This window comes from Budorcas taxicolor, chromosome 10, assembly GCF_023091745.1.
Source record: "Budorcas taxicolor isolate Tak-1 chromosome 10, Takin1.1, whole genome shotgun sequence".
Taxonomy (NCBI): domain Eukaryota; kingdom Metazoa; phylum Chordata; class Mammalia; order Artiodactyla; family Bovidae; genus Budorcas; species Budorcas taxicolor.
The window spans coordinates 51,978,228-52,122,406 of NC_068919.1; the positions used below are offsets into that span (position 1 = coordinate 51,978,228).

Below are 144,179 nucleotides of genomic sequence, written 5' to 3' on the forward strand. Positions count from 1 at the left end.
AAGAACTATTTATAAAATGAAATAGAATATAAACCAAAGCTTTGAAGTCAGTGAAATGATGTGAATGCTTGATTTTCTTGGGAAATTTGTGAGAGGAGAAAAGTGACGAATCAAATTTAGCAGTGTTGATAAATTGTAGGTGTGTGTTATATGCATATGATGGTTTAGTATTTTTTATGTTAATAAGTGTTTTAACTAGTTTATAAATGCTTTTTTTTCCTAAGATGAAAGTATCACAGGATAGATTTGGCTGCCACATTCCAGAATGTTTATTTAGCTTTATAAAAACTAAACTTCTGTGAGGAGTACTACTGTAGTAAAGATCCTGTATGACAAAGTGATTTCTAAATGTGCAAATGATAACTTATAAATTGCAGTGTAATAATGAAATTGTGATCTGTTCTTATAGTTCTTTAAAATGAGATTTAGCCCAGAGTTAAAAGTGGTTAAGACTTATTCAGTGATTTATGTGTGCCTGGCACTGAGCTATGTGCTTTGTGTTTATTATTTCATTTAATCTTCATCATAATGCTATGAAATATATATATATATATATGTATATGCAACAATCCCTAAGGTTAAATTCAGCTTTTTATACTTTACTGTGTACTTTAAATAAATGCTAACTATGAAATAGTAAAACTCGGTGGAGAACAACAGGTTCAAACTCTGCCTTTATTATTTAACAGTGACATCACATCAGGTGATATCTATCAATGGCTAAAAGTAAAATTTTCAAACAGTTAAAAATTTAAACCTCACATTTCCTTTGACTTAAAATTTTTGTAGGAAAAATCCTTAAGATATAGTTTAATTTTAGATATATAAAATCTGAAACAAAAAATAACAAAGTAGGAATTATTTATGCAAGCAGTCTTCAAAAGACAGTGATATAATCTAAGAAGTCTTATAAGTCATTTACTTGGAATTCATTTGGAAACAAGTGTATTAAAGGTGGTCATGAAATTTCTACCTCAGTCAGTAGCTGAAGTGTAGTTTATTCCCTTTATCTAGCTGTTTTGGAGCCAAGTCTGAGCTGTAGAAGCTGTAGGAGCTTTGAGATTTCCACTGCATATCTTTGTTGGATATTTCATTTCAGTGGTAGCTGATTTAGCCTTCATAGAATTCTATGGCTTACCACCAAAATTCTGAAGTAGTGACTTACGAGATTTTTACTTTAATAGTTTTGGCATGCTCCAGAGGCTGACATGCCAAAGGAATCCATGAAGTGTATATTGATCAGAATGAAATATGGCAGTGACTCTTTAGTGTTGTCCAGTAGAAATGTTCTGCAGCTGCACTTTCCAATGCAGTAGCCACCAGCTGTTTGTGGCTTTGAGCATTTGCAGTGTGGTTGGTGAAACTGAGGAACTGAAATTTAAATTTTATTTAGTTTTAATTAAATAGTCACATGTGGCTAGTAGCTACTGTATTACACAGTGCAGCTTCTGGCTGAAATTGCAATTCTAATTACCAATGTTTTAGTGTCTTTGCTGGTGTATCAGTGGAGGTTCCTAAGTAGCTACTATGATCCTCAGGCCTTTAAAATAGATCAGATATCTTAAAGTCATCTTTAGTCATGCGTGCATACTCTGTCACTCAGTTGTGTCAGACTCTTTGCAGCTCCATGAACTGTAGCCTGCCAGGCTCCTCTGTCTACGAGGTAGTGGATATCTTGTTCACATGGACAGGTCATTTATTAATTGAATATTTGTAAATTGAATACTAATTTTAAAGTTCTGCTAAATGATATTTTTATGATCACTTAACAAAAATGTTATATTTGAATTTCATAGTCTGTGTAATTGAAGCTGTTAAAGAATATTCTGTATTCTTGATACTAGTAGGTCCTTAATGTGAGCAAAAATTGTATGTATTTATCTATACATACCTCTGATGTTAGTATAGGGGCAGGCTACAACTATTCAAATAACTGAGTTAAAGAATAACCTCAGAACTTGGTGAATGTAGTTGATATTAAAATTTACAGAATTTAGTTCGTATTATATAAATATTCACTAGAGTCTCTTGTTCCTGTATTTTAAACATTTAATAGCAATAGCTTCTGAAATTAAAATAATAATTTTATTCCTGTGGTCTAATTCAATCCAAATAACTTGAAAATTATTGAATAAAATGCAGGAAAATTTGCTTTAGTCATCCTGAGAATAAAGAGGAATGTGAAGATTGTATTAACTGTGTATCTCAGTATTTTAGGTTTCTATTATCTGATTTTTTCCTTTTCTGCTTTATAACTAAAACATGAGATTTTTAAAAATATCTGCATATTTTTAAAATATGTATGCTGTTATATGTGTGGGAATCCAGAAAACAGATTCTTGTTTTAAATAAGACAGTTCAAATTTTTGAAAATTTATTTTAGCAACATTTGTTTTGAATGTTAGACATAATAGATTGTGAATTTTTGAAGGCAAGTACTATGACTTATTTATCTTTGTTTTTAGCCCCATTACCTTACATATAGGAAAAAATGACTGTGATTAGTTTGAATAGTTATTATTTGAATGAAGTAATCTATGATAAAATACTATATCCAACTAATTTTTGTCCTTTTGAGTTCATAGATTAGAAAACCGAGAAAAACATAAACTAAAATTGATTTATGACTGTGTTTTCTTATGGAAACAATATTTTAGGTATCTGTTATCTGATTTTTTTCCTTTTTTGCTTTATAACTAAAACATGAGATTTTAAAAAATATCTGCATATTTTAAAAATATGTATGCTGTTGTATGTGTGGGAATCCAGAAAACAGATTCTTGTTTTAAATAAGAAAGTTCAAATTTTTGAAAATTTTAGCCCCATTACCTTACATGTAGGAAAAAATGACTATGATTAGTTTGAGTAGTTATTATTTGAATGATGAAGTAATCTATGATAAAATACTATATCCAACTAATTTTTGTCCTTTTGAGTTCATAGATTAGAAAACCGAGAAAAACATAAACTAAAATTGATTTATGACTATGTTTTCTTATGGAAACAATTATATTTATATCTGAAATGTGAAGACTCAGCAACAGTTAAAGGTTAATGTCAGCATCTGAATATTCAGATTTACTAAAATAGTATACTATGAGGCGATTATTCATTTCTATAGAAAGATGCTTTTAAAAATCTTTATATATAATAATTTCAGACTTGTTCAAATATTAGGGCCTTAATAGAATCACCATTTTACTTAATAAATTTGAGTTCATTCAAGAATGAACCAATTTTGTAGAGTGAATTAAATGTTTATATTAGACTTATCAAACTTAAACCTTGAGCTTTTTATATGAAAAAAGGTTAAATATGTGTGTATTTAATGAAATCCACTTTAATGCTAGTTATCTTTATTTTATAGTAAAGAAAACTGAGGTATAACTTGCTGCCTTGTATGGAGTCACATGGTGAGTTTGAAGATCAAAATTAGATCCAAGAACTTCTGAATTTCAAGTTTCATTTTTCAGTATTTGGCTTTACTTAAAGGTACTCATAAAATTGACTGATATCATGTATCAGTATTTAGATGACAGTTTACAGAAAATCAACTTTTCATCTTGATTGGTGGCAACCCTTTTCAGCCAAAAAGTAAGTGTTGTTGCTAGGATAGATACTAGTGTTCAGTTCAGTTCAGTCATGACTGACTCTTTGTGACCCCAGGGACTGTGGCACGCCAGGCTTCCCTGTCCATCAGCAACTCCCAGAGCTTGCTCAAACTCATGTCGATTGAGTCAGTGATGACATCCAACCATCTCATCCTCTGTTGTCTCCTTATCCTCCTGCCTTCAGTCTTTTCCAACATCAGGAGCTTTTCCATTGAGTCAGGTCTTCGTATCAGGTGGCCAAAGTATTGGAGCTTCAGCTTCACCATCAGCCTTTCCAGTGAGTATTCAAGACTGATTTCCTTTAGGATTAACTGGTTGAATCTCCTTAATGTCCAAGGCACTCTCAAGAATCTTTTCCAACACCACAGTTTAAAAGAATCAATTCTTTGGTGCTCAGCTTTTATCATGGTCCAACTCTCCCATTCATACAGGACTACTGGAAAAACCATGGCTTTGACTAGACGGACCTTTGTTGGCAAAGTATTGTCTCTGCTTTTTAATATGCTGTCCAGGTTTGTCATAGCTTTTCTTTCAGGGAGCAAGCATCTTTTAATTTCATGGCTGCAGTCACTATCTGCAGTGATTTTGGAGCCCAAGAAAATAAAGTCTGTCACTGTCTCCATTGTTTCAAGGTAAATTAAATGTGTTAAAGCAGGACATGCAAGAGTGAACATTGACATATTAGGAATCAGTGAACTAAAATCCACGGGAACGGGCAAATTTAATTCAGATGACCATTATAACTACTTCTACAGGCAAGGATCCCTTAAAAGAAATGGAGTAGCCCTCATAGTCAACAAAAGAGTCTGAAATGTAGCATGTGGGTGCAGTCTTCAAAACAGCAGAATGATCTTGGTTCGTTTCCAAGGCAGGCCATTCAGCATCACAGTAATCCAAGTCTGTGCCCCAGTCACTGATGCCAGCGAAGCTGAAGTTGACCAGTTCAGTGAAGACCTACTTCTAGAACTTAACTCCAAAAAAAGATGTCCTTTCCATCATAGAGGATTGGAATGCAAAAACAGGAAGTCAAGAGATACCTGGAGTAACAGGCAAGTTGGGCCTGGGAGTACAAAATGAGTCCGGGTGAAGGCTAACAGAGTGTCAAGAGAACGTACTGGTCATAGCAGACATCTTTTCCAGCAACCCAGGAGATGACTCTACATGTGGACATCACCAGATAGTCGGTACTGAAATCAGATTGATTATGTTCTTTGCAGCCAAAGATAAAGAAGCTGTATACAGTCAGGAAAAAGAAGACTTGGAGCTGACTGTGACTTAGGTCATGAGCTTCTTATTGCAAATTTCAGGCTTAAATTGAAGAAAGTAGGGAAAAGAACTAGGCCATTCAGGTTTTGGGTATTCCCAAGTAGCACTAGTGGTAAAGAACCTGCCTGCCAATGAAGGAGACATAAGAGGCAGAGGTTCGATCCCTGGGAAGACCTCTGGAGGAGGAGATGGCAGCCCACTCCACTATTTTTGCCTGGATCAACTCCCTTATGATTATACAGCAGAGGTGATGAATAGATTCAAGGGGTTAGATCTGGTAGACAGTGCCTGAAGAAACACGGACGGAGGTTCATAGCATTGTACAGATGGCAGTTTACCAAAACTGTTGCAAAGAGAAAAAAAATGGAAGAAGGCAAAGTGGTTGTGTGAGGAGGCTTAACAGATACCTGAGGAAAGAAGAGAAGCGAAAGTTAAAGATGTACTGCAGTGAATGCAGAGTTCCAGAAAATAGCAAGGACAGACAAGAAGACCTTTTTCGATGAACAATGCCAAGAAACAGAGGAAAACTATAGGGAGAGACCAGAGATCTCTTCAAGAAAAGTGGAGATCACAAGGGAACATTTCATGCAAGGATGGGCATGATAAAGGACAGAAACGGTAAGGACCTCACAGAAAGCGAAGTGATTAAGAAGAGGTGGCAAGAATACAGGTGGTAAGAGTCAGTTCGTCTCATCAGGTGGCAGAAGTATTGGAGCTTCAGCCTCAGCATCAGTTCTTCCAATGAATATTCAGGACTGATTTCCTTTAGGATGGACTGGTTTGATCTCGTTACTGTCCAAGGGACTCTGAAGAGTCTTCTCCAACACCACAACACAACTTCAGTGCTCAGCTTTCTTTATGGTCCAACTCTCACATCGATACATAACTATTGGAAAAGCCATAGCTTTGAGTAGACGGACCTTTGTTGGCAAAGTAATGTCTCTGCTTTTTAATATGCTGTCTAGCTTGGTCGTAACTTTTCTTCCAAGGAGCAAGTGTCTTTTAATTTCATGGCTGCAGTCACCATCTGCAGTGATTTTGAAGCCCAAGAAAATAAAGTCTGTCACTGTCTCCACTGTTTCCCCAGTCTGTTTGCCATGAAGTGATGGGACTGGATCACCTGACCAGATGCCAGGATCTTTTTTTTTTCAAATGCTGAGTTTTAAGCCAGGTTTTTCACTCTCCTCTTTCACTTTCATCAAAAGACTCTTTAGTTCTTCTTCCCTTCCATAAGGGTGGTGTCATCTACATATCAGATTTTTCTCCTGGCAATCTTGATTCCAGCTGTGCTTCATCCAGCCTGGCATTTCATGTGATGTACTCTGCATGTAAGTTAAATAAGAAGGGAGACAATATACAGCCTTGACATACTCCTTTCCCAATTTAGAATCAGTCTGTTGTTCCATGTCTGGTTCTAACTGTTGCTTCCTGACCTGCATACAGATTTCTCAGGAGGCAGGTCAGGTGGTCTGGTATTCCCATCTCTTGAAAAATTTTCCACAGTTTGTTTGATCCACACAGTCAAAGTCTTTAGTGTAGTCAGTGAAGTAGACGTAGGTATTTTTCTGGAATTCTCTTGCTTTTTTGATGATCCAGCGGATGTTGGCAATTTGATCTCTGGTTCCTCTGCCTTTTCTAAATCCAGCTTGAACATCTGGAAGTTATTGGTTCACATACTGTTGAAGCCTAGCTTGGAGAATTTTGAACATTCCTTTGCTAGCGTGTGAGATGAGTGCAGTTATGCGGTAGTTTGAGCATTCTTTGGCATTGCCTTTCTTTGGGATGGGAATGAAAACTGACCTTTCCAGTCCTGTGGCCATTGCTGAGTTTTCCAAATTTGTTGGCATATTGAGACGGCACTTTAACAGCATCATCTCTCAGGATTTGAAATAGATGAGCTGGAATTCCATCACCTCCACTAGCTTGTTCGTAGTGATGCTTTCTAAGGCCCACTTGACTTTGCACTCTAGGATGTCTGGCTCTAGGTGAGTGATCACACCATCGTGGTTATCTGGGTATCTTCTGCTTCTGCTAGGTCCATATCATTTCTGTCCTGTATTGTGCCCGTCTTTGCATGAAATGTTCCCTTGTTATCTCTAATTTTCTTGAAGATATTTCTAGTCTTTCCCATTCTATTGTTTTCCTCTATTTCTTTGCATTGATCACTTAGGAAGGCTTTCTTATGTTTCTTTTATGCATAGACAAAAATTAATTATTTCTAAAAATATTATAAATCTGTCATGTATCTTCAAAAATTATTTCTCAACAATATATCCTGAATATATTTACAATGGCAGTGCCATGCTAAAGAGTGAGGTGGAAGACCTTTGTTTTCTGCATGAGTTTGATAGGTCTGTCATAGCAAAGTATTATAGAGTAGATGACTTAACAGAAACTTACTTTCTCATAATTCTGGATGCTAGACGTCTAAGATCTAGGTATTTTTGAGTGACTTGAAGGAAGGATCTATTTCAGGCCTCTCTCCTTTGCCTATAGATGGTCATCTGCTTCCTATGTCTTCAAATGGTCTTACCTCTGTACATGTGTATGTGTTCTGATCTGTTCTTCTCTTATGGACAGTGATCATAATGTATTAGCGCCCACTCTCATAATCTCACTTTAACTTTCTTCTTTAAAGATTCTGCCTCCAAATATATACACATTGTGAGGTACTGATGGTGAGGACTTCAGAATATGAATTTTAGAGAAACTCAGTTTAGCTCATAACATATACCAACTGGAAATATATGATATTTTTAATATTAGATATAATGAATTTCCCTAATCTTTTAAAATTAGGCATTGCTTGACTTCACCTACTTTCCTAGTTTTAGATTATTATATATGTCTGTACTGCCTATCTTATATGTAGAGCGAAATATACTGTCAGGGGGCTCATTTTGCCTTAAACATGTAGTATTTTTAATCTTTTGACTTGAAGAATCTATATAAATGGCACCCCACTCCAGTACTCTTGCCTGGAAAATCCCATGGATGGAGGAGCCTGGTGGGCTGCAGTCCATGGGGTCGCTAAGAATTGGACACGACTGAGCAACTTCACTTTCACTTTTCAATTTCATGCATTGGAGAAGGAAATGGCAACCCACTCCAGTGTTCTTGCCTGGAGAATCCCAGGGACAGGGGAGCCTGGTGGGCTGCTGTCTATGGGGTCGCACAGAGTTGGACACGACTGAAGTGACTTAGCAGCAGCAGTAAAACAGTATAGTTTAAAGAAGAAAGGGGTCATTTCATGATATTGATGACATTTGGAAAAATGAGAAGGCCTTATTTATATATTTTTTGGTAGGTGGACTACTAAACATTTAAATAATGTTAGGCCAGGAAATGATTTAAGGTACATTTATAGAAGGGAAAATTCTTTTAAATTTGTAAAAGAATGGCACCTATTTTAATAAGGTATTTCTGTGTATGACATCTACAAAGTACTGTTTCAATTAGCACTATCTTTTAAGACTGTGGTAGAACATTGTCTTAAGTTTGAGTCAAAGAGAAATGGCATTGCTTTATTATAATAAAAAAATGACCTTTAGAAGTTACCACCTTTAACTCATGATGATATCATTGTCTAAGCCAGAACCTTTGAACCCTGGAGGTTTTTTCCTTTTGAAGCCTCCCTCTGTCCTATACCCCCACTCCAGTACTCTTGCCTGGAAAATCCCATGGATGGAGGAGTCTGGTAGGCTGTAGTCCATGAGGTTGCGAAGAGTCGGACATGATTGAGAGACTTCACTTTCACTTTTCACTTTCCTGCATTGGAGAAATAAATCCCAGGGACAGGGGAGCCTGGTGGGCTGCCGTCTATGGGGTTGCACAGAGTCGGACACGACTGAAGCGACTTAGCAGCAGCAGCAGCAGCCTGTCCTTGACAGACAGACAGACAGACAGACAGACAGACAGACAGACATTTTGTTGTTTAGTCGCTCAGTCATGTTCAACTCTTTGCAACCCCATGGACTGTAGCACGCCAGGCTTCCCTGTCCTTCACTATCTCCCTGAGTTTGCTCAAACTCACGTCCGTTGTGTCAATGATACCATCCAGCCATCTCCTTCTCTGTCGCCCTCTTCTGCCCTCAATCTTTCCCAGCATCAGGGTCTTTTCCTGTGAGTTGTATAAACACAAACACACACACACATATATATATACCCTCTTTATATATCACTTGTACCCATCTCCATTGCTATTACTTTAGTGTAGAACTTTCAATACTGTATCTCTTTTTTTCCCTCCTCTGCTACTCTTACTCTTCCTTTTTGTCCTTCCTCTCAGCTTAAAGTATACACATTGTTTTAAATAAAGCAAACAACTTAAAAAAACTGTGGTTTAGCCTCAGTTTCTTAAAAAGTGCTTATGTGCATATATATTTGTGCTGCCGTTGCATAGTCAGTTTTAACCATTTTCTGGTGCTATTCTGTCATAAGGATTTTTGCTTTTTACAACTATCCCTTCCTTCCCTCTTAAGTGTCTCCCAATTTTTGGTTAAATTTGTATTTGATATTTTCATTTTGATGACCATATAAACACTATTTACTGATGAGCATGGTAGTATGCTATTAATATGCTATTACATATAGAATAGCATGTGAGGGGATACATTTTTTACTTGTTTGTTTACCCAGCAATGAATACTTTTCACGTTTTTTGATTTGCTAACTTTTATTAACATCTATAGCTAAATCTTGTCACACCCTCAAGAACCTCTCAGTTCAGTGTTCTGTATGTTGAAATCTGTCAGATAGTCTAAACATTTATATTTTAACCATCTTTTCTTTGGCCTCCGGGGGAAGTTCCTCCTGAAGGTGCTGCTCTCAGGAGTTAGTCTAGACTGGCTGTTCTTTTGGCCTACTGAGCTTCTGTTGTCCTGGAACTTTGTACTGTGTTGAATGCCATGTTTTCTACATCCTGTGTCTTCCTCTTTCTTGCCTGAGTCTCTTGTTTTGGTGGATTCTGTAGTAGCTTCAGGAGAAAGAGTGCCTGGGAAGTAAATTTTGTGTGATGTTGCTGGTCCTTACTCTTACACTTAAATGAAAAGTTTAGATTTTCTAAATTAAAATATAATTTTGGTAAAAATTTTAGAAGAATTGTTTTACTGTGTTCTAGTTTCTGTTCTTGTTACTCTTAATCTTTTGTATAGGACCTGTTTCTGTTCCCTAACTCTCAACCCCTGAAGATATTCTCTTTATCTTTTTTGTTCTGAAATTTGGCAGTGATACATCCTGGTATAACTTTTTCTTGATTGTTGTATTGAGCATTAGTGGGATCTTTCAGCTCAGAGATTATTGTCTTCTGATCTTGGAAATTTTCTTGCATTATTTCTTTGATAACTTACCCCCTGCTTTCTCTCTATTCTCTTTCTATAAATTTAAGTGTTGTCCCTTTAAATTGATTTTCTAACAACCTTGTATTCTCTGTTTTGTTTATGTGTGTGTGTATATATATTTTTTTTCTCAGTTCTGAGGACATTTGTTTTTTTAAGGGAATGAAAAAATTTTGGCTATTGTATTTCAAATCCTATTTTGTTTTCTGATCATTACTTTTTATAACATCCTTTTTTGTCTCATATCTCTAAAGATGCTAACTATATTTTCTCTAATATTTGTCTTGCTTTTTGTATTACCTCTTTTCCTAAGGGTTCTTTCTCTGTTTTATTGATTTTGGTCTGAAAGACAAGAGGTTTTCCTAAAAGTTCTGGTGCTTATTGGTTGTATGTTTAACACCAAGGCACTAAAATGCTTCTGTGCTTGGTCAGAACTTTTAGGACGGTGATATTTTACTGTATGTTCTTTGGTCTGTTTCTTCAGGCAAGAAATGTGTAATTTTCCCTGATTGGAATAAATCTCACTTTGTTCTTTTATTTTAGTCTAGCATCTCATCCCTTCTTTGCTATGTACCTGACATACCTGAATTGGGTTCAGTTTTTCTGTTCTCTCTCCCATCTGTTGCCTCTTATTCTTAGTTTGTCTCTCATTTGTCAGTACATTTTTTTCCCAGATAATGGTTTGGTGCAGTCTTTTTCCTAGATATAATCATATTCCAGGTGTATGACTGAAACTGACTTTGTTCCCAAATGTTCTGTCCACTGTAAATAACTACTATCAACCATTATCTATCAGTCATCTCTTTATCTAAATTTTACTAGTTAAAGTCTTAGAGAGTGAACTCTGAGTTTCTCACTGTTGCTGCCATGTACTAACTGTGAATATCAACTCAGAAATTGCTATTAGGATTATTAAAGTAGATCTTAAATCTCCTACTATGTATTACAAAAATGTATTTATTTTTCTTTTTGAAAATAAGGTTTGCTTCTCTCCTTTTGAAAATTAGATAATTCAAAAATGGCAGAGCTCTTCATGGAATGTGAAGAAGAAGAGTTGGAACCATGGCAGAAGAAAGTAAAAGAGGTTGATGATGATGATGATGATGAGCCGATCTTTGTTGGCGAGATATCAAGTTCAAAACCAGCAATTTCAAGTGAGCATTTACTTTCAGTAAACCCCAGTTTTGTAAAATACCATTTGTAATAGAAAAACTTGTGAACACTCTTACACTCATTTAATTAAGTCCTTGTTTCTTGGTAAGGAGTTAATGATGAAAGATTGGGTGGGAAATTGGTAAGAATTTCAGAATTAGAGTTTTAAAATTGGAAACTTGAGGAAGGAGTGAAGAAGTTAAAATATCAGATGTGAGAAAAATAAATGGGCTAAGATAAACTGGTGACATCGGAAGTCTTTTCATAATAGAAATCATAATTTTAAGTGGAGCCAAGTAACCTGTTTATCATTTTGTTCATTTTCTTTTTTTTTTCCCTCACTTATAACCCAGAAACAGAAGAGTTTAGAATACTTTGCTTAAAATGTTATAATACACTAAATATGTTTGGGTTAGTCTTAGATAGGGGTTCTCACATGCAAGCAGCTGCCTCATTGCAGTGACATTTATAGTAGCTACAGAATGTATAGACAGTGAAGGATGTCAGTTAAGAGTAATTGGATTTGCCATTGTTATAATGTTAAAGACAAATGGCTCTTGTTAAAACATCCACTCAATAATGTATGGAAGTACGGAGAAATAATGTATACATTTCAGGGGAGAAAGAGAAAATAAGATCCCTTCCCATTGCGTTTACATGTGTTTTGTTTGCTTAAGTCAGGAGAATTTACCAAAGCTCATAACCAGCATACTAGTGTTTTGTTTTGTTTTGTTTTGCCAAAATCAGTGCTTAAAAGTATAGCAAAGAGACTGCTTTTAAATTTTCGGAAAGCCTGATTATTTCTTCTGTTGCCTCTAAGCTTGAAATGGCACTTTTTTTTCAGTTTTGTCAGAGGGAGACTAGCTTAACTGATGGAATTCTGAATAGCATTTTTTGTGGAAGATTGATAACCACTCAAAAGAGGTTCTGAATGGAGTGCTACTTTGATTATAGATTGAACTAGGTGTGGTGGCATGCTTTTTGCTGATAGTAGAACATAATTATACATTCTCTTAATTATTGTTTCTAGTCGCTATAATTATTTTATATGGGAATATTACCATATTGCAAAATCGTTACTTAAGTTGTCTTATTGAAAACAAGACAATTAAGATTTAAATTGAATTTATACTGATTTTTAGGTGACTCTTAACAGTGTTCAAATAGAAAAATGTATGTTAATTTTAAAATAATTGTCAAGAGACTGATCCCAGTAGAATTTCTTTTCTGTACTCTTAAGATACAGAATTTAAATGACTTTATTGTTGCTTTTGTATAAGCCATAAAATATTTTAACATGGAGTATAAGCTAAATGTTTATATATGTTGCTAGACAGGAAGGTAAAAACTTTTTTATTGTAGAATACAAACACCAAAATGTACTTTTTTGAAGGTTTGAATAAATACTTAATCTTGAATTTATGCATGAAAGTGGTGTCAAGTTGTTTGAGCAGATTGTTCTCCTTTCAGTTTAGTTCAGTTCAGTTGCTCAGTCGTGTCCGACTCTTTGCGACCCCATGAATCGCAGCACGCCAGGCCTCCCTGTCCATCACCAACTCCTGGAGTTCACTCAAACTCACGTCCATAGAGTCGGTGATGACATCCAGCCATCTCATCCTGGGTCGTCCCCTTTTCCTCCTGCCCCCAATCCCTCCCAGCATCAGAGTCTTTTCCAATGAGTCAACTCTTTGCATGAGGTGGCCAAAGTACTGTAGTTTTAGCTTTAGCATCATTCCTTCCAATGAACACCCAGGACTGATCCCCTTTAGAATGGACATCTCTAATACTTAGGTATAGAGCACTGTACTGCCATTTTCAGAAAACAGTCCTACTTTTATATGCCCCTTTACACTACAGAATTAATTTATGGAGGCTTGTTCCTTTCTATTACGAGGGGAAATGAGGAAATTGTTTTCTGAGTTCTGATGTTGGTCCTTTTACCTTTTTCTAACCAATAATTTTAGGCAGATTCTTACTCTTCTGAATTTTAGTTTGGTCATAGAAAAACCTGTAAATTATTGAGTTCACATGCATGCATGCAATTAGAAACTTTAAACTGATACTGAAAGTCATATTAGGCCCTGACTGACTTCTGGTATAGTGATAAATATGAAGCCCGTTAAGTTGCAAGATACTCTGGTAAACCGTATGTTCACTTTAGTCTGCATTCTCTAATAGATTCAGTTTCAGGACTTGAATAATGGTGGAGATAATCCAATGAGGTCCCTTATAATGATACTTCAGGGCTTATAAGGGTATGAATTGGATATGGATGTTGGACAGGATTTGATTTTCAGTAAATAGAAACTTGGATGCATGTATGTACAGCCCTTTCATCTCTCAAAGCAAGATATATACTTCAATTTTAGTTGTATATGAATATATTTTTGGAATATTTTTGCCAATTATGTGAACTATTTCTTTGCCATGTAGAAGATTTGACTTATGGGTAGTCATATTTATCAATCTTTAACTTCTGGGTTTTGAATTTTGAATTACAGTTAGAAATATTATTCTTATTCTATAAGAATTAAGATACTAGTTTTAGTAGATAAAGATATATTTGTTTAAAATTAACTGTATTCATAAAGCAGTATTAACCTGTATACTCCTTCCAGAAATCTTTTCAGTTGTTTTCAGTGTATGATTTCTATTTATATATATATATATATATATATAATTCAAACAATGCGTTTTAAAATAATGTAATCTTTTATAGATATTTTGAATAGAGTAAACCCCAGCTCATATTCGAGGGGAATAAAGAATGGTGCACTCTGCCGAGGTACAGTAGTATTTTACTATTTTTATTTTAAAGTGAAGTATTTTGACATCATTGATTATATAGAAATATATTCAATGTGTTGTGTAATTTTAAAATACAGGTATTACTCCTGCATTCAAGCCTACAAGTCAACATTACACGAACCCAGCATCAAATCCAGTGGCTGCCTCGCCAGTAAATTTTCATCCTGAATCTAGATCTTCAGATAGTTCTGTTATTGTTCAGCCTTTGTCTAAACCTGTAAGTGTTTCTGAAACTACACAATCAGCTCAGGAATTCGTTGGGTATTATTTATCTGTGTCAACAATGCATAGTGAAAATTCTGTATTTCCATGGGTAATCATTCAGTGGAATCATAATCAGCATCAGAAAATGTCACCATCTTTATGATAGTTTAACCAGTACCCAAATAATAATTGTAGGAACAAACTACCCAGCCTGTTTTTAAATCTGGTAATATGCTTAAATAGGCTACAGTATTGAAAACTGTGCTATTAAAACATGAATAAAAGCATATTTAGTAATAATGGCAAAACTATTTCAGATTGTAAACTGGGCTAAATGTTCTTAGTTCTTAACTGGGAAAATTGCTGAGAGGCTATTGTAGCCTTTTATTCTGAAAACATACCTTCATAGTTGAGTGTAACTTTTATAGAAAGTAATAGTTAATGTTGAGTTGTTAATGTGTGTAAGGTTTTGTGCTATCATGAATTAATCTCTTTAAATTCTTAAATGTTCCTATAAAGTAGGCAGTATTATTTATTTTTATTTTATAGTTGAGGAAACTGAGGCTCACATAGTTTAAATAATTCACTCAAGGTGGCACAGCTGGCAAATGATAGATCTGGGATTTCAATCCATTGCCTTAGTGTAAAAATTTTCAAAGTGTAGTTGTCAGTCCCCTGGGGTACCCCTGAGACTGTTTCATGGGCTTTGGATCAACCATATTGTCAAAATAACACAAAGGAACTATTTGCTTTTGTCACTGTGTTGACACTTGTACTGATGATGCAAAAGCAATGGTGAGTAAACTGCTGGCATGTTAGTATGAATAGTAGTTTTTGTACTAGTCATGACCATGTACTCACAATAAAAATTATTTCAGTCATACTCAGTTACTTTGATGAAATATTAAAATGTCATTAATTTTATAAACTCTCTACCCTTGAATATATGTCTTTTAAAATGTTTCACGTATGAAATGGGTAGTATGCATAATATACTTCTATGTCTGAGGTATGATGATTAGCTTGGGAAAAAGTACTAGTGTGGTTTAATGTTGAGCTAAATTACCCAGAAAACCATTTTTACTTGAAAAGATGACTGAAGCCATGGTGTATATTACTATTAACTTAGTGGTTTAAAGCCACATACTTCTGTTGTGTCACAGATTTTGTGAGTTAGGAGTCATGTCATGTCTTAGCTGGATCTTCTGCTTCAGGGTTCCTCAAGGCTTCATTCAAGATGTGAAGCTCAACGGAGGAAGTGTCTACTTCCAACCTCTCATGGTTATTGGTAGCATTCGGTTCCTTAAGGGTTGTCATATTGAGGGTCTCAATATTTTACTGGCTTTTGGTTGGCTCCTTGCCAGGTTGAGTTTTCCCAGCATGGCTCTTAACTTCTTCAGAGCCCACAAGGGAGAGAGAATGCTTAGCAGGATGGCATTAGAGCCGTCCCTGGACTGCAAGGAGATCCAGCCAGTCCATTCTGAAGGAGATCAGCCCTGGGATTTCTTTGGAAGGAATGATGCTAAAGCTGAAACTCCAGTACTTTGGCCACCTCATGCGAAGAGTTGACTCACTGGCAAAGACTCTGATGCTGGGAGGGATTGGGGGTAGGAGAAGGGGATGACAGAGGATGAGATGGCTGGATGGCATCACTGACTCTATGGACGTGAGTCTGAGTGAACTCCGGGAGTTGGTGATGGACAGGGAGGCCTGGCGTGCTGCGATTCATGGGGTCGCAAAGAGTCAGACACGACTGAGCAACTGAACTGAACTGAACTGAATGTAATCACATAGAAAAAATCATATGTATCCTGTCACTTTTGCTCTACTCTGTCAGAAGCAAGTCACATGACTTGCCTTCACTCAAAGAGAGGGAATCACACAGGACATGAATTCCAGGGAGTGAGGATCATGGAGGCTACTTTTAAGAGTCTGTCTGCCACACATAGTGAGTTCTTCACTTTTTGTTGTTTGGTAGACAGTTCCTCAAAATTGAAAGTGCGCTTGTCACCCAAAGGAAAACAACTGATAGTATTTCTTGATGAAATTTGAGCTATCAAGTAAAAATTAGAATTATGAACAACTTGTATCAGTCATCATGATCTTAGCAGCTTCTCAGTACATAAAATCTTTTCTTATGGTTGGTAGTATTAATAAATATGATTTTTTTATATTGTGTCATGAACTCTGTCAACATTTGGAAGATTGCATAATTCAAAGAAATCAGTATTTTCTAAATAATGTATGATATAATAAAATCATGCATGAATAAGATTCATTCAAAGTGCAAGATAATACATTTTAATGCAACAGTTCAAAAAGCTCAGTGATAGGGAGTTAGATTCCACGTTGCAGCAAACCTTTAAGAAAATACCGACTGTTGAGTTTTGGTATTTTATCAAAGAAATATATCCACGTTTATTGTAATTTGCTATTAGAATACTCCCTTTTTTAGCTGTTAATATTTATGAAACCAGAGTATCTTGATTCTTCAACCAAAACATTTTAACAGAATGAAAGCAGAAGCAGTTATGAGAGTATAGCTGTCTTTTTATTAATCAAGACATTAAGGATATTTGCAGAGATGTAAAACAGTGCCACTGTTTTCTCTGATTCTTTTGTGTTTGCTAGATAGCCATTTTTAAAAAAAATGTTATTCATGTTAATTTGTAATGGGTTTATTATTGTTATTTAAAATGAAATTAATAAACAAGTATTTTGAAATTTTCTATTTTAATCTGCATTATGATAAATATCAGTAGATATAACCTACCTAAATAAAAACTCTTTTGATTCTAAATATTTGAAGGGGTTCTGAAATCAAGGACTTAAGAATCCTTAAACAAAAAATTACCCAAAATTTGAAGATTCTTTGCTACTGGACTTGAATTAACTCAGTGGGTTTTTTCATGCCATCATAAGCTCTTTGACATTGGCCTTACAGAATTAGTAAATTTTCCCTAAGATATTTGTTCTTTTTACAGTAAGTGAAACAACTACTGAAGCACCTATAGATTTTATTACAAATATTCAAGTTCAAAAACAGAATTGAATCTAAATATTTTTAGTATGAATAATCCATTTTCCCTATATTTCATATCATATTACTATTAGGTAAATTACACATATTTGTTACCACAAAAAGTTTATATTTTGAGATGTTTCTTTCATAGAGGACCGATTAAATTTATTTTCATGAAAAGGAAAATCTATGCCTAAACAAAGTCAGCTTCCAATTATGTTTTGAAGAGGTCATATATCATAAAAAGTAAGAGTATCTTTAGGCAAACACCTTCCCCTCCCTGCCTCCAAATCTTTTCTGTCGTTTTAGCATTCTGAAATAATAATACTGATAAGAGCCCAGGACTAATTGTGTAGAAAACTTAGATTGAAGCAAGAGACTTGAATGATGATTCTTCCTATTTTAAAACTAGAGCATTGTCAAAACCTCTCTCAGCCTCATTTTCTTCATTTCTAGAATGAGAGCTAATTTTACCTGGACCACTGACTCTCAATCTTGGATCCTAACATGGCAAGCTACCTAAAATGTAAAGATTCTTTGTTATTAGTAGAATCAAATTAACTTGGAAAGTTTCTCATACTTACTGTAAGCTGTTTGGCATTTGAGGGATAGAAAACCAGAAAAAGAAAATTTATTATTTAATTTAGTTTGATATATAAAAATCTTAACAACATTGGACTCAGGGAGAATAAAAAATAACAGTGAGGGGTGGTATCTTTGATGTTAAAGTTAAAAACTGGAGCTTTTTGTAGCTGAAAATATTTTGCATCTGTAGGCATAGTTTTGGATTTTTTTGTAATAATTTTATTTATTTTTTGCTGTGCTGGGTCTTCATTGCTGCCCTAGCTTTTCTCTAGTTGTGGTGAAAGGAGGCTATTGCCTGCTGGTGTCTCATTGCTGTGGGTTCTCTTCTGGAGCACAGGCTCTGGGGCCTGCAGGCCCAGTAGTTCTGGCACAGGCTCGGTAGTTGCAGCTCCCAGACTCTAGAACACAGGCTCAATAGTTCTGGTGCACAGGCACAGTTGCTCCACGACATGCGGAGTCTTCGCCGATTAGGGATCGAACACGTGTCTCCTGGACTGGCAGGCAAATTCTTTACAGTTGAGCCACCAGGGAAGTCCTATAAGCATAGTTTTTAAATCAAAACACCTCAATTCATGGTTCCCAATCTTGGGGAATTTAAAAAAAAATTTTGTCAATTGGTCTGGGTGGATGTGTCTTAGAAATAATACATTTAAAAACGCTCTATGTGATTCTAATGTACACAGTTAGGAATGACACAGATATTATATACTCTGGAATGAATTGAGAATCCTATGTAAAGGAACTTACTCTGAATTTTAGAAGCCACTGTTTTAAATATATTATAATTTTTCATTTTATGTTTTCTATATATGTGTATTTTTACTTTTTCATGTAATATCTTTATACTTAAGTATCTCTTTCAAATCTCAGGTAGTGAGGATATATTATATTTTAAAAGTCAGTGTGGGGAACATGTGTACACCCGTGGCAGATTCATGTTGATGTATGGCAAAACCAATACAATATTGTAAAGTTAAAAAAAAAAAAGAAGAAAGAGAAAATGATAGTATCTACCTCATAGGAAAAAAAAAAGTCAGTGTGATATAGCTTAAGGGCATAGGCTTTGTAATTAAACAGACCCAAGTTCTAATTACTGGAGAAGGAAATGGCAATCCACTCCAGTACTATTGCCTGGAAAATCCCATGGACAGAGGAGCCTGGTAGGCTATCGTCTATGGGGTCGCAAAGAGTCGGACACGACTGAGCGACTTCACTTCACTTCACTTCTAATTACAGCCCCATCAATAATAAGTAGGATTGAATTGGGAACCTTGTATAACCACACCTAACACTAGTTTCAGTTCAGTTCAGTTGCTCATGGACTGTTTGCAACCCCATGGACTGCAGCATGCCAGGCCTTCCTGTCCATCACCAACTCACGGAGTTTACTCAGACTCATGTCTGTTGAGTTGGTGATGCCATCCAAACATCTCATCCTCTGTTGTCCCCTTCTCCTCGCACCGTCAATCTTTCCCAGCATTGGGGGTCTTTTCACATGAGTCAGTTCTTTGCATCACGTGGCCAAAGTATTGGAGTTTTCAGCTTCAGAGTCAGTCCTTCTAGTGAATTTCCTTAGGATGGCGTGGTTGGATCTCCTTGCAGTCCAAGGGACTCTCAAGAGTCTTCTCCAACACCACAGTTCAAAAGCGTCAATTCTTCAGCACTCTGCTTTATTTATAGTCCAACTCTTACATGACTACTAGAAAAACCATAGCTTTGACTAGACAGACCTTTGTTGGCAAGGTAATGTCTCTGGTTTTTAATATGCTGTCTAGGTTGGTCATAACTTTGCTTCCTAGGAGCAAGCATCTTTTAATTTCATGGCTGCAGTTACCATCTGCAGTGATTTTGGAGCCCTCCAAAATAAAATCTGTCACCATTTCCATTCCTTCCCCATCTCTTTGCCATGAAGTGATGGGACCAGATGCCATGATCTTAGTTTTCAGAATGTTGAGTTTTAAGCCAACTTTTTCACTCTCTTTTTTCACTTTCATCAAGAGGTTCTTTAGTTCTTCTTCACTTTCTGCCATAAGGGTGGTGTCATCTGCATATATGAGGTTATTGATATTTCTCCTGGCAATCTTGATTCCAGCTTGTGTTTTATCCAGCCCAGTGTTTCTCATGATGTACTCTGCATATAAATTAAATAAGCATTTCTTCTAAGGAATTCTTGCCCACAGTAGTAGATGTAATGGTCATCTGAGTTAAATTCACCCATTCCAGTCCATCTTAGTTCACTGATTCCTAGAATGTTGACGTTCACTCTTGCCATCTCCTGTTTGACCACTTTCAATTTGCCTTGATTCATGGACCTAACATTCCAGGTTCCTATGCAATATTGCTCTTTACAGCATTGGACCTTGCTTTTATCACCAGTCACATCCACAACTGGGTGTTCCCTTCATTCTTTCTGGAGTTATTTTTCCACTGATCTCTAGTAACATATTGGGCACCTACCAACCTGGGGAGTTCATCTTTCAGTGTCCTATCTTTTTGATTTTTCATACTGTTCATGGGGTTCTCAAGGTAAGAATACTGAAGTGGTTTGCCATTCCCTTCTCCCGTGAGCCACATTTTGTCAGAACTCTCCACCATGACCCATCTGTCTTGGGTCAAGCTACAGGGCATGGCTTATAGTTTCATTGAGTTAGACAAGGCTGTGGTCCATGTGGTCAGATTGTTTAGTTTTCGGTAATTGTGGTTTTCAGTTTGTTTTCCCCCTAATGGAGAAGAATAAGAGGCTTATTGAAGCTTTCTGATGGGAGAGAGTGACTGAGGGGGAAACTGGGTTTTGTTCTTATGGGTGGGGCCATGCTCAGTAAATCTTTAATCCAGTTTTCTATTGAAAGGCAGGGCTGGGTTCCCTCCTTGTTCATTGACCTGAGGCCAAACTACAGTGGAGGTAATGAAGATAATGGCGACCTCCTTCAATTGCCCCATGTATGCACTGCTACACTTAGTGTCCCCAACCTTGCAGCAGGCCACCGCCAACCCACGCCTCTGCTGGAGACTCCTAAACATTCATTGGCAAGTCTGGGTCAGTCTCTTTTGGGGTCACTGCTCCTTTCAATAGTTTACTTATTAGGTAAACATTAGTTTACCTATTTATAAAGTGGGATACAATATTAGGTCTTTATTAGTACTGTGTGACAACCACCTGTTTTAATAATATAATGTGCCTTGAAGTGCAGGTTTATTTAAAATATGACTGTGACTTCCAGGCGGTGCTAGTGGTAAAGAACCCACCTGCCAATGAAGAAGACTTGAGAGGAGGGTTTGATCCCTGGGATAGAAGGATCACCTGGAGGAGGGCATGACAACCCAGTCCAGTATCCTTGCCTGGAGAATGCCTTGGATGGAGGATCCTGGGAGGCTACAGTCCATAGGGTTGCAGAGAGTCAGGCACCCCTGAAGTGACCTAGCATGCATGCTTATGGCTGTTTTTAAGTGTGAAAGGTGAATAACTTCAAGTTCAGAGATGACTTGCCCAAGGTTTTGTAGCTAAATAAATGTGTGGATCTTCTGGAGCCCAGTTGTGTTGATCTTTCTGAACTATTTAGAAGACATTAAAAGTTCTATGTTAGATAATTATTTTAATCTGTTATTGTTGAATAATATGTGCCTGCTCTCTGAAATTGTGTTGTTTTCTAAGAAAGCATTTAACAGTATTAACTTTATACTTTTGTTAACTGTTTTAGAAAATATAGCGAATATTTTACCTTTTTTGAGTGTAAATATTTGAAGATAATGTTTATCTTGAAGCAATATCATGTTTGGTTGCAATTAAATAATATGGTATCACTGATTTTTTTTTTTTTTTTTTTGTATTACACATTAAGGTTCAAATGCAGGTATCTGCCTCTTAGGCCTGAAATTCTAGGAGTGGTTTGGGTTACTTCAGTACTTTTTTCCATAACAATTTTTTTTTTAAACAACAGTAATAATTTATTTAGTGACAGATTGGCCATTTGTGAAGGGTGTGGTAAGGAAGGCTTATGTCTTCTTTTCAAAACTAAGAAAAATTTTTATTGAGGTGTAGTTGATGTACAACATTCTATTAGTTTCAGATGTACAACATGCTATTAGTTTCAAGTGTACAGCACAATGGTTTAAAATTTGTATATATTGTGAAATCACCACCACAGTAAGTCTAGTTCTGGTCTGTCACCGTATGTCATTATAGAATTTTTTTCTTGTGATGAGAAATTCTAAGATCTCTCTTAGTAACTTTCACATATGCGCTATAGCGTTATTAACAGTCACCATGCTGAATGTCATGTTTTCATGATTTATTGATTTTATAAACTAGAAGCTTGTATATTTTAACTCCTTTCACCCATATTTTTGTTTCTGTAACTTTATGGACAAACCCGTTTCAATAGAAAAGTTAGTAGTAAAACAAAATTCTTAAAACTTATTTATACCTTAATTTATAAGCACAGAACAAACAAAAACTTTCTGTTTCTATTTTGAAATGCTGTGTATTTTGGTGGGAAAATTTAGAGAGACGAGTGTATAATGTACTTTGATTTTTCTTCTCACCTGCAAACAGTGTAGGTTGTATCAATCAGAACCATACTGTATACCCAGATACATATTTCTCTTTTATACCTGAACATTCTACTAAGAATGTGTCATTGGCTGTTTCTCAAAAACATGATATTAGTGGTTGTATGATAGTCTGTCATTTAATTTATTTAGCCATTCTTTCATTGTTGGACATAAAGATTTTTAATTTTTACTGTTAAAATGCTATAATCATCCAATAAGCATTTTCATTTCTGTACCATAAATTTTTAAAGTAGAATAGTTGAACAAAAGGATGTGAACTTACATAAAGCCTTTGATAGCTACTGCCAAAATTTTCATGCAGAAAAGATATACCTAAATATAGCCTCTATTTTGCCAGTAGTATGTGTTTTCATTATTTTTTAATTTGTAAGTTTTAATTCACACTAATTTTAGACTTACAGGGAAAGTAATACAATACACCCCTAACGGGAAGTAGTTTCCCGTGCTGATGTCATCTTACTTAACGTAACTAAATTGCAGATCTTATTCAGTTTTACCAGTTTTTTCATTAATGTCTTTTTTTAATTCCCAGGATTCTATTTAGGATCACACCTTACAGTTTGTTATTTCTTCTTAGTCTCCTCATATTTTTCTACAATTACTTATTCTTTGTCTATTATGAGCTTGATACTTTTAAGAGAAGTGGCAGTTATTTCGTACTGTTTAACTGCCATTTGTCTTTATTTGCATTTCTTTGACTAAGTTGAAAAAAATAGTTTTTGTATGTATTGGTCATTGTTTTTTGTTTTTGAAGTGCCTCAGTTTATGTCTTTTGCCCATTTTTCTCTTAAAGTGATTTTTTCTGTTTTAGACTTTAAGTCTTGTTAATCTTTGAGCTTTTACTTGCTGTATATTATGACCCATAGAATGGTCCAAAAATCACTCTAATGAGAGCTCACTCTTCAGTGGTGATCTTATATATATAGCATTGGGATCTATTTTTTGTGTGTGTATCAGTGTATTTAATATATAATAATTTTGGAATACATATATACACCTAAATTAAATTGACCATATTTTTCATGATTCAATTCAGTTGAGTTCAGTTGCTCAGTCGTGTCTGACTCTTTGCAACCCCATGAATTGTAGCATGCCAGGCCTCCGTGTCCATCACCAACTCCTAAAGTTCACTCAGACTCGATGGACTCATATCCATTGAGTTGGTGATGCCATCCAGCCATCTCATCCTCTGTCATCCCCTTTTCCTTCTGCCCCCAATCCCTCCCAGCATCAGAGTCTTTTCCAATGAGTCAACTCTTCACATGAGGTGGCCGCAGTACTGGAGTTTCAGCTTTAGCAACATTCCTTCCAATGAACACCCAGGACTGATTGCCTTTAGGATAGACTGGATCTCCTTGCAGTCCAAGGGATTCTCAAGAGTCTTCTCCAACACCACAGTTCAAAAGCATCGATTCTTCAGTGCTCAGCTTCTTCACAGTCCAACTCTCACATCCATACATGACCACTGGAAAAACCATAGCCTTGACTAGATGGATCTTTGTTAGCAAAGTAATGTCTCTGCTTTTGAATATGCTGTCTAGGTTGGTCATAACTTTCCTTCCAAGGAGTAAGCATCTTTTAATTTCATGGCTGGAATCACCATCTGCAATGATTTTAGAGCCCCCAAAAATAGTCTGACACTGTTTCCCCATCAATTTCCCATGAAGTGATGGGACCAGATATCATGATCTTAGTTTTCTGAATGTTGAGCTTTAGGCAAACTTTTTCATTCTCCTCTTTCACTTTCATCAAGAGGCTTTTTAGTTCCTCTTCACTTTCTGCCATAAGGGTGGTGTCATCTGCATATCTGAGGTTATTGATATTTCTCCTGGCAGTCTTGATTCCAGCTTGTGCTTCTTCCAGCCCAGCGTTCCTCATGATGTACTCTGCATAGAAGTTAAATAAGCAGGGTGACAATATACAGCTTTGACATACTCCTTTTGCTATTTGGAACCAGTCTGTTGTTCCATGTCCAGTTCTAACTGTTGCTTCCTGACCTGCATATAGGTTTCTCAAGAGGCAGGTCAGGTGGTCTGGTATTCCCATCTCTTTCAGAATTTTCCACAGTTTATTGTGATCCCCACAGTCAAAGGCTTTGGCATAATCAATAAAGCAGAAATAGATGTTTTTCTGGAACTCTCTTGCTTTTTCGATGATCTAGCGAATGTTGGCAGTTTGATCTCTGGTTCCTCTGCCTTTTCTAAAACCAGCTTGAACATCCGGAAGTTCACAGTTCACGTACCGCTGAAGCTGGCTTGGAGAATTTTGAGTATTACTTCACTAGCATGTGAGATGAGTGCAATTGTGTGGTAGTTTGAGCATACTTTATTTATACGAAATAATCTATTTAGTATTATATACTGTTACATACCCTATATGTTTGTGCTAATGTATAAATTTATACTCCCTGATGTTTGACTGTGTTATGATTCTTTTCATACTTTTCATTCTTCTTTGCTTGATATCTTCCTGCTGAGACCACCCTTTGCCCTGATGAAGGGCTGAAGCTTTCCTTGAGCCCTAAGGCCTCAAGAAATGGAGCAGATGTCCCAGATCATTCCTAGAAACAGCTTCCGTTCTAAACCCTGGGTGCCTAGCTTTCTTATTTGTTCATCCTGCTGTTACAGTTTGTATATTTGCCCAATAAGATGGGAGATTGCCTGGCCCAGCATGACTTTGCATAGGATGGTGGGAATAGTGGGGGATTAATTCTTTCTCTTCCGGAGACTTGGCTTATAAATTTTGCCAATAAAAGTGATTTCAAAACTTGTACCATGTGATATGTTCATCCCTAACCTTGATGCACCATACTGCAGAGTAGTTCCCAGTTTGTTTGCCCTGATATTTTATCTGTGGGGTTTATAGAGGAATAGAAGCTTTTAAAATTGTACTTATATCAGTATGTTTACTTATGTTTTCTTTGCTTTTACCCAAAGATTTTGATAACTTCTGTTATTTGCTGTTTGATAGGAATGCTGCATTTTTAGTGACTCTCTGAAGTATATCAATCTTACTGATTTAAAATGAGTTTGTATGTTTCTTTGACCTTGAAAAAAATCAGGCTGGAATTTTTCCCTAATTGTAACTGGCTAGTCAGAGATAAGCCAACTCTCAGTAATAAGTTCAGAGAAGGCAGTGGCCCCCCACTCCAGTACTCTTGCCTGGAACATCCCATGGATGGCGGAGCTTGGTGGGCTGCAGTCCATGGGGTCACTAAGAGTCGGACATGACTGAGCGACTGAGCGACTTCACTTTTCACTTTCATGCGTTGGAGAAGGAAATGGCAACCCACTCCAGTGTTCTTGCCTGGAGAATCCCAGGGATGGGGGAGCCTGGTGGGCTGCCATCTATGAGGTCGCACAGAGTCGGCCACGACTGAAGTGACTTAGCAGCAGCAGCAGCAGCAATAACTTGCTTCCAGTTTTAGTAGATATTAATTTTGGCATAATAGTAATAATTGCCTTGTGTTTTTTAACTCATTAGTAATGGAGTCATTAAAGGTTATCCTTATAATATTGGTATACAGTTACATTTCCCTTTACAAAAGTTTGTGAAGCAAAATAATTATAACTTTGTTTGACTACATGTAATATTCTTCCTTTGAAATATTTTAACAGGGTTATGTAACAAACTCATCACGAGTTGTTTCTAATAATTCTTCAGAGTTACTGTTTGACTTGACCCAAGATTCAGGATTACCGCATTACCAAGGAGGACCAGCACTTTCTATAACAGGTTGGTTTCAGCACTTTTTCAGAAAATTAGAAAAAGAAAACTTGGTGAATATGCATATGAAATTGACTTTCTGTTTTGAGGTCCATGCCTTCTTGTTAAGTTCTTCACATATTGTAAGGTGTAATGGCACTAACAGTTCTTGAATGCCATTTTGGTGGTTTTAATTGAAATCTTATTTAGTAATAGAATGTTATATTTCTTCCTGTTAATTTGGTATGCTAACTAGTTTTGACCTTGTTCTCACTTGGCATTAAACATGGGCTGAGAAAAATTTTTATTTTATTTTTACTTTGTTTTATTGGAGTTTAGTTGATTTACAATGTTATATTAGTTTCAGGTGTATAACAACTTGATTCAGTTATACATTACATATATTCATTCTTTTTTAGATTCGTTTCTCATATAGGTTATACTGAGTAAAATTTTCTGTGCTGTACAGTAGGTCCTTGCTGGTTATCTCTTGTATATATAATAGTGTGTTTGTGTTCATCCCAAGCTCCTGGTTTATTTCTCTGTCCCCACATTCCCTTTTGGTAGCCATTAGTTTATTTTCAGTATCTGCAAGTCTGTTTCTGTGTTGTGAATACATTTATTTGTAGCTTTTAAAAATTATATTCCACATATGAGTGATATTATATATTTGTCTTTGTCTGACTTACTTCACTTAACATGATAATCTCTAGGTCCATTCATGTTGCTGTAAATGGCATTTTTTTGTTCTCTTTATGGCTGCTATTCAATTTATATATGTACCACATCTTCTTTATCCACTCCTCTGTAGATGGACATTTAGGTTGCTTCAGTGTTTTAATTATAGTAAATAGTGCTGCAGTGAACATTTGGGTGCATATATCTATTTGAAGTATGGTTTTCTTCAGTAATAAGCCCAGGAGTGGGGTTACTGGGTCATATGGTAGCTCTGTTTTTAGTTTTTTAAGGGACCTCCATACTGTTCTCCATAATGGTTGTACCAGTTTACATTCCCACCAACAGTGTAGGAGGTTTTCCTTCACACCTTCTCTAGCATTTATTGTTTGTAGACTTTTTGATGATGGCCTTTCTGACTAACGTGAGATGATACCTCTTTGTAGTTTTGATTTGCATTTCTTTGATAATTGGTGATGTTGATAAATTCCTTGTTTGTTGGTTTGTTTACAAATATTTTCTCCCATTCTATTGGTTACCTTTTTATGTTGTTTATGGTTTCCTTTGCTGGACAGAAGCTTTTAAGTTTAATAAGGTCCCACTTGTGTTTTGTTTGTTTTCATTACCAAAGGAGGTGGATCAAAAAAGCCATTGCTGTAAATTACATCAAAGAGTGTTCTGCCTATGTTTTCCTCTGAGTTTTAATGGTGTCCGGCCTTTGATTTAGGTCTTTGATCCATTTTGAGTTTATTTTTGCATGTGGTGTTAGAGAATGTTCTAATATCATTGTTTTACATATAGCTGTGCAGTTTTCCCAGTATTACTTACTGAAGAAACTGTCTTTTCTCCATTGTCTGTTCTTGCTTCCTTTGTTGTATATTAATTGACAATAGGTGTGTGGGTTTATTTCTGGACTTTCTATCCTGTTTCATTGATCTATAGTTCTGTTTTTGTGAAAAATCTTAAAATAATTTCTTTAAGGAAGTTCTCTGATACTCTACTCAATAAAAAGAAATATTTATTAGGTTCTGTAGCCACTAGTATGGAAGAGTATATGATTATAGTTAATAATTTCTCAATTAGGTTAGTATGTTTATATTCAATAAATGATTTAGACAGAAAGTATGATTATAGAGTGCTGTTATAAGGTGGCTGCACTAAATTCTTCTATAGTCAGTACTCAGTAAATGCCCATTAAAGGAGTAATGAAGTCTCCCTGTTGAAGAAGAGTTACCTTTATTATATACTATGATAAAAGTGTCCAATATGCTACTGAGTAAAAGCAGAGGGCAATTACTTATAACTCCAGAAAGAATGAAGTGGCTGGGCCAAAGCGGAAATAAGGCTCAGTTGTGGTTATATCTGGTGGTGACAGTAAAGTCTGATGCTGTAAAGGACAGCATTGCATAAGAACCTGAAATGTGAGGTCTGTGAACCAAGGTAAATTCAGTCAGTTCAGTTCAGTCACTCAGTCGTGTCTGATTCTTTGTAACTGTATGGACTGCAGCATTTCCTAGAGCTTGCTCAAACTCATGTAAATTGAGTCGGTGATGCCATCCAACCATCTTATCCTCTGTCATCCCCCTTCTCTTCCTGCCTTCACTCTTTCCCAGCATCAGGGTCTTTTCCACTGAATCAGTTCTTCCCATCAGGTGGCCAAAATATTGAAGCTTCAGTTTTAGCATCAGCCTTTTCAGTGAATACTCAGGACTGATCTCCTTTAGGATTGACTGGTTGGATCTCCTTGCAGTCAAAGGGACTCTCAAGAATCTTCTCCAACATCACAGTTCAAAAGCTTCAGTTCTTCAGCACTTAGCTTTCTTTATAGTCCAATTCTCCCATCCACATATGACTACTGGAAAAATCATGGCTTTGACTAGATGGACCTTTGTCGGCAAAGTATTATCTCTGCTTTTTAATATGCTGTCCAGGTTTGTCATAGCTTTTCTTCCAAGGAACAAGTGTCTTTTAATTTCATGGCTGTGATCACCATCTGCAGTGATTTTGGAGCTCAAGAAAATAAAGTCTGTCACTGTCTCCGTTGTTTCAAGGTAAATTAAATGTGTTAAAGCAGGACATGCAAGAGTGAACATTGACATATTAGGAATCAGTGAACTAAAATCCACAGGAATGGGCAGATTTAATTCAGATGACCATTATAACTACTTCTACAGGCGAGAACCCTTAGAAGAAATGGAGTAGCCCTCATAGTCAACAGGAGAGTCTGAAATGTAGCATGTGGGTGCAGTCTTCAAAACAGCAGAATGATCTTGGTTCGTTTCCAAGGCAGGCCATTCAGCATCACAGTAATCCAAGTCTGTGCCCCAGTCACTGATGCCAGCGAAGCTGAAGTTGACCAGTTCAGTGAAGACCTACTTCTAGAACTTAACTCCAAAAAAAGATGTCCTTTCCATCATAGAGGATTGGAATGCAAAAACAGGAAGTCAAGAGATACCTGGAGTAACAGGCAAGTTGGGCCTGGGAGTACAAAATGAGTCCGGGTGAAGGCTAACAGAGTGTCAAGAGAACGTACTGGTCATAGCAGACATCTTTTCCAGCAACCCAGGAGATGACTCTACATGTGGACATCACCAGATAGTCGGTACTGAAATCAGATTGATTATGTTCTTTGCAGCCAAAGATAAAGAAGCTGTATACAGTCAGGAAAAAGAAGACTTGGAGCTGACTGTGACTTAGGTCATGAGCTTCTTATTGCAAATTTCAGGCTTAAATTGAAGAAAGTAGGGAAAAGAACTAGGCCATTCAGGTTTTGGGTATTCCCAAGTAGCACTAGTGGTAAAGAACCTGCCTGCCAATGAAGGAGACATAAGAGGCAGAGGTTCGATCCCTGGGAAGACCTCTGGAGGAGGAGATGGCAGCCCACTCCACTATTTTTGCCTGGATCAACTCCCTTATGATTATACAGCAGAGGTGATGAATAGATTCAAGGGGTTAGATCTGGTAGACAGTGCCTGAAGAAACACGGACGGAGGTTCATAGCATTGTACAGATGGCAGTTTACCAAAACTGTTGCAAAGAGAAAAAAAATGGAAGAAGGCAAAGTGGTTGTGTGAGGAGGCTTAACAGATACCTGAGGAAAGAAGAGAAGCGAAAGTTAAAGATGTACTGCAGTGAATGCAGAGTTCCAGAAAATAGCAAGGACAGACAAGAAGACCTTTTTCGATGAACAATGCCAAGAAACAGAGGAAAACTATAGGGAGAGACCAGAGATCTCTTCAAGAAAAGTGGAGATCACAAGGGAACATTTCATGCAAGGATGGGCATGATAAAGGATAGAAATGATTAGGACCTCACAGAAAGAGAAGTGATTAAGAAGAGGTGGCAATACCTACAGAAGTATACCAAAAAAGTCTTAATTACCTAGTTAACCATGGTAGTGTGATTACTCACCTAGAGCTGGACATCCTGTAGTGTGAAGTCAAGTGGGCCTTAGGAAGCATTACTACAAACAAAGCTAGTGGAAATGATGGAAATCCAGCTGAACTATTTCAGATCCTAAAAGATCATCCTATTAAAGTGCTGCACTCAATATGACAGCAAATATGAAAACTCAGCAGAGGCCACAGGACTGGAAAAGGTTAGTTTTCATTCCAATCCCAAAGATGGGCAGTGACAAAGAATGTGCAAACTACTGTACAGTTGTGCTCTTTTCACATGCTAACAAGGATATAGTCAAAAATCCTTCCAGCTAGGTTTCAGTAGTTTGTGAACCAGAACTTCCAGATGTACAAGCTTAGGTTTCGAAGAGGCAGAAGAACCAGAGATCAAATTGCCAACATTTGTTGGATCATGGAGAAAGCAAGGGAATTCCAGAAAAACAGCTACTTCTATTTCATTGACTATGCAAAAGCCTTTAAAGAGGTGGGAATGTGAGACCACCTTACCTGCCTTTGGAGAAATCTGTATGTGGGTCCAGAAGTAACAGAACCGGACATGAAACGGCTGACTGATTCAAAATTGGGAAAGGAGCGTGCCAAGGCTGAGTATTGTCACCATGCTTATTTAACTTAAATGCAGAGTACATCATGCAAAATGTCTGGCTGGATGAAGCACAAGTTGAAATCAAGTTTGCCAGGAGAAATAGCAGCTACGTCAGATATGCAGATGATAGCACTCTAGTGACAGAAAGTGAAGAGGAACTAAAGAGCCTCTTGCCAAGGGTGAAACAGGAGAGTGAAAAAGCTGGCTTGAAACTCAACATTCAAAGAAACTAAGATCATGGTATCCAATCCTATCACTTCACGGCAAATAGAAGGGGTAAAAGTGGAAGCAGTGACAGGTTTTATTTTCTAGGGCTCTAAAATCACCGTGGACAGTGACTGCAGCCATGAAATTAAGAGGCGCTTGCTCCTTGAAAGCTATGACAAACCTAGACAGTGTATTAAAAAGCAGAGACATCACTTTGCCACCAAAGGTTTATATAGTCAAAGCTATGATTTTTCCTGTTCAGTTCAGTTCAGTCACTCAGTCATGTCCGACTCTTTGTGACTCCATAGACTGCAGCACGCCATGGTTTTTCCCGTAGTCATGTATGAACTTGCAAGTTGGACCATATAGAAAGTTGAGCGCTGAAGAATGGATGCTTTTGAATTGTGTTGGAGAAGCTTCTTGAGAGTCTCTTGGACTGTAAGGAAAGCAAACCAGTCAATCCTAAAGGAAATCAGCCCTGAACATTACTGGAACAACTGATGCTGAAGCTGAAGGTCCAATATTTTAGCCACCTGGTGCGAAGAGTGAGTCATTGGAAAAGACCGTAATGCTGGGAAAGATTGAAAGCAAAAGAGAATGGTGCAACAGAGAATGTGATGGTGAGATAGCATCACTGACTCAGTGGACATAAATTTGAGCAAACTGTGGGAGATAATGGAGAACAGAGGAGTCTGGCATGCTACAGTCCTTGGGGTTGCAAAGAGTCAGACACGATTTAGTGATTATAAACAACAAAGTTCTTCATTAACATAAAATAATATAGTGTGTTATGAAACAATTTTATCTAATTGAAAATTCTTTGTACAGGGAATTATGCTTTGTATACTAGTATTTTGATATATTTCAAATATTTAAAATAGTGATTTGAATACAGATTTGGGGGAATTTTTGGTTTATTCACTAAAAAATAAGTAGGGAAAGTTTAGGAAACGTTTCCCCATTTTTATAGTAATATCAGTACCTAAAATGTTTTTCCATTTATATAATATTTAGTTGATGTTCATTTCTTTGGGTGTTTCACCTACATATTTTTAAAAATCTAGGTACTAAAATAGGTAATAACCAGAAGAAACAAGGAGAAAAATTACTGTCTTAAGTCTGGTTTTACGAAACACATGGACTGTATTTATAGAAAAACCTGAGTTCTTGAAATGACTTGGCAGTAAGAACAGTGACTCCTGCTCTCCTTGTAGTGTTTTAAAGCTGCAGAGCAACTTAAAGCTGTAGTGTTAAGCTGCTATTAAGATTTTTGTAGTCTATAGCATATCTTTACACTTCAGTTTTCTCAGATTATTAAAATGGAAATGTTATTTTTCTTTATTTAATGCAATTCATTCTCCAGACCTGCAATCAGCTATTTATAGATACAATTTTAATTCTTGTTCTCTTTTACTTAGGACTTTTGAAAACCAAGTAAGATAAATAAAATGTGAAATGTTTCATAAGCTTTAAAGGGCCCTACAACAAATATTTATTATGAATAGTAACAGGTGTATGTTCTCTAGCATGATTAACTGATCAAGGTCAAGTGATCATGGATGTTTGGAAAGAACTGAGCTTGAGTTTGATTTTGAATGAGAATAGGATTTTTACTGGCAGAGATAGAGCTGTTGAGTGTAGGAAATAATGATAGCCAAAGGTAATAGAGATAAGTTAAAGGGGCAGAATTTAAAAATCTCAAATTCAGAATAATTTTGTTTCTTGTGTTAAAAAAATTCTTATCATAAAACAGTCTGTTTGTACTATCTAGCTGTTATGTAATCAGAATTTTAATCCAAAATATCCCTATTAATTAACTTCTCAAGTAGCCTAAGCATCTCATAAGAATGCTACTCTTATTATACAAAAGCTTTCCCAGGTACTTATATAGCCATCAGTAATCACATGCTTTGAAGATAGAAAAAAAAATCATTTTTATGTTATCTCAAAGGATGAAACAGAGGAGCTAGGTACTGTAATACCCTTATTTTCTGGGCATATTTTCCCTTATTAAAAAGCAGACAGATGAATCTCTTAGAATAATTTTTGCCCAAGAGAAGCAGAAGATATTAAGAAGAGGTGGCAGGAATACACAGAAGAACTGTACAGAAAAGATCTTCACGACCCGGATAATCACGATGGTGTGATCACTCACCTAGAGCCAGACATCCTGGAATGTGAAGTCAAGTGGGCCTTAGAAAGCATCTCTTCGAACAAAGCTAGTAGAGGTGATGGAATTCCAGTTGAGCTCTTTCAAATCCTGAAAGATGATGCTGTGAAAGTGCTGCACTCAATATGCCAGCAAATTTGGAAAAGTCAGCAGGGGCCACAGGATTGGAAGAGGTCAGTTTTCCTTCCAATCCCAAAGAAAGGCAATGCCAAAGAATGCTCAAACTACCGCACAGTTGCACTCATCTCACACACTAGTAAAGTAATGCTCAAAATTCTCCAAGCCAGGCTTCAGCAGTATGTGAACCGTGAACTTCCAGATGTTCAAGCTGGTTTTAGAAAAGGGAGAGGAACCAGAGATCAAATTGCCAACATCCACTGGATCATGGAAAAAGCAAGAGAGTTCCAGAAAAAACATGTATTTCTGCTTTATTGACTATGCCAAAGCCTTTGACTGTGTGGATCACAATAAACTGTGGAAAATTCTGAAAGAGATGGGAATACCAGACCACCTGACCTGCCTCTTGAGAAACCTGTATGCAGGTCAGGAAGCAACAGTTAGAACTGGACATGGAACAACAGACTGGTTCCAAATAGGAAAAGGAGTACGTCAAGGCTGTATATTGTCACCCTGCTTATTTAACTTCTATGCAGAGTACATCATGAGAAACGCTGGGCTGGAAAAAGCACAAGCTGGAATCAAGATTGCCGGGAGAAATATCAATCACCTCAGATATGCAGATGACACCACCCTTATGGCAGAAAGTGAAGAGGAACTCAAAAGCCTCTTGATGAAAGTGAAAGAGGAGAGTGAAAAAATTGGCTTAAAGTTCAGCATTCAGAAAATGAAGATCATGGCATCTGGTCCCATCACTTCATGGGAAATAGATGGGGAAACAGTGGAAACAGTGTCAGACTTTATTTTTTGGGGCTCCAAAATCACTGCAGATGGTGACTGCAGCCATGAAATTAAAAGACGCTTACTCCTTGGAAGAAAAGTTATGACCAACCTAGATAGCATATTCAAAAGCAGAGACATTGCTTTGCTAATACAGGTCTGTCTAGTCAAGGCTATGGTTTTTCCAGTGGTCATATATGGATGTGAGAGTTGGATTGTGAAGAAAGCTGAGCACCGAAGAATTGAATGTTTGAACTGTGGTGTTGGAGAAGACCCTTGAGAGTCCCTTGGGCTGCAAGGAGATCCAACCAGTCCATTCTGAAGGAGGTCAGCCCTGGGATTTCTTTGGAAGGAATGATGCTAAAGCTGAAACTCCAGTACTTTGGCCACCTCATGCGAAGAGTTGGCTCATTGGAAAAGACTCTGATGCTGGGAGGGATTGGGGGCAGGAGGAGAAGGGGACGACAGAGGATGAGATGGCTGGATGGTATCACTGACTTGATGGACGTGAGTCTGAGTGAACTCCGGGAGTTGGTGATGGACAGGGAGGCCTGGCATGCTGTGATTCATGGGATCGCAGAGTTGGACACGACTGAGCGACTGAACTGAACTGAACTGAACTGAAAGTATGTTAAGATATGACAAGTAATGACAAGATAGTATCCTTTATTATTGAATGCTTTCTGTGTGCCGGATGTTGTGTTGGTTGCTCTTAAAAGTTATGAAAGGTTTTTTTTAGTAATGATAATAGCTTTCATTTATTATTAAATGCCTTCTTTATACCAAATACTGTGTTGCAAGCTTTATTTTTAAATGCATTATCTTACTTGATCTTAAAAGCACTGGGTAAAATAAGGTGTTATAACTTACTTTACAAAGAAGAAACTGAGGCTCAGAGAAGTTAATTAAATTAGCCAAGAATACATAACTTACCAGTGACAGGGCTTTGATTTGAACTTAACCTGTCTGATTTGAAAGCCTCGAGTATTTTTTGTTTCTACTTTCAGTGTACAGTTGTGGGAGCATTAAAATATTATGTGCAGTTTTAAAATCCTTGTTACGAAGTACAGTGTGTTTTATTTTCAAAAAGAATTTTTACTTGGCCTACTTATAGCCTAAGTATTTCCATTTCTCTTGCTAATCCTCTAAATCTACAGTCCTTTAGGCTTTAAGGTTACAGTTTTCAAACCAGAACTTCACTTAGGAATGAAATCCTTATGAAAAATTTTATTCAAAAATTTTTTCAAAAGTCTAAAAAAAGGCGTATAAAATCACAGCTTCTCTGTCAAACACACCCAGTATATTCCCTAAGGAAGAGCCCTTTAGGCTCTGGGGAAGCTAAATTTGAAACTGCTGTATAATCCTAACTCTTTCTGTTATGAGCCCTTTCACATGAATGTGTGAGGTTTTATCATTCAAGATTAGCCATTTCAACTTTGTAAGAATAAATGGACAATATAACCTAAAGCCATGAGTTGTGCAGTCTCTTAGTCATGTCCAACTCTTTGCTACCCCATGGACTGTAGCATGGCAGGCTTCCCTATCTTTCACCATCTCCCAGAACATGCTCAAACTCATGTCCATTGAGTCAGTGATGCCAGCCAATCATCTTGTTCTCTGTCTTCCCCTTCTTCTCCTGCCTTCAATCTTTCCCAGCATCAGGGCCTTTTCCAGTGAGTCAGTTCTTTGCATCCGGTGGCCAAAGTATTGGAGCTTCAGCTGCAACATCAGTCCTTCTAATGAATATTCAGGATTGATTTCCTTTAGGATTGATTGGTTTGATCTCCTAGCAGTCCAAGGGACTCTCAAGAGTTTTCTCTAGCACCACAGTTCAAAAGCATCAATTCTTTGGTGCTCATCCTTCTTTATGGTCCAACTCTCATATCCATACATGACTACTGGAAAAACCATAGCTTTGACTAGATGGACCTTTGTCAGCAAAGTAATAGGTTTGTCATAGCTTTTCTTCCAAGAAAGAAGCATCTTTTAATTCACAGCTGCAGTCACCATCTGCAGGGATTTTGGAGCCCAAGAAAAAAAAGTCTGTCATTGTTTCCACTGTTTCCCCATCTATTTGCCATGAAGTAATGGGATCGGATGCCAGGATCTTCATTTTTGAATGTTGAGTTTTTTGAAAGCCATGAGTAGACCACCTCTTTGCTAAGTGGACAAAACTAACTTTTCATTAGACATTTTAAGTTGTTAAATAAAAAGCTTCTAAAGTCTGTCTGTCTTAAAATTTTTTTTTAAATGCATTTACTTAAGCAACTAAAGTTAATTCATTTGTGGGAACTTAGTTTGGCATATGCTTTGTGTTTTAAGTTTTTTTTTTTGCTTGACATATTTTGCTCTGCGTTCTTTCATAGTAGTTATTCATATATTTATTTGAAGCCATATTTATATTTTCCCACATAGAAAGGCATTTTATGAACTATTTGAGTATATATTATATATAATAGATATTTTATAGTTTCTTTTTATCCTCTAACTTTAGATCACATCAATTTTTGCCATTATTTATTGTTGCTTATATGATATGTTGATTATATTACTTCTAATTTGACTCCAAAGTATTTTTTAATTTAGCTCCAAAGTATTTTTACTTAGTTGTGAGCAATATTCTGAAGACTTTAAAAATATTTTTCCACTATTTAAATCATTGTAGGTATGAATGAAAGTTCATTTTTATCAAAACGTCCTTCTACTTCTGAAGTAAACAGTGTTAACCCAAAAAAGTCTAAACCCAGTGAAGGTGTTTCTGGAACAAATTCCTCAGCTGTATTTTCTTCAGTTAAATCTTTTTCAGTGACATCTCCCCAGGCTATGCCATCAAAAGGTAAATATGAAATGTGGCATATAAAAAAAATTATAGTATTTATATATGAATTATGGAAATTGTAGTACAAATGATTAATAGTGGTTATTGAAGGTTAAAGAGTGATGAATTTTGAATCGTATATATTTTGAATTTATTTTAGGTACAAATACTTCATCAAATCAGTCTAAAAATGGAACACCTTTTCCAAGAGCCTGTCCAAAGTGTAATATTCATTTCAATCTTTTGGATCCTTTGAAAAATCACATGAAGGTAAAACTTTTTCAGAATTTAATTTTAAAAAGGTTTGTAAATCCTTAAAAATACTGATTGATTTGTAGTAAATAATGATTTGTTCAGCTTTTGAGATAAATATTCTTGTGATATTTTCATATAAGGTAGAAGTTCATATTCATAATCATTGTTTTCGTGTAAGATGAAGATCCCCTAGAGGAAGACATGGCAACCCACTCCGTATTCTTGCCTGAAGAAGCCTCAAGAACAGAGGTGCCTGGCGGGCTATAGACCATCAGGTTGCAAAGAGTTGGATGTGACCGAGTGACTAAGCACAGCACAGGAAAAGATTTAAAAATTTCTTCTGAGTCATCAAATTTTAAAAACCAAGTTCATATATATTATGCCTACTTATCATATTCTAATTTTAAATGAAAATAATGCATTATTCAAAATATCTTATTTACTACCTTACACATCTTTGAAACTTCTTAAAAATAGGCATTTTATAATGTGTTTAATGTTTCATATAATGGCTTCCCAGGTGGCTCAGTGGTAGAGAATCCACTAGAAGACTTAGGAAATGTGGGTTTGATCCCTGGATTGGGAAGATTCCCTGGAGAAGGAATGGCAACCCATTCCAGTATTCTTCCTGGAAAATCCTGTGGGCAAAGCAGCCTGGCGGGCTACAGTCGATGGGGTCGCAAAGAGTCGGACACTACTGAGCACTCATGCATGCAGTATTTCATATAAGTTAACAGTTCCTTTAGATATCTTTTTCATTCATGCTAACATGTGCATGTCACATTACACAATGAAAGTCTTAGTTGTACATTAATTTCAGGACTCAGACATAAACTCCAAATGGTAGAGCATTTCATATGAAGTCATTGTTTTAACTCAGTCTAGAATATAGTTTGTGTAATGATTATAAATTAATTTGAGATTCTTACTGATACAAGAAGCTTCTGAAATTGGAGTTTAAGGAATTTTCAAAGTACAAATGAATAGGTTTAGGTAACACTTCACTTAAAATATTTTAGTAGGTATTACAGTACCCTGCTATGTCTGTGTAAAGATAGCCTGTATTCTTCTGTGCTGGGTATAAATGGAAGGAAGGGGTAAAGAGAAGAGACAAGGCAAAAGGCAGTGTAGATCAAGTGGAGAAAAGAAGGAAGAAGGATGCAATGGTATGGAAATATCTCAAGAAGGATTCTTGCTCACTGTTTTAGTGATTGACAGATCTCTTGAGATTGAGTATTTTATGAAAAAGAGAAGTAGAAAAAAATAAAAGAACTTCTTTAGAAATTCAAACATTTGTCTCTTCATTTACATACAAAACTGTATTTGGTCTGTCACTACTTTTAGCTTGCAGTATGTACTCTATGATAATTGCACTTTGTGCTTTGTTTTTATATGAGAATTAACCTGTAGAAACCTGCTTTCAATTTTGCTGTTTATGTAATATCTTGAGATACCTGGGGGGGGGGGTTTGTTTTCTTTTGTTTTACATTTTGGACGTGGGGGAAAAAAGAAAAGTGTAAATTCTTTAGTCATCTTTAATTATTTGAGTAGGTAATATATGATTCAAAATTTAAAAGTTTACAAGGGCATACAAGTAAAAACTCTTATCCTTGTCTCTTATTTACCTGGTTTTCAGTGTGACTCTCAAAGAAAATAATAGTTATTATTAGTTTTTTTGTTTTTAAATCTTCCCTGGTCTTCTTTCTGCATAAACAAGTGAATACAAATGTTCTTCATTTCTGTTTCTTACACAAGCTGTAGCATATTATATATTTGTACCTGGTGAGACTGGCAATCATTTTCCAAAATGTAGCTTTACTTCCAAAACATATTATACCCTTGTTTGTGATTACTCATATTAGAAGTAATCCCAACTTCATATAATATTCTATAATAAAACACTATACAATATTTTTTAAAAAGGATGGAATCTCTTGAAATGGAAGATAGCTCTAAGACATATTATTGAATTGAGTTGAATGTAATATGAATAATTTATGATATATTTATGTCATAAAAAATCTTACAGAATAATCACTAAATCTTGCTCAGAGAAATATAAAATTATGAAGACTTTTATGTTCTAGATTGTATATTTTATACATAAATAATAATTTGTAATAGTAGTTTCCATTTTGAAAAAATAAGTTTTTTAGATTATTTGTAGATGATTATATTTTGCTTTTGTTATAGATAAATAGATGACTATACCTCAGAAATATTGTTTTCTTTCAATGAAAAATACCTAAAACATAATTCAAATATGCTATAATAATAAGAACCATATAATTATTTGAGACCATGGAGAGACTACTGAGCTTTAAAAACATCATTTATTCCTTAGAAAATTATTTTTCTTTGTTTTTTAGAAACTAAACATATACTCTATATTCTTTGGCTGCTCTTTGTTGCTATGCATGGGCTTTCTCTAGTTGTGGAGAGTCGGGGTTACTGTCTAGTTGCAATGTGCGGACTTTTCATTGCAGTGGCTTCTTGTTGAAGAGCACAGGCTCCAGGTGTGCAGGCTTCAGTAGTTGGAGCCCACAGGCTCAGTCGTTGTGGCTCGTGGGTCCTAGAGTGCAGAAGTGAAGTGAAGTGAAGTGAAGTGAAGTGTAGTCGCTCAGTCGTGTCCGACTCTTTGTGACCCTGTGGACTGTAGCCCACCAGGCTTCTCCGTCCATGGGTTCACCAGGCTCAGTGGTTATTGTTTGTGGGCTTAAGTTGCTGTACGCCATGTGGAATCTTCCTGGACCAGGGATTGAACCCATGTCCCCTACATTGTCAGGTGGATTCTTATCCACTGAGCCACCAGGGAACTAGAAAATTCTTTGAGACAGACATTTTTATCATTGTGTAGAGCCAGTTAGTTGGTGTAACTGAGGTTCAAACCTTTAATGGTAAAAGCTCAAGTTCTCAAATACTTATTTTTATCACCTTTTGACAAGTGTATGGGCTATTTAACTTGAAGACAGATATATTAGTTCTTTTTTAGGGTGTGGAATTAGATATTTATTAACCAGATCTAGATTATTTAGATTATCTAGATTATTTAGATTTCTGTGTCTTCACTTAGTTTTTGTCTACTTGCTCTGTCATGGATTGAGAAATAACACATCTCAGTCCACATCTTTCAGTACCAATATTTTCTTTGGTATATTGCAGTTCTTTTTTAAGATTGTTGATATTGTTTGTGATACAGATGAATCTCTTTTATAACTATACTGTGAACGTATCCTTTAGGATTTTTATAAAGTGTCCTTTTTTGTCTTAAGGTTTGATGCCTTTTAGACTCACAACCTTTGTTTTCTTCTGGTTTCTATTTGCCTAATGTATTCTTTGTTTATCCTTTTATTGATATTTTCAACCCTTCTGAATTGCTTTGTTTTAAGCATGCCTCTTGCTTTAAGTAGAGAGTTGTAATCCTTTGTAATCCTACATGAAAATCTTCGTTTCAGTAGTTTATTTAAATTTCCTTGTTTTCATTGATGTGATAGGTTTATTTGATCTTGGTTCTGTCACAATTTTTTTTAACTAAGTTGAATTATCTTTCTTTCCTCTTTCACTCTGTGGTTGCTTTATATGTGTGTAGTTTGGATTTTTAGAGAAGTTGTATGTTTTTTTTCATGTTTATCCTCATCCTTCAAGTTTGAATGTTATATAATTCCAGTAGTCTTCTATTCTTATGGCCATTCTCTCCCGTTAAAATTGATTAAAGTAGCTCTAAATTTCCTATCCTTAACCCCATTCTTACTTTCTCCTCTGCTACTGGTATTAGTCAATATGATCTTTCTGAATGTGCTATTTCTTTGTACTATTAAAAATGCTCATACCTGTACGTCTTTATTTGGTAATTCTAAATTATATTCCTTGATGTGCTGCTACCATGTGGAAGCAATCTGTGAACTTTCTTGACCTCATATTTATTGTCCTTTTACCTCCTTTCAGTTTTTATTTGTAGGTTATATAATTTTTCCATTGTCAAGGACATATACCATTTTCAGTATTCTTTACCTTATTTTTGTACTTGTTTTAATCCTTTTCCACTGTAAATAGATTCAATGTCCATCACCAGTCTTTTTGTCATGTTTCCTTTGGTTATCACTTGTTTGATTAAAGTTCATCTAGTAATTTCTTCAAAAAGAGCCTGGAACAGTATTCTTTGAGTTCTTTCATGTTCAAGACATTTGACTATAGTCCTCTAAAACTTTAAATCTTAGCCTGGTTCTCATTTCTTAATTTTGCTCTCTTGTCTTTTGTATATTTTCTTTACTTTGCTTTCCTCTCAGTTACTAAATCCCCCAACCTTCTTCAGCGCAACTTTTCCATTTTTGGTTGTCAGTGGTTTGTCATTCAGCTTTTTTTTTATAGGGATATGAAACATTGTTTATGTTTATTTTAAAAATCTGGTCCTATCTTAGTTTTCTGTAGAAAAAAAAGAAAATGGAAGAACAGCAAGCAGTTGATCATCAATTATGCATTTATGAGTATTTAGGGTAATAAACTTTTATAGATGTACTAAATTAGACATTTCTGAAGAATATGAACCTTGCAGCATATTTTACCATAGATTATGTAGATTCTTTTGTCGATTTCAGAATAGCCTCAGTTCTCAAATATGACTCAGAATAACTCTTTAGTCTGAAAGCCAAAGTTTTGAGTATAAAGATTATCCACAATTGTAATTACAGACACTATTCTTTTATGTAATTTTTTGCATTATAATTTTCCTGTTGATGTTTGAGATCCATCCCCATAGTAAAACCACAGAGAAGCTAAGAAGTTTTGTCTATCAAAATGATGTTACAGATGCACATCATTTGTAGTAAGACACATATTTTAAATCATTTTTCTAATAGTGATGGTGAGTTTACTCTGATTGGTCTTTTTCTCCATTTTTCCTTAAAGTCAAACCCAACATTTTTAGACAGAACTTAGCTTTCTAAAGTTCTTTTAACAGTCCAAGTTTCCTCAGTTTGAACTCTTAAATATTATGTGTGTCTTAAGAAGAATCTATAAATATAGGTAGCAAAACCTGTCTCATTTCCCTCTTTTTATTGTGGTTTCATTTCAACTGTGTCTTTCAGAGTGTAGACCACAGAGGATCATATTGTATTAGAGAACTAATGTACTTATCCTAGTTTAGTTTATAGGTGCAACCTTAACTCCAGAAACAAATTATACCACTTTTGGTCAGTTCATTTTATTTATTATTTTTTTCTCTCTTTTGGAGGATCTTTTAAAGATTTTTTTGGTGTGCTTTTTTTTCCCCCCCTTAAAGGTTTCAGAATTGACAAATGAGCAAAATAAGTTCAATCAAAGGAAATGTTATAGGTCTTTCATATTAAAAGCCCAGTTTCTCATGTGACATACGAAGTTTCACCAGTAATGAAGCATTTCAATATGGCAGGAGAGGAAGATGTTATTTTTATAAATGGAATAGAGTTCTGTTTAGATTGTCAAACTTTCTTATGATGTGACTAACTTACTAAATAACATGTTTAGGAAGAGTTTAAGTCAATGGTTTAAATTGTAAAGAATTACATAGTTGTTATTGTTCAGTCACCCAGTTGTGTCTGACACTCTGTGACACCATGGTTTGTAGCATGCCAGGCCTCTTTGTCCCTCACCATCTCTCAGAGTTTGCCCAGGTTTGTGTCCATTGCATCAGTGATGCTATCCAGCCATCTCATCCTCTGATTCCCATTTCTCCTTCTGCCCTCAATCTTTCCCAGCATCAGGGACTTTTCCTATGAGTCAGCTGTTCATATCAGATGACCAAAATACTGGAGTTTCAACTTCAGCATCAGTTCTTGTAATGAGTTTTCAGGGTTGATTTCCCTTAAGATTGCTTTGTTTGATCTCCCTGCTCTCCAAGGGACTCTCAAGAGTATTGTCCAGCACCACAGTTTGAAAGTATTAATTCATTGGCACTCTGCTTTCTTTATGATCCAGCTCTCAAAACTGTATGTGACCACTGGGAAGACCACAGCCTTGACTATACAGATATTTGTTAGCAGAGTAATGTCTCTGCTTTTCAACACACTGTCTAGGTTTGTCATAGCTTTCCTGCCAAGAAGCAGACGTCTTCTGATCTCATGGCTGCAGTTACCATCTGCAGTGATTTAGAGACCAAGAAGAGGAAATCTGTCACTACTTCCACCTTTTCCACCTCTATTTGCCATGAAGTAATGGGGCCGGATGTCATGATCTTTGTTTCTTTAATATTTAGTTTTAAGCCGGCTCTCTCTTTCTTTACGCTCATCAAGAGGCTCTTTAGTTCCTCTTCACTTTCTGCCATTAAGTGGTATCATCCACATATCTGAGGTTGTTGATGTTTCTCCCACCTGTCTTGATTCCAGCTTGTAACTCATCCAGCCTGACATTTTTCATGATGTGCTCAGCATATAGATTAAACAGACAGGGTGACAGCAGACAGCCCTGTTGTACTCCTTTTTCAGTCGTGAACCAATCATTTGTTTCATAGAGGGTTTAACTGTTGCTTCTTGACCTGCATACAGGTTTCTCAGGAGACAGGTAAGATGGTCTGGTATTCCCATTTCTCTTAAGAGCTTTCCATAGTTTGTTAATGATCCACACAGTCAAAGGCTTTGGCCTAGCCGATGAAACAGTAGATGTTTTTATGGAATTCCCTAGCTTTGTCTATGATCCAGCAAATATTGGCAATTTGATCTCTGGTTACTCTTTCTTTCCTGTTTGGCAATAAAAGGAGCTCATGATCTGAGCCACAGTCAGCTCCAGGTCTTATTTTTGCTGACTGTGTACAGTTTCTCTACATTTGGCTACAAAGAATGTAATAGATTGATTTCGGTATTGGCTATTTGCTGATGTCCATGTATAAAGTCATCTCTTGCCTTTGCCCTGCTTCATTTTGTTCTCCAAGGCTAAACTTGCCTGTTACACCAAGTATCTTGAACTTCCTACTTTTCCATTCCAGTCTGCAGTGATGAGTAAAACTTCTTTTTTTGGTATTAGTTCTAGGAGATCTTCTAGGTCTTCATAGAACTGATCAACTTTTTTGGCATTGGTGGTAGGAGCATAGACTTGGATTTCTGTGGTGTTGAATGATTTGCCTTGGAAATGAACTGAGATCATTCTGTCATTTTTGAGGTTGCACCCAAGTACTGCATTTCAGACTCTGTTATTGATTATGAGGGCTGCTTCATTTCTTCTAAGGGATTCTTGCCCACAGTAGTAGGTATAACGGTCATCTGAATTAAATTTGCCCATTCCCATCCATTTTGGTTCACTGATTCAAAAGATGCCAGTGTTTATTCTTACCATCTGCTGCTTGACCACGTTCAGTTTACCTTGATTCATGGAGCTAACATTCCAGGTTCCTATGTAATACTGTTCTTTGTAGTGTCAAATTTTACTTTAACCACCAGATATCCACAACTGAGCATCATTTCCACTTTGGCCCACTCACTTCATTCTCTCTAGAGCTATTAGTAGTTCTCCTCTGCTCTTCCCTAGTAGCATATGGGACACCTTCAGACCTGGGGGACTCATCTTTTGGTGTCATATCTTTTGTCCTTTCATACAGTTCATGAAATTCTCATGGCACATGTACTGGAGTGGATCCCTCTTCCAGTGGATCACGTTTTCTCAGAACTCTCCACTATGACCCATCTGTCTTGGGTGGCTCTACATGTCATGGATCATAGCTTCATCAAGTTATGCAAGCCCATTTGCCATGACAAGGCAGTGATCCGTGAAGGGGGAATTACCCAGGTGGCCTGTTAAAGGATACAGATTTCTGGGCCCTACCTCTAGACATTGTGGTTTATTGGTCTGAATTGGACTCAGCATTTTGACAAACATTTCTGGTTTCTCTAATGCAAGTCTTCCCTGGATTGCCCTCTGTGTAAAACTGCCTTAGAGAAATTCTAAAACTGAAAATTTATAGAATAAATTATCTTGTTGAAAGAAAAAGGTTCATATGTGAAAGTATTCCACCTTAGAACTAGTTTATATGACACCTTGATTTTACTCACTAGAAACTAAAGTTTCCCTTCAAATATATGAGCATTCTAAATTTCAAGCTTTCAAGATGTAACTGATGCTTCTTTATTTTGTCCCGACATATTTTCTAGCATCTTGAGTCTTGGGAATGGCAGATTAACTGTACTCAGTGTCCAGTTCCAACCAGATAGTACAAAATTTAGTATATCACTTGATAATTGAGCATATACATTGTGGCATGTAAAACTACATTTCTGTTCTGTACTCTTTATGACATGGATATGAATAATTGTTTATTTAATTTAAATATTATTAGATATTTACATATGAAAAGGTCCATTATAAGGAAAAACTATTAGATCAATATCCAAGTCCTGCTTTTAAGATTTTTCTTTTTTTTCTTTAAAAATTTTTTAAAATTTATTAAGATCATAGATATTTATTGTTTGAATTTTTTAGAGTATGTATATGCAGGGCAAGCTTTTGGCAAAAATTTTTCCAGATATATTACCAAGCACAGTTTTACATGATCTTACCTTAGTTGTAAATAAAGAACCATATTTTGGTTTCTAATTTTTTAAAGTGATAAATAAGGCTTCTGTTTTTTTTTTTCTCTTGCAGTACTGTTGTCCAGACATGATAAATAACGTTTTGGGGCTGGCTAAAACAGAAATTTCAAGTACAGCAAATAAAAATAAAACTGTTGATTCAGAAAAAGGAAAACTGATTATGTTAGTTAATGACTTTTATTATGGGAAACATGAAGGAGATGTTCAGGAAGAACAGAAGACTTACACAACCTTTAAATGTTTCAGTTGCTTGAAAATTCTTAAAAATAATATTAGGTATGTAAGCATTTATTTTTATTTCTGTTTGAAAATTGGAATGCTACAGGTTGTATCTTTATCTTGCATTTTTAATGTTATTCTAGATAAGTGATTTTAATACTTTGAGCTAAGCACAAAGGCAGATTATTTTGTTGAAAAGCTTTTGTTCTTTCTTAGATATTAGACTTGACTCTTAGATCCAGTTAATTGTGTTTCTTTAAGATAGCTTAAAAAGGACAAACTATATTTAAAAAAAAATAATTTATTTTCCCTGTATTATCAGTGATCTAGAAATTTTCATGAGATAAGTTTCATAGTTAGCTGCCTTTGAATTTTACTTTTTTCATATGACAAGAACTGATATTTTGTCCACTTTGACTTCTTAGATACTCATGCTCAAATCTTGCAATTTATAATTTTTGGAACATTTATCTTATAGTGATCTTCTTGGGAGAAGTACCAGTTCTAGGGAATATGACTGTTTTGATTTTAAATTTAAGTCCTTTAAGAGATTTAATTTCAGTGGAATTTTGAAATTTGTACACATATATGCTTTACATTTTTGGAATTTATACTTTGTAATCTTTGAGTTACATGGCATATTAGTAACTGTCATCCCATAAATAAGTTAGTTACAAGATTTAAAAGACACATTGGTTGATATTTTCATTGGTTACACAGCTTGACATTTATATTTGGTAAGGTTTTTTAACATCATTTTATTATAAAAATTTTCAGCATTCAGCAAATTTAAAAATATTTTATAATAGATACAACTCTATACTTATCATCTTGATTCTACTGTTAACATTTAACTGTACTTGTTTTATTGTGTATCTAGTCATCCTTTTCTTCAGACTATTTGGGTTTTTTTAATGCATTTCGAAGTAAGTTGCAGATGTCTATGTATTTCTTCAGGTGATATGTGTGTGTACAAAGATATAAAGGCATACGTTTTTTGTTTATCCCTCATGACCATTATTATATAAGCATTCTTAGGCACCTATAGGTTACTTCTAGATCCAGCATTATTTTATTTTCCTGTGAGTTCTTAAGGTCTGAAATGAAGCATATAGAAAAACCCTGAAATAAACTGTGATAAACTCCTGTAATAATAATTTTTTATGATAGTGCTTTATAGTTTTAGAAATTCTTTTACATATATTATTTCATATGAGTTGTCTCCTTTCATCAAATTTTAACAGCCATTAATAGCTAATGGTCCCAGTAAGTTTAACAGAATGAGCATTGTACTTTGTGATATAATACTGAAATAGTCCCCTGGAGCAGGAAATGGCAACCTGCTCCAGTATTCTTGCCTGGAAAATTGCACGGACAGAGCAGTCCAGTGGGCTATATATATAGTCCATGGGATTGCAAAGAGTCAGACACTGAGCATGCACACACTGAAACAATATTACAATAGAACCTGGTCTCCTACTTTTTATATTTTTACCACTTTAATAGTAAAACATACCAGAAGAATCGTGTTAATATAAAATGCATAGAAATATGGCTTCCTGGCTTAGTTGTTTGTTATACTTAAATGTTATATATATGATATTAGAATATATTTCAGTAGTTGTTTTTTTGGATTTTCCTTTGAGATTAACACACTAATAATAAACATATGAAGGTAAATTTTCTTTTTTATTATTATTTTACAATACTAGTTACATATTTCTAAAGAGTCCTAATACTAGAAATTTTAAGCACACAGCATCTGGGAACATCCTGGAATTAAGTGTTTTGAAATACTGATTGTTTAGTAAGCATAACCTTAATAGAAAACATGTTATGGCCAAAGAAGTTATACATGTTAAGTAATATTTCACCTTGACAGTAGAAACTGGGAGGGTAAATTGATGTTTGTAGAGGAATGGTAGGAAACTGATAACTGTATATTTCTATTCTCTTCCCTGTCAGGGTATTGTGGTATGGTTTTTTCCTCCCCTACGTTGAGTGTCACACAAAACATGTTTATTTTATTTTGTAAATATATTTGCAAGATGTTTGTGTTTTTTGGTTCCCTTGTTTCCATTTGTTGGTTTAAGTAGTATGTTTAAGTAGTATGAGATCCTGACGGGGGCTCATGTTAGTTGAGAGAAAGCATGCTCATTAAGAGATTATTTTATATAGATACACTTTAATTTTGAAAATTGTAAGCTGAGAGGTTAATGGCTTATGACATTTTCTCTATATGTAAATATTTAGCCAAGACTAGGATTTACAATAGGTGTTTGTAGAGCTGGTGTTAAAACCAAAGGAATACTAAAAGATATTTCAAAATATACCATAACCTGTACTAAAGAGTAGTGTTACGTGAGATGTGAAAAAAAAAATGCTGTAACATTTATGATGATTGCTATCCAGATGGATAATATTATCACTTAGTTTCAACGTTATTTCCTTTAGTGTCTGAAAGTGAATAATAGTTAATAGTTGACCCAGTCTAAAAATTGTTATTTTGATTGAATAACTTTACTTTCAAATTCACCAGAAAGCTTCAGTAAGCTCTTTTAAATAGGTATTCCCATTTATATTGTACTCTCTGCTGTTGAAGGTCATAGTTCCTGCTCATAAGAAGCCTTTTAGGGAAGCTGAAATAGCAGAATGTAAAACTGAAAAATGGACTTTGCCTACAAAGGGCACAGTCTGCAAGTTAAAGTGAAGTCTTCGGTAACAGTAAACCAGTATCATTAAATAAAACAAAAGGTTCTTGTAATTGTAGGCATTAAAATTGCTGTTACATGCATTTAAAAACCAAGACACAAGTAAAAATGCCAGTAATTTGTCTTTTAAGCAGCTGGAATCTATTGTATATTTTCAGAGCCTTAAAAGATTTCTCTCATGATTCTAGCTGATTTTAGTGGCAGAGTTTCCTTCCTTTCAGTATTTTATTTTAAAATGTAAGTAGTATTTCTTAAATGGAGAAGAAATCTGCTGTTTTATATTTAAAAAATTTTAATAATCTGAAATGATTACAATAACAAATTTGTGATATTTCAAATTAATGCTAATAACTATTTTAAAACAAACATGAAAATGTGTTTACTTAGCTACTTAATGAAAGTGATTATTTAAAGTGCACACTCTTCTAGAGGACTTTAAGGCTTTTGAAATTTTATTTTCATTAATTTATAATTTTAAGATTTAGATTCAAGTACTTGTGAGATTTTTGTTCTTAAATCTGAATTTTTGCACCTGTTGACAATCATTGATAGGTTTATGAACCACATGAAACATCATTTGGAACTTGAGAAGCAGAGCAGTGAAAGCTGGGAAAACCACACCACCTGCCAGCACTGCTACCGTCAGTTTCCCACACCATTTCAGCTGCAGTGTCACATTGAAAGTACACACACCCCCCATGAATTTTCTAGTAAGTTACAGTTTCATTTAAGTATTGCATATTTGTTGATTTTTAACAATATAAACTCTGAAAAAAGTTTGTTACTGAACTCTGAACAAGTGTGGTAGAAAAAGAAGAATACAAAAACAACTTTGGGATTTGAGAGTAAAGTTGAAAAAGTTAATTTTTAACTTATACAGTCTTTTTAATAAAATTGGTTACTGAAATTCCATCTTAATAATTCATTATGGTAAATAACTTGTGCTTTACATGTGGAGGACTAAATTAGAAGGCTCATATCATAGTTTTCAAAGTGAAATCAATGCCCTTCTTTTAAACTTGAGTAAGAAAAGTAAATACAGTGTTAGTTAAAATCAAATACTTTGGATCAAAACAGCTTGGGTTCAGATCCAAGCTCTGCCTTGTAATATGTGATCCTAATGTGATCTCTAGCAGGTCACTTAATATTTGAATAATGGGGATGATAGAAATATCTGCTTCATAATGTTTTGATGGGAATTGAGTGAGTTAGTCAAGTCCTTAGAACTGTGCTTGGGCCACAGTAAACAACTGTGGAACTGTACACCATCACCACCACTGCCAATATTACTACTGCTATTTTTATTAAACTGTTACACTATTTATACTATATTATACTATTATATTATTATTATTGTTACTGCTACTATTACTATTATTACAAAATGAATTGTAAATGTATATTTCTGATTTTGTTTCTTTGCCTTGAGAGGATGTTTTTTAAAAACTAAAGTGTAATTGGCATTTAACATTGTATTAGTTTCAGGTGTACAATATAGATTGACTAGTTATGTGTATGTATATATATCTTAAAATGGTATAATGTCTTTTTTCCCCCCACTTTTAGCCATTTGCAAAATATGTGAATTGTCATTTGAAACAGAGCATATCCTTTTACAACATATGAAGGACAATCATAAACCTGGTGAAATGCCATATATTTGCCAGGTATATACATATTTTATTGTATATGTCGTGTTTGGTTGGTTTGTTATTTGTTTTGGTTTCAAGATTTAAACCTATTAAGCCAGGCTTCTCTGATAGCTCAGGTCATAAAGAATCTGCCTGTAATGCGAGAGACCTGGGTTTGATCCCTTGGTTGGGAAAATCCCCTGGAGAAGGGACTGGCTACCTACTCTAGTATTCTTGCCCGGAGAATTCCATGGACAGAGGAGCCTGGCGGGCTACAGCCCACGGGGTTGCAAAGAGTTGGACATGACTGACTTTTACTTTCAGGCCAGGCATCAGCAATTTTTTTGTATAAAGGGCAAGATAATAAATATTCAGGTTTTGATGATCATAGGTTTCTGTTGGAACAAATCAACTCTGCCATTGTAGCACAGAGGCAGTCATAGACAATAAATAAATGAATGGATGTGACTGTGTTTCAATAAAACTTTATTTATGGACACTGAAGTTTGAACTTTATATAATTTCCTTGTGTTATGATATATATTCTTTTATTTTTCTAACCATTTTGATAAAATTAGTTGCTAAAATTAAAATCTATTTTATAAATAACGTATTGGTAGAAAGTCTGTTGGCATAACTCATATATTGTTGTGTGGGGTCAGCAGAGAGTTGGAATTGACCCATAGGCCATTGTTTGCACACTCCTGTATTAGACACCATAGGCCATTGTTTGCACACTCCTGTATTAGACAAAGAAAAAGCCCTGTGGCAGAAAGACAAACATAGACTTATCTTAACCTACAGGGAAGAATATAGGCATACAAAGGGAAATATGAAATGCTTTTAATTCAGAGGACCATACCAAATGCTTTGGGACAAGTTCTTTTCCAGAATTTGGAGAAATGGGAAAGTAAGGTAAAAATAAACTGTCATTCCATAGCCTGGAGACCATTCATAATCTAAGGAAAGATGCTGTTTTATGTAGCAATGAGAAGGAACTTTATAGGACCAGAGGTGTCAGAGTTTGATAATTAAAGTCAAGATTGGGGGTGATAAAAAATATGATAAAAAAAGAGAATCTAGTTATATTTTGAGAAGTATCCTTAAGCTTTGAAAACTAACTCTTCTGTTTCAAAGATTATCTTTTGATGTTTTTATTAATAGGATTCTAGGTTATGTAGGCATTAGACTGAATTAATAGTACATAGTGTTCTTCTGAAGAAGTGACCTATCACTGTTACATTGAAATTGGATATCATTATAAATTTTCAAACTAAACCAGATATTTTTTTTTGTAGGTTTGCAATTATAGATCATCATCATTTTCTGATGTAGAAACTCATTTTAGAACATCTCATGAAAACACCAAGAACTTGCTATGTCCATTTTGTCTCAAAGTTATTAAAATTGCGACACCCTATATGCATCATTATATGAAGCATCAGGTGAGATCTGCCAGTTCTTATTCATTTATGTTATTTTAGAGAAAAGATAGATTATGACTTAGAACATTGTTTAGATTTGTTCTGCAAGGGAAGCAGCATTGTTCTAAATGACACGATTAAGTTACAATTTATGCTAAGTTACTGGTGAAACTCCCACTTCTTTTCCTTGCTTCCTTTCTGGTGATACTATGGTTCATACATGATAATTCTTAAAGATAGTTAGGAATACTAGGAAATCTTGAATTGAAGGAAAAAAGAGGAGATGAGTGGAGGAATATCCTAAAGAATGGCTATTTCAGAGGCTAAGAGTAGGACTGGGGAAGGTAATTATCAGGAGCAGGGGAAAAGATGAGTTTGAACTGATAAAGAAAAGGTTGATGGCTCATAATCATGTTTTCTTCTTTCTCTTCAAACTGTATTTCCACTTTTAGCCCCCATATTATAAGAAGACATTTTGGCATCATTGACCAGGAATGGTCTTTTATAGCTGCCCAGAAAATAGTAGTGACACTTACTGCTGATATATGAACTCTGACAGAGAACTGTATTTAGCTCTACTATGTAATTTTGGGGACCCAGTATTAGTGCTTATACCTGTGTCTTGAATTCTGATATTATGCTTTCTGGTTCTTTTCCTGAAGCAATTAAGTCATCTTTTGTTTGGGCTGAAAAGTTTAATGCAACACTGCACCTGTCCTTAAATACTTGAAAGAACACTAACAGTGCCTTTGCCAAAACCAGAAGTCAGTGGATTTATTGAATCTGATCATGTTACCAACTTTTGCCACCTCACTGATTAGCTCAATGCATTTTCTTGTTACTGATTAAACTGGCATGTCAATTTTTTCAGCATTGGTGGTCACCTTGCTTTCCATTCTAGTCATTAGATAATCATGAAATTGTCTTGTGGTTTTTCATTGGAAAAGATCATAAAAGTAGAATTTCCTAATAAATTTGGGATCACCTGTGCTGTGACTGACAAAATGTCATCACGTGTGTTCTGACGAAGTGTGGTCCACTGGAGAAGGGAATGGCAAACCACTTGCCACAAAGTATTCTTGCCTTTAGAACCCCATGAACAGTATGAAAAGTCAAAAAGATAGGACACTGAAAGATGAACTGCCTAATATGCTACTGGAGATCAGTGGAGAAATAACTCCAGAAAGAATGAAGAGACGGAGCCAGAGCAAAAACAGCACCCAGTTATGGATGACTGGTGATGGAAGCAAGGTCCAATGATGTAAAGAGCAATATTGCATAGGAACCTGGAATGTTAAGTCCATAAATCAAGGCAAATTGGAAGTGGTCAAACAGGAGGTGACAAGAGTGAACGTTGACATTTTAGGAATCCGAGAACTAAAATGGACTGGAATGGGTGAATTTAATTCAAATGACCATTATATCTACTACTGTGGGCAAGAATCCCTTAGAAGAAATGGAGTAGCCATTATGGTCAACAAAAGAGTCCAAAATGCAGTACTTGGATGCAATCTCAAAAACGACAAAATGATCTCTGTTTGTTTCCAAGGCAAACCATTCAATATCAAGGTAATCCAAGTCTGTGCCCCAACCAGTAATGCTAAAGAAGCTGAAGTTGAACAGTTCTATGAAGACCTACAAGACCTTCTAGAACTAACACCCCAAAAAGATGTCCTTTTCATTATAGGGGACTGGAATGCAAAAGTAGGAAGTCAAGAAACACCTAGAGTAACAGAAAAATTTGGCCTTGGAGAACAGAATGAAGCAGGGCTAAAGCTAATACAGTTTTGCCAAGAGAATGCACTGATCATTGCAAACACCCTCTTCCAACAACACAAGAGAAGACTCTACACATGGACATCACCAAATGGCCAACACTGAGATCAGAATGATTATATTCTTTGCAGCCAGAGGTGGAGAAGCTCTATACAGTCAGCAAAAACAAGACCGAGAGCTGACTATGGCTAAGATCATGAACTCCTTTCATTGCCAAATTCAGACTTAAATTGAAAATACGGAAAACCACTGGACCATTCAGATATGACCTAAATAAAATCCCTTCTGACTATACAGTGGAAGTAAGAAATAGATTTAAGGGACTAGATCTGATAGAGTGCCTGATGAACTATGGATGGAGGTTCATGACATTGCACAGGAGGCAGGAGTCAAGACCATTCCCAAGAAAAAGAAATGTCTGTCTGAGGAGGCCTTACAAATAGCTGTGTAAAGAAGAGAAGCGAAAAGCAAAGGAGAAAAGGAAAGATATACCCTTTTGCATGTAGAGTTCCAAAGAATAGCAAGGAGAGATAAGAAAGCCTTCCTCAGTGATCAGTGCAAAGAAATAGAGGAAAACAACAGAATGGGAAAGACTAGAGATCTCTTCAAGAAAATTAGAGATACCAAGGGGACATTTCATGCAATGATGGGCTAACTAAAGGACAGAAATGGTATGGACTTAACAGAAGCAGAAGATATTAAGAAGAGGTGGCAAGAACACACAGAAGAACTGTACAAAAAAGATCTTAACAACCCAGATAATCACGATGGTGTGATCACTCACCTAGAACTAGACATCCTGGAATGTGAAGTCAGGTGGGCCTTATCACTATAAACAAAGCTAGTTAGAGGCGATGGAGTTCCAGTTGAGCTATTTCAAATCCTAAAAGATGATGCTGTGAAAGTGCTGCACTCAGTGTGCCAGCAAATTTGAAAAAGGCAGCAGTGGCTACAGGACTGGAAAAGGTCAGTTTTCATTCCAATCCCAAAGAAAGGCAATGCCAGAGAATGCTCAAACTGCCACACAGTTGTACTCCTCTCACACACTAGTAAAGTAATGCTCAAAATTCTCCAATTAAAATAAATTTATATAAAAAAAAAATTCTCCAAACCAGGCTTCAGCAATACATGAACCATGAACTTCCAGATGTTCAAGCTGGTTTTTGAAAAGGTAGAAGAACCAGAGATCAAATTGCCAACATCTGTTGGATCATCGAAAAGGCAAGAGAGTTCCAGAAAAACATCTATTTCTGCTTTATTGACTATGACAAAGCCTTTGACTTGTGTGGATCACCACAAACTGGGGAAAATTCTGAAAGAGATGGGACTACCAGACCACCTGACCTGTCTCTTGAGAAATCTGTATGCAGGTCAGGAAGCAACAGTGAGAATTGGACATGGAACAACAGACTGGTTCCAAATAAGAAAAGGAGTACGTCAAGGTATATATTGTCACCCTGCTTATTTAACTTCTATGCAGAGTACATCATGAGAAATGCTGGGCTGAATGAAACACAAGCTGGAATCAAGATTGCCAGGAAAAATTATCAGTAACCTCAGATATGCAGATGACACCACCCTTACGGCAGAAAGCAAAGAAGAACTAAAGAGCCTCTTGATGAAAGTGAAAGAGGAGAGTGTAAAAGTTGGCTTAAAGCTCAACATTTAGAAAAGGAAGATCCTGGCATCTGTTCCCATCACTTCATGGCAAACAGATGGGGAAACAGTGGAAATAGTGGCAGACTTTATTTTTGGGGGGCTCCAAAATCACTGCAGATGGTGACTGCAGCCATGAAATTAAAAGACGCTCCTTGGAAGAAAAGTTATGACCAAACTAGACAGCATGTTTAAAAGCAGAAACATTACTTTGCCAATAAAGGTCCATCTGCTGCTGCTGCTGCTGCTAAGTCGTCCATCTAGTCAAGGCTATTGTTTTTCCAATAGTCATGTATGGATATGAGAGTTGGACTGTGAAGAGAGCTGAGCACCAAAGAATTGATGCTTTTGAACTGTGGTGTTGGAGAAGACCCGAGAGTCCCTTGGACTGCAAGGAGATCCAACCAATCCATCCTAAAGGAAATCAGTCCCGAATATTCATTGGAAGGACAGATGTTGAAGCTGAAACTCCCAATACTTTGGCCACCAGATGTGAAGAGCTAACCCATTTGAAAAGAGCTTGATTCTGGGAAAGATTGAAGGCAGAAGGAGAAGGGGACAACAGAGGATGAGATGGTTGGATGACATCACTGACTCAGTGGACATGAGTTTGAATATGCTCCCGGAGTTGGTGATGGACAGGTAGGTCTGGCGTGCTGTAGTCCATGGAGTCTCAAAGAGTTGGACACTACTGAGTGACTGAACTGAACTGAACTTTGCTGTGACTGGGATGCTACCTATCTTTGAGAAGTTCTGGCAAGATCTCTCTATTTTGTGTTTCCCCAGCAGTGTTCCATCAGGTGTTCATAGATGTCCCCATCCAATTGCTACTGGTAAATAAATTTGGTGAAGCACAGATTTACAAAATTAAATCGTTATTTTTTAAAATAGGACTCCTCAGAAATTTTAATATGCTAATGGACATTGTATATCTCTAAACAAGGATATAGTTTGTATTCCCCAGACTTATTTGGCCATTGAACCCTTTATTTGCACAGTATTTATTAACATTTTTTGAAGAACAGAATTTGAGAAATGCTATTGTTGGCACTCTATATTTCATCTTTGGCCTTTAATTTTGAAAGGGAGAATGAAATATAAAACAGTTTTATTTAATTATGGGGCTTTTTTTTTTTTTCTTTTTCTTTTTTTTAATTTTAAAATCTTTAATTCTTACATGTGTTCCCAAACATGAACCCCCCTCCCACCTCCCTCCCCATAACATCTCTGTGGGTCATCCCCATGCACCAGCCCCAAGCATGCTGTATCCTGCATCAGACATAGACTAGCGATTCAATTCTTACATGATAGTATACATGATAGAATGCCATTCTCCCATATCATCCCACCCTTTTGATATCATTTTCCTTTATGTTTTATTAAGCTCCAGAGTGAGATTAATATTAAGGATAGGGAAGAAGAGTAATTATGAAAGAGGTATGTGGGCTGACCATGTGAACTGTGTGATTTGTAATCAGTTTTTCTACCCTACGTTTTATGTCATCACTTGCCATGAGTGTACAGTTCTCCTTTTTTGTTTATATTGAGAGCCTTGGAATTAGACAGCCAGAAGTTAAGAGGGTGAAAATCTATTAATAAGAAGGATCATCAGGCATCCTTCAAGATATTTATAATTTGTGTGATTATTTACAAAAGATTGGGAAATTATAGCTGAGCAATTAGTCCAATATGAAATAATGAGAATTGTTGACTCTGTGGCTAATTTTATTGTTTTAGATGACTTTGGTTGTAACTTCTGTTTAAGACAAAGTATTATTATGTCTTGGGTGATTTTAGAGCTAACAATCCAGTTTTTATGACTTTTAAGAAATAATGAAAGTGATTTTGTATGTGTTAATATGTTCATTAGATCTTTAATAAAAACAGTTAAAGTATTCAGTTAACATCTATGCAGTCATTTACCTTCTACCAGTAACAGGTACTTTACATGTATTATCTTATTGAATTCTCACCCTCAGTTGTGGCTAGAGCAGAGTAGTAAAGTAATAAGAGGGAAAGTAGTAGGAAATAAGGTTGTAGCAATAGAATGCAGGCCAATTCATATAGAACCTTATAAATCAGAATCAGGACTTTGGAAAACTGTCAACATTTTAAACAGGTGAACGATCTGCCATGTTTTAAGATCATTGACTGCTAGGAGGAGACTAGACCGTAGGGAAGAAAGAACATGAAAGGGACAACAAAGGAGGTTATTATTAGTCAAGATGGGTGTTTCGGATAAGTATGGTAGTGGTGGTTGGAGGTAATAAGTGGAAATACTATGACAGTTTTTGAAGGTAGAGCTGACAGGTTTTACTAATGGGTTGGATATGGGGTGTGAGAGAGAGTGACCAAGTTTTTTGTCCTAAGCAGCTGCAAGAATGAAATTTTCATCTATTGTCAAATGATGAAGATTGAGGAGTAGATGTATTTTGGGGGGCAGGAAGGGAGTGAAGAAATCTGGAATTCTGTTTTGTGCATGTTGGTTTAAAATGCATACAAGTAGTGATGTCAAGTGGACTTTCCAGGTGCCACTAGTGGTAAAGAACCTGGCTGCCAGTGCAGGAGAGATGTGAGACCTGGGTTCGATCGCTTTGTTGAGATCCTCTCTACATGACATGGCAACCCACTCCAGTATTCTTGCCTGGAGAATCCCCATGGACAGAGAAGCCTACAGTCCATGGGGTCACAAAGAGTCGGACGTAACTGAAGCAACTTCGCACACACCCACACACAGTGATGTCGAGTAGGCAGTTGGATACAAGATATTTAAAGCCATGAAATGAAGAGATAACCTAAGGAGTGATTATAGGTAGAGAAAAGATTTCTGAGTACTGAATTCTGGAGAACTTTTTTCTGTCATTGTAACTTGGTATCTGTTTCTTGCCCAAGTTTTCTATTTCTCTTCCTCCTCTTTCAGTGTATATGAGTGAATTAAAATTGCCCGTATCTCCAATATAATCTAATGTATCACATTTCTAAAATAGTCTTAATTTGTACCTAAAATAGTAATGCAAACACATTTATATATTGCTTTGAACTTTGTAAAGAATTTTATGAAATATCTGATGTGTGCCAGTACTGTGCTAGGTCTTCTCAATGTATTATCTGTTTGAATTTTGTAGATGATTGATTGTGTAAATGGAAGTAGTGATGTATCTGGCAGATCATAACTTCAGAGAAACCATTCTTCTGAGTTTATATGTTGCTTCAGTTTATATGTATATACACACACATATATACTTTTTAAATTAATGAGAGTATAAAGGTAAAGATTGTAATTGATATTGTGTAGTAGAAAGAACATTGGATCAGGTGTCTGGCCTTGTCACTGAATAGCTATGGGGAAGGGATTTAGATTTTTCTTGGGTCCTGTTTCCTATCTGTGGAAAAATAGTAGGATTAAGTTTGAGGAGGTATTCAGTCAAGGGGTCTCAACCAGTAAGTAGATTGGGAATAGTTGTTTTGATTTATGCCTCTATATCCACACTATTCAGTGCTGTAGCCTCTAGCCATATGTAGCTATTTAAACTTAAATTATTTAAAATTTGGTTGCTCAGTTGCACTTGGCACATTTCAAGTGCTCAATAACCACATATGTCTAGTTGCTACTGTTTTGAACAGTGCAGCTCAATTACATTTCATCATTGAAGAAAGTTTTATTAGACAGCACTGCTTTATACAACCATTGTTCTAACAGGTTTCTTTGAAATATGTAGTTAGATATTTGAACTTAATTTTTCCATCTTGCCAATGAACTGGAAATAGCAAAAATTAAAAATAATTAATTCTTTTATGGGATAAAAATGCATGTAGCTCATTTTCACAGTATCGTGTGTCTAAGTACTTTAAAATTATAACCAGAAGAGCTTTCATAGCACTATTAAGAAATTTTCATTAGAATCTATCGATGGCACCTTTCATGTTCAATTTCTGTATAGAAACAAGTGTTTTTGAAAACTAAATGCTAATAATTAAAAAAATAGTAACATTTTGCTATTATGTGTGATAGGAGATATAAAATACTAGTTTTAAAATCATTTAGTATCATTAAAATTAAAGTGGCTTCAGGATGCAGGATTTGTGGTTGTAGAAACTATTTTTCTCCCCTCTTTCTGGTTCCTAAACAGAAAAAGGGAATACATCGTTGTACAAAATGCAGACTGCAATTTTTAACATGCAAAGAGAAAATGGATCACAAGACTCAGCATCATCGGACATTTATAAAACCTAAACAACTAGAAGGATTGCCTCCTGGAACAAAAGTGAGTTCAAATATGTTGTATTTTAACATTTTGTATGATAATAGACATTAACTCCTGCCTGGTTTTATTTGTTGTATATAATACTTTAAAAATGATTTGTGATTTAATTAAGACTTTAATTTTAAATTTCACTGTTCCTATGTTTAGGGGGAAAATGCCTAACCATTGCTTTTTGGTCAATAGTGTGTGCAAGTCTAGAGTGCTATTCCTTTGTAAAAAGTGTAACTAGATTAACTATTCTGGAGGCAGTGGCTTATATCAGTGTTACATAGGCTATTTTTGAGCTATTCTTGTTGGCAGTGTATTTGTCATTTTTATCTGTTGAACTGTAAGATGCTTGAGGTTAGGAATCATGTTTTTTTAATCTTTGTATCCTCAGCATCTGGTATAGTGCCTGTTGAATGCTGTAGGTTCTCAGGTGTTTATTGAAGGTATTACTGAGTCTACTCTTAGAGACGCAAGTTCTGCTGCTGGATAGCATTATGTTTTAAGTGAACCAACACATGTCTGACTGCATATTGATGATTGTAATTTACTTTTCCCTTTTTGCCTTATATACCTCTGTTTTCTCTGACTTCTTTATATACAGTCAGCTCTTGAATATTTGCTCCAGTGGAGGGAAACAGAGGCATGGATAATCCAAAGTGAAATAATCCCCAAAACATTTATATTTGGCTTTGGGTACTTACCTTTGAATGTGGGTATGTCTGTTATTTGAATTAACTATAACAATATAAGGCCATGCTCTGAAGACCTAGAGCAAGAGAAGCTATCCAGCATCCTTCCCTGCAGTCCATTCATTCCATGCTGGGACTAGACATGCAAAGCACTAATGTAAGCAGTGCAGTCCTCTCTCATATTTTCCCTTAATAATAATAATAATAATAATAATAATGATACTAAATGTTTTATAGCACCTTAGCATTAGGCTTTTGGTATACTTTTTCATATATTCTATTATTTAATCCATGCAGTAATCCAGTGAAGTAGACAAGGCAGATATTGTCCCTTATAGATAAAGAAGCTTAGAGAGGGTAAGTAACTTAATCAAGGTCACATGGCTAGGAAGAAATAGTCTTAGCTTTAACCTCAAGTCTTTCATTCCTATTCCAGTGCCTTTGTATGATGCCAAAGCACATATTTTTCATTATATTTCCTCATAAGCTGTTTCTCAAATACATCCGGTATGTATAGTCAAATGGTTAGTGTTGGTAGGCAATTGTGTTTTTCATTGTCTACCAGCAAATATAATTTCTGAATACCTAATGATAAGTCTTGTATTAGCTCCCTTTAAGGAAATTCTCAGTATTATTAAACTCTCCATACCATGTAATGAATTTATATAACCCCTCTCATAATCTTTGTAAACATATATCCTGCCCAATGAGCCCCTGAAAAGAAGAAATCATGTTTTGTGTAGATTTGCTTGTTTTACAGTTGTTGAAGGGTGATGCAGTCATTGCTAGGTTTTGAGATTTAAGTTTTGACCTTTGTGCTTGTGAATTTCTAAAGTTAAATCAGAGCATAGAAATAGCTAGGAAATGTACTCTTTTAATATTCATATGATTTGCTTTAACTGCTAATTATCCATTAATAACTTAACATATAACTGATATCAGTACAAAAATGTAAGATTACAAGTGAGTAAATATCAAGTTTAATTTCATTTAATTGGTATGAACATTTAAAATAAATGAAAGACTTATCCAGTTATAGTTTATACTTGCCCTTTCCAAATACTTGATGTTTAACTTTTTGTTATGCAGTGATATTTTAACAGTAAGGTAATGATTAATTTTCTAAAGCAGATATTATCTTTATTTTTGTAGGTTACTATTCGAGCTTCAGTTGGACCTCTTCAATCAGGATCTTCAACCACACCTTCCATTAGTGCAAGCACTTCTACCCTTCAGCTCTCACCTCCAAGGACTAAAAATATAACTGCTAAAAGTCCCACAAAATCCAACACAACTAAACCTAATATAACTAAATCCATTGCAAGTAAACCTAATGCAAGTAAGCCTAATGGAAATAAACCTAAATACAAATCAAAAATATCTAATCTGCAAAAGAAACAAAGCACATTGGCTAGTAGCAATAAAAAAAGTAAAGTCAATACAGCATTGAGGAATTTAAGGTAAACTTTTATTCTTGATACCCAATACTAATTTAATCTTAATTAGTAACTGAACATGAACATGATAAAAGTTTTATTTAATATAAATTTACCCTATTACACAACTCTCTTGTACATTTATACGCTGTCACTTAATGCCAACAAATAATAAAAAATGTTTTTATAACTATTGAACAGTACTTGAATTACTATTTTTTATATTCATTATAAAATATTATAGTATTTTTTACTATATAAAAATATATTTTTAATGTTCATTCAACATAAAACACTGGGATTTTGTGTTGTGCTTATATCTGGTGATCTTTGAATGGTTAATTTAATCCCTTTTATTCTAGTAAGGAACACTAGCTGATATTAAATTGTATATACACTTATTCTAGATGTTATTCTATAGCAGATTTTTCAAATTATTAATCCCTGTTTGAAGTTGTAAAGACCTTAGCTTTAATTAACAGACTGTTAATAAGGCTCTCCTTTATTATTTTTGTTTTAAAATATATTTTTATCATTTTCTTTGTATCTCTATAAGGTATCGTCGGGGAGTTCACAAGTGCATTGAGTGTTATTCTGAAATAAAAGATTTTGCAAACCACTTTCCTACATATGTCCACTGTAGTTTTTGCAGATACAACACTAGCTGTAGCAAATCCTATGTGAATCATATGATGAGGTAAGATGAGTTAAACATCTATAATTGCCAATTAAAATTACAGTTTAGCAAGTTTGTTCTTGAAAACAGTTGCCCTAGTGTAAGTCAGTTTTGCTCTTTGAGAAACAATTAGAGAACTTCTAAGATGATTCCTGGTACTATTTTTCAACATAGTAATTCATAAAATTCCTGGAAACTTGAATTGTAAGAACAGTTAGACTAATGAAATTAAGATAGATTTGTTAGAGAACATAGTTTTCCTATGGAAATTTTTTATCCTATAGAACTTTCAAATGCGGTTACTTCCAAAGACGGAAAAGTAATGTCACATGGTAAAGAATAAAGAGTTGGACACAATTGAGTGACTAACAGTTTCACTTTTCACTTCCTCATGAAGCATACATGTAATCTCACGAGTGTTGTTTTCTTCAAAGCAGTCACTTTGTGATTCCAGGATTTTCAGTGATCAGATATTTTATTGGATCTTGTTTCTCTTTCTGTCTCTGTTTTTCTCTATAATCCATTCTGTCTGTCCATCCATCCATCAGGCCATCCATCCTTGCATTCATTCAGTGAGATGAGAGACTATTTCATTATTGCCACTGTTGGAATTATTTTTCATTAATTCATTCAGTTTAGATAACTGGAGTATTTATTCCATGCAGAGAAAACTTTCACAGCCTGTGTTATCTTCATTGGTATCATATTAGTTGAGGTATCCTTCAGGATGGATTTTTATTTTTTAAAAAATAGTCAAAAATTGTTCCAATATAAGCCAGTTAGGTTGATTATTCACAGTGAAGTTTTGCTTTTTTTTTTTTTTTTTGGTCCCCCAAAGTTAGATTTAGAGTATAACTAACAAAAGTGATTTTTATACAGATCACAATATGACCTTTGTGTTACTTTCAGGTCATAATCAACTGTTCCTTTAAAAGGACTCTTCCATGTTTCTTGGTGGCTTTAGCCCCTCTCTCACAGTTTTTTAACTCCCTTGATAACTAGCCTGACTCCATGGTCCCTGACTTCTTTCTTCAGTGCCAGTGTTTTCTATCAACTTTAAAGTTGTTGTGCTCCCTTTCTTACCACAATACTATTTTAATCTTATATATGGTTCATTTCTTTTGAATTCCCATTTCCCCATGATTTTCTGGGCTTTGAAGTCCTTTTTCTGGACCAGTAGCACTCATCTAACTTTATAGTCATCCTTACCCTCAGGGTCATCTGTTTTGACAGTTGCTTTGTTTTTGTTCTGGAATCTTTTACACATTTAGTCTTGCTTACCTGGCTTAAAGGCCAAAGACTTGAACATCATCTTCTACTGAACTTTATGCTCAATTCTAAACTACCACATAGTGCTTGATTCAGATCAACTCTGTCTTTAACTTGAATTGGGACCTGTCTTTTTATTTTTAAAAATAAGAAGTATACTCTTTTATTCTTATCTGTAGTATCTTCAGTTCAGTTCAGTTGCTCAGTCGTGTCTGACTCCTTGCGACCCCATGAATTGCAGCACGCCAGGCCTCCCTGTCCATCACCAACTCCCGGAGTTCACTCAAACTCATGTCCATCGAGTCAGTGATGCCATCCAGCCATCTCATCCCCTGTCGTCCCCTTCTCCTCCTGCCCCCAATCTCTCCCAGCATCAGAGTCTTTTCCAATGAGTCAACTCTTCGCATCAGGTGGCCAAAGTATTGGAGTTTCAGCTTTAGCATCAGTCCTTCCAAAGAACCCCCAGGACTGATCTCCTTTAGAATGGACTGGTTGGATCTCCTTGCAGCAAGGTAGTATCTTATTAATGCTTTATTTTAAATTCTCTTAGTTGTCACCCTGGCCTACTATAATTACTCAGTTGGAGTCCATCCTTTTAATTAATCCTTTCAGTCTCAAGTATTTTTCCTGTTGCCTTCATCCAAGCATTGATCTCAGAAATCACACATGTTCCACTTCGCAGTTAACCCTGCCCCTTATCTCCTCTAGTTCTTCCACAGCTTCTAGCAGTTAATTTACAACTTCATCTCGTATCTGTCAGGTTCCTTTTGCTTGCAAATGATTTCAAGTATTTTTTTAAGATGAGGGATATTCGTCTGTACTGCTTACCTTCCTTAATTCTTGACTTATTACCATGAACATTTGTAAAAAGTATTTGTTACTAGCATTTTCATGATTCATTTCTTCACCTTTTGAGTATCATCTTCACCTAACACTGCCCCTTTAAAGATTATCTGTCAAGTACTTATCTGTATTCATTTTTTTCACTGTTATCACTCTATGAGTTCTTTAGAGTCATTGTTGTCACTCACTTTTGAAACTATTCTCTTCAGCTTTTGTTTAATTATTAACACTATTTTTGTTCTTCCTTTTTGCCTACTCCTGTTTCATTGCCTTTTCTTCCTTCATCTCTTCTTGCCTCTTTACATTTCCTTTCTTGGTACCATAATCAGTGTCACTTTTACCTTTCAACTTTAAATCTTCCAGTTTCAGTCCTTAGTTTTCCTAAGATGTAACTCTATATTTCTAATTATTTTTATTGTTTTTTTTTAACTTTGACTCATTCGCATCTAGAAAGAACATAAATAAACCAAGCATTCTCATCTTTCCAGAATTGACATGACTGCTGTCCAGACACTCTCTCAGGGCATCATTTGTGTGGATGTGGAATACAGCTGGAAAAAAATGCACTGTCCCAAGTTTCTTAAACTTGTGTAGTTCTCTTGATCTGCCGCTGTGCTTCACGGCTTCCTGAGATACCACCTTCTGCTTTCTACCTCTCTGCCTCCCACCTGCTGCAGTGGGCTGCACCTATAATCCATTTCCTCTAAACCAGGCCCTGGCATCCTTTGTTGAGAATATTTCTGTTTGGAAAGTCTTTTGTTCTTTGACCAATACTTTGCTGCCCCAGTGCAGCTTTAATTCTGCATTTAGTTTGTAGGGGATCAAGTCAGAAAATATTTTATGTTTTCTTAGGCCAAGAGTCATTCTATTCCTCCCTCTCCCATTTATCATAGGCTTCTTATTTGTCTTATAAAACCTCCAAATGCATTCTATTCCAAAACATTCCCAATTAGCCTATCTCCCTTTATTATGTTTAGTTGTGTAATATAACTATTATCTCCTTGAGAAGTAGCTCTTTATGTTTACCATGTCACCTAGCACATTACAGACAGCAAGTGAAAGTCAGTGTAATTACAAAAAAGGCTCTAATAAAATCTCAAGAGTATATTAAAAAAATCTTACACAGTTGAAACATCTTTGAAATAAGACTCTTACAAAGAAGAGCATCATTAAACATTAATTTTCAATGATTTTTTTGAAGTAGCATTATTTAGGTTTGATTGTTTAAATTATTCCACCTTATTTGCTAATAGCTTTTAGGTGGCAGTAGAAGTCATTTGAAAAAAATGAATTGCTGTGTGATACTGCTATTCTTCAACATTATGTATAAGAAGGCTTTTTCTCTACATGTAGTAGAATTAAGGTCACAGACAAGTACTTAATATTTTTTTCTGGCAGAGTTTACTTAGTATTTACTAAGAAATATGGTAAACTGGTGGTGAAGAATATGACAAATCTGGATTTGAAAACAGAACTCACCATTTATTACATGTGTCACTTTGGGCAAGTTATTTAACTGATTCCCATTTTTCTTTTCTTGAAGAAAATGTTATTATTGGGGAAAGGTACTTAAAATGTTTAATAAAATCATTTGCACTTAGGAGATATTAAAGTAATTATAGGTATTATTTCTAAATTGGCATTACTAGGTATTTTAGATAAAGCTCTTGCCTTTAATTTTCACAATTTAGTAGGAGAGATATATTTACCTAGCTTAATGTGATAAATAAATGACTGTGTAAGCCCAGAGAAGGTAAGGATGAAGTCTTTAAACAAGAAATAAGAAGGTATTATATAAGTGACATTTCACTTACTATTTGAAGGATGATTTAAAAATTTCCCAAGGAAAAAGAAAGCTGGTATAACAATTTGTTCCTATACAATAAATAAGATTACTGAATTAATTTTTATAAGCTATGCTTTAGTTCATTATATATTTTTTATAGATTTATTTATTGGCATGAAATAATAGTCATTAGAAGAACAGATAGATTATTGTGATTACTTCATAAATGGTCTCCTGTCCACAATCCACCACTTGGCCCCTTTTCCATTTTTTCCTTTCTTTTGTTACTAACATCTGGTCAGGTCATTTTTTGGCCTGAAATCCTTCACCTACCTAATATTAATAGGATGAAGTTCAGATTTTCTGGAGAATATGAGACCTTTTAATATCTAATTCCTAACTACTTTTCCAGTGCTTTCAACTCTTATTTGCTTTTCCTGGAGTAAGTCAGTATAGAGACCTTCCTAACTGAAATATAATCCTGACTGTTAGCTGACTTCTCCATTTACCTTCAGCTTTCCCTCATGCAACCACAAAACTATATGTATCACTGTTGATGTTTATCTTATGGTAATTATATATTTATGCATATGTACTCACTTGTTGAGCTGATATTTATTAGGCACTTCTTCTGAGACAGCTGCTTTTTGACTACCTTCCCCTGCTAACCCTGGAACATGAATTCTAAGGCAGACAACCTGCCTTTCTTACTGTATCATGAACTTCTAGTCCAGTGTTTTAAATAGTAGGCATACTGTCAGTATTGTTGGATATTTAGGAAACTGATCCCTTTTGTATTTCTTTGGAAGTAAAGTTTTTACTTATACCAAATCAAGATTCTTAAGAAAAGATGGACAAAGGGAGTTTTTTTCCCCATCTAGTCTTACTGAGGTCTAATTTATATACAAGAAAATTCACCTATTTTTAGAGAACAGCTTAATGAGTTTTGATAATTATATAAATATAAACAGGTGGTGAATTTTCAAAACCTAGATTTAAATGTTATATTTTACTGTATTGTAATAAAAATCTTAACTTTTTTTCCCCTTTCTTAGATTATTTACATATTGTTATTAACTTCACGCAGGTCTAGAAGAAAGGTAGTTTTTTCCCCTCTTTATTTATGAGCTACAGATTCATTTTTCCATTCCTATAATACACAAAACTAGAAGAATGGAATTTATGTAATAAATATAGAGAGTATAATTCATTTTTATAGATTGGGAACTTAAAACTGAATTCAGACAATGAAAATTTTTAAAGTACCAACATTTTAATAAGGTGTAAGTTAGAAATGGAAGCCATCAAAATACCCTAAAATGTAATTTTTTCCTCTCCTCTTACCAGGTAAAGAAAGCAATCTATTTGAGGAGAAGGAAGAAAGAGCTTTTAAAAGTTACTTTAAAATCTCATTTTAAAATTTAATTTACTTGGTTCACCTTCTCTGGTAATCAGATAAAATCTTGGACACTCCTCTGAGAAAATGGCAATTGTATGAACACTTTTTTGTGTATAATTTCAGTTTTTCCCAACCTCCCTGATGATCTCTTCCTAAAAAATTATTCAATTATTTTTGTCATATTACATTGAATTTATAAACTCTATGGTAGTAATTATCCCCAGATTGAGGAAATGACTTAGAAATCTTCTGAGGATGTTTTCTAGGGATTAAAACTGTCAGAGTATTTCTTTTCCAATACATACATGCTCTGCTTGTAATGATTATTTCTATCTGAGACTGAGAATTGACCTGGCGTGTTGGCTACTTTAGATCTATTATTATTGCAAGCTCCTGCTCTTCAAATTTCAGCTTGCATAAGAATTACTGAAAAAGCTTGTTAAAACAGCTTCCTGGACCTCGCTGCCAGAGATTAATTCAGTAGGTGTGTGTGGGGCATAGACTTTGCATTTCTAAATAAGCTCCTAGATGATATTGATGTTATTAGTCTATGACTACATTTTTATATGTGCTAAGTGGTACTGTGCTAAGCTAATCCTGGTTTTCTAGTATAGAAAGACTTTCCTTACCAGATTTAAAAGAGTATGTATAAAAGAAAGCTGTTACTATTGGCTGCAAAGCTTGGTTAGGGGTTTTCTATTCTGTGCTTAGAGGGGGCATCGTTTTAGCTCAAAAGTTCTGTTTTAATTTGTTTTTGTTTTAAAGTCTACTGGTAATTGCAAAGAGCTCTCTAAATGCTTGATTTTACAAATGGTAAACAGTGGCCTTGTAAGTACTATTACTTCTAAGATCATTTGGATTCTTCTCCCCTTCCTCAAACATGGATTCTTCTCTTCCTCCCCTTCCTCTCCCCTCCCTCTTAATACAAACATGTTAAGTTAGAAGAAGATTTTTCTAAATGATTATTATTGGTAATTGTTCATGTTATGGGCAAAAATGTTATTAGCAAGAATTTTAAATTGTTTTCAACTCTTTTAACAGTTCAAAAAAAGAATTTCATGTGACTTTTTTCTTATACTCGAGTATGTGAAAGTGTGGTACTGATCAAATGAGAATATGCTTAGTAAAATACATTTCACTGGAAAATAGATAAATTTATGTTAAAATACTGAATTAAACAGGATTATTTATATCATGATATTTTATTCAAAACTAGAAATTTAAGTATAGACTTGATGTGTAGCTATAAATTAATGACTTACCATATAGTAAAATTAATAAAATCTATTTTGTCTCTCAGCTTTCATAGTAATCGTCCAAGTAAAAGGTTTTGTATTTTTAAGAAGTATTCAGAAGATCTCAGGTAACTAGTTTATCTTTTAAATATTTTTCTATTGAAAAATTATATGACTTAAATCTGCTATATATAGCATTTTTATCAAGATACAGTTCATATATCATGCAATCCACGTGTTTAAGTTGTACAATTAATAGTTTTTGGTATATTCACAGGGTTGTGCAGTCACCACGGTTAATTTTAGTACATTTTTGTCATTTGAGGAAGACACTCTGTACCCATTAGTGGTTATGTTTATTTCCTTCCAACTCCTTTTATCCTTAAGCAACTGCTAATCTATTTTCTGTCTATATAGATTTGCCTATTCTGGACATTTCATGTAAATGGAATGATAAAATATATGATCCTTTGTGTCTTCCGTTTAGCATGTTTTCAAGAGTTACCCATATTGTTGTGTATGTCAGTACTTCTTTTTCTTATTGCTGAATAATATTCTATTGTATGTATATTATAGTTTGTTTATCCATTTAGGTTATTTTAACTTTGAAGCCATTATAAATACTGATGTTATGAACGTTTGTGTATTTATTTTTGTCTGGACATGTCTTTTCATTTTTCTTTAGTATGTAAGATTAAAATTGCTGGGTTATATGGTAACTCTGTGTCAAACTTTTGAGGAACTACTAGACTGTTTTACAAAGTACCTGATTAGTCTATATTCTGTCACTAAATTTGTATCAGCGGTGACCAGTGGTGTCAAAATCAAGCTTTCATGTATTTGCATCATAAAATGAGAACAAAAAGTAGGGCTTTCCAATATTATTTGAATAGTGAAAAGAGGCCTAAAATATGCAGTAAAGTGACACTTTTTTAGTTTTGAAGTAAATTTCTTAAGCCACTGAAATTCTTGAAATTAGTACATAGTCATTTTAAATTTTACTTTTTTAGATTAAGGAAAGTGTGCTACTTGCTTACTGTGCAGAAAGAACTGTTGGTGAATATTTCTAAACACATTGGTTTTACCACAAGCTTAATTCAGAATCCACTGAGCACCATGTTTTTCATATTCTTCTGCATTGTTTATAACCCACTGCTCTTTATTATTTTGTCTTTATTGCCAGTGCTACTTGAAATATCAGTATCTTTGCTGTACCAAGCTAATACATACAGATATGGTTAACCAGTACTTGTTTTGATATGTTGGGTTAGTGGAAAATCTGGAAGAGAGGATGATATTATGTCTCAGAGCCTTTGTACTTACTATTCTCTGAGACTAGTTTGCTCTTTCCCAGACTTCTGTATGGTTAGCTCCTGTACCACTTTTGGGTCTTCTGTTGTATCCTCTCTCCTATGCTTTATTTACCCTAGTGTCTTTTATCTCCCCTTTATGGATCATTTTTTTCTGGATTATCTTTCATCATCTCATACACTGTATAATTATTTTCTGTGTCCTCTCGCTAGAATGTGTGTCGTTTGATTTTTATTTATGTAAGGCATTGATAGTAATTAGGCATTTGGTAGATATTTGTTGAATAAATTAATGTATATATTTAGAATGACTTATATTTGGCAATAGGTCCCATTGATTATTTTGGAACAGTGGTTCACAGGGAGAGGAAAATGTGATTGTTTTAAAAAATATATTAGTACCAATTTTAAAACATTTACTAACTTCAAGGCAATAGATTAAGTCATATTAGGTGTTGCCTATATTGAAATTCTTATAAGAATGAAGAGTTTTATTACATTCAGAAGAGGTTTTGTTTGATTTTTGCTTCACTATTGTGAAGCTCCATTGTGTGTTTAGTTTTTAAAAAATGACTTACATGATTTTAAAGCTCTGGAATGTTTTTCTGTCAACTTGAATAGTTCTCAGGTTGAAAATTTGTCAATTTCTGTGAATGGAACATATAAACTTATAACTACATAGAACAATAATTTTTGTAATTATTTTTTTATTGGAATGGAATATTCATTTTTTAGATATTTACTACATATTAGGTCTGTAATATAGCAGACTCTGTAAAGATAGTAATAATGAGGAAGTCTTGGAACCAACCTTCAGAGAAGGTGCATTTTATTGGGTGGGAGATAAGAGGTGAATGTAAATAACCAGAATAAATCAAGAGGGAATTTAATAAGTGCACTGAGGGTTACTTTTTTCAAAGAGGAGTGATTACTTTACTTGGAATGATTTACATAGGTGTTAATTTACTTGGTTTTCAGGGATGAGTATTATTTATACTGATAGAAGATTTTGATAAAGTTCATTTAAGCTGAACAGACTAAATTTTATTAGTTTCATTTGTACTTCAGTTACCTTTAAACAATTTAATGTCATTTATATGTTAAATCTTATTTGATTTTCTTTTAAATAGTTCTTCAGATGCTTGATCCATAAGCTCCCAAGTGCTTAACTCTAACCAACATAATAAACATAGTGGTTTTCTAAGTTCTCTGAAACATTCACATATTTTTGAAGGCTTAATAATATTTTACACTAAAATTAAAATGTTTAAGCACATTTTAAATTAGAGTCTTAATTTTACATACTATAATATGAAATTATGTTTAAATACTTCAAATAGCAAATGCTACACAGTTTGATTCAATAACTGTAAAAAATACTGCTGAATTCAACAAAAAGTATTGATGACTATGGGAATTGTTTCCTAACCTTTTTGAAAATTTATAATCACTACATATTTCATTTAAGAACTGCGTTACCCAGTGAAGTTTTGTTAAAGGAACCAGTAGTTTAGGTTCAAGCAAGTGGGCCAGTTGACATTACTGGGATGCTAAAGAACTCAGACTTTGGACTGAAGTAGTGACTTAGCCCTTCAGTTAATTAAGTGTTACGTGAGAATCATACCAACCTTGGTTGCTTGTGGTGAGAATAAACTAAATAATGTATGGCAAAATCTTTAACACGTAGTATGCAATGATAAGTGGTTCAGTGATAAAGAACCAGCCTGCCAAGCAGGAGGCATGGATTCAATCTCTGGGTCAGAAAGATACCCTGGAGAAGAAAATGACAACCCACTCCAGTATTCTTGATGGGGAAATTCCATGGACAGAGAAGTTTGGTGGACTGTAGTCCATGGGGTCACAAAGAGTCAGACATGACTTAGCAACCAAACAGCAACAGCATGCAATGGTAGCATCTATAACATGATATATTTTTAGAACCTTCTCATTTCTAATTTTTTCCTCTCCTAGATAAATACTAGATATATGTTCCACTAGAGACAGACTGTATTTTTCAGTCATCATTATATTCAAAATACAGTATACTAGTAGTATGCTGCTACTGCTGCTGCTAAGTCATATCAGTCGTGTCCGACTCTGTGCGACCCCATAGATGGCAGCCCACCAGGCTCCCCCTGTCCCTGGGATTCTCCAGGCAAGAACACTGGAGTGGGTTGCCATTTCCTTCTCCAATGCGTGAAAGTGAAAAGTGAAAGTGAAGTCTCTCAATTGTGTCCAACTCTTAGCGACCCCATGGACTGCAGCCTTCCAGGCTCCTCCATCCATGGGATTTTCCAGGCAAGAGTAGTGGAGTAGGTTGCCATTGCCTTCTCCAAAATGCAACCTTAGTAAATATGTATTGACTTGTATATATGTTGTACATTTATATATACTATACTTTTGTTTTGAAGATGGGCATAGGCTTCCCTGGTGTTTTAGACAGTAAAAAATATGCTTGCTAATGCAAGAAACTGGGATTCAGTCCCCGGGTCAGGAAGAACCCCTGGAGAAGGAAGCGGCAACCCACTCAAGTATTCATTCTTGCCTGGAGAATTCCATGAACAGAGAAGCCTGATGGGCTATATAGTCCATGGGGTTGCAAAGGGTTGGACATGACTGAGCAACTAACACACATAGGCACAGATAGATTGTGACTTGTCAGAGTGACACATGTTGTTAGTGCAACCAAGACTAGACTGTAGGTCTCGACCTTTTAGCTATTAGTAACTGGTATGAGGGAGAAAAGCTTATAAAACAAAAATACTTTCTGTCAGTAAATGGTAGTATAATTTGAATATGAAGAGTGACAAACACTGTCATGCCATTTTCTAAAGAATCATTTCAGTTCTATCAGGTTTATATAACAAAAATTGAAGTGATAGTTATGACACAAAGAGCAAATCATGAAAAATTATTCATTGAACTGGTATGTAGGTTTCCATAAAAGATAAAAATGTTTTCTTTTATACTATTTGCTTTGTTTTTTATAGGGGCATTACTCTAGTGTGCCTTAATTGTGATTTCCTAACTGATGTTTCTGGCTTAGATAATATGGCTACACACTTAAGTCAACATGAAACTCATACTTGTCAAGTTGTAATAGAGAAAGGTATGTATATATAATTGTGTTACTTCAGATTTTTGCTATTTATTCTAGTATTTTTGGTCAGCCACAATATGTTCTCTTTACTAAATCGTTTTTCTCACTCATCATATTTCATATGCTGTTTTAAATATAAAACTTTTCTTCTAATTTCAGTTTCTGTTTGTATCCCAACTTCTGAACATCTTTCTGAGTAAGTTTAATTTTTATTCAGTGCATTTTACTTTGATGGATTTTAGCACTACTGCATTTTTAAACGTATCATTAATAGAAATGAAAAATATTAAAGTATTTTGTTTTTTTTTTAAAGCTGCTTGTTGAAATAGGTTCCTGCTCTTTGGAGCTCGTGACCTGGTGCAAGACAAGTTGGAATTTCCTAAGTTCAAAGTTCTGAGATGTTTTCTTACACAAAGGCAGTTAAGCAGCCAAGTTCATGACATTAGCTCTCATTATTCAGCTCTTTTCAGCTTCAAATGGGACTAGGTTCTTATTCCACCTTATCTTTGTGTCAGGTTGACATATCTTAACATTCATTTTTTCTTTTTTTTCTCCAGTTGGCTCTCTCCAAAAATAACTTTTGTTGCTTTGGTCATTTCTTACTTTGCTTAAAATAATTTGTGTTTTCCTATGCTGTACTTGCCTTCAGAATAATATGTTCCAAAAGATATGGCTGTCTGTCTTTTTGTCTGTTTTGTCTGCTTTCATAATTTCTTATAAATCTTAAGTTTTTAGGCCGGACGATTGTCTTTTCCTCATTCGTTGTCTGTCATTGTGCTATTTTTCTTATTTTTCAGATGGAGAAGCAGCCCAGAGATTTCAAAAAATGTCCAGGGTACACCTGGACAGTGTCCCCCTTCGATGAACACAACTGATGCCTGTTCTCTATTTCCAAGGAATGTGACTAATTTGACTGTGGGGCCTGCTCTAGGCTGTGGTCTCAGGAAATCCGATCTTGGGAAGACTCCCTTCCTTCATGGCTGGCCTTCCATAAGGCTGATGCTGATATAGCCAGTGATGGTCTCAAGGCCCACCAGTAGAGCATAGCTTCCCACTGGGGGCTTTGGCTCTTGATCTTAAGCTTGTGGGTCACTTCTGGCCAAAAAAATAAAATCTGTACTTCAACGTCCCAGTTGAAGTTTAGTCATTTTGGCTGCTGCCCTTTAATCTTTCTCTAGCATGACTACATCCAAGAAGTACAAAAGCTCTGGTTATTAGGAAATACTTATTTTCATGTCCTTGGAACAACAGGTCTCTACAATTATGTTCCAAAATTTTACTTGCTTTTACTGTTATTTAAAATATATTACCCAGGAGTAAGTTTGTAGTTTTTCAGCAATATCAATTATCAAATTTTTTATTTTAAAAAATTAATTTTAATAGATTGGTTTTATGTTCTCCAAATTTATTGATGTCTATTTTTATATTCTTTTCTTTAAAATGTTGTTCAGTGTTTGCTTTGTTTTGTTAAGAACTTCAAAATATCCCCTAGAATTCTCTACAGATTTCCTATGGCTGCTTATTTATAGCTTTTTAATTTAATTTGGATGTTGTTCAGACCATTAGACATTATAATATGTTCTTTCTTATTTCAGGATTATTATTATTATTAATATTGTCTTAATACTTGTGAATTCTAAGGTATAAAGAATTGACAACACCTCTTCTTGCAGACTTTAAAACAAGTTTTAAAGTTATCTATTTGTACATCTAATACATAATATCTACTTAGCCATTTTAATAGTTCATCTGGTAGTGTTAACATTAAAAACTATGGAGGCCAATAATGCATTTGTTTCTATCATATATAAAATGTATTTCCACATAAATATATTTCAAAAATTTGACTTTTGTTTATTTTACTTACATGGACTATAGCTCTAATAAACAGTTTTGATGGTATTATTTTCTTTTAATAAAAATTATATTGTTTAAGTGCCTCAGGAATTATTTACTAATAAAGGATTTCAGATAAAAGGTATATATTTAATCATATAAATAGGAGCATTGCTTTTATTGTTTCATGGAAGTCCTATTACTTGGCCTGCACACTGAGAGCTGTTATCTACTTAGTGAATCTTGCATTTCTTTCCCCCGGCACAACTGAAAGGTCATTTCTTTATACTAGTACTGAATTTTATTGACACACAAAGTACCTTTTATGATCTTATTTGTCATAAGGATTAGACAGGCTCTGAAAGAGTGACTCAATTGTGTTTTTTACTGTAAAATCAGAACTTCTGTTTTATTTTGAAACAGATTTGAAGCCAATTTAGATGACTACTTATTATGTAATGTGCTTCTTGCTATTAATGATAGAAAATTTGAACCCATTAATTTAAAATTTCCAAACTAATTTTTACTGTAAATGAATAATTTTTCAAAAGCTCTGAAAATGGCCTCTTAGTAGGTAGATTTGGCGTTAATACTCGTCTTTGTTTCCTTATTTGTCTCTAGGAGGTTTTGTCATTTCATTCTCTATTCTACCCAGTTTTTAAAAAAATTTTTAAATTTTGCCCAGAAACAACTTTACATTTTTAACTTAAGTTCCTTTTTCATTTATGTATATTTGCTCTACCTTGGCTATAGTTAAAAAAAATATGAGAAATTGTATTCTTGGTATAATGATGTAGGAGTACCGCTTTGTGTTCTTCCACAGGACTGTATCTTATAATATCAGATTCATTTTCTTCAAGTTTAAATTCTTAAAGTTCTGTCACCTATAACTTTATTTAAAAAATGGTTTAAATAAAACACCTTAGGCAGTTAGTACAAAAACGTGTTCATTATAGGCAGTTGGTCAAATTTTAATTTTGTGCTAACAAGTTTTATCTTGAGCCTAATCCCGCCTTACTATCAGGTTATTCTGACTGTTTTATTCACCTGATCAGAAATTACCATTGCATGCATGTGTGCTTTTGGTTACCATTGAATAAAACATGAGATTGGCTCAGGTTATGTCCATTGCTATTTTGAGACCCTCAGTTACCCTGTTTGTAAAATGTGAGTGCTGATTGTTCCAGAGTTCTGAGATTCTGTTGTTCAATATTGGTTATTCTTAAATTCTGTTATTTGTTCTTATGATGAGATGAATTTAGAATGCTACTATGTATCCTTATCCCCATTAGCAGAAATAGGGACTCTTTGACCTGGAGAAAATTAAATGTTCATGTTATTCCTTAGCACATTTAACTCCTTCATGTACTCTTATAAAAGTAGTTCTCTTATACTTCTATTAAAGAAGGTAATTAGGTCAGTTTTTCCCAAGTTCTGTACTGTAGAACTAATGTCCATAATCTATTAAGTTGGGGGAAAAGTTTCCATGGTCAAATAAATTTAAGCAATGCAAGTTAAAGTTAAACTGATTCTTTGACCTGGAATTTTTCATACTGTATGTGGGCTTGTGAATGTCTAAAGTGAAAAAATGAAGTGAAAGTGTTAGTTGCTCATTCGTGTCTGATGAACTATAGCCTTCCAGGCTCCTCTATCCATGGAATTCTCCAGTAGTACTGGAGTGGGTTGCCAATTCCTCCTCCAGGGGATCTTCTCAACCCAGGGATTGAACCCAGGTCCCCTGCGCTGTGGGCAGATTCTTTACTATCTGAGCTACCAGGGAAGCCCCCTAAGAGAATATTTATTTGACCTTAGAATTTTTTTCTTTGAATAATTATGAACTTCTTAATCTCCTTGGAATAGTATGTGGAATACTGATCTGGAGTCCTTCAGATTTTATGAACTGGGAAATAAAAAGCAGCTGTGTAGGGTGTTGCCCAAGATGGGTTTCTAGACATTTCACTTAGGTTATGAATAATTTGTAAGATAGAGTTTATAAATAGATGCTAGCAATGTACATTTTCATATTTTTAGAAATTGTATCAGAAAAATGGTAACCTCCTTATTATGTTTGTAAAGTCTATTAACTGCATAACAGAGATAGACCAGTTAATAGTTTATTCTGCCTCTGATTACAACAGTAAGGGATTTTTTTTTGTTGGAGAGTATGGTTACTTTACATGATTTAACACTAAGAAGCTTAAGAATCTTTCATTTATTTCTGGCTTCTTTCTGTAACTCTTTATGCTTAGCTTATCAGTCTACCCACTCACCTAACTTTTCTTGAGACTTATTTTCAGCCTTTTATTATCTGTTAAGGAGTTTCCTATGTAGTAAAGTTTTACTTCCTATTTAAACAGACTCAGGAGGTCTTCTTTGACAGTAAAATTAGATGATTTGAAACCCAGCTTCATTTTAAACCCTCTCAGACCCTTAAAGGTACAGTGTGGTATAGTGAGCACAGGCTCTACAGTTGGTTGCCTAGTTTGGAGTTCCTACCCTGCTGTTTATCAGAACATGTGTGACTTTGGGTAGGTTACAGATTCCTGTGCCTCAGTCCCCATTTGTAAAATACATATAAACAACTATGTGTTCATAAACTGTAGAGGGAATTAAGTGAGTTAATATATGTATATGGTATTTAGAAAGTGATTGGCACATAGGAAGCAGCACTATGTAAGTGTAAATTTATCTTCTTATTCATACGACTTTTCATGATTTCACATCTGCCTGCATTTTATTCAGATAGAATTATCCTAATCTTCAGCCTGCTTTTCATTCTAACTTCTCATACCATTTTCACAAATCATTTATGTTAAGTGTACCTAACCCAGTAAATATTTAAGAGCCAGTCATCTGAATTATGTATTAGTTATAACATTAGATTTTTAGTGTCTAAAGCTCAATAAAGATGTATTTTTTAAGGAATGGTTATGAATGCTCCTAGGTTCACCTGTCTTAGTTTCCTCTAAATTATACTGCCACACTGTATAGTTCATTTCATATTTTCAGCCTACCCCTCTGGTTTTGAGATCCTTGTAGAGCCTCACTCTAATCACTTTGGTACTTACCCCACCTGGAAGAGCTTACCTTCCTCTACAAACATGCAGAAGCTATTATGCTTCTCTTTTTCTATATCATTTATTGAAGTGTAGGAACATACTGTTTTTAATCCTCCACACTGAAAAATATCTTTATCCTTACTTCTGTATAGTGTTGAGAAAGTAGTACAGCTTTGAAATAAGGCAGTTCTGGGTTTAAATCCTAGTTGTGTATCTTACTAGCTCTGTAGCCTTGTGAACATTACTTCACTTTATCTTCCTTATTTGTGAAATTTATGTAACAGTCTTTACAGGGTGGCTATAAGAAATAGAGATAATCTGTAGACATTAAATTATTAAATTATTTAAATAATTTGGCACTATCGTGACTAAAAGTAATCATTCAATAAATGCATGTTGTTTGGTGCCATTGTTGCTCTACTGCTGCTGCTGCTATTACTTCTAGTTACTGCTGTTCCTGCTGCTGCTCCAGCTGTTACTGCAGTTAATACTGTTATTACAGCTACTACTTTCAGGAGACTGGGAACTGCGTATCAGTGAAATCTCATCATTGAGAGTTTCAGTAGCAGTCTGTCTGTACTGCAGTTATTTGTAATTTGGGTTGATAGTTCACAGATTTTGGAGTATATTCCTCCAAACTGCTGGATGGATGGCATTTATTGCAGTGTTCACTTGCACTTTATATAATTCTCAAATTTTAGAATTTGATTGTACTTCTGAATTTTCCTGTCTAAAGACTATGAAACAGCAAACACCCTTGTTGAAAACTAGTATGTAATCTCTGTTTAAAAGGATAACTTTTTTTTTGAGCTTATAGAAGCTCTTTTTTAAAGAAAACATTTTATTAATTTTTGCCAGGCATTCATTTTGAATCATCTTGGTTACTTACCTAGTATTACTAAGTTTATGAAAATGTGTAACTGTGCTAGCTATCAATAGTAAAGGGGCTCCTCCTTTTGTAGATCTTTGAAATACTTTTTTAAACCTACTTTTCTCAGATGTGACATTGTAACTCAGTCATGGAATTGCCCTTTTCTATGTGTTAATCTCCTATCGTGTTTTTCCCTTTCTTCATCTACTTCTGTATATCTACCAAGATAGATTAATTATAACATATATTGGAAGTAAAATTTTAAATTTTGCAACATTTGTTTTCTTGACAAAAAGTTGAGAATAGGATTTTCTCTTTAGCAGTCTTCAGAGCATAAGAATCCATAGTAAGGCCATAATAAATCAAGCTTGGAAAACTTGGCTATTTAGCCAAAGTGTGTGTTTATTGACTGAATCAAATGTCCTAAAAGCCACAATTTGAAGTGACTATCAAAGTTGTTTTAGTTCTCTCAGTGACTTCCAGTTTTGTTCTAAGCAGAGTATAATGTAAAGGCACTGACCAGAGTCAAACTATCAGAGTTCAAAACCCAGCTGTCTCACTTCATGTTCAAGTTACATAATTCATGTTCAAGTTCAAGCTCTCTCACTTCACATTCAAGTTCAGTTTATTCATCATGTAAATAATCTGTACATGATTGTTTTGAAGATTTGAAAGAGGTAAAATGTGTTCTATAGATTAAAATGTTTTATATTTGATTAAATTCCCCTAATATAAAGAGTACTAGGAAAAAATGAAAACATAAAGCTGACTTTCCTTGAAGCTGTGAATTTCTTTCTTGTATTTCTGGCTACTAAACTTTATATTTAACATCAGTGGTAACTACATGGCACTTTCATAGTATAATATAGATATTATTATTCACATATTCATTGACACCAAACATTGATTCCTGGCCTTCAGTGTGCAAGACTCTGTCAAGTGCTGGAATTTGAAACATGAAAAAGATACAGTTTGTGCCACCAGAATAACTGCAGGCTGGGCAATCGGAAATGGAGACACTGAATCCACATCTTCACAGGGCCACACAGTAAACTGATTTCATAGTTAAACCCCTAACACATGTATATATAACATTATATGATTTTTGTGAAATGCTGAACCAGAAGAGAATCTGGACTTGTTCCAAAGAGAAATATCATTTTATTATACTATTGTCAGATAAACCAGTGTCATTAACTTTCATAAATGTAAACAAATAGTACTTTTAGAAGCAGAATGGCACCCTTTTAAAAATGTTTTATATTTGAAAATAATATATCTGTTTAAAAATGTTTACTTCTGCTAACTTTATTCCCATTAAATTTGTAAAGAGTCATTCCATTATTTTCTTGTGAAGTTCTGAACTTACTTGGAGGAATTATTGACTGATCATAATCCAAGTTACTAGGCGTTTTAAATGTTCAAAATTGTCAGTGTCGTACTTCATATGTTTGGTTTAGCAGGGGAAAAAAAACTGATTTCATCTATGAGATACACAGAATTTATTTGGGGCTTTTTTCTTTCTCTGAACTTTTGAAATATAACTGGGATTGGAGATAATAAAGGGTCATGCCCTTAGATTATTTTATCCTACCATGGATGTTGTTATCTCATTACTATCTCAAATCAGATCTTTAGTAACTGTAAAGTTGGGTTTCCTTTTCAAAGTGAGTGCAATATACTTGCCCCTGGTATATAATTGCAAGTTAATAAGTAGAAGCTGTATATCAAAACACAGTGGTTTCTGGCATTTCAGACTTCTGCCTGTGATAGCTGTTAATCCAGAAATGATGGGAGACCCATTGAAAAGGAAAGATAAATGAGATTTGGTGTTGTCCTTCATTTAGGGCAAACTGCTGACTTCTATCAGCGTTTCTGTGTTTACTACCATTTTTTCAGTTTTTCTGGTTCTGAGGATAGTTTGTATATGCATTACAAGTATTCAGGGCCTAATTCAATATTGCCATAAAATTTTTTTAAAATGAAGTAAAATTATAGCCCAAATAGGTATTAGAATCTGCCTCCACTGATGATCTTATTTTTTGCTTCATGTTATTACATATAAGTATTTTGTTTCTCTTAATTCTTTGTCTTCACCTGGTTCTTTCCTCTGTCTACCTAAAATGATTTTTTACTCTTATCTTCCCTGGTAACCAAATCATACCCATGTGTTTGGAAAAGGGTAGATAATTTCATACTAGAGTAAATTGATGAATGAGCAATGAAAATGAATACCTAATATATTTTGTTTGAGGATGGGGGAAGTATGGCAGAAGAATCTCAAAACATAGAAGCTATTTAGGTAAAAAGCTTGAAGAGCCTGTGTTGCACACTCAAATTCTAGACAGTAAGATTGATTCCTGACCTCAACCCATGGTTGTAATAATAGCTAACATTGAGTACATACACTATGTCTTTCACATTTATTTGTTTAATTCTCACAAACTAGTGAGATATACACTGTTCTTGTCCCAATTTTATGGATGAGACAGCTGAGATACAGGTTAAGTCATTTGCCAAAGTCACATAGCTGTTAAGAACCTCAATTTAAATTATGGTCATCTGTCTTGAGAGACTAAGCTAAAAAGTACTATAGCCTATTGCTTCCCTGATTGTGCTTGTGGTTCCAAATGTACTTTCCTGCCTTGTTTACTCTCCATGAGTGTATGGATGGGCTTGAGCTTCAAAGTGAAGGCCCTTTGTTTCCCCAGAAGGGTAGGCAACAACTGGTGTAGTTGTAACATTGGGATCAGAATCTAAATCTAGCTTCCCAATCTTAGAGTAGTATTTCTATGATACATGGACAGTAGGACATTTCAGCAAACAAATTAGGCATAAATTAGACTCTTTAGTAAGACTGGATTCTTTGGTAGCTCAGATGGTAAAGAATCTGCCAGCAATGCCAGAGACCCAGGTTCAATCCCTGGGTCAGGAAGATCCCCTTGAGAAGGGAGTGACAACCCACTCCAGTATTCTTGCCTGAGCATACCTGAGTGAGCAAGCATTAGGAGTGCCAGTGACTCTAAAGTATTTGTAGCTGTGCTGTGCTGTGCTGTGCTTAGTCACTCAGCCATGCCTGACTCTTTGAGACCCCATGGAATGCAGCCCGCTAGGCTCCTCTGTCCATGGGGATACTCCAGGCAAAAGTACTGGAGTGGGTTGCCATTCCCTTCTCCTTGGGATCTTGCCAACCCAGGGATCAAACCCAGGTCTCCCACATTGCAGGTAGATTCTTTACCTACAGCCACCAGGGAAGCCCAATTGAGATGCTGTGTGACTTCCCAATTTCTGTGGCTTTTTCATTGACAACTTTATGTGTCTAACCATTATTTTTTTTTGAGTCAAAAACTGCAACCCATGTTTTCATTAAAAAAAAAAAAAAAGCCACTTTGTTGTTCTTTTGTCAGTCATTAAATGTCTCTTATCTGAGCTCCCTGACGAGCTTATCCTCTTCTGATACTGCCTTTTTCTTTTTCTGATGCACAAATCTGATCATACTTTCTTATTAACCTTAGAATAAAGTTCTTAGCACATTACTGTGACACTCAAGACCTTTCCTAAAGTAGTCCTTGCTATCTCTTCAGTTGCGTCATTGACTACTCTTTCTTGTTCCCTACCTTCTAGTCATGAGATCACTCAGTATTGTATCATCGTCATCTTGTCTTACATTCCTTTGTTTTTGCTCTGCCTTGACTTGCTTTTCCCTGCTTTGCTAGCCTCAGCTCCTGCTGCAAAACCACGTTCACTGTAGTATCTTCACTGCTTTCTTGCATCTTTCCCCTTCATAATGTCTCAGTCCTTTGTCTAGCCACAATATAGATGTCTCCTTTTGAACACTTCACAGTTCTGTAAACATTCGCTTCAGTGCATTTCCTTGACAGCTTTGGATTGGAACTCTTAGCACAGTACCTAATGTATGTGCGACCTGGTAAATGTTTAGATCATCCTTTCCACACATCTGTTAACACCTCTTAGAATGAACTGTCAGAGTGGTGCACTGGATGTTTTATTTGTGTGATGATTAGTGTGAATACGTAAGTGGAAGTCTTGAGAACTGGTTGACTTTACTACTGGCTTGTTGTAAACCTCCTTTGAGCTTTTTTAGTTTGCTTATAAATATTTTTAAAGATTACATTTTAAATATCAGTAATAAAATTTTTGACTTTTAAACAGTGTTAGAAGAAAAGAATGTGGTCTGACAGAGATGAATACAAGCACTTCCCCCATTATAACACTTCCCTCTACTTCATGGTATGTTTATAGTGAATGAAATCTCAAATGAACACAGTGATGTAATTTACCTATAACTTTGGATTGGTCATGTCATCTGCAGAAAAATTGCAAGTTGGGACATTTATTTCATTTTGGACTTCAAGGGGAAAGTAGGTTTACATAGCAAAGAAAAATCATTTACATTCTTGATCTCTAGTGGTAGTTATTGAAATTCATGATGACCAGTCTGTCCTATTCCCTTAACATTGGAATCTTAAATAGTGTTTGTTTTGAATGCTATGCAAAATTTATTTAAAAATATTGCAGAATTCACAGGTGAAAAGTATAATTATCTAATGGCAGGTCATTAGCTCAGAACTTTGAGCTTAGCAAATTTCACTGTCTTCTACCAAGCAATTGAATATCTCAAATGATGACTATTTCAGCAGGCATCTTTAAGTAAGATTAAAGGTAAGAACAATTTTTTCTTTTCAAAATGTTAGTGATGTATTAGTAGTTGTTTAAAAATTTGTTGATCTCAAGTATGCTTTTGTAGTTACAAGATTGTGGTGTACATTTTAATGATGAATTTCATAATTCAAAGAAATTTTATGTAGTGTGCTTTTTCTAATTTTTTAGATTTGTTTTTCTAATATTTTCACTGGTTATTACAATTCTGTCCCTTAAGCAGAATACCAATATGGTTAAAGCCACAAAACAAGATTGGGAACATAAGCCTCTTATTGCTAGTTGTTTCAATAATTTATTTTATCCTCATCTACCAGTTTCTTAGCCAGTAAAATGAAGAGTAATAAAAACCTGTCACCAACCTCTTTTGCAGAGATATTAAGAAAATTCAGTTTCCCCAGTTGAAATACCAACAATAATAGTAACACATGCTTAGTAGCTTTCATTTTAATTGCTGCATAAAATCAGTTTATTAGAATAGCTATATATGAAAATGATTAGCATGGTAATGTTTCTTTTGCAAGAATTTGAGATCAGTCTTTGGTAACATTTCCAGTAATAAGCTGAAAAGGAGAATTCTTTTTTGAAATATTTTTAAACTATTTTATAACCAATAGTTATAATAACTTAATAACAGTTTTTCAAACTGAGTTTAAAATTATTAAATATTTAGAAATAAAAAATCAATTAATATCTACTTTTAGTTTCTTCCAACAGAAACCAAAATTTTTTATGTTTTCTTACAACTTCAATTTATTATTCTTAAAACAATTATTTTCCCTATATATATTATTAAAGCAATGATGTTGTACTGTACACTTGATATTGTTTCACCTGTATGAATACTCTTGTTCACAATTAAATACCTGAGAGAATTACAAAACCTTTAACCTGGAAATGATAGACATTTATGTATTTTGTCACTTTTTGGTGCAAATTTTATTCATTTAGACTTTTTTTAGCAGAATTAGTTGAAAATTACTGTAAATACTGCCATATAGTACTTCAACTAAAAGGACTTGTCCTATTTTAAATTATTTACATCTTCATGTAATAACTAAAATGTGCTTAAGAAATTTTGCATAGTTATTAATATCTAGAAAAATAACATCTATAAACCTAGTTTTTTTAATGTGCCCTTGGAGAATGGACAAGGAGGGGTGTTAGCCAACTCCATATTTCATTAAATAACTATGTCTTTAGCTTTTAGGATGGTTGATAATGTCTGTCCTACTAGATGTCTTCATTTTTGTCCATGAAATTTAAGTCAGTATAGTTGTTGCTTATGTTGAATATGTTAATCCTTAAGTATAGTTTAAGCCTTTATTAAGTTATGAATCACTTAACTATTTATTAATAGCAATTCTGATCAGGTGGACATTCTACATATTCAGATTAAAATTGTTAAATATATCACCAAATATTTATTTATCAGCAATTTAAAACAAAGATCCCTTGGAAAAGCTAGTTTTTAATGTTAAATTGATATTGAAAAAAGATTTTATAGATGACATATGCCTTTATTAATATTGTAATGTTATAGTTAGTATTTTTTTAGAAATAAAAGTTTACAAATTTATGTTTAATATTTGAGCTATGCTTATGAATTTTTAAGAGAATACATCCTTCAAAATTGTAAATTCTGTAATTTTACCACCTCTAAAGTAAATAAGTTGTAACATATATTGAAATGACATTACTATTTTGAACTTTATAATAGATAAAATATTTATTTTCTCTCACTTTTTGAGTCCTTTAGTAGTAAATACTGATGCATGTTATATATATTAGACATATAAACTTGCTTTCATTTTTTAAAGAGTAATGTCTTTTTGTCACATAGCTAATGTGTTATGTCTTTTTTTGAATTTGTACTTAACATGGAGAACATTTCTTAAGTGCTCTTGTTTTTAGAGAAGGAAATATTTATCTGTATTCATTTATTTAGAACATATATTGAAACTACTTATTTATTCTTGTGCATTTTATTTTTCCCTTAAAGTATTTATTATAGAGGTAATTTACTGTTATAGTAAAAATATACATTAATATGGATCTATATTTAAATTATTTTAAGCATGCAAAAAAATCTGTTTCTTGTTTCTATATTGTAAACATAATATTAAATACTCAATACTTATTTTGTTTTCAAGATTAAAAAATGAAGCTCCCACAAAGGATCAAGTATCTGTGTCTGAGGTAAATTATGTTGCATTTCCTACCTCTTAAAGATTTATACAATTGAAAGTATTGCTGGTGTGATTTATAAAACTTCAATTCAATGTGTGTACATCCCTAGGAATTATTGTCATGTTATCACAAAGAAAAATAAATTGAGATTTTTGTTTTCATTAATATAAAAAATGTCTAACTCATTAAAATTATAAAGTGATTTATTTTGACAAAGACATTATTACCTTTCACATGCTTGTTATTTATTTCAATTAGTAAGCAGTGGAGATAATTTTATGAATTCAAAATTATGAAATCATTAAAATATCACATATTTAACAGACTGGAAAATTAATCTTTTTAGGAAATTCTATTTTCTGAGACTCAAGAAGAGTTAAATAATTTTTAATATAGAAGTATTTTGAATACATTTTAGCTATCTTAAACAGGCGATGTGAATATACACTCAGAGTTATCATATAAATTTTTTACTGGGCAGTCTGGGCTTCTCTGGTGGCTCAGTGGTAAAGAATCCACCTGCACTGCAGGAGACATAGGTTCCACCTCTGGGTTGGGACAATTCCCTGTCAAGGAAACGGCAACCCACGCCGGTACTCTTGCCTGGGAAATGCCATGAACAGAAGAGACTGGCTGGGCTACAGTTCATGGGGTCACAAAAGAATGGGATATGACTTAACAACTAAACAACAACAAAACTGGACAGTCTAATGTATGAGTGTAGAAATAATTTTGCTTTTGTAGTTGCTTTCTTGATGTCAATTCTTAAAATATTGCATAATATAGCTTGTCTCTTTCTGAGTAAAAGTGAATCAAGGTAGGTTCAGCATTTATTTTTTGAGTAGCATTTCTATGTTGGAGAGTAAATAAGTGAAACCTAGGCAGTACCAGCCTTCTCCCATGTGGCTGTCTTTTACAGAAAGCTTTCTTTTGTTTGACAGATTTTTAGCTACAAATAAATGTCTTTACTGGATATATGATTTCTTGGTTACTGGTTTATTTTGGTGTTTGTGTTTTTGAGGAATTGATACATTTTATCTATTATGAATTTATATGTATACAAATGTTTGTAGTAGTCCCTTATTATTTTGATGTCTGTGGGGTCTGCAGTGATAATCTCTTTTATTCTTGATGTCGATGTTTTGTGTGCTCTTGTTTCTAATGTTATCATATATTTTATTTTATATCAGGTTACAAAGACAGAATACAGTGTTACTATTTTTGTTTTAAATAGTCTTTTCTAAAGCAATTAAATACTTAAACAATTTTTGTATTCACCTTTATTCTTACCATTTCTAGTTCTTGCTCTTTCTTTATGTAGTTACTGGTTTCTGTCCGGTATCACCTTCCATTTGCCTAAACAACTTCATTTGAAATATCTCATGTTGCAGATCTACTGGTAATTATTTATTCCATGCTTTTTTCCTTCAAAAAAATCTTTTGTTTTTCATTTTTAAAAATAAATTTTGGTGAGTATAGAATTCTGGATTTACTGTTTTCTTTCAGCAGTTTACAGACATCATTTATTGTCTCTTGGCTTGCATATTTTCTGATGAGATGTCTTACTGTAGTTTTTGTCTTTGTTTCTACATGGGTACGTAAGTATGATTTTCTTTGGTTACTCTCAAGGTTTTGTCTTTGTCTTTAGTTCTTATCAGTTTGAACATGATGTGTCTTAAGTTTGTTCATTTGTTTGTTTATATATTTATCTATTTATTTTTGACATTCATCCTGATTGGTATTCTCTGCCCTGTCCTGTATCTTCTACTTCTGGGGTTTCAGTTTCACACATGTTATACCATTTGATGTTAATTCCTGTTCTTAAATGCCCTGTTCTAGTCTCCCCACCTCATCTGTCCCCATACTCTTTTTTTTTTTTTCTTTTTAGTGTTTCAGTTTGGGTAATTTTTATCTATTGACCTGTTTACTGATTCATTTTTTTTTAATTGTGTAAGGTTTATTGACGAACCCATCAAAAAATTTTTGCATTTCATTTCTGTCATTGTGGTTTGCTTGGGTTCTTTTCCCTAGCATTTGCATTGGTTATTAGAGTTTCTGATCTTTTGATAAAGTTTCCATCTGATCATGTGTATTTCCTCCTTTTTCTACCAAAGCATATAACATAGTAATCATAATAATTTAAAATTTTCATTCTAGTAGTTCTAATAGCTGGGTTATATCTAAGTATTGTTCTACAGCTGATTGTTTTATCTTGTGACATTACAGTTTTTTTCCCCTTGCATTTTCTGTGAATGTGTGGTTGAAAGCAAGGCATTATGTGTTGGACTAAGATAAATAGTATCTGAAAATGGGCATGCCTTTTCTCATCTTAGGCCATTAGTGTGAGATTTGGGCCAGCTAGTAGTGAGTTGGGAGAAGGCAGTGACACCCCTCTCCAGTACTGTTGCCTGGAAAATCCCATGGACGGAGGAGCCTGGTAGGCTGCAGTCCACGGGGTCTTGAAGAGTCGGACACGGCTGAGCGACTTCACTTTCACTTTTCACTTTCATGCATTGGAGAAGGAAATGGCAACCCACTCCAGTGTTCTTGCCTGGAGAATGCCAGGGACAGGGGAGCCTGATGGGCTGCCATCTATGGGTTCGCACAGAGTCGGATGTGACTGAAGCAACTTAGCAGCAGCAGCAGCAGTAGTGAGTTGACTTGGGTTTATTTTTTATCTCTACAGCTACCCTTCATATACTGCCAAGTTCAATTCCTATAGTATTTCCTTGTGCTTAATGTGGAAGTTATGTTACTGGAGGTTTTTTTTTCTCAGTATCCTTGCTCCACACTCAGCTTTAGTCTTTGTTTTGTGAGATTGAGCCATGGAGATTTTCTTTCTCTCTCTTTGCACTATTGCCTTTCTTCCAACAGTACTGCTGTTGCTTATTATTTGATGTTTGCTATCCTAGTGGGCTTCCCTGGTGACTCAGATGGTAATGAATCTGTCTGCAATGCAGGAGATATGGGTTCAATCTCTGGGTTGGGAAGATCCCCTGGAGAAGGGAATGGCAACCCACTCCAGTATTCTTGCTTGGAGAATTCCACGGACAGAAGAGCCTGGCAGGCTACAGTCCATGGGGTTGCAAAGAGTCAGACATGACTGACAGGCTAACACTTTCACTTTCTTTTCATCCTAGTGGTGGGTGGTAGGGGTTGGTGTGATGTTGTCTGTTGTTCTGAGGTTTTCAAGCTGGCTCTGTAGAATAGAAATGTTTTCTTCTGTCACCCAGCCACAGTTGGCCCCTATGCCCTGGGGATAGCAGGGTTTGCCTCTCTTTTTTCCAAATGTGTAAAGGCATGGACATAAAGAAAACCTATGAATTCATAATTTCTAACATCATCCATGGACTCTTTCCTAATGTATTCATAGTTGAATAAACTCATCAGACTCTTAACTTTCCTTTGATTGCCCAGTTGCATCTGTGTCAAGTAAAACCAACCTTTTCATACATCAACCAACTTCCTGGAGTTTTTTTTTTTTTCTCATTAAAAGCAAAAGAGCTTACGCTAAAAATTTAGCAGGCCATAAGCAGAGTTAAAGGAAGCCATATTACATGGAAGGCTACATAGAACAGTTTTGGTGTGGGTACTTCTTTCAAGCATGTATGTGCTGTGGATAGTCCCTTAATAGACCCAGGCATTTAAGTACATATGTAGTATGGTGGATAGCTTGAATCAGTCTTCAAGGTTTTGATCTGATACACTGAAGTGGAATCAGTGTTATACCTCAATAATATTTTCCTGTTGTCATATTTTTGTTTGTATAGTTTTACATTTCCTCCATCAAAATTAATTCCTTTCATAGTATATAGACTGTATATGGGAATTCATATTATATAGTGGTTTTCTAACACAGCCTCTGTTCTGCTACTCTGTATACATTGCAACATTTTACTGCTTTCATATCCTCACTATATGTATACCATAACCCTGTAGTCTTAAGAGTTAGTTTAGTTTCATTATAACTAAGTAAAGGCTAAGAGAGAGAAGTTAGGTACAGATGCCTTTCTCTTTACTTGCTTCCTTCCTTGGCTATTAGGGAACACTTGATAGCAAGTTCTAGGAATTTGTATTGACAGCAAAGATTAATAAAATTATTTCCCTGTCCCCATGGTGGTCAGAATCTAGTAGGACAATTAGACATGAAAAAATTATAATCCAATATTTTAAGCATATCAGCTTAAAATCATATCAGCTTTCGTGTGGTAGGTTCACACGAAAAAGTATTTCTCTCTTTTTAAAAAATATTTTTTTTTCAATTCAAACATACACATAAAAATAGGGGTTCCCTGTTATTTTATTAATGAAATGACAAATTAACTCTAGTCTATTCCTTTAAGGCTGCTTGGGGATATCCATAAAGAATTTCTAAGGTCTTTGTTATTCTTTTGTGTTATGTTTTGTTTTTTTTTTTCTTGGCTTTGTAAGTTTTTCAGACATGAGAGTTTCAGACTTTGTAAAATTACATTTTATCTTTATCAAATTAAAAGTTAAAAATTTGTGTGGATAGTTTATCATAAAAGTAGTGACTCATCTTCACTTTTTTCCGTTCAGGTCTTTAGAGACAGCCATTTTCAACTCTTTCAGCTATTTAATCTCTTATTTATTATATTATTATTTATTAATATAACTATATTTTGATTTGTCTTTTTTTGAACTATGACTGATTGTTAATAGTAGTTAAGGATTTACTTCTCTAGACCACCATCCCTACTTTCCTCTTTCCTCCTAACCCCAGCATCCCAGCCAGGGCCAGAATTAGAGTGAGGCAAATAAGCCTCACCTCTGGCGAAAAATTTAAGGGGGCTTCAAAAAAATTCAATAATCAGATAAACATTTTCATTTATATTTTTAAGAATAAAAATTAATGCAAAGTAATCCATGATGAGCATAATTTCAAAGCTGTAATTAAAGACAGCATCCAGCCCTGCCCTTCTGTGACCCTGAGAGTCATGAACATAGGTAATATAAATACAAGGTCTCACTTCTCTTTTTTTTTTTATGGTCCTTGCTCAGTCATGAGGGAAGGTGACACATTTTCATTGCTTGTAATTTCACATGTTACTGCTAAGTAAAAGGGAAAGTTATTATTAATTATAAATCTATGTGATTTTTTTACAACATTATTAAGAGCACTAAGGTAAGTAATACCGATGTTAGTTATTAATATATTTGACCTTTCATAAATAAGATTGATGTGATGAAATGTTCTTACCAGGAAGCTTTATACTTTCTTCACTGAAAACAGTGAAATTTATTGTTACTCACTTGTTTATATAAAAAAAATTTTTCATTACTTTTTTCACCACATTGGTCTAGAAATCTGATATATAGTTTTCTGTTGTTTATAGTAATTGATTCTTGTATTTTTCATACAAACATTTATGTAGACCTGTTTGTTAAATATCATAACTTAATATTCAATGTTAAATAATTAATACTGAATGTATTAATTCAAAATAAGTGTATTTAAAATTTATACTAAAATTCTTTAAATATAACATCTAAAAACTCAAGTGGTCCATTGTTTAGAAGAAGTGAAATCCATGTAAATGTAAAGGTTAATCAGAATTATAGGGGAGAGTAACAGGTTTGGGATAAAAAAAATTTCAGCTACTTAAAATGAAATCTAATGTTGACACTATTAAAGTAGAATTACTGTGAAATTTAGAGTTAAATAAAGAATTTTTTTTAATTGTGAAAAAGACAAGAAAATGAAATGTTGGAAATTTCAGAAGCTAGTAATATAAAGCATGTGCAATAAAATAAGAAAATGCCATTGAATTAAAATTATAATTCATTGCAGCCACCTATTTCTAATAAAATGATTTTAATAGAGCATAGGCCCATCCAAGAACAAAATGCAAATTTTAAAGTATGTCTTTCACCTGGTGGGCACAGATTTTCTAAAGCTGAGTCTTTTAAAAGTAGTCTAGTGGTGAGTTAATTAATTGTGATTGGATTATTTATTCCAGAGAATCCTTGTCTTTAGTTTTTTTCCTGTGCATTCTTTTTGCAAAAAAGCAATGAAATTAAGTATTTGTAACTCAAACAAATGATTTCAAAGGTTTGAAAAATTTAAACAGAATTTGTGATAATGAAAACTTCATATTTCATCATGATGCTTTTTTAAATGGACATGTTTTTTAATGTGTATCAAACTGATAGTTTAATAGGTGATGCTTTATAGAACGTGATAAAATACATGAGTGACTTTACATATGTATGTTTTGTATAAAAAATAATTTCTCTCAAAGGATCACAAGAAATTATTGGAAATTCAGATCCTGAAATACTTTAAATTCAGTTGAACTAAATATTAAAATCATATAGCTAATCATTAAAAACATTCTGTTTCATTTTTGTAGTAAAGTTCAAAACATTTATAGTGTTACTACGAAATCATGTTGTCTGAAATACTATGGAGAATGAAAGAACCAAAACAGTTCTTTTTACTTTTTTATTATAAACCAGGTATAGTACATCATGAGTGAATGTTTTTGATTACTAGGTATATTTACATTAAGAATGATATCATTGCAAGAGAAGAAAGTTTAACTTAATTAAAATAAAACAAGTTGGATAATTATACCTCAATAAAGCTATTATTAAAAACAAACTAGACATGGTCTAGATTATCACATTTTGATAACGTAGAAAGGGATATTTATATAAAAAAATTGTCATGGCCAGGATATGATAATGGAGTAGATATGGCAGATGTATACAAGTTTATATAAGCCAGTATTTCTCTCCCTAAATAATTATGCCAAATTTGTGCCTTCCTCAGCTCATAATCATAATTTAATATAAAAAATTATAATCTGTAAATTCAAATATGATCATCTTTTTTTTTTAGTATTGTACAAAGGATATGTATTTTAGGAGTGGGGTAATATAGGAAGCAGATGAAATATTCTTGTCAATTCTGAAAACAATATTAAAATCACATACAGATCCCTGATAGGCATCAAGATTAAACTCAAGCAAGATACTTGATACTTTATACACAAATTATAGACATTTATCAGATATGAAAAGAAATAGTTTCAAATGTCAAAATATTTTATGTTGAGATCAAAAACATCTTGGTAAAAATACATTACAGATTTTTACAAAAATTATCTGTATGGGATGATATTTTGAACAAAATCGCAAAAGTTTAATAATAAAGTTTTACAGTTAGAAAACATGACCGTGTATAAATCTCCATGCTTTATAAAAATCCTGTTCTTTTGCTTTCCACAAATGAGAGAAAGTAATGTTGAAAGTGTGTCCAATGAATGTAAAACTTGAGCAAGAGATGTGAATATTCTCCCTGAATTTGAAAATAAATGAAAAAGAAATTAGCAATGTATGATTCACTAAACGAGAGTATTGATAATTATGGGGAAAGTGCTTATCAAGTAAACATTCAGGTTATAAATGCCCTAACTTCATATTTGAAATAGATATATGAAAAATGAAATGTCTTCAGATTTTGAACTTTTAAACTGGAGCAAAGTTATTTTCTATAAATTACATCTGATTTACAAAAAGCAGCTGCTGACTCAGTTCTTAAATGTTTTGACAAATAAGTTCTATAGAAATTTCATATGAAATAGTTTAAAGCAACATACAATATAAGCACTATGTTTGTGTCTTCTAAAACTGATTAACAAAGTGATACCCAGATTTTAAAACAATGCCACAGTCACGGTAAAAAGAAGTTTCAGTAAGCTAATTTTAAATTATTTAAAATTGTCATTTGATCAAGAGAAATTTCCAAATATGATAGTTTACTTATTTGAAAACAAGATAAGAAAAAGTCAGATTTTGAAAATATTATTGATGTGCTTGCTTCCACTAAAACCAGTAAAGTAAAATAGTAACAAATTCTGGTTTTTGTTGGAATAAAATGTTTAAACTTAAACTACTATTTGAGTTTAATATACTTACTTTTCAAGTTTTCAGCACTTTTCAACTACGTAAGTGTTCTGTGGGGAAAAACTTTTAAACTATACAGAGAGGAGGATTCTGAGAAGATGGCACAGTAGGAAGTACTAGGGATCTGGCTTCCCACCTAGACAGCAATTGCACAGGCTGAATCTATCTGATATAACTTTTTTGAAACTCTTAAGTCTGTTGAAGGCTTGTAACTTCCAGAAGACTTGGAGAGTGAATTTCAGTTAACTTCCATCAATTTAAGCACTTAACACTGTAGCAACCATATGGCAGGCAACTGTGCCCATGTTCCTAGAGCAGCTTGCACACAACTTATGGGAGCTAGAGTGGGCAAAAAAGACCTTGTCCTCCAGGTACTGGGAATCTGTGCTGTTATCATTGATTGCAGCTTCTTAACACAGTTTTGAAGACAAGGAAGTGGGCTCAGTATTTCTGCACCTCCTCCCTTTCTTGCAAGCACCTTCCCCTCCAGCTGAAGTGACTTCCAAGGGATTTAAGTGCACAAAGCCCTTTTTCTTCCTTCATTTTTCTCTTTTCCCCCTTTCAGGAGCCAGATATTAACAACTTATTGAACAGTGACATATTAATATATCTTTTATTACCTGAACCTTATTGACCAAAGTGTTTCAGCATTCACTTTCAAAACAAATTGCCAGCCACCAGCATTAGTTTCTGCAAAAATCCCCTGGTCAATAATGTGTTTGGGGATTGTCCTAACACATTATTGTCCTAGTCAATAAATGTGACTAGAACATTCAAAATCAACTGTATATGTGGGTAAAATTAGAAAGTGATTGTATATCCCAAGGGAAACGCTCAGAAAAGACATGAGAAGACCTCAAGTTTACACCTCAGGCTGATTTGGAAACAGAGGTAGCCTACAACAATAAAAATTTTTTAAATAAAACCAGAAAATGCTGGGCTAGTGGGAGAATCTGATTCTCAGAGTTACTACATTATTAGACTCAGAGTTCAACACTCCAGTGTTCAAGAAACAATCACAAGGCGTACAAAGAAACAGGCAAGAATGGCCCATTCAAGAGAAAAAATTCAACAGAAACTTCTGAAAAAGACATGTGGCAGATATACTAGACAAAGACTTTAAAACAACTGTCATAAAGATGCCCAGAGAACAAAAGAAAGGTGTGGTGGAAGTCAAGAATATAGTATATGAACAAAATGGAAATATAAGTAAAGGGATAGAAAACCTGAAAGGAAATTCTGGAGATGAAAAGTGCAATAACTGAAGTTGAAAAATTCACTAGAGTATTCAAAGGCAGATTTGAGAAGAGAAGAATCAAAAATCTTTGAAGTTAAGACAGTAAAAGTTATTGAGTTTGAGGAACAGAAAGGAAACAGCTTGGAGAAAAGTGAACAGAACCTAAGGGAGGTATAGGCCACCATGGAGCAGAGCAGTGTGGACATGATGAGAATCTCAGAAGGAAAAGAGAGAGAAAGGGTCCGAGAGACTATTCGAAGAAAAAGAGATTGCAGACTTCCCAAATTTGATGAAATACGTGAATATAACCATTCAGGAAACACAAAGAATTCCAAGTAAGGTGAATTCAAAGAGACCCACACTGAGATATATTATAATTAAACTTCCAAAAGGTAAAGCAAGAATCTTGAAAGCAGGAAAGAGAAATGAATCATCACATACAAGCCATTCTTAATAATATTATCTACAGACTTCTAATCAGGAATGTTGGAAGTCAGCAGGCAGCGGGTTGAGATATTCAAACCACTACAAAGAAAAAAACTTATCAAGAATTCTATATCCCACAGTACTGTCCCTCAGAAGTTAGAAATTAAGACATTGTCACGTAAAACTAAGAGTTCTTGACCACTAGATCTGCCCTACCAGAAGTGCTCAGGGAATTCTCCGTGGTGAGACAAAAGAGCAGTACATGAAACTCAGCTCTGTAGCAAAATAAGTATGTCAATAAAGGTAAGTGCATGGGCAGTTTTAAAACTAGTACTTTGTAACAGTGATTTGTAGTTGTACCTAATACTTTTTGTTTTCTTACGTGGGTTAAGAGATGAATTAATTTAATAAAAACAATTAGTGTAAGACCAAATATTTCTCTAACTCTGGTCTGCAACTCCAAATTTTGTTTCCTACATAAGTTAGCGTACTAATGCATTTAGTTTATATCTAGGTATATAATGAATAAAGTTGTAATTTTGTGACATTGACAAAAGGAATGGGTATGGAACTATAAAGGAACAAGAGTTTTTGTATTGATATCTTATTGAAGTTAGTGGGTATAAATTTGTATTGGAGAGTTATAACTTTAGGATGTTAAACATAATCCTCAGAAGTAACAATGAAAACAGCTGTAAAATATACACAAGGGGAAATGAGAAAAGAACTTAAACATTTCACTACAGAAAATCAGTTAAACAGAAAACTGGTCTGTAATGCAAGAAATGAGAGCCAAACAAGTTGTAAGATATATAGAAAACAAATAGCCCAATGACAGGTAAGTCCCTCCTTATCAATAATTAATCTGAATGTAAATGAATTAAACTTCCCAATCAAAAGATGAGGTTAGCAGAGTGGATAAAAACACATGATCCAACTACATGCTGTGTACAAGAGACTCACTTGAAATTCAAAGACACAAGATAAAAGTGAAAGGATGAAAAATAGTCCATGCAAATAGTAACCAAAAGAGCATGGATGGCTTTACTAATAGCAGACTATTAAAATAGACTTTCAATCAAAAAAGCTTATAAGAGAAAAGGAGAGACATTATATATTAATAAAAAGTTTAATACTGCAAGAAAATATAACAGTTATGAATATTTACACACCTAATAATGGACCATCAGTTTATATGAAGGAAAAATTCATAGAGTTGAAGGGAGAAATAGACTATTTTGCAGTCATAGTTGGAGACTTCACTAACCTACTTCCAATAATTGATAGAATAATCAGACATAAGTAGGGAACTAGGAAGTTTATTAATAAACCTGTTAGATTTTGCATGCATACACAGAACACTGTACCCAGCAATGACAGAATACACTTTCTTGTCAAGTGCACATGGGACATTTTCCAGGATCGACCATATAGTAAGCCACAAAGTAAGCATCAGTGAATTTTAAAATATAGATGTCATACAAAGTATCTTCTCTGATCACATCAGGACAATATCAGGGATCAATAGTAAGAGGGAAAATGAAAAATTCATCAGATCATAGAAATTAACACACTTTAAAACAACCAGTGGATTAAAGAAGAAATCACAAGGGAAGTTAGAAAATACTTAGATCTAAGAATGCAAGCAAAAACACAACATAACCAAAACTTTAAAAATTCAGTGGAAGTGATACTGAAGGAGAAATATATGGTTGTAAATCCTTACATTAAAAAATGAGAGATCTCAAAGCAACAACCTAACTGTACAACTTAAGGAACTGAAAAAAAAAAAAAAAAAAGGCAAACTAAACCCAGAGCTAGCAGAAGGAAAGAAATAAGATTAGTGTGGAAATAAATGAAATAGAGAATAGAAAAGCAATAGAGAAAAATTGGCTTATTGCAAAGACCAATGGAATTGAGAAGCCTTTAGCCATAAATAATTAAAAAGAAGATTTACTAAAATCAGAAATGAAAGTTGGGACAGTAGAACTGTTTCTATAGAAACAAAAATGATAGAGTACTGTGAACTGTATGCCAGTAAATCGGATAACCTACATGAAATGGACAAGTTGCTAGAAACTCGAAACAGCAGGACTAATCATAAAGAAATAGAAAACCTGAATAGGCACATAACTAGAGTGAATCAGTAATCAAAAATCTAACAAAACCTCTTGACCTGACAACTTCTTTAGTGAATTCTAAAAAACATCTAAATAAGAACTAACACCTCTTCTTTTACACTTTTCCAAGGATTGAAGTGGAAGAAATAGTTCTAAACTCATTCTACGAGGCCAGCATTACCCTGATACCAAAGCCAGAAAAAGACACTACAAGAAAGAAAACTAGACCAAATTCCTTATGAACATTGATGCAAATATCCTCAACAAAGTTCTAGTAAACAAAATTCAACCACATATTAAAAGGATTATATACCACGAACAAATGGGATTCATTCCTGAAATGCAGGAGTGGTTCAATATATGAATATGATCAATGTAATAAGCCAAATCAATGAAAGAAAGCAATAAAAGCCACATTATTACCTCAATTGATGCAGAAATTGTGTTTGACAAAATTCAACACACTTGAATAATAAAAATGCTCAGCAACCTAGGAATAGAAGGAAACTACCACAACATAATAAAGCCATATAAGAAAATCCCCACAGCAAACATCATACTCAATCGTAAAAGACTTAAAAGATTTAATTCTTAAGATCGAGAAGAAGGCAAGATAGCCACTTTCACTACTTCTTTCCAACATAGTACTGGAAAGAGCAGTTAGTCAAGAAAAAGAAAAAGCATCCAAACTGGAAAAGAAGTAAAATTATCTATGTTGGCAGATGGTATCATTTTAGATATAGAAAACCCTAAGGATTCCACACAAAAACTGTATTAGAATTAAAGTTAATTCAGCCAAATAGTAGGTTACAGAGTCAACACACAAAAATTGATTGTATTTCTATACACAAGAAATGAACAATCTAAAAAGGAAATTACAAAGCAATTTGCAATAGCATAAAAAAATAAAGTACTTAGGAATTAACTTACCAAACAGGTAAAAGACTTCTACAAAGAAACTATAAAACCTTGCTGAGAGAAATTAGAGAAGCTATAAATGGAAAGACAACCCATGTTCATGAATTGAAAAACTTAATATTGTTAAAACACCAGTACTATTCAAAGCAATCTACAGATTCATTGCAATCCTTACAGAAATCCCGAAGATTTCTTTTTTTTTTTTGCAGGAATAGAAAAACTCATCCTAAAATGTATATGGAAACTCAAGGAACTTCAAATAGTCAAAACAACTTTGAAAAAGAAAAAAGCAGCAGTCAAACATCCTGATTTTGAAATTTACAATGAAGCTACTATAAACAAAACAGTGTGGCATTAAGACAGACCCATAGACCAGTGGAATAGAATAAAGAGCCTCAAGATAAACCTTTATATATAGGATCAAATGATTTTATAAGGATGCTAAGACCAATGATGAAAGGACAGTCTGTTTAATAAATGATGCTGGCAAAACTGGATATTTACATGCAAAGAATTAAGTTGGACTTTTACCCAGCACTATACACAAACACTATATACAAACATTAACTCAAAATTGATGAGGGGATTAAGTGTAATACCTGAAATGATAAAACTCTTAGAATAAAACAAAGGACAAAAGCTTCATGATGCTGAAATTGGCAGTGAGTTTTTGGTTATTGCACCAAGGCACAGGTAATGAAAGAAAAAAATTGTACAAATTAAAATTTTTTGCATCAAATCAAAACCACAATGAGGTACCATTTCACACCAGTCAAAATGGCTGTGATCCAAAAGTCTGCAAGCAATAAATGCTGGAGAGGGTGTGGAGAAAAGGGAACTCTCTTACACTGTTGGTGGGAATGCAAACTAGTACAGCCACTGTGGAGAACAGTGTGGAAATTCCTTAAAAAACTGGAACTAGAACTGCCATATGACCCAGCAATCCCACTGCTGGGCATACACACAGAAAACCAGAATTGAAAGAGACATGTGTACCCCAGTGTTCATCGCAGCACTGTTTATAATAGCCAGGACATGGAAGCAACCTAGATGTCCATCAGCAGACGAATGGCTAAGAAAGCTGTGGTACATATACACAATGGAGTATTACTCAGCCATTAAAAAGAATACATTTGAATCAGTTCTAATGAGGTGGATGAAACTGGAGCCTATTATACAGAGAAGTAAGCCAGAAAGAAGAACACCAATACAGTATACTAACACATATATATGGAATTTAGAAAGATGGTAAGGATAACCCTGTATGTGAGACAGCAAGAGAGACACAGATGTATAGAACAGTCTTTTGGACTCTGTGGCAGAGGGCGAGGGTGGGGTGATTTGGGAGAATGGCATTGAAACGTATAATATCATACGTGAAACAAATCGCCAGTCCAGGTTTGATGCATGATACAGGATGCTTGGGTCTGGTGCACTGGGATGACCCAGAGGGATGGGATGGGGAGGGAGGTGGGAGGGGGGTTCAGGATGGGGAACACGTGTATACTCCTGGCAGATTCATGTTGATGTATGGCAAAACCAATACAATATTGTAAAGTAATTAGCCTCCAATTAAATTTATATTTTTAAAAATTTGTGCATCAAATATTCTATCTGGAGAATAAAAAGGCAACCCATAGAATCCGAGGAAATATTTGCAAATCATATATCTGATAAGAGATTAATATCCAGAATATATAGATAATTCATAAATACAATAACTACAAAAACCACCCAATTAAAATATGCATAAAGGACTTGAACAGACGTTTTTTTCAAAGAACGTTTATCAATGGCCAATAAAAGGTTGCACATAAAAAGATGTGCAATGCCACTAATTATTAGATAAATACAAATCAAAACTACAGTGAGGTACCATTTCACACCCATTAGACTGGTTACTTTTTAGAAAAAGAAACAAAAACCCCACAAAATCTCCAGAACCAGAAGACATGATGATGATGATGTGAAGAGATTGGAGACCTTGTGCACTTGAGTGAGTGAAAGTTGCTCAGTCGTGTCTGACTCTTTGCAAGTCCATGACCTATACAGTCCATGGGATTCTCCAGGCCAGAATACTGGAGTGGCTAGCCTTTCCCTTCTCCAGGGGATCTTCCCAACCCAGAGATCAAACCCAGGTCTCCTGCATTGCAGGCTGATTCTTTACCAGCTGAGCTACAAGGGAAGCCTAAGAATCCTGAGGTGGGTAGCCTATCCCTTCTCTAGCGGATCTTCCCGACCCAGGAATCGAACTGGGTTCTCCTGCATTGGCAGGCTAATTCTTTACCACAGAGCCACCAGGGAATCCCAACATCACAATTTTTGGTACCACTGTACTGAGCTAAGAAGTGTACGATAATTTTCTTCCCTATACTTTATTTTGTTTTTTTTCTGGGGTAAAATTATATTTTTACTGATTTGTTTACTCTTCTGTGCACCTAATACTGTTTTTTAAATGCTGCAGTTTGTTCAGTATCTGGAAGTATTTTTTCAGAATGTTCACACGTATTCAAAAAAATTGTTGGAGGATCTGGAGATCTCTTCTGTCGGCTTTAGTTTAAACTAGTTACTCTCTAAGCTTGATGCGTAGTTTGTTGATCAAGATTTTACTTTGCCACTTTGTTGTGTTGGATGTCCCGTTTCCTGAACTGAGTCCCTCTGTTACTGTTTTACTCCTTATTGTGATGAAATATGTCCTTTAACTATTTCCACAGAAAGGTTGCATCTTTTTTCACCGTGTAAATTTATAACTGTATTTATTATAATGGTATTAATGGTTTGGCTGAATTCATAGAAAACATTTTTCCTATGCATTTTTGAAAGTATTGTTTTCATTATGTCTGATGCCATTTTTGGTCCACTTGGTGTTTATATTATTTTGTTCTTTGGCAACTTTAATGTTTATCTCAAGTGTTTTGAAAATTTCATATGTTCACCCATCATCCTTTTTTCTTTCATTATGGTAGAAATTTGATAAGCTTTGTAATCTTAGATATTTATGTTTGAGGGAAATTTTTTGTTTTATTTCTTCGGTAAATTTTCACTTTTATTTTCTTCTCTGTTCTCTCTCTCTCTTTTTTTTTTTTTTGGAAACTCCTATTGATGACAGCTATTTCCTGCATCAACTTCTCTGATTGTATGGCATTTTCTTTCTTGCCTTCCATCTTTTTGTCTTTTCATTTGGTCTTTCAAAAAAGATTTTCTAAACTTAATTACTTATTTTAGTTGGCATATATTTATTTTGAATTGCTCTTTAGTTTTTTATTTGTTCTTCAGTTTTCAGTTTTTTTGTTATTGTTTAATGGATATAATAATATATCATACCTCCAGGAATATTGAATATATATAGCATATATGTTTATTTTGTTTCCTACAAAGTCTCTGATATCTCCTAGCCTCTTTCTTTATTCTCGTTTATTTTAATCTGTGTAATGTAAAGGATGTCTACACCTTGAATGTTCATTCATGTTAAAAATTAAAGCGTAAAAAAGATTATCAAAAACCCTATGTTTGTACAGGGACAGATTGTACATTGTAGCATGCCACAGGGTACATTCCTATTTTATTTATCTATTCCTGTTAGTACTACTAAAATTTATTGGTTTATGGTGCTAGAAAATAAAAATATGAAATTTTTAAAATATTGTTACTTAAAATATATAAATATTTTCCTGAAAAATAACTATTTGCAAACAAAAGGAAATTTATTTAGAATAAATTGTTCTACACTTTAGCTTGTCTGTTTAATGTCTAGTTAAGCAGAAGGAAACTAGATTCTTGTGTTTCTGCATTCAGTCTGTTGTGGTATATTTTGATTGAAATATATGAAGAATACCCAGCTTCAATCAGTACTTTAATAATCTTCTCAGATAATTGTGATATTCTTTTTATGACATCAAAATTAGACATGTGGAAATTTTCTTAAAGCTTTGTTGCAGTGTGGAATCTGATATATCACTGAACATTTTGTACTCTGTAGTTCATTAAAATCTACTAGTCAGGCTTGCAAACTTTGTTTGGATCTTTTATCCGTATGTGATTTTATAACATTGTTCATTAGTCATTTAGAATATATTGGTTCACAAGTCATGTAGATCTTCCAAGTTTTGCCATGTTTCATATTACAAATCAGGTAATCACATTCATTAGTATTAGCATTTATCTCATGAAAAGTAGATGCAAGTTATCCTAAGATTTAAACTTTTCTTGAATTTTATTCCTGGCAACAAACACTGTTTGATTGTTAACTTTAATGTGACATACTCATTTTGTCAGTTCTGAAGAAAATGCCTTCTGAATACTCGGGTCTAAATATTTATAGTTTGACAGTCATTCTTTAAAAATAAAAATGATGTTCCATGAAAAAAAATTTGGCCAAGTTCATCTTGCAACTAAATCACAGACCCAAGTGTTTTTAGTGTGCAGCAGCAGTACTTTATGCATGCTTGGTATTTCATTACACAGACTATTCAAAAGACATGTACTCAAGGGTTGACATTTAGTAAAATTAATTTTACTGCTGGTATATGCCAGTGGAGAATACAGTGACTGGTTCAATGTCAGTGCCTTGATTTATGTTAAAATGTCAGCTTTTTTACTCATTACTGCTTAGTACCAAGAATTTTAACCTCACATGCCTCCTAAAAGTGTCTTGGAGACCCCATGTATCTGTGAACCAACTTGGAGAACTGCTGACATAGATTATGTTGTGAAGGCTGCTTCATGGATTACTGTGCTGTATGACATGCTCAGTCTGCTTGGCAGTTTTTTAGACTTCAGCATAGGAAAATCAGATGCTGAGGTGACTTATTATTTGGTGGGGAGGATGCTCTCAAAGTCTTTGAGGCTGATAATTTTCTTCAAAGAGGAATCTGCTAGATTCCAACTGGGGCTGGTGGAGTGATGAGTGGTTCCTCTGGCTGCTAGCATTCTGGGAGCCAGGCAGAGAGGTAAATGAGGATCACTTTATTCAGTTTATGGACCTTTACTAAATTTTTCTGTTTTCTTTCGGTACGTCATACCTGCCCTTTGCCATTCCTGGTGTTAACAAGTCCCTAGACAGTCTCCAGTTCAGAGACTTGGCCTTTGGCTTAAGCAGTAGAGGAAAGAATAGGTACCTGTTGTGTGAGTTGGGGAAAGAGTATTTAGATTTCTCAGCAGTATTCATTCTTTATTTTTACCTTTTATGTATTAACTATTGTACTGAATTTCTCCAAATACCATATCTCTTAACTTCTCTGGGAAAATTTATTCTCTTTTCCTTGCACTCCCCTGTTTAAATGTTTAGTTATCACTTCCTCCACACTGTGAAGTTAATTTCCATTCCTCCAGCTACTTTCCATCTACAAATTTGTTGAAATCTCTTTGACAGTTAGTATGCTTTGATGCTTTCTTGGTCTTTATGAGTGGAAATTGTTTTATTTCCTTGCCCTCTTTTTAGTAGTGTATTTGGAGAGCGGGGAAATACATGTATGTGATTAATATACCATGATCACTTTCACAGACTTGAATCAATCACTCTTGGCGACTAAAAGTTGGACCTAGATTTGAGGCTTCACCACTTAACTGTGGTTTTGCCTTGGGTTTTCTATTGATGCTTAACCCACACAGTCTTTATTCTCATTTGTGGAAATGGAGTTTATAATATCTAATAATGAAGATTAAATGAGACAGTGAATGTAAAGTTCTTAATATACTACTTCATGCATCATAAAGTCTCAGTAATTTGTAGTTGTTATAAACTGTTAAGCTTGCCTCTTTCTTACTGAGATTTTATTGTATTCTTTCCTCCCCAAAAAACATTTGAAATAATCAAAATATTTCATTTGTATATTATTTAATATTACTTGGTTTGACAATGGAAGGGTTACCATGGCTCCAAATATAAAATCATAGTTTCATAAATGTTTTACCTAAGTACCTGTTTTTAATATGTGTGTATAAAATACTGCGAATGAGACTTACTCAAATTCAAGGTGTGCTTTACTAATTTTCTAATCAAGTAATACAATTATGGTTCATACTTAGAAGAATCTAAGGAAAGCAGGTATTGTTATAACTGGATAACTGTTTCATATCTTTGATTCAAAAACTTGGTACATTGAAATTCTTATGAGTTTTTTGAAAAACAATTTTTGAAATCCTGTTTTTAGTTTTAAGAGTTATTCTAAAACATACTTTAAGAAATTGTTTTTTGTCTTTCTTTGGAATACTAAGCAGCACACTTAAGTTCTTTTTATCTAGAAAGTTTAATATAATAAAAGTAGTACTTAGTTTTGAATATAAACTTATAATTTGAATATAAACTTTGTTTTGAATATAAAAGAAAAATGTTATTAATCATTTCAGGAAATTACAAGATCTAATTTGGCTGAAGGAGAAACAGAAACATCAAATTCTGAAAGGTAAATATAAGGAAAAGTTGAATCTCTTGAAATTTGTGTATATAAAATGATATTTGAGCTGTATATTATTTCAGTTATTTGGGAAAGGGCTATTTAAATTTTATATATGATGTTCCTTTTAGTAATGACTTTCAATTAAAATCAAAGTTTGAAATTTTAATAGAAATATACTACAGATCCTTAGTTTTGAAGCCTTTTAAATATGTAGAATACATTTTATAAGTTGTTAATATTTTTAGAGTACAAGTAAATAAAATGGTAATGGATTGCAATTGCCTCTGTTAAATGAAAATAGTTACAAGACGCTGCAGGTTATAAGATGGTGACAATTATTGCAAATAGTTTTAAAATCTTATTTTTAAAGTATTTTTTAAAAGCTATAAGTTACTTTTGTGGTAGGATCTCAACATAAAAGTTTCAAAATTCAATGTTTTTTTTAAAATTTAATTCTTGAGTAGAACACTTAGAACACGAGATTTCACTATTTTTTAGCAAAAGAGAATCCAGTATTCTAATTAGAACTTTATTCCAGTTAAAGACGACTTTGTCTTTTAATTAAGTACTTTCCCCATTTCTGTCTTTATGCTGTGTGTTTTACCATAGTCTGCTTGTTAACTTGATGAGATTAATCAATCTATTGCCTCTATAAAGAAAATTATGGAATAAGACCTTTTGAAGATGTTTCTTAGACTTGACCAGGACAATTATCTAGCCCTTTCTTTATCTAGCATTTTTCCTAGAATTCTGGATGAAAAAAGTTAACAGAATTCAACTAAGGACTTGGGAAAAAGACTAGATACATCTATATTATTTAACATTTTCTGTAAATTATAATTAGTTCAGTAAGATCTGAACAAAAATAAGAATTTTACAAATTTAAATGAGGGAACTATTATAACTTTTTGAGATGATGTAATTGACCTGTAAGACCCAAGAAAATGAGCAAAGTATGACTGAAATTAATCAAAGTATTAATTAAGGCAGCAGAACCATTGTTATATACCCATAACATGTCATTACAAAATCTAATGCATAAAATAGTTAATTCACAAAAATAACAATGAGAAATGTACAATTTAGAAGATTTTAAAGAAAAAATTTACTGAGATACAAAATAATTTATTAATAACTTACATGATAGGTCATTTTTTCCAAATTATGGTTAATGAGCACTTAGTTGAAAATCCAAATTGGATTTGATTTGGAAATTGTGTGTTTCAAGTAGGATTCATATTTTTCTATTTATTAATACCATAATTTAAAAAGTCATAGCTGTGTTAGATATTATGTTGTTTCTGTATTCACTATTTTAAACATTGTTTTAATGAGCATCCATGTACGAATATCTTTTACTTCTTCAAACTACTAATTTAGGGAGAAGAGTAGTAGAATATAGGTGATTTAACCTATTAGATAATGAAGTGCAATGTTAATTTATAGTTGTTAAAACTGGATGGTATTGGCTTGTAATAGTCTAAAGACACATCAGAACAAAATAAATAGCAGAGAAACAGCCTTACAAATATAATTTAGTAAATAATAAATGACTTTGTGATAACATTGCTTTGATAGATGGGTACTTCATTACAAAAAAGCCTAAATTCCAGGTGGATTAATGTAAGAAATAAGATAAATGTAATCATTAAATTTCTTTTTGGTAAAATAAGCATTGTTACATCTATATAAGGGACCTGAGACCATCTTGGAAATCTGTTTCTAGGCTTGCAGACATTGAAAACAAACTATGGTTACCAAAGGGGAAAGAGGGTGGAGGAAGGATAAATTAGGAGTTTGGGATTAACGTATATATGTTATTATATATAAAATAGATAAACAACAGAGTTCTACTATATAGCATAGGAAATTATATTCACTGAATAGTTTCTGTTAACACATCAGCGTAACACATCTTACTTACTTATGTATGTCTGTATACATACACAGACATGTATACACATAAACCTATAGGTATTCATGTTTTATACTTATATATTTCTTAGACATGTGTTCATGTTTTTCTAAGTTAGGCTGTTGCAAAATTAGTAAAATCTTTGTGAATGCTTACTTGATTTTGCTTAGGAAAAACATGCTAACTGTACGAGGACATGTAAATCAAAGAAAAAGAAAATAGGATTTTTCCCACATGCAATCATTCCTTATTTAAAGTACTCTTATGAGTTAATAAGCACACTCATATTTTAACTAAAATCAAGTGAGTATGAACAGGTAAAGTAATGATAACTAGGATCAAAACTAGTGAATTAACTCCCCAGGATTCCTTTAAATATGTGACTGTGGAGTTCACTCTGCTGCCTAAGAAAATGGCCACTTCCTAAATTGTAACATCATGGCAAGGACTGGGGACTTTGAATTTTTTTATTTTTTTGGTGGGCAAGTGCGCCTTTTTTTATTTTTCAGAAAATGTCTTTACTTTGAAAGTCAGTATTCAAATACATTGTATTATAAATAAATAGATAATAAGTAGCTTTATTTTTTCAGTAAACAAGATGAAGCTTCTTCAGAGGAAATAAAAACTGGATGTGATGTGCATTTATTTGAAGGCTCATCAACAACAAAAAGTGAAGAAGACGTATCCGTTTCAGATAAAAAAAATGATAACTGTCTTGAAGATCAGGAAACTGGCTCAAAGAATATCTTCGGTTATGATTCAGCTATTGATGCAGATAAAGTGGAAAAGGAAAAACAAGTAGAGAACATATGTCAGGAAACAGAGTTGAAGATGTGCCAAAGTTCAGAAAACCTCATTGCATGTGATCAGATTGAGGATCGCAATGCTGGTGGAGCTAGATTTTCTTCCAAGAATATCAAAGATTTGAGGTTAACATCTGGTGATGTTAGTATTGATCAGTTTTTGAGAAAAAGAGATGAACATGAATCTGTTAGTTCTGATGTTAGTGAGCAAGGCAGTATTCATTTGGAACCTTTGACTCCATCAGAAGTGCTTGAGTTTGAAGCCACAGAGATTCTTCAGAAGGGTAGTGGTGATCCTTCAGCCAAGACTGATGCTGTAGTGTCTGATCAAACAGATAACATTCTTGGAGAAAATAGCCTTAGCACAACAGAGACAACAGGAGACCTGGTAGATGAAAAAGAAAGAAGTTGAAATTAACTAGGCATTCTAAGTTTTAATGTACCAACAGTAAGACCATTTGGAACAGTGCTATCAGGTGAGCTCAGTGCTGTTGTTGCAGAGTGCAGACATAGAAAAATATAAGGGAGGTCATTCATATATTTTACCTGTATGTCGAGCCTAGGTTATTAAATCAATCCATCATTAATAGCATGACTAGGTATAAATTTCCAAGAAGTTTTTAAAACATGAGTAAGATTTAATGAAAGTTAAGTTTGCAATGAAAAAGTCTCATTTCATAGTTTTCAAAGACATGGAACTTGGTGATCAGTATGATTTGATTATTAGAATATTAGTTATGTTAATGAAGCTTTTGAAATTTCCATCAGTCCTAAGCTAAAAGTCCTTATTACCTGTACATCCTTTTCAATTAACTTAAAGGAAGAGATTTGGAAACCACATGCCTTTTGGGAATAATTGATTTAAAATAATAGCTGATTGGCGTTGTTAATGAGAGCTTCATTTTGAATATGATTCTGGTAAATGGAGCATGTTTAGAATGCTAAATTAGTTGATCTAATGAGAATTTGGATGAACATAAACTTAATTTTGAGTATAATATAACATTCCAGACTGCCAGAAGCATGTGAACAGAATATTTGAATCTGTGTACCTCCATACAAGTGTTAGCCTGCCAGGCTGTAAGCTTACCTTAATTAAACTTTCAGTGAAAGTGAAATTATTAAAATAAAAATTTATATTTGTGCTTTTTGTCAGTGTGTATGCTGTGGAGAAATCCCTTGATGAACTAGTTGTATAAAATAGAAATCCATTGTTGAAAATCCTACAGCTATTATGCTTATATTGTTTTAATGATCTTCTTTAGAAATAGAACCATAAACATGGTCTGGAAACCAAACCAAAGTACAGATTAATGTAGATATTTGTAAAGCAGTAAACTGGCATGAATTCAGCCATGTTTAAGTGACTTTTTCTGTAACTGTAAAATAGAAACTTCAAATGGGACCTAAAGCAGGATGTAAAAAATTGGTTTGGGATATTTAGCCTAATTTATCCTTAAGATGGCTGCTAAATTGATTTTTTTCAGTTTTTTAAATCATATAGAAAATAATAGATACAGAAATGAATAATATGAATAAGAGTAGTTTGCTTTGAAGTACTAATAAACTTTTATTTAAAATGCTACATTTTTACTTCTTAAAATGTGCTTTGAATTCTTAAATTTTGTTTCACTGTTAAATGTTTTAAATGGGTATTAAAATTCTGCTGTATATAGTAGTTTTTTGAGTAAATATTTGCAATAAAAATCTGTCCCTGAATAATTTTATTTTTCAGAAAGCTGTTTGAGTCAGATAACCTTTGGCGCCTCTAGAAATTGTACGTTGTTCAAGGAAATTTCATGTTAAAGCTACCAGTAGATTCCATTCTATATTCTTTAATTGATGCATGATTTATTTTAAATTGACACTTAAAGTACAGAGGGGAAACTGCTAATATTTAGAGAAAATAGATTTACTTTACAAATTCTTCTACTTCAAGAGAATTATAATTTAATACAGTTTTCTATCTCCTCAGTAAATTAAAGAGGCTAAATGGGCAAAATAAATTATTGACTTATTTTCTTGAATATTTGTGGGATGGGGGTAAATATTTTTATATTTCCTGCTCATAAGAAAAGGTGGGGAAAGAAAGACTTATTAACTGTCATCCTTCACCTTGTTGAAACATAAATCTATAGCAGAGAAGATTTTTGGAGTAACATAATCCTTAGAAGAGCAAGAAGATGAGAAAGTCTATGTAAGGACCATTTTCTGAATCTGATTCAAATAATTGCCAAGCCTGTCGCCTAATGCTGCAAAAACCTGGAGCACTGTGCCAAAGTAGGTCTCTAAATGATATGGTAATTCCTTGTGAACTCTGAGTAGTTCCTCCTCCTGATTAGATACCACTTCTGCTTATACTAGTGGTATTTAAAGTACCTGATCAATGAATTGTTCATACCTATCCACTATGAGAAAAAGAACCTGTACCAGACTATAAATCCTTCACTGAGAAAATCTAGCAATGAAAAAAAAAAAAAAAAGTAGTTGAAATAAATATTGTACTTGGTAACATAACTGGTTTATGTTTTCGCATAATCTCCTCATTTCTCATTGGGAACAAACAATTCAGATATGCAAACGAAACCTTTGAGAAGCAGTGCTTTAGCACAGTGGTCAGTAGACTTCTGTGTAGAGTCAGATAGTGAATAATTGTTGACCATGTCATCACAATTATCCAACTCTTCCTTGTAGCTTAAGAGTACCTGTAGACAGTATGTAAATGATGGCCAGTTTGTGTTCCAGCAAAACTTTGTTTACAAAAACAGAATGTTGGTTGGGGTTGACCAGTGGACTGTAGTTTGCATTTACATGCTTTAGAGTGCTATTTTGTCTGGGAAAATGGTGCTCAGGGACTGAAATTTTCTTTGCCAGTAATTTATTTAACACTAGTTCACTGTGAGAATTATAGTTTATAATAATAATATTTCACAAGCCAATACCATATAGAATAATGTCTGTTAATAAGCTAATAAAGAAATAACATGCTTCAAACCAACAATGGTTGATTACACTATTGTTCCAGGCAAAGAAGAGATGAAAGAAGTAAAGTCCAAATCTAGTTGAGGTATACCTGTCTCTGAATTGGTTGTCTGAAGAGTCAGTCCTTCCAACTAAAAGCTGCATATCAGCTGACAGCTTAGGTCCCTTGCTCCTGGGGCACATAGTTCGGGGATGACAGCACCCGTGTTGGTAGGCAAGCTTTGCTGCCTCAGATGTTATAACTGCAGGGGCCATTGCATGACTTGTACCACTGCCTACCAGGAGGAGCCTTGTCAAGGCAGGAACAGATGTCCCTTCTCTTCCTGAGACTGCTGCACAGTTTAACACTGCTGAAGACCAAGAGTGGCCTGACCACAGCAGGAACAAGTGTCTCAAGATCTTCAGAGAGCTGTTTTCAGCAAAGAGTAGCCATGCACAGGCTAAACACTCTCTGTAAGTCCTCACAGATTCTTGATGGTTGACGTTTAAATGTCCATCACTTGATAGTTGCTCTTCCATATATTTGTATTGATTAGTACCCCCAGAGGCACTCCTAGTGAGTGAGCTACTGAATACTTACCTACAACAGCTCATGTCAATGACATCATCCCTGCATACCTTCCTTAGTGTAAACAAATTCACCCTTAGATCAAAACAACTTCACTTAAGTCATAAACAAGTGGATTTAAATAATAACAAAGCAATACACAACAAGCACTTAGACTTTCATGATTGACTATGAAAGCCAGAAAGGCACTCTAGTGACCCTTTACCTAAGAACTAACTACCAAAGTGTCTTACTATTTTACAGTCCCCTGTTACCTAACAATAGAATTATGATTGATTCCATGTGCAGTTCAGTAATGTTAAGAAGCATTCATTTTGCAGATGCAACAGTTAATTTTCATTGAAAATCTGAATGCCATATTTTTGTTATTTCTTCCCCTTTGCATCTCTAATGTTTTAGGGAGGAAATCATAAAATTTTTCACCCTATAAATCTTTAAAGAACTCTTCTCAACATTTTTAAAAGGAGTTGACAAAATACAAATCATACTGTTTTAGCTATAAGTAAAAAGATGAGGAAACCAAAAATCTGGGCAATTATTTGCCTAAGGTTACAAGCCAAGATTTGAACACACCACATCTATAGTTCCTAGCTTTTATATTGAATGCCCTTTTTAAAAATAGATGTGTTTGCAAATAACCCTCCCATTGATGGTACTAATTACAGTCTTATTATTCCTACAGTGATTATATGTATATGGAATGGAGGCCCCCTTAACCCAAAGAAGAAGACCTACTGATCTGTTTTATTAATAGGGATTGAGGAATTTTACCTTAAGAGGAAGGGTTAGTGACTATTCTATTGACAGGAAAGACAGCATGTGATTTAAAGATATACTTTATTTAATAATTATAAATGTTTTGACATCATTGCACTTTTAAAGCCTTCTGTAATGTCATATTGTTGCTTCATGGTTGACACGATCATTTTTGTTTCATCAAACTTTTTACTCTAGGATCACTCACTTGCCGTGGCTTCAGTGAAATAGGACTTTTGTATGTATATGGAGAAGGAAATGGCAACCCACTCCAGTGTTCTTGCCTGGAGAATCCCAGGGATGGGGGAGCCTGGTGGGCTGCTGTCTCTGGGGTCGCACGGAGTTGGACACGATTGAAGCGACTCAGCAGCAGCAGCAGCAGCAGCAGGCACTAAAAGGGCTTCCTTGGTGGCTCAGATGGTAAAGAATCTGCCTGCAATGCGGGAAACCTGGGTTCAATCCCTGGTTCAAGCCCTGGAGAAGGGAATGGTAACCCACTCCAGTATTCTTGCCTGGAGAATCCCATGGACAGAGGTGCCTGGTGGACCACAGTCAATGAAGTCGCAAAGAGTTGGACACGACTGAATGACTAACACTCTAGGCACTGAAAAGAATTGCAAGTGTTTTATTTTTACTAGATTACTATAACACTAAGACTTGTTTTTTCAGCTAGGAAATGAAACAGTTTATTGTGTCTAAGCATTAAAAGAGAAATGACTGTCTTAAAAATATTGCTTACTAATGAGGCATATCTGCTAATCCATGTACACAAAAATGAAGTGAAATAGATTTTTTTAAAGTCATGGTAATGTTTAATTTTCAACTCAAAATCTATAAATTCAAAGGTACTTCACTTGGATCATCTTTAAGAAATTGAGCACATCTGAAGTAGCATCTGTAATATCATCGAGGGATGAGGTATCCTGGGTGAATTACTTTTACAGTTAGCTAAGGATAACTTTTAATTGCTTGTAAAAGGTATTATAAAATCACTTGTTATTTAAAAGAATATACGATGCATAATTTAGTCTTCTTTGATGACACAGTGAGTCGTCATTATGAAGATTTTTGGATCAAGATATAAATGAAGCTGTAGCTGCAGATGTTAATGGCCTGAGTAACTGCTGATCACAGAAGTGATCTAGCTATGCAACCAACCTCTTTTTAAAAGACTTTTCCCTCCTAAACATTAAAGTAAAACCTGCCCTTTGTGGAGAATTTGGTGTAACTATAAACTGTAGTTTTTAACTTTCAAAACATTTTAAGCATTTAGTCATTGCCTTAAAATCTTGATTTTAATTGCTGTATATTAGAGGCTAGCAAACTATGACCCACAGTTGGCCACCTATTTTTACAAACAAAATGCAATTAGAAAACAGTTATGTCATTTGTTTATATATTATCTGTTGTAGCTTTTGCACTAAAGCAGCACAGTTGTACTGTCAGAGACCATGTGATCCAAAAAACTCAAGGATTTACAATCTGACACTTAAATAAAAAGTTTGCCAACCTCTGCCCTATGCCTTTGTATGGCTATGTCATAATTTTATAACCATTCGTTTTCATTATTGTAGACACTGCAGTGACATTCTTATTTCCTAAATTTTGGTCCATATTTTATTTACCTTTACTAAAATTCTAAGTGTATAATTTATTAGATTCGAGAGTATTTAGTTTTAAATTGAAAAATAAGAGCCCCATACTTATTTTAATTATCTTACCATAATACTTATGGAAAGCTTCTTGGTCCAGCACATTATTTGTAAGAGTTTATTCATTTAGATTTTTTTCCTTTGACTATTCAGCTTATTTTTAGCCTACTGTGGACTTTTATTCCTGCTGCTCACCAAATATTTCTAATGTGTGGCCATTTGACTAGTTCCTGGCCAGTGAGTTGTGAGTGAAAGTGACTTCTGGGTTCGAGCATTTGGTTGTTAATTTGAGACTCTTTAGAATCCTTTTTTCCTTCAAACATGGTAAACTTTTTACTGTTGTGATAATGATTGCTATATCAGGCTTGGTTCCTGAAGGACTATGAAAAGAGCCTCCCCATTTATTTAAATGGACATACAGCATGAAGAAGTAATAGGCATTTTTGTTTTAAGCTATTGCAGTTAGAGAATTTTTGTTCTGCAGCATAATTAAGTCTCTCCCTACTGATACAGGAATTCATCCTGAAAGTACATTGTGGCCATTAGGAGAAACACCACTAAACTACATTACACCAGTGCATTGCATTGGCTTAGATGACAGATGGCAAGGCTACCTGAGGTGATCCACATTCAGTAATAGTGAAAGATTTGGTAAATTTGTAATACTTCGAAGACGAATAGTATACTTGATGAAGTTGTATCTTTTTTGGAGGAGTTTGCATAACAGAGTGTTAATAGCATGTTTGGTTACTATATTGGCTTCATTTAACAATGTAATTGAGAAAGAAGAGAACTCAGACAAGAAATGGTAGGATTGAAAGTGGGAACAAAAGAGTGTAGAAAAAGTCCATAAATTTAGATACTTGCAGGATTGGAACAGGCCAAGCTTCTCACCTCCAACCAGTAAAGGGAGAAGGAAGGCCTAAGCAAGAAAACTTATATTAACAATCTGGTCATCATACCAATGATTTGGGGCTTCCATATAGAATGAAATGGCAACTCACTCCAGTCAATTAAGGAGAGGCCCCAAAGTGTTTCTATGTGGAAATTCCTTCACAGCATTTCTTGGGAATCATATTTTTTCTGAATTTCGAGAAAAACCCGTCAATAAATTGAAACGAAAAAAATATTGTAACTCTCCTATGAGAATTAAAGCTTAGTAATGAAATTAGAGTACATCATGAGAAATGCTGGGCTGGAGGAAGCACAAGCTGGAATCAAGATTGCCAGGAGAAATATCAATAACCTCAGATATGCAGATGACACCACCCTTATGACAGAAACTGAAGAAGAACTTGAGAGCCTCTTGGTGAAAGTGAAAGAGGAGAGTGAAAAAGTTGGCTTAAAGCTCAACATTCTGAAAACTAAGTGATGGGCATCCAGTCCCATCACTTCATGGGAAATAGATGGGGAAACAGTGGAAACAGTGTCAGACTTTATTTTGGGAGGCTCCAAAATCACTGCAGATGGTGACTGCAGCCATGAAATTAAAAGATGCTTACTCCTTGGAAGAAAAGTTATGACCAACTTAGACAGCATATTAAAAAGCAGAGACATTACTTTGTCAGCAAAAGTCCATCTAGTCAAGGCTGTGGTTTTTCCAATAGTCATGTATGGATGTGAGAGCTGGACTATAAAGAAAGCTGAGCACTGAAGAATTGATGCTTTTGAACCATGGTGTTGGAGAAGACTCTTGAGAGTCCCTTGGACTGCAAGGAGATCCAACCTGTCCATCCTAAAGGAGATCGGTCCTAGATGTTCATTAGAAGGACTGATGTTGAAGCTGAAACTCCAATACTTTGGCCACCTGATGCAAAGAGCTGACTCATTTGAAAAGACCCTGATGCTGGGAAAGATTGAGGGAAGGAGGACAAGGGGACGACAGAGGATGAGATGATTGGATGGCATCACCAACTCAATTGACATGGGTTTGGGTAGACTCCGGGTGTTGGTGATGGACAGGGAGGCCTGGCATGCTACGGTTCATCAGGTCGCAAAGAGTCAGACATGACTGAGTGACTGAACTGAACTGAATGAATTTAGAGCCATTACTGGTTTGCAGGAATTCTCTGACATCAAGCTCAAAAGTAAGATGAGGGAATGCTGACAGGTGGAGTCCAAGAGTAAAATCAGCATTTCCAGGAGCAAGAAAAAGCCATGGAAGAGAAGTAGTGACAATCTGATCACTCAGTCGTACTTACTATAGCTTTTGCCATGGTATAAATGTGTATTCATACCCCTGTCTGCTGCTAATGGTAATTCATTCTTTCAAGTAAAATAAAAATCAGTAGGTTTATATGCCTAGGTTTTTATACTTTATGCAAATCTCATCAATGTTATTCCAAAAATAACATGTTGGGGAAGCAAAATAGTTCCATAAATTACCAATTTTGACTTGTTATTTTGTGTGGTGTTACTATTCTTAAGAGGAGATCCAAATGTAACATTATTCAAGTAACTACCAAACACATTTATTGGTATTTCCCAGTGTATGATTATTTACCAAAGGGTGCTATTCTTTCCAAATACTTTTTCTTAATCTTAATTTCATCAGATGGTTGGAACCTGCAGGTTAATATTCAGTGGGAGTTTTCTCCTCTTCTCCTCTTTTGTGCTCACCTATTTGGCAGTTTTGTTGTTGCCTTCCTCTACTCATCCAGGGCACAAGTCCAGCTAGACCTCCATGGCCAATGTGGTTTGCTCCAAAATGGTTTGGTCCTGCAGTTTACCCTGTATCAAAGGCAGCATGCAGCTTTGCTAAGATCTCTATGCAGTTTTCTCTGCTTATCATATCAATAATAAAGTTACACAGGTTTATAAAAGAAGTAATGTCAGATAGTGATCAGCAGATATTTTCACAGAGCCCAACTATACCATGGTTCCATGCCACATTTGAAGTGATTTTTCTCACACTGAAGGAATAAACACTCCCAGTGGCTTCTGGCTGCTTCCTGGATCTAGGAATCTCCAGGACTGTAGATTTAGCTACATCTTTCTACTTTGTTGCCTTCTCTTTATAACCCAAAGAAATGTTTATTTTGTATTTGAACATGAGTCAGTCTTTTTCTTACTGTTAAGTGAATCTATAATTCACATATATAGACAGCAGGAGAGGAGTTTAAAGTGTGAATTTATAATACTCTTGACCTAAAATGTCCCTTTCACATTTCTCTAAGTTTGTTTTCCTCTTTCTAGCTTCTTTCTTTGGATGCTTAGATCCTATTGAATCATTTTTGTTTTCTTAAAATTAGTTCAAGGTGCTTATTTTATATAACTAACATTGACTAACCATTTACTATATGCAAGACATTAGGCTAATTATTTGCTATAATTGTCCCCCAAATCTTATGAGATAGAAACTATTTAGTGCCATTTGTAAATGAGGAAATTGAGGCATAGAAAGAATAAGAAATTTGCCAAAGCTAATCATACAGGTAGTCTGTTTCTCAAAAGCCTGAGCTTCTGACTAGAATTAGATCAACAAATTAAATGATATATATATTAATAAAGAAAAAGTAACATTTTCTTTCTCAGTTTTTTACCTCTTACCCAACAGACACAAAGTAACCAATTATGGTAACCTGGTCTGTATCATTCCATTCTATATGCTCATACAAACATACAAATGCCCACATGTGTATGCATGTAAATACATACACATATAGATTTGATCTTATATGCACAAAATAGTTCTTTCAAAGCTCTTTAATCAAGAATTGCAGTAAGGTGGGGAAGTAGATGCCTAGGAGTCTGGGTTGTGATGAAAAGTTTTAACTTTATACCTTTACATACCTTTGGCATTTTGAACTGTGTTAGTGAAATGCCTATCAAAAATCAATTTAAATAAAATACTTATTTTAAGCCAGTAAATTTATAATAATCTGTTATACAGTGAAGGAAACCAGTAAAGGTTGCTTTCAATTTTTAGCTCTAGTAAGCTGCTCTGAGCTTTGTAATCTAAGTCTTTTTATAGACATATGTTTTCATTTATTTTTGATAAGTAACTAGGAGTGGGATGATGAGGTCACATGGTAAATTGTATGTTTAATTCTTTAGGAAATTGCTAAACTCTTTTTCCAAAGGGGCTACATTGTTTTGTATTTTCATCAGCATTATATGAGAGTTCTGGTTGTCCCAAATTATCACCAACAGTTGTTATAGTCAGAATCTAATTTTATCCACATTAGTAGGTGTGCAGTAGTAGTGTCTTTATTGTAGTGGTATATCAGAGAATATAATCTACATAATTTTAACCTTTGAAATGTGTTGTGATTGTCTTCATGGTTGAGTAAATGTTTAGTTTTGGTTAATGCTTATGTACTTGAAAGTTATATGTATTCTGCAGTTGTTGGGTACAGTGTTTTATATGTGTACACTACGTCAATTTTCCTAATTTTTATGATTCAAATCTTTTACATCCAAACTGATTTTGTCTACTTGTTTTATTGCATATTGGGTAATGTTAATTAAAATCTCACTCTGACCCACATGTTGCTTTTTCCAGTTCTTCAGTTTTTTGCTATATTATAACCACTGACAGGGTCTCTGTTACTACAGTTTTGTCTTTTTGAGACAAAATAGAATACACCTTACATAACCTTTTGAGACTGACTTTTTTCACTCAATGCAATGCATATGCAATTCATACAAGCTGTTCCCTATATTAGCAGTTTGTTCTTTTTTATGGCTGAATATCCATTAACCTATTGAAGAACATATGAGTTATCTCTTGTTTGGTGATTATAAGTAGAGTTGGTATAAGCGTTCACATACATATTTTTGTGTGACTATAAGTTTTCATTTCTCTCAGGTAAATACCTAGGAGAAAGATTGCTGGATCACATTGTAAGTGTATGTTCAACTTTATAAAAAGCTAAAAATCTTTCAGACTAGCTACATAATTTGCGTAACTTTTTGCCTTTTACTTAGGATAAATATTTTATCTCAAGGTGAAATGCAGAAAACATACCACCATATTTCCCATTATCCTCCTTGTGTTGTGTTGTAATTGTTCTATATACTTCATCTACATTCGTTAAAAACTCCACTAGTGTTATGATTTTTATTTTTAAACATCAAATGCATTTTAAAGATTTCAAGAGAGAATAGTGTATTCTGTTCACTAAGAAATTTACTCATTTCTTTTGCTCATCTATTATTAATGACATGCCAAGTTTCCTTCAGGTATCATTTCCTTTTTGTCTGATGAACTTCTTCTAATCATTTTTTAGAGTAGATTTGATGACAGCAGTTTCTCTTAGTTTTCCTTCATCTGAGAATGCCTTTATTTAACCTTGGTTCCCAAATAATATTTTAATTGGATATAGCATTTTAGGAAGACAGATTTTTTTTTCCTTACCTTAAAAACTGCTGTGCCATTTTGTTTGAGTCGCCATGGTTTCTAGTAAGAAATCAGCAGTCATTTGAATCATTGTTCCTCTATCCTAAGGTGGTGTTTTTCTTTGAACTGCTTTCAACTTATTTTCTTTATCTTTGGTTTTTAGCAGTTTGATTATGATGTGTGTGGGTGTGGATTTCTTTGGGATTATCATATTTGGGATTGCTAGCTTCTTGAATCTGTAGGTTTCTATCCTTTGCCAAATTTTGGAAGTCTTCAGTCAGGGGAAACCCTTTTAAAAAAAATTTGGGTAAAATATACATAACATAATGTTTACTATTTTAACATTTGAAGTGTACAATTCAGCATCATTCAGTAGATTCACCAGGTTGTATAATCATCACAGCTATTTCTAGAACTTTTTTGTCATCCCAGATAAACTGTACCCATTCAGCTTTGCATTTTTTTCCTCCCCCTAGTCCCTGGTAACTTTTATCTACTTTCTGTCTCTATGAATTTGTATATTCTAAATGTCTCATATAAGTGGTATCATATAATATTTGTGTGTCTGTATCATTTTATTTCTATATTATTTCACTTAGCATAATGTTTCCAAGGTTCGTTTATGTTGCAGCATATTTCAGACCTTAATTCTTATTTATGACTGAATAATATTCCCTTGTATGTACTTACCACAATTTGTCCATTTATCTGTAAAAGGACATTTGGGTTGTTTCCCCTTTTTTTCTCTTTCCTTTCCTTCTTTTTTTTTGACTGTGCTGGGTGATTTGCACCAGGGATTGAACGCTGAGCCATAGCAGTGAAAGTGTCAAGTCCTAACCATTGGACTGCCAGGGAACTCCCCAGGATTGTTTCCACTTTTTGTAGCTACTCTAAGTAATGCTGCTTTGAACATTTGTGTACAAGTATCTGTTTAAGTCTTCGTTTTCTGTTCTTTTGGGTATATATCTAGGAGTGGAATTGCAGAGTCATATTGTAATTGGATATATAACATTCTCAGACATTGAAAATCTTTTCTACAGTGGCTGCCCCGTTTTACAATACTGTCAGCAATGCATGTCGGTTCCAGTTTCTCCACATCCTCACCAACACGTGTTAATTTCAGAGCTTTTGATAGTAGTCACCTTAGTGAATGGTTTTAGCAGTTATTTCCTCCTCTCTATGTCTGCAACTCTGATAACACAACCATTACACCTTTTTGTATTGCCTCACAGGTTCCTTAAGCTGTGTATGTTTTAAGAAGTATTTCTCTCTGTTTTCAGACATGATAATTTCTATTGATCTATCTGCTAATTAACTGACTTTTGCCATCCATTTCCACTGAATGAGATTTTTTAAAATATAGTTATATTTTTTGTATAAAATTCTCATCTGGCTGTTCTTAATATCTTTTGTTTCTTTGCTTAGACTTTGTGTCTGTCATCTTAAAAAAATATTTACAATCTAAAAGTTGAGAGCTGTATTCTACTAGGTAGAAATTTTTAGGACTTAAAGCCTGGGAGGCACCATCTCACATAACCCTGAGAGAACTGCTCCCAGGAGGCAAGGGGGGAGCTAGGATATATAGGAGCTTTGCAATAAAAGGCAGGTAGTCAGGAATATCAAAAGATTGTGGTTAATTAAAGAAAACCAGGTATCCCACATTAAGGAATTAAAAATACCTTCTTTGTATGGGTAGATGCAAGAGTCTGGGCTCACTGACATCATTTCTTTGATATGTACCTCATCTATCGAGGACAATATCCTGTGTTTTCATATCCTGAGCTTCTTTAGGGTTCACTGTCAGAAGTGACTGCTGTCCGATGGATGCCTGATGGCAGATATTTTTTCCTTCCTGAGTTTCCTCAGAGCTCACCAACTCATATTGGAGGACTACAATCACTGATGACTGTGGCATCCTTTGTTTAATGATTTGGCAGAAAATACGCCGTTTCTCATATCTTTCCACTCATATTAGGAAGGTTTGCCCTTACTTCCTGGAATATTTTTTAATAGCTTCTTTAGCACTATATCAGATAACTGAAACACCTGTGTCAAATCAGCTTTGGTAATAAAATAGATAAGAACACAGATACATTGTACAGCACTGAGAAATACAGCCATTGTTTTATAATGTTAAATGGAGTATAATCTACAAAAATATTTAGTCACTATATTGTACACTTGGAACCAATATAATCAACTATACATCAGTTTAGAAAATCAGCATTGGTATGTGTTGTGTTTTTCTCATATGAGTTCAGATCTGTCTGGTTTTTGATTTGCTGTAGTTCTAGATGGTATGCAGGATATTTTGAATATTATGTTATGAGACTCTGGGTATGTTTAAATCCTATGAGAATGTTGATATTTTTGCTTCAGCAGGCAATGAACCTAGTTGGGTTTAGGCTGCAAGGTCCAACTAGCTATCTTTGAGTTTTAGTTTCAAGGTCAGTTCTATTTTCAAAGCCTTTAGGTTATATTCAAATCTGTCTCGCATGTATGTTGATCACTGGCCAACCTGAGTGCTGGGCATTGGTCTCTCTCTTAGTTCAGTTCTTAGTCTTTAGTGTGTTGTTTATGATCAGAGCCGTAGGTGCATTCCTCAGAAGTGATACCAGGAGTATTGTAGCTAATTGTCAAAGGCATCTTATTATGTAATTGTCAAAAACTTCTCTTCTTAAACATTCTCCTGCGTACTCCGAATTTCACAGGGCTCCCTTTTGATCCTGGGTTGTTTTTTTTAACTTCATGCTGTCACACTCTTACCATAACTGCCCTTAGGTCCAGAGTTATGTGGAAGGAAGTCCATGATAACTTAAAAAAGCAGTGGGAATCACCTCACCCTCTTGAGACTTTTAACTCCTCTGATTGGAAAGTGTTCCTTCCTCAATTTCAGGTGCTTGTGTGGTCCTGCAGCTACCAGAAGACCCCTATCTTGCTCTTTGAGAGTGATCTGGAATCTTTCTCTAGAACTTCTCTTGGACCACACCAGTGCCTCATTTCAGGATGCTTTAAATCCAGGGTGAAGGATACAGGAAGGAGAAAAATAGTTTACTCACCCCTGATTAGGTGATACTTTGATTTCTGTCCTTCTCCAGTCTACCTGCTACTATTTACATTTCAGAGTTTTCAAAAGCTGTTACATGCATTCTACCCAGGTTTTATAGCTGCTTTCAGTGGGAAAGTCAGAATGAAGTGTGTTTATTCCATCTTACCAAAAATTAGAATCCTTATCATAATTTTGTAATTAGAAATGTTAATAGTAAGGGATACTGTTTATTCCTTAAAAAACAGATAACACAAATCAAGCAAATTTATAATGTAGCACTTACAATACTAGGCCAAAGTCTTCTTAAAACTTTCTATAGATATTTAAGGAAAATTTCAGGTAGAAACCAATGTTAAAATTTTACCAAACCAAGAGCAAGTGAGAGATGCCTTCTTTGTTAAAGAGGATTCTTAGTTACAGATCACAGAGAAGCTACTCTGATTTAAGATGAAAAACAGCTTACAAAACAAGTATTATAAGACAAAAATGACCAAATAAGAAATGAAAGTGGGACCATACATACTGACCTAAAAATATGAAAATAAAACAGTACTAAGGAGAAGACTCTCTAAGAGTCCCTTGGACAGCAAGGAGATTAAACCAGTCAATCCTAAAGGACATAACCCCTGAATATTCATTAGAAGGACTGATGCTGAAGCTCCAATACTTTGGCCACCTGATGCAAAGAGCCAACTCTTTGGAAAAGACCCTGATGCTGAGAAAGATTGAAGGCAGGAGGAAAAGGGGGTGACAGAGGATGAGATGGTTAGATGACATCACCAATGATGACATACTCAACATCAGAGTTGAGTGGTTGCAACAGAGATGATATGTAGCACTCTGATTTGAAATGATGCAGTTATAGCTGAACAGCGTTTTAAGTGTCATGTGTGCCTCCAAAGTACAATGTTTTATTTTACCTTTATTACCACTGCATCCTCACTCTGTCAAAAGCAGGTTAGGCAGGTAAAAGTGGATTCTAAATGTCACATTTTTTAAGGCAGATGTGTGAAATATTTTGTTGTCAAATTAGATGGCAAATCGTTGCCATTTAACGATGCATCTTATGCATTAGCATTATAATTGTCCTATAATAGACCCTTGATTTATGACAAAGATGCTATTCCAGATCAGAGGAGAAAGAAAGCCCCATCAGAATGAAAAAAAATATAAATCTGACCTTACCTCACATTATACATGAAAACATTTCAAGGTGGATTATAATCCAAGTGTGAAAGACCAAGTGATGAAACTTTGAGAGATGATACAGAAGAATGACTTCATGTCTTTGCAGTCTGGAAAGTTTTCTTGAACAGAATACAAAAATGGAAGGTTGATAAATTTGACTACATTGTACTTAAGATCTTCTACTTATAAACAGATAACACACAGAGAATAAGGCAAGCCAAAAATCTTTAGAATTTAAGTTACCAATCTTATGACACTCAGGAGTTCAATTAAGTGATCCTTGTAGATATCAAGTACCATTAAAAACATTAGCAATTACAAAGCTCTAAGTTTGCAGAAAAGAGGGCTAACAATCTTACATTTCTAGTCACAAAAATGTATACTAAATTTGTAAAACATATAAAAGTTAATTTCTCAAATTAGCAATATATAACTTGATACTTATTAACACTATTAAGCAGTACTTTGAAAAGCACACACAGATGGTGTTAGAACTAATATGTTCAAACATTTTATAATTCAGTAGTACAAATATATTTTCTTTCTTTCATATTACACCAACCACAGCATTTGTAAAGCACTAGTTATGTCAAACACAACTGAGCGACTAACATACACACACACACACACACACACACACACACACACACACACACACAGAGTTATGTTAGATACAGAATTAAACTTGACTAACGTGAAAAGAGGGCTGTCCAGTGGCATAAGTGCTAAAGAACCCACCTGCCAATGCAAGAGATGTGAGACACAGGTTCGATCCCTGGGTTGGGAAAATCGCCTGGAGAAAGCCATGGCAGCCCACTCCAGTATTCTTGCCTAGAGAATCCCATGGACAGAGGAGCCTGGTGGGCTACAGTTCATAGAGTCACAGAGTGTCAAGACACAAATAAAGCGACTTAGCACTCACACAAAGTGAAAAGAAAACACATTACAATGCAATTATCTATATGGTTTTCATTTAGAGTCCTGGATTTACTGAGATAATCATTAGAATAGTAGATAAACCTCAACAAAACCAGCACACTATTTGATGTTTAGTAGATGTGTTAGTTTTATTGTAGCTGGTGGGCAAAGACAATTTGATGAAACTCTTGGAGGATGGCATGTTTCACAGCAAAATATTTTTCCATCCTTTGTTTCATCTGGTAAGTATAGGAACCATTAGGAATTAAAATGTGGCCAGTTTGGTCAATTAAAAGCAATGAATACAAAAATTTAAGGTCATTATTTTGAAGTCAGGGATAGAATCCAATAGACAAATGTTAATGAGACTCAAGTGATTCTATGATGTTCGTATATAACTACTAAAGAAAGAATCATTTCAGGAGTAGAGTATTACTCATCAAAATTCCCTTCATGTGTGACCTACTTCTTTTATGCTAAAAAGAAGCTTTCAAATCATTCTTCAGCAGAAAGTATATGGGGAATTCACTACCATTCATCTCAGTTTTGCTGTGGACTTAAAATTTTGCTGTGGCACTTAAAAAAAATTCATTTAAAAAAATGGCTGAAGACGGCACTCTTCTTTTAAGGACATTTATATCTCCTTACACTTCTATTTCAAGTTATGAAAGGGGAAAAAAACCTACAATCAAGACTACTCTACCCAGCAAGGCTAATATTTAGATTTGAAGGAGAGATTAAAAGTATAAAAGACAAAAGTTGAAATAGTTCAACTTGATGAAGTCAGCTATCCAAGAAGTGTTAAATGGCCTTCTCTAAGCAAAAGGAAAAGGCCACAACTAGAAATATGAAAATTATGAAAGGAAAATTCTTGTTGGTAAGGCAAATATGCAATAAAGTTAGTAAATCAACCACTTACACAGCCAGTAGAAAGGTTAGAAGACAAAAGTAGTAAAATGAATATAGTATGAGAAAATGTTTTATTTTCATTCTTTTACATGTAGCTGTTCAGTTTTCCCAGCACTACTTACTGAAGAGACTGTCTTTCCCCCATTGCATATTTTTACCTCCGTTGTTAAAGATTAATTGACCGTAAATATGCGGATTTCTTTCTGGGCTTTCTATTCTGTTCTATGGAACTATGTGTCTGTTTTTGTGGTAACACCATGTTTTGATTACTGTAGCCTTACAGTCTGAAGTCAGGGAAGGTGATTTCACCAGCTCTTTTTTTCCTCAAGATTGTTTGGCTGTTGGGGGTCTTTTGTGTTTCCATACAAATACTTAAAGTTATTTGTTCTAGTTCTGTGGAAAATGCCCTTGGTATTTTGATAGGGATTACACTGAATCTGTAGATTGCCTCGGGTAGTACTGTCATTTTTAACAGTATTAATGCTTCTAATCCACAAACACAGTATATATCTCCATCTGTTTAAATCATCTTCAATTTATTTCATAAGTGTTTTATAGCTTCCTGAGTACAAGTCCTAGGTTTACTCCTAGATATTTTATTCTTTTTGATGTAATGTTAAATAGGATCGTTTCCTTAATTTCTCTTTCTGATAGTTTGTTGTTAGTGTATAGACATAAAACAGATTTTTGTATATTAATTTTGCATCCTGCAGCATCACCAAATTCTCTGATGAGCTGTATTATATTTTTGGTGGCATCTCCAGGATTGTCTATGTATAGTAACATGTCATCTGCAAACAATAATAGTTTTAGGTCTTCCTGTCTAATTTGGATTCCTTTTCCTTTCTTTATTCTTTCCTTCCTATCTCCCTCTTTCCCTCCCTTTCTTTCTTTCTTATTCCTGTGGCTAGGACTTCCAATACTTCGTTGAATTAATTATGCCCAAGAGTGGGCATCCTTGTCTTAATCCTGATCTTGCTTTCAACTTTTCACCATTGACTATGATGTTTGCTATAAGCTTGTCATGTATGACCTTTACTATGTTGAGGTATGTTCCCTTTATGCCCACTTTCTGGAGAGTTTATATCTTAAATGGATATTGAATTTTGTCTTATGCTTTTTCAGCATCTATTGAGACAGTCATTTTTTTTTCAATTTGTTAACATGGTATATCATATTGATTGGTCTTTGAAAATACTGAAGAATCCTTGCATCCCTGGGATAACTTCCACTTGATCATGTATGAACCATTCAGTGTATTGTTGGATTTGGTTTGCTGATATTTTGTTAAGGCGTTTTGCATCTATGTTCATCAGTGATATTGTCCCATAAATTTCTTTTTTTGTAATATCTTTGGTTTTGGTATCAGTGCAATGCTGGCTTTATAGAATGAGTTTGGGAGTGTTCCTTCCTCCTTCTGCAATTTTTGTTAATAGTTTGACAAGGATACGTGTTAACTCTTCTCTAAGTGTTTATTAGAACTCAACTGTGAAGCCATTGTTCATGGACTTTTGTTAGGAGTTGTTCTATGGTAGATTCAGTATTATTACTGGTACTTGATCTGTTCATATTATCTATTTCTTTTTGGCTCTTGGGAGGTTGTACATTGGGAGATGGTACATTTCTAGCAATTTGTCCATTTCTTCTAGGTTGTCTATTTTATTGGCATATAGCTATTTGTAGTGGTCTCTGATGTGGCTTTGTATTTCTGCTGTGTTGGTTGTAACTTCTTTTTCATTCCTGATTTTATTGACTTAAGCCCTCTTTTAAATTTTTTTGTTACTTGATGAGTCTGGCTAAAGATTGATCAATTTTGTTTCTCTTTCCAAAGAACCAGATCTGAGTTTTATTGACCTTTTCTTTCTTTTTGGTCTCAACTTCATTTACTCTCCTCTTGAGTCCTTCTAGTGTATTTTTTTTTTTTTCAGTTGTTATATTCTTCATCTCTGTTTGGTTGTTCTTTATATTTTTTTAACTCTTTGTTAGAAACTAATTTTTGACTCTGTGGGTCCATTCTTCTCCTGAGTTCTTTGATCGTCTTAATAATCACTACCCTGAACTCTTTCTTATGTAGATTGCCTATCTCCACTTCATTTACTTCTTCTTCTGGGGTTTTATCTTGTTCCTTCATTTGGAACATGTTGTTCTGTCATCCCAGTGCAAGACCCCTGGGTTGAGGAGCCTAACATGTGGTTTGTACCTTTTACCCCTTTGAGATAACTCTCTGAAATTATGATTATTATCCCATTTGTGAGTTACCCACCCAAGGGTATGGGATTTTATTTGATTTGATTATATTGTGTTCACCTTCCCTGTCTATTTTGTTGTGGTTCCTTCCTTATATCTTTATCTGTAAATCTTCTCTGGTAGGTTCCAATCTTTCTCATAAATTATTATTATGCAATAGTTGTGATTTTAGTGTGCCTGGGAAAGGAGGTGAGCTCAGGGTTTTTCTATTCCACCACCTTAGCCAATCCTCCATCAATTTATATTCCATCTCTATAGATTTCTCTATTCTGGATATTTAATATACATATAACCATGCAATATGCAATCTTTTGTATCTGGGTTCTTTGACTTTTCATAATATTTTTGAATTTCATTCACGTCATAGCTTGTATCAGTACTTTTCTCCTTTTTATCACTGAATAATATTCTATAGTATGTATATATAACAATTTGTTTATCCCTTCATTTGCTGATGGGCGTTTGGGTTATTTTCACCTTTTCCCTATTGTGAAGAGTGCTGCTATGAATGTGCATGTACATATGCTTGTTGAAGAAAGTGTTTTCATTTCTTTCAGGTATACACCTAGGAGTGGAACTGTGGAACCGCATGGTAACTCTATTTTCAACCTTTTGAGGAAACCACAAAACTGTTTTCCACAGTGACTGGGCCATTTTACTTTACTACCAATAATGTACAAAAATTTCCAATTTCTCCACATCCTCACCAGCACTTGTTATGTTCCATTTCTGTTCTTTTTGTTGTTTATTATTATTATTATTATTATTGCCATCCTGGCGGATGTGAAGTGGTACTTCATTATAGTTTTTATTTGCATTTTCTTAATAGTTAAAGATATTGAGCATTTTTTATGTCCTTCTTGGCCATTTGTATATCTTCTTTGGAGAAATGTCTGTACAAGTACTTTGCCATTTAAAATATTGGAGTGTTTTTCTTTTGTTGTTGTTGTTGAGTTGTAAGAGGATTTTTTTTTTGATGTTTTAGCTAAGAATCTATTGCGATATCCAAGATTATGAAGACTTACTATATTTTCTTCTAAGAATTTTAGTTTTAGCTCCTATGCTGATCCTTTTTGAATTAATTTTTGTATATAGTGTGAGGTAGGGTATAATTTCATTCTTTTTTTTTTTTTGCATGTGATATCAAGTTGTCCTAGCATCATTTGTTGAAGAGACTTTTTCCCCCATTGAATAGTCTTGACTCTCTTGTCAAAAATTAACCAGTCAATAACACCAAAGACACAGGCAACAAAAGATAAAATAGACAAATAGGACTGTATCAAAATTTTAATATTCTGTTCATCAAAAGATACTGCAAACACAGGGAAAGACACCCTACCAAATGAGAGAAAATGTTTTCAAATCATATAACTGATAAAAGATACATATCAACAGTATATGAAGAACTCCTATCGCCGTATGACCCAGAAGTCCCACTCCTAGGCAAATACCCTGAGGGAAACCAGGGTGGAAAAAGACACACGTAACCCATTGTTCATTGCAGCATTATTTACAATAGCTAGAACATAGAAGCAACCTAGATGTCCATCGACAGATGAATGGATAAAGAAGTTGTGGTGCATATACACAATGGAATACTACTCAGCCATAAAAAGGAATGCATTTGAGTCAGTTCTGATGAGGTGGATGAACCTAGAGCCTGTTATACAGCATGAAGTGAGTCATAAAGAGAAAGATAAATATCATATTCTAATGCACATATACGGACTGTAGAAAAATGGTACTGAAGAATTTATATACAGGGCAGCATTGGAGAAACCGACATAGAGAATAGACTTATGGACATGAGGAGAGGAGAGGGTGAGATGTATGGAGAGAGTAACATGGAAACTTACATTCAGTTCAGTTCAGTTCAGTCACTCAGTCGTGTCCGACTCTTTGTGACCCCATTAATTGCAACACGCCAGGCCTCCCTGTCCATCACCAACTCCCAGAGTATGCTCAAACTCATGTCCATCGAGGCAGTGATGCCATACAGCCATCTCATCCTCTGTTGTCCCCTTGTCCTCCTGCCCCCAATCCCTCCCAGCATCAGAATCTTTACTAATGGGTCAACTCTTTGCATGAGGTGGCCAAAGTATTGGAGTTTCAGCTTTAGCATCATTCCTTCCAAAGAAATCCCAGGACTGATCTCCTTCAGAATGGACTGGTTGGATGTCCTTGCAGTCCAAGGGACTCTCAAGAGTCTTCTCCAACACCACAGTTCAAAAGCATCAATTCTTCAGCACTCAGTTTTCTTCACAGTCCAACTCTCACATCCATACATGACCACAGGAAAAACCATAGCCTTGACTAGACAGACCTTAGTCGGCAAAGTAATGTCTCTGCTTTTCAATATGCTATCTAGGTTGGTCATAACTTTCCTTCCAAGTAGTAAGCTTACATTACCATATGTAAAATAGATAGCCAACAGGAATTTGCTGTATGCCTCAGGAAATTCAAACAGGGGCTCTTTATCAACCTAGAGGGGTGGGGTGGGGAGGGAGATGGGACTGAGCTTTAAAAGGGAGGAACTATATGTACACCTATGGCTGATTCATGTTGAGGTTTGATAGAAAACAACAAAATTCTGTAAAGCAATTATCCTTCAATTAAAAAATAAATAAAAAGAACTTTTACAACTCAACAACAAAAACAACCCACTTAAAAATGGACAAAAGAATAGACATTTCTCCAAAGAAGATACTTAATTATCAAGAAGCACATGAAAAGATGCTCCACATCGCTAAAATGCTGGCTTAAAACTCAACATTAAAAAATAAAATCATGGCATCTGGTCCCATCACTTCATGGCAAATAGAAGGGGGGAAAGTGGAAGCAGTGACAGATTTTATTTTCTTGGTGTCCAAAATCACTGCTCATGGTAACTGCAGCCATGAAACTAAAAGATGCTTGCTCCTTGGAAGGAAAGGTATGACAAACCTAGACAGCATATTAAAAAGCAAAGATATCACTTTGCCGACCAAGATCCATATAGTTAAAGCTATAGTTTTTCCAGTAGTCATGTATACATGTGACAGTTGGACCATAAAGAAGGTTGAGCACCAAAGAATTTATACTTTGGAATTGTGGTGCTAAAGAAGACTCTTGAGAGTCCCTTAGTCTGCAAGGAGATCCAACTAGTCAATTCTAAAGAAAATAATCCCAGAATATTCATTGGAAGGACTGATGGTGAAGCTCCAATACTTTGCCCACCTGGGGCAAAGAGCTGACTCATTGGAAAAGACCCTGATGCTGGGAAAGATTGAAAGCAAAAGGATAAGGGGGCAGCAGAGGATGAGATGGTTATAGAGGATCACCAACTCAATGGACATGAATCTGAGCAAACTCCAGGAGATAGTGAAAAACAGGGAAACCTGGCATGCTGCAGTCCATGGGATCGCAAATAGTCGGACACGACTTAACGACTGAACAACAACAACTCAAAATCACAATTAGAGAGCACCTGAAACCCACTGGGATATCTGCTGCCCCAAAAACAGAACATAGTAAGTGTTGACAAAGTTGTGGAGAAATTGAAGCACTTGTGGACTGTTGGTGGGAATGTAAATTGGTACAACCACTATGAGAAATAGTTTAGTGATTCCTTAAAAAATTAAAAATAGAATTACTGTATGATCCTGAAATTCTACATCTGGACCTATACCCAAAATATTTAAAGGCAGGATCTTGAAGAGATAGATGTATTCCCAAGTTCATAACAGCATTACTTACAATACCCAAAGGGTGGAAGCAACCCAAGTGTCCACTGATAAGTGAATGGATAAGCAAAATATGATATACACATTCAGTGGAATATTACTCTAAAAAGAAATGAAGCTCTGGCACATGCTACAACATGGATGAACCTTGAGGACATTATACTAAGAGAGAGAAAGTGATTACAAAAAGACAAACATTATATGATTCCACCTATATCAGATACTTAGAGTGGGGCTTCCCTGGCAGCTCACGGTAAAGAATATGCCCCAATGCAAGAGACTCGGGTTGTGTCCCTGGGTTGGGAGGATCCCCTAGTGGAAGGCATGGCAACCCACTCCAGTATTCTTGCCTGGAGAATCCTATGGACAGAGGAGCCTTGAGGGCTACAGTCCACGGGGTCACAAGGAGTCAGATATGACTGAAGTGACTGAACACAAACACAAGGTACTTAGAGTAGTCAAAATAAAAAAACTGAAAGTAGAATGGCTGTTGCCAGAGAGTAGAGGGAAGGGATAATGAGGAGTTATGATTTACTGGGTATAGAGTTTCAATTTTGCAAGATGAAAAGTATTTTGGAGATTGGTTACTCAATAGAGTGAACATATATAACATTACTGGACTACATACACTTAAAGATGGTAAGTTTTGTAATGTATGCGTGTGTGCGTGCTAAGTTGCTTCAGTAGTATCTGACTCTTTGAGACTGCTTGGACTGTAGCCCACCAGGTTCCTCTGTCCATGGGATTCTCTGGGCAAGAATACTGGAGTGTGTTGTCATGCCTTCCTCCAGGGGATCTTCTTGACCCACATCTCTTTATGTCTTCTGCACTGGCAGGTGGGTTCTTTACCACTAACGTCACCTGGGAAGCCCTTGTAATGTATGTCTTGTCTTAGTCATTCAGTTGTGTCCAACTCTTTGCGATCCCACAAACTGTAGCCTGCCAAGCTTCTCTGTCCATGGGATTCTCCAGCCAAGAATACTGGAGTGGACTGCCATTCCCTTCTCCAGAGGATCTTCCTGACCTAGGGATAGAATCCTGTTTTCCTGCATTGCAGGAAGATTCTTTACCGGTTGAGCTACAGGGAAGTCCTGTAATGTATTCATTACCATAATTTTTAAAAAGTCTGTACAATAGGTGACTTTTGAGAGGTAGGATGGGGTTTTGGTGAGGAAGAGCCATACCCATTTGTTGTCATTTTACCCGTTTTCTACAATGTTAATGGAATTTTGGGAGTTAAGCAAAATTGTAAATTTAAAGTGTTGTATAGATATTTGTTTTTTTATTTTTTGGAGGGAGATAATATTCAAGTACCAATGTGGGAAGGATAGGTTGAAATAAGGAAAACCTGATGGCAATAAAAAGCTATGGGGAACAGTTATAATAGTCAAATTTAATCAAACTCATGTGTTGGACTCCAGCCTCTAAGAATATTTGCAAATTAGCTCCAATAATTTATCAAGGAAATCTTTCTCAGTTTTCCAGTGTCTCTAATGTTGATAAATACAGCAATAACTCAGTTCAAACAACAGACATCTTGGTATGCTCACATTACTATGATTCTCAAGAGCTTTCAGTTTACCTGGACTCACTGTACCTCTCAGCTTAATTTCTATCCAGTATTGTAACTGGACATGATTGTTTTCTTTCTCCCATTTTAGGTCAACCTCAGCCTCATACTATTACACAGCATTATCCAACTTACAGATTTAGACAACAAGTGAAGTCCAAAGTACATTCTACCTGGGGAAGAGGAAAAGTAGTAGAAAACTGGAAGAGAGATGGAGGGAACAAGCATCCACTGACTACATCTCTAAAGTTGTACTGTTGATTTTAAAAAGGTTATATCATTTAATATTTGTGAAAACCCTCTGAGGTATATATTGCCATTTTCTGTTGTATAAATTAATAAAAAAGAGACTTGCATCTATAACATTCCCAAAGTTAACTCAAACAGAATAAGAAAATTGAATTTAGAGTGCAGGTGGTCGAAGTCTGTTCAGAGGTTGTTTTCTGACCTTCCAGGGGTGGTTAGCCCTGAGCTTAGCTTAATTTTAACCAGAACATTGTCAGAAATCGACTTTTGATTAAGATAAGAATGTATCACTAGATTTACTAATTTCTTCATGCACATTTTTCCAGTTGCCGTGGCAAAGATGCTTTACCAAGTGGAGAACTGATCCACAGTTTGCCAACAGGAAACAGGATTCACACTCTACGGTTGCTTCTAGTGCCTAACTATACTATGAGAGGATAAACAGATTCAAATTCTGTATTTTGAAATTTAGAGCTGTAGGATAAAACATCACAAATTCAATGCTGATTATGTTTAGATGTTAAGTCTATTCTTGCTGCCAAATGACAAAACAAACTAGTGATGATCATTGAATTTGCACCAAGGCACTCTTTGTGCTTACTTATTCATGAATGCTACACTGATTTTTTTTCCCAACTCATAAAAGGTTTATAAGAATACAAGAGGGAACATACTGAAAAGTTTTTAAATATTTAGTAATCGAATGGCAAGTTTTCAAATTATGCAAGAAGATTAAAGTCATCTTTCTTGTTCAATGCAACAAACCTGCATTAGAATTTTGAAGTAGTTCGTTGCTTAAGAGATCAAAATCCTGTGTTTAGGATTTGCGTCTTTTATGTGGGGATATGGAAAAGAGTGAATATGTTTCTAAATCTACATAAGGCAAACGTTTGTTAGAATATCACTTCCTCCAATTTCTCTATCCCAAGCTGACCTATTTAACTGACCACTCCCTAAACTTGTGTTTTCACTTATTGTGAGAAGCGCTTGACCATTGAGATGACTGTTAACTACTAATACTTGAAGAAAGTTTTAGAGACCTGAAGAAAGAAAGATACTTCAAACTTCATTCTTTGCAGTATCCAGAGCAGTGTTTCTCAACATTGGGTACAGGTAGGAACCAAATTGTAAGTAATTATATGTGTCATCTTGACTGGGCTGTGATCCCCAGATATTTGGATAAACATATTTCTGGGTGTCTGTGAGGATGTTTCTAGACAAGATTAACATTTTATGGGTAGATTGAGTAAAGTGGGTTGTCCTCCCCAATATGGGTGATCCTCATCCAATCCACCAAAGCCCTGAATAAAAAAAAAGGTAGAGATGGAAATCTTTCTCAGCTATCTTTTCTGAATCAGCTAATGTTCCCTGAGCAAATGTAAATCTCTGAATTCTTATCCTCTATTCTCAATCTATATCCAGTATTTCTTCAATATCTTGTATATTATTTTTTAGATGCTTTTAAGAATATAATTTTTATTGTAGCACTTTTAAAGTTGTCTTCAATAGGAAGATTGATTAATCTTCCAGTTCCCCAGAAGGGGAAGTTCCTTCACAATTAAATTAGGAATTGGGGTTTTAATGTTTTTACAGTGGCTTGGCTAACTTTAGGATACAGCCTTGAATTCAAAAGGAACTGGAACTAAGCACTCTGAAAAAATATAGGATAACACAAAGGGGACCATATTTTATATTTCTATGAAAAGGAAACTAGAAAAACTTCATTCATGAAATTTTGGGAGGATGCAAAGTAGCTAGTCACTTGCCTAGTTTTATGACTTGGGTGTGCTTCAAATTCTAAGAAATTGAGATCTTAACATCATTCCCACCAGTGGTCTCACTGAGGGGTAGTATAGAGGATTGAATTTATAATACCCCATAGGTGGCTCAGTGGTTAAAGAATCCACTTGCCAATGCAGGAGACACATGAGACGTGGTTTTGATTCCTGGGTCGGGAAGATCCCCTGGAGAAGGAAGTGGCAACCCACACCATTATTCTTGCCTGGGAAATCCCATGGACAGAGGAGCCTGGCAGGTGACTGTCCGTATTCCTGCTCCTGTGTGCTCAGTCCTCTCTGATTCTTCACGACCCCATGGACTGTAGCCCACCAGGCTGCCGGGGTTCAGCCCCCGCAGGATCCAGGGGAACCTGAAGGAAAAACGGTGTCAGCAGATGATTTAGAGAGAGATAAGGAAAGAATGTTGTAGATAAGAAAACAAGAGAGAAAGAGGCTGATATTCCTTGGTTTACACAGGAAGCTAATAAAGTCTTAGGAGCTCAGGCAGGAAAGTGAATGCAGGGAGCCTCTATGCTCCAAGGGATCAGCCTGAAAAAGAAAGTAAGAGAGAGAAAGGAAAAAAAAAGAAAGACACGGGGTGACCAAACTTCTTCGAGCGAGGCCCATTTTTTTATTTTCATAAAGGTCTTTTATACCTTTACTTGTACATAGAGGGAAATGAAAGATGCAAAGTCATACAGAGTCAGCCCAAACATTACATCTGTTTTGTCTTTATCGAAACCAAGATTTTTTCTGCAAACCTTTCCCATAGACAATTTTGTGTACATTATCTTCTGGCCTTGGAGGCCTGTGGACATTTTATGACCCTCTTTTGATAAAGGCTGTTCAACCAGAAAAGTTATTTTCCCTTGAAATGTTTTTTCTTTATATTTCTAATCTATGTCAGCCTCAGAAAGTATTAAACAGGTTACATTTCTCAAGGAGCAAAGGTGCAGTGAATTACAAGAAAGAACCAATTAGCTCAAAAGTCTGATGTGGTTAATTTCAAGGCTACACTTGTCTTTCTTACTTTCCAACTATGTTAACTAATGCACTCCCAGGTGCACAGTGGATAAGAGATATGGTAACTTAGCAACATGCATTGGCCCAATAATGAAATCCTACACCAGCACTACTCTAATAACTTTTAACTCTTTGAAAGGCTCTATGTTTTAGGCTTCTCGTGCCTCTCACAGTTGGGAGGCTGTGAACAATCATATGCATAGCTGCAAGAGTCTGGATATACCTGCCAAGCAAGCTAGAATGCTAACAGAGGGGGTTTGATTTGAAATATTCCTCTCATGTCCAGGAGACTTATTAGCTATAGCCCTAAGTTGACTTTCTCTAGAGAAAGGTGGTCGGGGATAGCCCCCTGTTAATGTCAGAGGAGTTGGTGAAAGTCATGAAATAGTAAAACAGATAGATTCTGGTTTGGGGGTAGATGCTCGAGAAAGCCTAGGGAGCCCGTTGAGTCCTGAAGCCTTGCTTAACAGTTCTCTTCCACATGCCCTTGTCATGGGTGGGATCTCCCGGGGTGGCTCCCGGCACCAGGCTCCTCTGTTCATGGGATTTTTCCAGCGAGAATACTGGAGTGGGTTGCCGTTTCCTCTTCCAGGGGATTGCCCCCACCCAGGCATCAAACCTGTGTCTCTGCATTGCAGGTGAACTCTTTAATGCTGAGACACACGGGGGATGCCAAGGCTGCAGTCCATGGGGGTCACCAAAGAGTAGGACATGGCTTAGTGACTAAACAACAACAATATAGTGTAAGGCCTTAATTTAAAATTATCCGTAACTATTACAATTTGGGACACCCAGCATGGAAGAAAAGAAACTGTAAAATTGCTTCATGGAAACCTTTTCATGTTACCAGACACAATAAACTAGAGAATTAACAGGCTAAGAACTTGAGGTAACAGAGCAAATTTATAAAGTCTACAAATTTGTTTTAGTGATCACACAGAGGAAAGGAGTAGTGAAAAATCACATTCGTGTACAAACCATTGTGAAAAAGAAGCAAATATTTAAAAGAACCAAGTATATCTTTATTAATGAATATAGTCATTATAGTCATAGGAATTTAAAACTCAGAAATTGTTTAAATAGTGAAAAGAGAACTAGTGACCTAGAAAATAAATCTCTGGATATTATGAAAACACAGATTAAAAATATAGAATACACAAAAAAGACAGGTTATAAGACATGAAGGGTTTAATTAGCAAGTCAAACATATCTCAAAACAGCTCCACAAGGAAAGCATACAGATGCATCAATGTTTGAGGAGAAAATGTCTGGAAGTTTTTTAGAATTGAAGTAAACACACACGCACACCTAAAGAAAAGACATGAGTCTTCGAACTGAAGGTACACCAAGTTCCCTTTTCTATAGTTCAAATGAAATGCAGAAGTAGAGAATATGAAAGACAGATGGAAAAATTTAGAATATACCAAAAATGAAACCACAGAGAGAAACTGCAAGATGAGGGAGTAGAAGGACACGTACTCATATTCTCCTGTGAGAACTCCAAAATACCAACTAACCACTGAACAACCGCTGATGGGAGAAGGTTCAGTTCAGTTCAGTTCAGTTCAGTCGCTCAGTCGTGTCTGATTCTGTGACCCACGTGGACTACAACAAGCCAGGCCTCTCTGTTCATCACCTACTCACAGAGTTTACTCAGACTCATGTCTATTGAGTTGGTGATGCCATCCAACCATCTCATCCTCTGTCTTCCCCTTCTCTTCCCACCTTCAATCTTTCCCAGCATCAGGGTCTTTTCAAATGAGTCAGCTCTTCGCATCAGGTGGCCAAAGTATTGGAGTTTCAGCTTCAACATCAGTCCTTGTAATGAATATTCAGGACTGCTTTCCTTTAGGATGGACTGGTTGGATCTCCTTGCAGTCCAAGGGACTCACAAGAGTCTTCTCCAACACCACAGTTCAAAAGCATCAATTCTTCAGCATTCAGCTTTTTTTATAGTCCAACTCTCACATCCATACATGACTACTGGAAAACCATAGCCTTGACTAGAAAGACTTTTGTTGGCAAAATAATGTCTCTGCTTTTTAATATGCTGTGTAGGTTGGTCATAACTTTCCTTCCAAAGAGTAAGTGTCTCTTAATTTCATGGCTGCAGTCAACATCTGCAGTGATTTTAGAGTCCCCCAAAATAAGGTGTGCCACTGTTTCACTGTTTCCCCTATCTAATTGCTATGAAGTGATGGGACTGGATGCCATGATCTTACTTTTCTGAATGTTGAGCTTTAAGCCAACTTTTTCACTCTCCTCTCTCACTTTCATCAAGAGTCTCTTTAGTTCTTCACTTTCTGCCATAAGGGTGGTGTCATCTGCATATCTAAGGTTATTGATATTTCTCCCAACAAACTTGATTCCAGCTTTTGCTTCCTCCAGCCCAGTGTTTCTCATGATGTACTCTGCATAGAAGTTAAATAAGCAGGGTGACAATGTACAGCCTTGACATACTCCTTTTCCTATTTGGAACCAGTCTGTTGTTCCATGTCCAGTTCTAACTGTTGCTTCCTGGCCTGCATATAGGTTTCTCAAGAGGCAGGTCAAGCGGTCTGGTATTCCTATCTCTTTCAGAATTTTCCACAGTTTATTGTGATCCACACAGTCAAAGGCTTTGGCATAGTCAATGAAGCAGAAATAGATGTTTTTCTGGAACTCTCTTGCTTTTTCCATGATCCAGTGGATGTTGGCAATTTGATCTCTGGTTCTTCTGCCTTTTCTAAATCCAGCTTGAACATCTGGAAGTTCACGGTTCATGTACTGTTGAAGCCTTGCTTGGAGAATTTTGAGCATTACTTTGCTAGTGTGTGAGATGAGTGCAATTGTATGGTAGTTTGAACACTCTTTGGCATTGCCTTTCTTTAGGACTGGAATGAAAAGTGACCTTTTCCAGTCCTGTGGCCACTGCTGAATATTCCAAATTGGCTGACATATTGACTGCAGCACTTTCATAGCATCATCTTTCAGGATTTGAAATAGCTCAACTGGAATTCCATCACCTCCACTAGCTTTGTTTGTAGTGATGCTTCCTAAGGCCCACTTGACTTCACATTCCAGGATGTCTGGCTCTAGGTGAGTGATCACACCATCGTGATCATCTGGGTCATGAAGATCCCTTTTGTATAGTTCCTCTGTTTATTCTTGCCACCTCTTCTTAATATCTTCTGCTTCTGTTAGGTCCATGAATCAAGGTAAACTGCTGCTGCTAAGTTGCTTCAGTCGTGTCCGACTATGTGACCACATAGATGGCGGCCCACCAGTCTCCCCCTTCCCTGGGATTCTCCAAGCAAGAACACTAGAGTGGGTTACCATTTTCTTCTCCAATGCACAAAAGTGAAAAGTGAAAGTGAAGTCACTCAGTCATGTCTGACTCTCAACAACCCAATGGACTGCAGCCTACCAGGCTCCTCCATCCATGGGATTTCCCAGGCAAGAGTACTGGAGTGGGTTGCCACTTCCTTCTCTAAAGGTAAACTGGACATGGTCAAATAGGAGATGGCAAGAGTGAACACTGACATTTTAGGAATCAGTGAACTAAAATGCACTGGAATGGGAGAATTTAATTCAGATGACCATCATATCCACTACTGTGGGCAAAAATCCCTTAGAAGAAATGGTGTCAATGAAACTCAATGAAAGAGTCTGAAATGCAATTTTGGGTGCAGTCTCAAGAATGACAGAATGATCTTGGTTTGTTTCCAAGGCAAACCATTCAATATCACAGTAATTCAACTCTATGCCCCAACCACTAATGTTGAAGAAGTTGAAGTTGAAGGGTTCTATGAAGACCTACAAGACCTAGAACTAACACCAAAGGAAAGATGTCCTTTTCATTATAGAGGACTGGAATGAAAAAGTAGGAAGTCAAGAGATACCTGGAATAACAGGCAAGTTTGACCTTGGAGTACAAAATGAAGCAGGGCAAAGGCTAACCGAGTTTTGTCATGAAAACGCACTGGTCATAACAAACACCGTCTTCCAACAACACAAGAAACAAGTCTACAAATGGACATCACCAGATGGTCAATACCAAAATCATATTGATTATATTCTTTGCAGTCAAAGAGGAGAAGCTCTATATAGTCAGCAAAAACAAAACTGGGAGCAGACTGTGGCTCAGATCATGAACTCACTGCCAAATTCAGGCATAAATTGAAGAAAGTAGGGAAAACCACTAGATTATACAGGTATGACCTAAATCAAATCCCTTATGATTATACAGTGGAAGTGACAAGTAGGTTCGAGGGATTAGATCTGATAGAGTGCCAGAAGAATTATGGATGGAGATTTGTAACATTGTACAGGAGGTGGTGATCAAAACCATCCCCAAGAAAAAGAAATGAGAAAAGGCAAAATGGTTGCTTAACAAGGCCTTACAAATAGATGAGAAAAGAAGAGAAGCAAAGGTGAAGGAGAAAAGGAAAGACATACCCATCTGAATGCGGAGTTTGAAAGAATAGTGAGGAGAGCTAAGAAAGCCTTCCTAAATGATCAATGCAAAGTAGAGGAAAACAATAGAATGGGAAACACTAGAGAGCTCTTCAAGAAAATTAGAGATACCAGGGTACATTTCATGCAAAGATGGGCACAATAAAGGACAGAAATGGTATGGACCTAATAGAAGCAGAAGATATTAAGAAGAGGTAGCAAGAATATATTATCTTATTATTATTATATATTATAATATATCCTAGAGAAGGAAATGACAACCCACTCCAGTACTCTTGCCTGGAAAATTCCATGGACTGAGGAGCCTGGTAGGCTACAGTCCATGGGTTTGCAAAGGGTCGGACATGACAGAGCAACCTCACAGAGAGAGCAAGAATACACAGACAAACTAAGCAAAAAAATATTTTAATGACCCAGATAACCATGATGGTGTGTTCACTCACCTAGAGCTGGACATCCTGGAGTTCAAAGTCAAGTGGACCTTAGGAAGCATCACTACAAACAAAACTAGTGGAGGTGCTGGAATTCCAGCTGATCGATCTCAAGTCCTAAAAGATGATGCTGTTAAAGTGCTGCATTCAATATGCCAGCAAATTTGGAAAACTCAGCAGTGGCCACAGGACTGGAAAAGGTCAGTTTTCATTCCAATCCCAAAGAAGGGCAAAAGAACACTCAAACTACAGCACAATTACACTCATCTCACACACTAGCAAAGTAATGCTCAAAATTCTCCAAGCCAGGCTTCAACAGTACATGAACTGAGATCTTCCAGATGTACAAGCTGTATTTGGAAAAGGCAGAGGAACCAGAGATCAAATTGCCAACATCCACTGGATCATAGAAAAAGCAAGAAAATGCCACCAGAAAAGCATCTACTTCAGCTTCATTGATTCCACTAAAGCCTTTAACTGTGTAGATCACAAAAAAATGAGGAAAATTCTTCAAGAGATGGGAATACCAGACCACCTTGCCTGCCTCTTAGAAATCTGTATGCAGGTCAAGAAGCAACAGTTAAAACCAGACTTGGAATAACTGACTGGTTTCAAATTGGGAAAAGAGTACTTAGGCTGTATATTGTCACCTTGCTTATTTAACTTACATGCAGAGTATATCATGTGAAATGCTGGACTGGATGAAGCAAAAGCTGAAATCAAGACTGTAGGGAGAAATATCAGTGACCTCAGATATGCAGATGACACCACCCTTATGGCAGAAAACGAAGAGGAACTAAAGAGCCTCTTGATGAAAGTGAAGGGGTAGAGTGAAAGAGCTGGCTTAAAACTCAACATTAAAAAAACTAAGATCATGGCATCTGGTCCCATCGCTTCATGGCAAATAGATGAGGAAACAGTGACAGACTTTAATTTCTTGGGCTCCAAAATCACTTCAGATGGTGACTGCAGCCATGAAATTAAAAGACACTTGATCCTTGGAAGAAAAGCTACGACCAGCCTAGACAGCATATTAAAAAGCAGAGATATTACTCTCCCGACAAATACCTGAATACAAGACATTTTAGAACTAACAGTTAAAAAAGATGTCCTTTTCATTATAGGGGACTGGAATGCAAAAGTAGGAAGTCAAGAAATACCTGGAGTAACAGGCGAATTTGGCCTTGGAATACGGAATGAAGCAGGGCAAAGACTAATAGAGTTTTGCCAAGAAAATGCACTGGTCATAGCAAACACCCTCTTCCAACAACATAAGAGAAGACTCTACACATGGACATCACCAGATGGTCAACACCGAAATCAGATTGATTATATTCTCTGCAGCCAAAGATGGAGAAGCTCTATACAGTCAACAAAAACAAGACCAGGAGCTGACTGTGGCTCAGATCATGAACTCCTTATTACCAAATTCAGACTCAAATTGAAGAAAGTAAGGAAAACGGCTAGACCATTCAGGTATGACCTAAATCAAATCCCTTATGATTATACAGTGGAAGTGAGAAATAGATTCAAGGGCCTAGATCTGATAGATAGAGTGCCTGGTGAACTATGGAATGAGGTTCGTGACATTGTAGAGGAGACAGGGATCAAGACCATCCCCATGGAAAAGGAATGCAAAAAAGCAAAATGGCTGTCTGAGGAGGACTTACAAATAGCTGTGAAAAGAAGAAAAGCAAAAAGCAAAGGGGAAAAGAAAAGATACAAGCATCTGAATGCAGAGTTCCAAAGAATAGCCAGAAGAGATAAGAAAGCCTTCTTCAGCAATCAATGCAGAGAAATAGAGCAAAAGAACAGAATGGGAAAGACTAGAGATCTTTTCAAGAAAATTAGAGATACCAAGGGGACATTTCATGCAAAGATGGGCTCAATAAAGGACAGAAATAGTATGGACCTAAAAGAAGCAGAAGATATTATGAAGAGGTGGCAAGAATACACAGAAGAACTGTACAAAAAAGATCTTCACGACCAAGATAATTACGATGGTGTGATCACTCACCTAGAGCCAGACATCCTGGAATGTGAAGTCAAGTGGGTCTTAGAAAGCATCACTACGAACAAAGCTAGTGGAGGTGATGGAATTCCAGTTGAGCTATTTCAAATCCTGAAAGATGATGCTGTGAAAGTGCTGCACTCAATATGCCAGCAAATTTGGACAATTCAGCAGTGGCCACAGGACTGGAAAAGGTCAGTTTTCATTCCAATCCCAAAGAAAGGCAATGCCAAAGAATACTCAAACTACTGCATAATTGCGCTCATCTCACATGCTAGTAAAGTAATGCTCAAAATTCTCCAAGCCAGGCTTCAGCAATACGTGAACCGTGAACTCCCTGATGTTCAAGCTGGTTTTAGAAAAGGCAGAGGAACCAGAGATCAGATTGTCAACATCTGTTGGATCATGGAAAAAGCAAAAGAGTTCCAGAATAACATCTACTTCTGCTTTATTGACTATGCCAAAGCTTTTGACTATGTGGATCACAATAAACTGTGAAAAATTCTGAAAGAGATGGGAATACCAAACCACCTGACCTGCCTCTTGAGAAATCGGTATGCAGGTCAGGAAGCAACAGTTAGAACTGGACATGGAACAACAGACTGGTTCCAAATAGGAAAAGGAGTGCATCAAGGCTATATATTGTCACCCTGCTTATTTAACTTCTATGCAGAGTACATCATGAGAAACGCTGGACTGGAAGAAACACAAGCCGGAATCAAGATTGCTGGGAGAAATATCAATAACCTCAGATATGCAGATGGCACCACCCTTATGGCAGAAAGTGAAGAGGAACTAAAAAGCCTCTTGATGAAAGTGAAAGAGGAGAGTGAAAAAGTTGGCGTAAAGCTCAACATTCAGAAAGCGAAGATCATGGCATCCGGTCCCATCACTTCATGAGAAATACATGGGGAAACAGTGGAAACAGTGTCAGACTTTATTTTGGGGGGCTCCAAAATCACTGCAGGTGGTGACTGCAGCCATGAAATTAAAAGACGCTTACTCCTTGGAAGAAAAGTTATGACCAACCTGATAGCATATTCAAAAGCAGAGACATTACATTACTAATGCCAGGGATCCAGCCCCGGTGGATCCAGGGTGATTCGAAGGGGAGACGGAGTAGGTGTCCTAGTAAAAAACTTAATTTGATTACAGATATATAGAGAGACGGATATTGTAGTAGGAAAATTAGTGGAGAAAAGAGGCTGAATAACTTGGTTTACGTGGAATACCAAACACCACCTACGTAGGCCCCAGGCGTCTTTCCGTTCTCCCGAAGGAGAGGAGGCACTGAGGCCTCCCCGGTCCGATCTTAGAAGCCCAGGCAGAATTAGTAGGCTTGTTGAGTACCCATGTACCAGATGGGAATTCAGCCAGAAAAATGGGGAGCAAGAAAGAAACAACATGGGGGATTCAGTCTTTCCAGAAACTGATCCGATTTCTTTATTTTTTACGTTTGTTTATATACATTTTGTTATACATAGGGATGAATACAGAGTCACGCGGGGGTCAGCAGACCTGACCTTTGTCACAATCAGGTGCTTCATATAAAATTATACAAAGGTCTTATGGGTTTTACATCATCTTCTGGCCATGAGGCCTGCTGACATTTTATGGCCCTTTCTGATAACAGTCAGTCAACCAGAAAACTTATTTTTTCCAGGGGTGATCTTTTCTTAAACCAGGCACCACCCTCCAAAT

At 35.1% G+C, this 144,179-nt stretch overlaps 1 protein-coding gene across 1 annotated transcript; it reads left to right on the top strand.

Moving 5' to 3' along the window:
* The first annotated feature begins 3,400 nt into the window (after positions 1–3,400).
* On the top strand, positions 3,401–108,044 carry ZNF280D (zinc finger protein 280D). Its single transcript, XM_052646891.1, has 20 exons — positions 3,401–3,413; positions 11,221–11,367; positions 14,085–14,150; positions 14,251–14,390; positions 26,174–26,291; positions 36,878–37,048; positions 37,191–37,300; positions 45,890–46,113; positions 49,320–49,477; positions 50,334–50,434; positions 51,697–51,843; positions 59,385–59,519; positions 61,349–61,656; positions 62,189–62,329; positions 68,906–68,968; positions 73,141–73,259; positions 73,410–73,446; positions 85,850–85,895; positions 104,865–104,920; positions 107,420–108,044. Exons 1-20 carry the CDS (start codon positions 3,401–3,403, stop codon positions 108,042–108,044), a joined length of 2,925 nt encoding a protein of 974 aa, XP_052502851.1.
* The last annotated feature ends 36,135 nt before the right edge of the window (positions 108,045–144,179 follow it).

Coding starts and splice junctions, on each gene's coding strand:
- ZNF280D (XM_052646891.1), top strand. Junction 14,391..26,173: donor TTCAGCCTTTGTCTAAACCT/GTAAGTGTTTCT, acceptor ATATTTTAACAG/GGTTATGTAACAAACTCATC. Junction 73,260..73,409: donor TCAAGTTGTAATAGAGAAAG/GTATGTATATAT, acceptor TTCTAATTTCAG/TTTCTGTTTGTATCCCAACT.